Source organism: Convolutriloba macropyga, chromosome 8, assembly GCF_964194025.1.
Source record: "Convolutriloba macropyga chromosome 8, txConMacr16.3, whole genome shotgun sequence".
In the NCBI taxonomy this organism is placed as follows: domain Eukaryota; kingdom Metazoa; phylum Xenacoelomorpha; order Acoela; family Convolutidae; genus Convolutriloba; species Convolutriloba macropyga.
The window spans coordinates 7,667,943-7,777,942 of record NC_134475.1 but is presented as its reverse complement, the minus strand read 5'-3'; the positions used below and the strand labels follow the sequence as shown (position 1 = coordinate 7,777,942).

The 110,000-nt window shown below is 35.7% G+C and overlaps 2 protein-coding genes across 5 annotated transcripts; both read left to right on the top strand.

The window, feature by feature from the left end:
- Positions 1 to 9,897: 9,897 nt before the first annotated feature.
- On the top strand, positions 9,898 to 54,290 carry LOC142344426 (uncharacterized). 3 transcript variants are annotated; one of them, XM_075396063.1, is made up of 10 exons: positions 9,898 to 10,884; positions 11,619 to 11,942; positions 12,538 to 12,977; positions 13,688 to 13,825; positions 16,027 to 16,555; positions 17,391 to 17,521; positions 51,364 to 51,483; positions 51,961 to 52,071; positions 52,562 to 52,700; positions 53,497 to 54,290. In XM_075396063.1, exons 1-10 carry the CDS (start codon positions 9,996 to 9,998, stop codon positions 53,595 to 53,597), a joined length of 2,922 nt encoding a protein of 973 aa, XP_075252178.1. In that variant the 5' UTR covers positions 9,898 to 9,995; the 3' UTR covers positions 53,598 to 54,290. The 3 variants fall into 3 exon arrangements, with proteins under 3 accessions (XP_075252178.1, XP_075252176.1, XP_075252177.1); XM_075396061.1 differs by having other exon boundaries at positions 12,535 to 12,977; XM_075396062.1 differs by having other exon boundaries at positions 9,898 to 10,886; positions 11,624 to 11,942; positions 12,535 to 12,977.
- A 60-nt stretch (positions 54,291 to 54,350) lies between these two features.
- LOC142344427 (neo-calmodulin-like) lies at positions 54,351 to 80,519 on the top strand. 2 transcript variants are annotated; one of them, XM_075396064.1, is made up of 4 exons: positions 54,351 to 54,648; positions 71,175 to 71,410; positions 78,378 to 78,513; positions 80,059 to 80,519. In XM_075396064.1, exons 1-4 carry the CDS (start codon positions 54,503 to 54,505, stop codon positions 80,285 to 80,287), a joined length of 747 nt encoding a protein of 248 aa, XP_075252179.1. In that variant the 5' UTR covers positions 54,351 to 54,502; the 3' UTR covers positions 80,288 to 80,519. The 2 variants fall into 2 exon arrangements, with proteins under 2 accessions (XP_075252179.1, XP_075252180.1); XM_075396065.1 differs by lacking the exon at positions 54,351 to 54,648 and adding an exon at positions 68,349 to 68,543.
- The last annotated feature ends 29,481 nt before the right edge of the window (positions 80,520 to 110,000 follow it).

The following is a 110,000-nucleotide window of genomic DNA, read 5'->3' as shown; positions in this document are numbered from 1 at the left end:
ATCTGTTTTGGAGACTTATACTTATGGTGCGAAGGGATTGGAGATTGACCCCCCCCCCCCCCACTGATGCCACCCCATCTGTCCCCGGTGCACCCCCTCCCCCCACTGCGCTCACTTACGCCTCTTCTATTAAGCTAAAGCTAGCCTCACTAAACCGCGCCTAGCTACTGACGAAGCCAACCGCTCGCCGGTCGTTTTAGGGCAATTCGCCCGACGTTAGTCGGTTATGTTTCTTTCTGCTATCAATTCTTGTTTTGGATTGGCTGTTTTGCAGGGATTTGATACTCTCCGGGTCGTCTGATGTTATACTTTTATTTCTGCACAGATTGCAGTCGCAAAACAATTGCCAAGTGCAGACATTTCGTTCGTCAAATCGTTTGTTGACGAATTTCCACATGCAACGGTTTACCTGTATTGTAACATTGGCGTATTTTGCTATTCGGTTCACAAGTTCCAGTCGATCGGCAGCAGAATTCGGTACGTGATTTTTCCTTCTTTTTTCAGCTTTGAAGAACATTGGTAGGGGTAGGATGTTAAGCAATCGGCAATCACTGAATTCGGTTTGTAACCAGCTTCCATCCGTGTGGTTGCTATACGAGAAGCCGTACAGAAGAACAGGAAGAATAATTGACTTACAGATGCTTAGTTTTATGACAGTTATCACGTGGCGTGCAACATACCTTATCAACATGTAAAGTACTATGTGTTGACTTCTTCGATCTCCCATTTTGTTCCGGCATTCAAGTAATTTTTTTGTTCCTCGTATATCAAGTAATTCCAGTAAAACCATAGATCCCCGCACGGAGATCACGGTCAAAAGTAACAAGTTCAATAAACCATAGATCCCCGCACGGAGATCACGGTTTCCTACTATCATTTGACACGAACGTCGATTTAATAAAGATCGTAACAATCTTTTAAAACGATAGCAATATTTTTGAAACTAAAGTAAATCAACAGAAACGACAAAATGAGTCAAGAGCAAAAAGAAAAAACAAAACACAACCGATGCAAAAGTTGCTCAACGAGCATTGAAAATAAATCTGCCATTTTTCTATGTGTAGCATGTGGAGAATGCATGCACCTTACCCCTAAATGTACTGGTCTATCAAATGAAATTATTATGTGTATAAGTGGTATTCTAAACAACATTCTCTTAATATGCCAAAGTTGTGTTGACCTAAAACAAAAAGATGCTTTGCTGGACCAAATCACAAATATTCGAAAAAACAATGAAACAGAAAAACTCTTACAAGAAGTTGAGGAATTAAGAGCTGAAATAAAAGTTAATAACCTAGCAGTCAATACCCAACTAAATTCAATCCAGCAAGAGCTCGGGGAAAAGCCCGAAAACATCAACCCCCCCCCCCCCCCAACAGAACCAAAGCCAAAACCAATAAAACTTCCCCAACAAAAAACCCCGAAAAACCATGAAAACTATGAAGGCATAAGATTCCGAGGCATTCCTGAACTGAAATCAAACAACAGTCGTGAACGATACGAGCATGATCTAAAACAAGTCAAAGCGGTCACTAAGCACCTGCAAATTACATGCAATGTCACTGACTTAAAACGAGTTGGAAAATTCAGTGAAGGTAAAAGTCGAACCCTCATAGTCAAAATAGATAGTGATTATGCTAAACGCCTAATACTGCTATCACTCAGCAAAATGAAAAACTACAAAATGACCATCTTTATAAGTAAAGAACTGAACCCTGAAGAACAGGCTGTTGAAAATGACCTTTTGCAAAAAAGAAGGCAAATGCTTGAAAGCGGCACAAAATCAAACGAAATACGAATACGAAATTTAAAGTTACAGCAACAAATTGATAAGAAATGGGTAGACATAAATGTTGATCAAACAGAAAATGAAAACGTAAATAATCCATGACTACAAACACAAATGAAAATACTAACTTTCAATGCCAGAAGCCTACTAGATCTAAAAGGACGCTATTCATTCTCTAACTGCGTAAAAACTGAAAATGACTTGGACATTCTATGCATAACCGAAACATGGTTAACTGATGACGTACCTGATGAAAGCCTCTTCCTAAAAGAATATGCAATTCACAGGAAAGATAGACTCACAGACAATCATAAATCGAAGCATGGAGGGGTTCTCATAGCTGTCAAGAACTTACCGCATGAAAGGGTGATCCTGGGTAATAATAATCTTGACGAGTACGTTGCTATCAAAGTTACCCCAAAAGATGTCCCAATGATAATTTGCTGCATTTACAACCCCCCTAAGCAAAGTAATTACAGATGGCCTGTCGAAAAAATGATAAACCTCATAAAAGACCTGAAAATGTTTGCTGAAGAAGAAAATTGTGAATCAATAATCGTAACAGGAGACATAAATTTCGAACACACTTGTTGGAAAACCTTAAGCTCCCAAAATGAATATGAAATCCAAATTCTTGAAAAATTATCACATCTCAATTTCCAGGAAGTCCTAAATCAGAAAACACAAAACCAGCTAGATGTGTTACTAACCAATAACCCAAACATTGTCATCACGAAGACCAGTAACAATGAATTCAATAAGAGTTTTAAATCTGACCACGACGCTTTTATAACTACCCTACAAATTGAGAAAACGACAACGATTGACACGAAACATAAAAAATACGCATTTAACAAAGTTGACTGGAAAGACCTGAACTCATACATAGAGAAAAACCCATTTAATCCCTACTGCTACAACAGCGTAGATCAATTAGTAATTCAATGGTACAAATGGCTAGACAAAGTTCTTAGCGAAAATGTCCCAAAAACAACAACCCACAGATCAAACTTAGCTCCTTGGGTAAGCAAAGATTCGTCCCACCTTATTAAAATAATATCAACCTTAAAACGAAAATATCAAAGAAATCCACCTTGGCGAGATTAATAAAACTGAAGAAAATGGAAAAACGATTAAGAAATTCCTTGAATGAGGACCAAGCAGAATTTGAAAGTAAAGTCTTTCAAGGTAGACGTTTTTCGGATCTTCAAAAATATCTCAAGTCAAGTCATAAAAGTAGTAGATACCCGGAAACAATGAAGTACAAGGATGCACAAACTAATGAAGATAAGAAAAAGTGTGCGTTTTTCAGTGAATTCTTTTCCAAAGTTTTCCTTAAAACCAATCAAATCAAGAAAAACTCCTTCGATAAACATCAGCACAATAAAATTGAAATAGACGAGAGTAAGATCAAAGAAATCCTGTCAAAACTTCAAACAAAAAGCCTGCGGCCCAGACAGGATAGGAAACACGGTACTAAAAATTCTGCCAGCCTTGTCTAAATCCCTTTTTCTGATTTTCAAAACTGCCTTGAACAAAGGCTTTCTTCCATCCTACTGGAAAATCAGTGAAGTTGTACCAATATTTAAGGATGAGAACCGGGCACATTGAACAATACCGCCCTATTAGTCTCTTATGTAGTGTCTCAAAAGTATTAGAAAAACTAATTTTCGACGAACTATGTGAAATTGTCAAGACAAAGCTAGAAGAATCACAACACGGATTTAGAATGCATAGATCAGTAGTAACCCAGATGTTGCTTTTCCTAGACCTGTTGTATAATGAATTGACGAAAAAGACAACGAAATTTTTGTACTTTACCTTGACTTCAAAAAAGCGTTCGATACAGTTCCTCACGATCTTCTGATTAACAAAGTGGAGAACCTGGGTGTAGGGGGAAATTTCTTAAAGATTGTAGCCAGTTACCTATCAAATAGAAAACAATACGTGAAAATAAATGACTCGGAATCTGAAACTGTACCAGTAACCAGTGGTGTCCCCCAAGGATCTCTCCTAGGTCCCCTACTTTTCATAATATATATAAACGATCTTCCACAACAAACATCAAAATGCTCTGCGTTTGGATACGCAGATGATTTCAAGCTTGTATCAACAAATCCAGCAAATATACAAAGTGACCTGGAAAAAAATCGAAAAATGGTGCCATAACAACAATATGCAACTCAATGAAAGCAAATGTCACATCCTGCCGATTAAAGTAAACGAAAAAAACTGGCACTCCTTCATACTTAACTCTAAAACTCTCTCAAATAAAAGCGAGCAAAAAGATCTAGGTATAATTATGGCTACTAAGTTATCATGGAAAGCGAATATAAAGAAACGTTGTAGCAAAGCCTGGAAAGCGTTTTATTTCCTAAAACGAAACATATCAAACCTTGCATCGCAAACAACAAAACTCAATGCATATGTCGGCTACGTTATACCAGTCATAAGTTATGCCTCACAAGCATGGTTCGCGAATAAGACCGAAAGCAAAGACATCGAGCGCATTCAAAGAAAAGCAACGTCGTGGATAATCAGTAACTGGGAAATTAGTTACAAGCAAAGACTGACCACACTGAAGTTGCTGCCATTGTCATATTACTTTGAATTGCATGATCTATTAATGCTCATCTCACTGCTTAAAGGATCTTACAATATAAAAATACCCATTAAAACAAACAATAATGAAGGGTTGTTAAGCACACGTCAAAACGAGCTAATAACAATTAATAAAACAAGAACAAGGAAGGCTGATGAAAACTTCTGGAAAAGAACCAGTTATTTACTAAATATAATACGAAAAGTAGGGAACGTCGATCTCGATCAAATGGATAAGAAATATTTAACAAAAATATACTGGAACTACTCCAAAAGTTATTCGGAAGTCAACTTATGTTCCTGGGCTTTCAACTGCAGCTGTGGACATAGTAACCCGGTGCAGAAGCTCAGCTCAGTCGTTATATGAAGGGTGCAAACCCATGTGGAAAGACCCACAGAAGCCTAAACTCTCTCTCTCATTGTACCCATCGGCATGAAATTTTGTTTTCCTCTGAATATTATTTTTTGTGAATTTTTCAATGGCCTGTTCCATCTCGTTATTACGAATCCAATTTTCGATGATATCCAAATCATGTTGCGTCGCATTTTCGGATCGTCTGCAAAGATAGAAGTTTCGGCAAACAGCGAGGAGGGTCAGTCGTTTCGAAACTGAAGTTGTCAAATGTGACGTATTGTTCTCTATTTCTTATGTAATCGATGAGAACCTCCAGCATGCATCCGCCGATTCTATATTCGCATTTTTTTGTATTAGCGAACTTTATCAAAACCTCCTAAAAATTCTGTTTAAAGAGCCGTAATTTTTGAGTGAGCACGTCTATCAAAAATCGTACAATTTTTCGTATTGGTTTTGTTGGAGCAAGAAACAGGTTGGTTCAAAAACGTTGGAACAAAGCATAGGGTTAATGCGATTTTAATATGCACTCTCAAGCTCCTATAGTTGACAATGGGCTTTTTAGGTCAGGTAGATGTGTATTCCAGTGTTATGTCAATCAGATCACGACCGCAGCATTCATAATTTTTTTCAGTTTCGATAGGATGCTACTTAAATTTTTTTCTGAAAAGATTGTGAAGTATATTGCTTGCCTGAAAGATTTTTCTTCAACGCGCTCCATGTTTGCGATGTCTTCTTGGTATGGAATGAGAGTTGTCTTCAATTCTTCATCATGATCGCGTTGAATTTAGAATTGATTTTAGAAGTTCTCAGCCTTTTGGCTGATTGTAGAAGGTAAGAATGTGGTGCTCGAAATTGTTGAGATTCCTAAAGGTGGGTTCTACTTGCTCTGATATTAAGGTGTTATTTGCTGCCATGAGGTTTCTGCCTTGTAGATTTCTGATTTGCGATCTGATATAGATTTGTATTTGTTAAGTAGGAGTCCAGTTGACGGGATGAACTCGTCCATTCAGTTTTCACAAAGACAAATCAGAGTTAAAGACAGCGTTTGTGAATTTGTCTTCTGTCGATGTAAACTAGGCATCTCATTTTCAAATGAATAATGCGTAATGAACCTAGTCCAGATGCTTCACCTAGTTTTGACTCGATCGTGACAACTTGTCCATAACAAAGCAGTTCTAGATTTCTTATTCTGATTTACTCTCTCGGCTAGACTTTATCGACTTTTCCTATCTCTTCTTGAGAATTTGGTTTTCTTTGACAACATCCTCTTTTGCAGGGGTGGACATGTAGATTGTTCTCGCTCTTAACTGAATTCTTTTCTTAAAGCGCACATTATTCTGATCAGAGAAATTGCGAGCTCAATTGGGTCTGGTCAGAGACCATATCGAGGGTGTTTGTTTTGTTTTTTTTCTAACTGCGAGATGTTGGCTCTGCCAGGAGGCAGCAGTCTGATCAGAGACCCATCCAGAGTCTGATGGCTCTGATCAGAACCAAAGGGGTCAAGCTGATAGCAAATGCCGGTCCCCTTAAGAGTAATTTTTGATTAGCTGTGGACCACGAGGTTTCTTTTCGAAAGCTGTCTAAGTTCATCCAATAAATCAGAAAATGTGCACTAATGGTATGCTGAATAATTTTTTTCAACAGTTGGGTTTCATTTTCATTAGCAATACTTTAGAACTGGCCTTTCCTTAGATGAATTTAATACTGCAAACATCATATTTTATGAAATGAATAATTACGGCAAAATTCATTCATAGTGAAAGCCATTCGTTCATTGATCAGACTATTTTGAGCGCAAATGAGTCTGATCAGAGGTATTTTTAGCGCAAAATGTCATCAGGAGTGAATTGCGAGCGCACAATAGTCTGATCAGAAGTAGTTTTGAGCACTCAATCGTCTGGCCAATAGTTTGGGTTTGATCTGGGCCATGGTTGCACAATCGTCTGGACAATGGTCTGATTTCGGTCTGATTAGAAGTCATTTCTGTTTGCCAAGGGCTGATCAGAGACAACTTTGAGCGCACTCCGAGCGCACACGGTGATTCGAGCGCACTTCAGTTTGATCAGTGAACATTTTGATCGGATTGTCTGCTCAAAGGTACTTTTGTCTGGCACGGTCTGATCAGAGGTAACTTCCGGATGGCACATCAACCTGGGTTTCTATTCAGCTGCTTTTGTCACTCTTCATCGATATATGTATGTCCTGTTTTGAACTAGTTTAGGCATTAAACATTATTGCCAGAAAGTGTTAATAAGTTATCTGAATGATAGATACTAACTACTTTTGTTTATTGATAATTATCCATGGCCAAAAACGATAAAACGGGTGTCCTTCGAGAATCTATTTTAGGTTTCCTTTATTTCACGTGCTACTATTCGAGCGACATAACGCGAGTTATCTTGATTTTCCAATGACACTGTTACGTGCTTTTTGTACCACGACAAGTTTGGCTTCATATTTGATTAAAAACTTCTATATTCAAAAGTTAACTTCTGTATGGTTGTTATGTTCCTAAACAGCTACCAAAGAAAATCAATTTATCTTGGAAAATATTTAGTTATCTGAACAGTTACGGCCATCTTTGATTTCAGAAATAGGTTTGAAAGACCTCATTTTGGTTCTAACATAATCTTTTTTGCCTTAAAGAAACAAAAGTTATGCGTGTGTTGCGTACAAACTCCTGACTATAAATTATTGAGAAGAGCTTTCGTAAATAAGCTAGGATCATGAAACGGATGATATAAATGTGAATTGAAAAATATTTGATTTTGGTGATCAGGCAGTCTTTAAAAGAAAACTTCTCGAAATGCTGAAAAATACCAAGCTTAAAAACTTTTTATTTAAAACTGTTTATTCAAAACCTTATCCTGTTCTGTATTTCAGCATTCTTAACAGTCATCTGTGAATATTACGAGAGGCGGGTTGACAATTAATCTAATATTGATTTCAAGGTCCGCTTTTTATTAAACTTGGATCTAAAAATGCAGGATGATTATAACCAATGTTTTAAAAGACAGATCTCAACTAATTGTATTTGCCCGGGAAAAAAAATGGTACGTTATTTGCCTAAAAACAAATGCTACGATGTTGCGATAGTTTGTCGACGCTTTGAATCAAATCATTTCAGACGTTTTAAGTCTGAAATGATTTGATCAACAGGTGCTCAATTTGTCTGACTTTGTCTTGACTGGTTTGTAACTTGATAGGTTGAATACTGATCTGGATGGTGTTAATAAAGCTGATTTAATAACCCTCGTATTAAATAGATATTGAAATTTATAAAAAATATTAAATAGATATTGAAGAGAATAAAAAATTATTGAAACTAATCTTTTTATTCTCGAAAGACAAAAACAAATAGTTTTTCTACGTCCTCCGCGTACCATTACTAGCTAGAGAACGAACGTATCATGAATTTGGAAGTATGAACCTCTTTTAAAGGTAGGGTATTAAGGGTAGTTAAGGTTCCCTGTAGTATGTAAATTGGTTTTCGCTATCGAAATGGACCACGTTTGCTTCAAAAGGTCAAATTTACGGGGTCTGGTCTAGCTGCAAATGAACTTCTGAACAAGCACTTCAAAGTTACTATTTGTTCTGTCTAAAATTGAATTAGGAGAGGAATACCGTTTCGCGGATTTTTGGATCAAAGTGATTAACCGAAACGAAATCCAGAAGAGATAGTGTATCTTTAACATTTTTTGGATTTGAAACGAGTAGTTTAGTAAAAAATAAAAAAAATGTTATATATTTACAGGTTTTCCAATAAACTGAATGTACTTAAATGATTTTGTAAAGAATAATGTATTCCAGGATATTTCAGTTCGTCATTCTGGTTGATTGCATTATAGGTGAAAGAAGGGCGTGAATGGTCCTACCTGTCTGTTCAAGTGTATGCTGTTATGCTGATTGAGCACACATTGGCTTTTTGGCATGGGCATTTTAAAAAATGCTAAGCTGTTTATCGGCTTTCTGAGATCACAGGGTACTTTGTTTTATCTCAGAACTTTTTAGTATGAATGATCAGTTACACGTTTTTGCTCAGCTTTCGTTTCTTTAATATTAATCGTTTAGTTCTTTTGTTTTGTCGAATTTGTAAGGTGTGCGGTTTTCCGCCTTCAGTTAATATTGAATGTGTAGTGTTGGTGGTGTTTCAAAAAAGGCCCTTGAGTTATAGTTACTTTGGCACGATATGCCTGGGCTACCCTTTGCCCACTGTTGTTCCTTGTCAACAGTTAAAACTTTCGCGAGATTTGCTTCACAAATCTTCTTTTGCTACCATGAAAAGGTCATCCATTTCCTAACCATTGAATTACATCTATATAATCAACATTATGACGGTGTTTCTTAAAGTTACAGTTTTTAGCACGTGCCTCCTGGTACATAAGGGTTTGTTGAGTCCAAGAAAGTTTGCGACGTTGCCCATTGCTTTAGTTCTGTGTGAAGTTTCATTAAACTAATTTTTGAAATTAATAGTCTGGCAGAAGGATTTCTGATTGTAGGAATAGATCTCAAAGGTGGTCGTACTTTTGTCGAATATATCAGTCTTTGATACCCCAGTTAGTTTTTCGGTCTTTACGTTGTAATTCTTTTGCTGAAGTATCATGAAAAACTCCACTGATTGAAATATGCAATATTATACTGATTTAACAACTAATAATCTCATTTTCAAAGGTATATGATCCCTGATGAGATAAAGCGATTGAATCGCAATTGCCATTTATGAAAGATAGTCAACCAGACAATAATGAGCCTTCAATTGTTTCGACTCCAAAAGTTAGAACCATCCGGAGAATTTTCTGCTACAGTTTGTCGACGCTTTGAATCAAATCATTTCAGACGTTTTAAGTCATAGTTTTGCTAATATTGCTTTCGCGTTTACGGGCGTGCGCGTGATCTGCACTTACAACAATTGTGAAAAAATACTTAGAGAAATATATGCGAAGTCCACTTCGCCTGTGGAAACTGTTTAAAAAATTTTCAAAGTAAAGTCCACAGATTCGTAATTCAAATCCACAGACAAAATTGGTCAAATATTGGGGGTCGCTATTATTTGGTAATATCTTCCAATATTTTACATCAAAAAAGTAAATTTTTGTTTCAGATTTTAACCACCTCGTTGTTTTCACGTAAGTTTTGATCAAAAGTTCCTGCACTGAATCAATCTTAATGTTTTCAGATTAGTTGTATGTTGCCATCGAAGTGTGTTCATAAATGGAATTTTTCATTACTGCTATGAGTACTGAATAATGCATGAAAATGGAGGAGCGATGTGATAGTCAGAATGAAAAATTGGACGAGTGTTCATCGCAAGGATCATATAGCAGCTGTCAATCAATTGGACCTCATTTTGAGAGCGAAATATCACCAACTTCAAGTTCAGCAAAACCGTCGTTAAATGGAGAACCGTTTAGAAAAACTCACTGTGAAATCGAAGAGGAATTAGAACACCAGAAAGCACTTTTGTCTAGAAATTCGCAGGCGAATAGTTCAAGTGACGACAATCACCAGACTTTCAGAAATTTGTCAACTGATAGTAGCCAGTATTCAGAGGATTATAACGTTGAAGACGCGACTGCGAGGGACGAAGTGGAAGATAAATGGTACGATGCTTCCACCGGGGATGTTGAAAGTCATGATCAAGATCCAGACATCAGCGATTCTAGCGAACCATGCGACCAGCAGCGAGTCACCGACTCCCTTAGAGTTAATTTAGAAGTTCCCGATTTTTCAGATTTGTTTAGAGGTGAAACTGAAAATGCTACAGAATTAGTAACCTCTGAAAGTCCGACCTCAAATGTGAATTTTACTCAAGGCAACATAGCGCAGCGAAGTAATCTTAGCATTCCTGACCTCTCGCAACAGCAACCAGGCACTAGTGGGATTGAAACAACTGAACGTGAAAGTCCCGCCAGTCCCACCCCAAGTTTTGACGAGCAGTCGGTGACGCCGGGTCCCGTAAGAGCACCCGATGTCCGAGTGTGCACAGAAACCCGACATACTAGTATGTGTCGGGCGCCTTCTCCGAGGTACTACAAAGGAACGGACGTGGATGCTTTGGTCGAGGAGACAGATAGTACAATGGGAGACGCTGTGTTCAGTGAAAAAGTGCCAGAATTAGTTGTGGATGAAACAGATAGCAGTAAGTGTAGTTACTAAGATTTGAATTTAGATAGGGGTTGCTTGTGAGTGATGGCTACATTAGATTTTAGTAGTATTTTTAATAGAAAGAATAAAATTAAATGTGAAATAGTTGACGCAGAATGCTATGCAATATTGAGGACAGTTCATTTTCAAATGTAATGTTATAAATCTAATAATATACGCAATTGAATGTAATTTGTACAACTATTATGGATCTTTTCTGTTATTTCTCCCACGTCCATCTGCACCCCGCCCTACATATATCATATTTTTTGTATTTCATAAACGTTCATATACAACAGGACTGGCCGGTAGAAATAGAAAAGATCCATTATTGTTTCCAGTACACTTTATACAGTTAGATGCAGCGGGAGGTCAATGGTTCGAACCCCGTTGGGGTCAAGGTTTTTTTTGCACCCATAAAGAAAAATGGATTTAGGCTGCAGACCATGAATTAAATTGCCTCGCCTGTCGTTCAAGAGCAATTCTTCCGACATTTGTTGGTTTATGTTTTTTTCCTGAGGGCTTCAACCTCTATTTTTTGAGGATCTTTACATCGATAAGGACATCGTCTTTTTTGAGGTTCTTGACATCGTTTAAGGCATCGTCTTTGAGATTCTTGTTCGTTGGTTGTTGTAAAAATTGATGTTCTCAATTCTGCTAATATTAATATAATTCTCGACGAATAAATTAAATGCAAGAGCTGACAGATAAGTTGTGTACTGTGTGTTGTATGTGCGATGAGTGACTTCGGCTTCAATGGGAGTAGCAGTGACTCCTCCAGCAGTTCCTCAACTTCCAGGAGATCTTCTGGATCCTCTTTCTTCGACGACCGGAATCTTTCAGATGACTTGGAAGCCCTGGACGATGTGCTTCCCAACGAAACGGAGACACAATTCTACAGCGTGCAAGGTGCAGCTGCTGCCAGAGAAAATGAAGACAACAGCGATGGGGTCCCAAGGCAGCAAGAGACATCTGAAACAAATGTGGCTGGTGTGACTACCTCTGACCCTAATACGCCTGGGAACACTGCGGATGGTGTTCCCGTTAGCAATGGTTAGTAATCTGTGTTCTCGCTGAATTGCAAACGGCAGTAAAGCACCAATACCAGCATCGGATTAGTTTTCTGGTTAACCCAGGATTAAAATGGCGCAGATGACATCCAAGTATCTCTTTACAAAGAGTAGACAAGGTTTTTATGCTACGCTTGAAATTTTTCCTTGACACCGCCTTCGAGGAGAAAACGGATAGAATTATAAACAAGTTATGAAAAAGTTAAAAAAAATTGTTTAAAAAAGTTTCGAGTTGTAAACCTAAAGTAAGATTTGTGGAAAAGCACGGGATGTTTATTGAAGCTCCTAAGGTTTAAGATTTTGGGAAGATAAGAGCATTAATCATAGGCATACGAATAAATAAACCGATCAAATCATCAGTTAGAAATTTTACTCGATGAGAAAAAATATCGCAAAACGATTAATACAATGATGCCATGGATATGTTTTTGTAGACATGTAAACAAAAAGGTGCTTGTAGAAGCTCAGTTGTTGACGCACATGAGCAAACCAGCTTGTGAAGCTGTGCTTTGTATCGACTTGTAAACATTTTCGAGGCCCCACTGTATGTACATGTTATTTCATTTTTTTTGCAGCAGCAGAATCCTCACAACCTCCGCCCACAGAACCCAACCCCGATCCTGAATCATCTGACGACGGCCTTCGATTCCTTCGGGGTCGCCTAACTGGCCGGCGGAAGCGCAAAATGTCCACCGTGAAGGAACCAAATCCATACCAAGCTCCACCTCTTCCTTCTCGAAACTGGAGAGCCTTCAGAGACATCGATCGGTTGAGACGTGGTGTCCTAAGCTGTGAGAGGTACAAAGCAGAGATCCAAAGGTCTCAACATTTCATTCAACGCTGGGATAAAGACTGTGCTTTACATGGCCATCGTGGATGTGTGAATGCGTTGAACTTCAATGATTCAGGAACGTTGCTTGCGAGTGCTGGCGACGATTTAAATGTCATTTTGTGGGATTGGACCAGGCGGAAAGAGAAGTTGAAGTATGAAAGTGGACATCATAGCAATGTATTCCAAGTAGGTTATTTGTGATGATTTTCACTCTATAGGCTTCCATTTTGCGATCAGTTGTTAATTCTCGATGTTGAGTTTGTATTTGTAACTGAATATGACCTCTGAACGTTTTAGTGAACGATTTATTTTAGATATCAATACCCTCTGAGCTTCAATACCCTCATTTGAAAAAAAAGTGGAACCCGTTTTTAGTATATCTACACCCTTACAATACATTAATTGCAACAGGTATTTCCATTCAGTATTAGGTTTTGAAAACAACGATCAGTTCTATTAAACGCATTAGTTTGATAACATATTTTGCGGAAACGAAAATTTTTTATTGCTCTCGAACAAAGTTTGAAGCAATTATTGTAAACATGTGTCTTAATGCAAACTTTTTACTGGGCCATTCTTCTAGAACATTCTTTCGATTCACTTTTGGGTGACTTTTGCACTCTTGCCCTTTTGATTTTGTTGAGTGATTTGAATTGCGTGCATTCAGAAATTAGGTCTGTTACTGAAATAAAACGGATTGTGAGCGACGATCGTGTAGCATAAAGGTTAATGCCTGCGACTCTCCGGAGTGTCGCGGGTTCGCACACGTCCCCTGTCAAAAATTTTGCTCCATAAAAGTTTCTCGAGTCTATGCGCCCTTCTAAATTATTTGCCCCCTGTCGTTCGAGAGCAATTCGTCGGACGTTAGTCGGTTTATATTTTTGTTGTGGTTTTAGGCAAAGTTTCTGCCTCATTGCAATGACACGAGTATAGTGACATGTGCGAGGGATGGACAAGTGAGGCACGGGAGTCTCTCCTCCACAGGACACACTTACACTAACAAACTAGCACAGCACAAGATGTCTGCACACAAAGTTAGTAGTCACATTCTGCTGGAGAAGTTTCTCATAAAATTAATGTTTAAGTAACGAGAAAAAATAATCTTGTAAGCACGATACATCGCCTTTTGCGTTTGGTCTTATTCTTCCTGTCCTTCTTGTTTTGTTAAAAAAGATTTTATTGGTTTCCCATTACGCGATATCGGATTTTCAAACAAAAAAGTATGTTGAGGTCAATCCGAAAATGCATTTCGGGTTGTCCTATATAGGGTACGTAATCATCAATAGAGATCCAAAAAATGTAATTGTCCAAACTGCGTAAGTAACATCAATGTAAATTGCTCTATCTACCGTAATCCAGCAGAAAAAATCGCCGTGTTTTTAGCAGATGATTTTACTACACCATCATGTTAAGTTAATTTTTGTAGATTTTAGATCTCTATTAATGATAACGTCCCTATGTAAGGCAACCTGAAATGTAGTTTCAAGATACATTTTTGTTTCAAAAAACAATCCGATATTTCGTATCATAACAACCTTGCGAGCAACAGAAGAATATAACGGTTTAACTATCTGTTCTGTTTAAGCGCAGGTAACAGAATGAAATCACTCTTAAAACCGAAGTTTCACGCCCTAGCGTAAATCATACTTGAAGAGCAGAAATAATGCTGTAGCTTTTTGGCACCATAGTGTATAATTTTTTAACGCGCCTTCTGACCTTGAAACTTTTTTGTCTTAACAAATTGAGGTTGGCAACTCCTATTTTTAATAGCCGCCCTCATCTTCTCAGCCGGCTATTATAGCGCTCCTATTTTTTTTACAATTCAAAGAATTTGAATTGTATTGGGGCGCTGTCTTTTTTTTAAGGTCTGTCCACACATTTTCATGATTTTTGAAGTCAAATTGGAGTAGTGATTTTGGTCACGCTGAAACAGGAAGAGGAGCGAAAAAGCAAGTGGTTTTGCGGCGTGAAATTTTTTCGCTCTAAATTTAAAGTGGAGTGAGAAAACGGTGTTTGAACAAAAAAAATCGCTTTCTCGCTAGTGGTTTTTTGTTCACATGCGGCAATTTCACTTTGATTTTTACTGTTTTTTCGATTTTTTGGATCGAATTTTTTCTAAATGGTTTTCCAATCCATTCATAGTCCGTTCTAGGTCTAGTTTTCTGTTTAGTCAATGAAAATTCTTTGAACTGTGCGTCAGGACTTGTCCTGTTGTGTTTTTTTTTTACTTCGTCGAATAAAAAAATGTTTCGCTTTACTTCATTTTGCCGCTTTTTCAACATTTTGCGTGAAATCTTTTTGACTTCTCTAGGCTAGTTTCTCTCTTCTTTCATTCTGCTAAAAGTGATTTTGAACATCAGTTGCTCAGCAAAGCAATTCAAAATGAACAGAGTCAGTATAAAAAATTGAAGTCAGAAGTAGAAACGGGATAAACCCATAAAGCCCAATTTTAGATGCCCGCTATTTGAACGTCGTTCCTATAAGTCTTAGTTACCATCTCTAATGCTTATTGGTATTGATAGTAGCCCCTGTAGCCTTTCTCTAAGAAACAGAAGTACGTTATGTTCAACTACGAAATGCCATCAAAATAAATCGGACTTAAAAAATGTTTTTGTACAAAAATCTTTTTTTTTCAATATCTATTCTTTCAATCCCAATCATGCTTATTGGAATCAACGGCGGCTATTTTCCGGCGATCTGCCGGGTATGTTTTGATATTGAGTCCACTAATGAACGTATATCTTTTTTCAATCGTTTCCTTTATTTTGCTCTTTTTTATGTTCTATCTGACTACTATTTTATATCAATCGTCGCGTGAGAGTCTTGCTTGGTAAGGATCTTCAAGTTCATCAATTGAAAATTTAGTAATAATATAGCCCGCGCCGCATTGCTGTTAAAATATAATGGGGTTCTGAATTTTTGACCAAACTTATTGGCCATATATGGATAGATCAATGCAACTTGCTTTGATATCAAACATGAATAGGTCAAAGAAAGAAATAAGTTAAATCGAAACTTAACTCGGTTCAATGAAAATTGATTGATTTTTCCATATTTTACTAGCTTGTTCCCAGGCGAAGTTTATCATATTAATGATATGATATTCTGACCGCCATTTTGTTGCGACAATGATTTTAGTCTCATGTTTGTCTACTCCCGTTGCAAGACATTTTTCCCCATCAAATGTCATGCTAATCTTATAAGTTCCGAGGAAAATGTCCATTGATTGTTCTAGATGGCGGTGATGCGTGATAGTCCCTGCGAGTTTCTCACCTGTGGAGAAGACGGCTACGTATTCCACCTGGACATCAGACAGACTTACAGCAAGAAGCCATTGCCGATTCTAACAGTCAATGACGACAAAGACAGGCCAATTGAGCTCTACGCAATTGACAGCCGGCCTTCTAACGAGAACCAGTTCCTAGTATGCGGCAGGGATCCGAATGTCTTGATATACGATCGCAGGAATCTCAACTCTGGTCCTGTTTGTAAATACAGACCAAAAGGAATCGGAGAAGATGACTATAGAATGAGTATTACATGTGCTGTGTATAGTAAGCTAGGAACCGAAATCGTTGCGTCGTATAGCGATGAAGATATTTACGTTTTTGACGTGGACCATCATCAAATTCCATGTTCTGACGACAGCTGTGATGAAAGCCCATCGAGTTCACAGCACGGTTTAAACGGAAGGAAAGAGAGTAGAGATAGAAGCAACATAGCAGATCCGAAGCATTTTTTCGGACATCGCAATAATCAAACTGGTAAATAGTTACATTAATTAATTCCTTAACTCCGGGGTAATGGAAAGTTTGATGTGTTCATTTCTCGGCAATCCATATGATTAGATGATTAGTGTGACTAAAAGTATAGGTGTGTATCATTAAAGAAAACATATTTCTAATAAGAGCATCCCTGCCCTAAATAGGTGTTATAAAGTAATTAATAGCCGCCCTCATCTTCTCAGCCGGCTATTATAGCGCTCCTATTTTTTTTTTTTTTTACTTCGTCGAATAAAAAAATGTTTCGCTTTACCTCATTTTGCCGCCTTTTCAACATTTTGCGTGAAATCTTTTTGACTTCTCTAGGCTAGTTTCTCTCTTCTCTCATTCTGCTAAAAGTGAATTTGAACATCAGTTGCTCAGCAAAGCAATTCAAAATGAACAGAGTCAGTATAAAAATTGAAGTCAGAGAAACGGGATAAACCCATAAAGCCCAATTTTAGATGCCCGCTATTTGAACGTCGTTCCTATAAGTCTTAGTTACCACCTCTAATGCTTATTGGTGTTGATAGTAGCCCCTGTAGCCTCTCTCTAAGAAACAGAAGTATGTTCAACTACGAAATGCCATCAAAATAAATCGGACTTAAAAAATATTTTTGTACAAAAATCTTTTTTTTCAATATATTCTATTATTTCAATCCCAATCATGCTTATTGGAATCAACGGCGGCTATTTTCCGGCAATCTGCCGGGTATGTTTAAAAGGATCAGTGGTCAAGATTTTTCAAAGCATCAGATTTCGAAGAGTCGTACCTCATCATGTTTTTATTAGTATCTAAAGGCTAGTCACTGATAATTACGTTGACGTTGTGTTTCAGTAAAAGGAGTCAACTTTCTTGGACCGGATTCGGAGTATGTAGTCAGTGGATCTGACGACGGCCACATTTACATCTGGGAAAAAGAAACCCAAAAGATTGTCCAGTGGCTTCCCGGTGACGAAGCTGGAGTTGTAAGTGACAGGCTAAGTTTCACTAAGCTTGGTGATCAAAAATAGGAGTGTAGCAGAAATGAATCTGATTGATTAATACACACCCCGGTTAATGTCAATAATTGCTCTCAAACGAAGTTTGTAGCAATTATATAAGTCCTGTTGGTCCTTTTTTATGCGATTTTTTGCTTGGCTGATTTTTCGTCTGACCCATTTGATTTTCGTTCTCAAAAATGGAATAAACAGCTAGCCCCCAGTGGGCATTAAGTTTTCTTAGAGCCTTTCAGCCCACTAGTCTCCAATTATGCGATTCACAGAAACTGTTTTGGAGACTGATACTTATGGTGTGAAGGGTGTTCTTGGTTCTTAGAGGTTGAATTCCGTTGATTTCTATTATAACTTAGAACAATAATTTTTCCCGGCTGGTCTTTTTGTGAGTTTTGCCTGTTGTTTGGTTAAACATGCGCATTTGATTTCTTAATAAATATATCACCAAAATTTTTCCTGATGTCGCCCAACATAAGTCTGTTGCGCTATCAAATTAATTCAAAATAGTTTTGAGTTGTGCGAATTATGATTAAGAGGGTCAGAAATAACGGACAGCGCTAATCAACTTCAAGATGAATCAAAGTATGGTTAAAGCAATTATATATGGGAAAAATCGAAAATCATATTCAATGGATATTTGAAAAAGTTGGTTATTGTCCTTTTTCAGTATTAAAACAAAGAACTTGAGTTGTTTTTTGCTATTTTTTACAGATGCAAGGCTTATTTTTACAGATCAAAGTGAATTGACTAAACAAAAGGTCGTTGATGTCCATGCCGCGCGTGAATTAAGTTGCCTTTTTGAAAAAGTTTGAAAATTATGAGCAGAGTGTTTTTTGCTCGTACGGTTTTATTAACCAAGGTATTTTATGTCCATGAAATTTTCCGAGCATTCTTCTTGGCTTTTGTCTTCCTGATTATCTAAATTTATCTCGGCGTGCTTTGTATTCAGTAGTTGTTTGGAGTTTTTAAACAATCGTTATAGGCTCAAATTCAAAAGATCTGTGTCTAATTTTTTGTAGTTTTTAATAGCCGCCGTCAGCCTCTCAACGGCTATTATTTAGACGCTCTACTTTTTAGTTCGCTTTACCTTTTGATCACGTTTTTCGTTTTACATAAGTCATGATTTTCGCGCTTGATTTCTGGCTTAACTCACTGTTTCTACTGAATGGATTTTAAATTCATGCACGCATTGAATTACGCAATGTGCATACTGTCAAAGTCAAGAGCAAAATCAAAAGAAACGGGATAAAGCGCGGCTATTAAGTTCATTAGAACGATTGCTAGCTTAAATTAGTATTAAGCTTGATGGTTTTCGGTTTAGAAGCTGAATTAAGTATAGTTTGTGAGTCTATCTGAAATTACACCACAAATTAGAACACTTTTTGACAGGAAAAACAAAATTCGGCAATTTTATATTTCTTCTGTTTCAACCCAATGTGCATCAAGCGCGTCAACGGCGGCTGTTAGCCGGCTATGTTTATGCTTTTGCTTGCAGTTTTTTTGCAAAATCTTTAGATACAAACATGTGTTGCTGCTGATTTTTTTTTCGTTCTAAAGATAATCGGTTCATCTATTTAAAATTAATTTCAAGTCCTTTTATGGAAAGAAATAATAATTAATTGGATGTGTTTTTGGCTTGTTTTATCCGATAGTTCCAATTAACTGCAGAGAGTTCTCGAAATAAGTGTGCCGTTTTGTCACAAATGAAAATTCTATCTGAATACTTCGTTGAACTTAAAACCTTTTTTCATCGAAGAATTTCTTCGCCCTGCCAGTTTTTCTGTATCTCTTATCTTGCCTGTAGTTAATTTTTACAATAAGTGTAACACAAGCTTATCAGATTTATCAAAGCCTTCCTCAAATTTTGAAAGAACAGTTTGGATACAATTCCGAGTTTTATTGGGAATTTTCCCTCTTACTTCATATCGGTTTTTATTGCGCTGCCAACTGCTCTAACTTCAGGGTTAGTAGTATCGTATGTATACAGGAAGATCGGGGGGGGGAGATCCTTTGGAGATCCGTTCGGCAGAGGGGGATCACTGATCCCTTAGGGGAGATCCTTTCGGCAGAGGGGGATCACTAACACCTTAGGGGAGATCTTTTATGTTAAGAAAGTGGTAATTGCGCTACATGTATTTGTCTGGTGGCTTATTGTTGGTATATATACTTCGCGAGTGTGAGGGAAGATCCTTCATGTTAGCGGTATTTTCGCTACATGTATTTGTGTGAATATACTTTGGTTGGGAGTGGTCAATCCTATGAGGTACGATTAGGATTCATTTTGCCAGAATAATATTTGTTGAAAAGGATGGCCAAAACGATAGCAACCATTGATCTAAAAAATATTCATGAAATTTACCTGGAGATAAAGAACAATTATCCAAAATACGGTGAAAGGTTTCTGTATTTTCTAGCTGCTTGCCAATACCTTGACCCTGATATTGATTTCGAGGCAACATTGAAGCTGAGACCGTATGGAGGTCTAATTGGAATTGATAATTCGTCGCTGGACAACTACTTCAAATCGTCCAAAATACTTCGACTTCATGCAATACTCCACGATGCATCAGGTTTTATAGCAGAGTACAGTCGTAAAGGCCCTGGATACTCCTATGTGTTACCTTGTCCAATTACGAACGAGTATTTGGGTCACATCACGGGATTGGCTTTTTGTTTGTTTGTGAAGACGTTCAAAAACAATTTGTTCACTTTGTTGGAATGCTGAAACAAGAAATAGTGATATTGGATTTTGAAGGTTTTCGTTACAAGAAAACTGGTTTTATAATAAAAGAGTTATCGCTTTGTTCAAATAATTATTCGGACACAATTCTTTTTCTTCCGCCAGTTTCCTACAACTCACTTTCCGCTAGTGACAGGAGATCTCATAAGTGGGTTACTAAATTTTTACATGGTTTGTCTTGGAACAGCGGTACTTATCCTTATTGGTTTCTATCACAAATTTTTGTCGCCATTAAACTTCGGTTTCCGTTAGGGAAATTTTATGCCAAAGGGAAAGAGAAAACAGAATCACTCCAAACTCTCTTGCAGAAAGAGGTAATAGATTTGGAAACTCTTCTATGTCCGAAAGTTGAAGATATTAAATCGCCAATTGATAATATTACCTGTGCTCTCCACTCTTTCTACCTACCGGAAAAGCAAAAGAGGAAACATTGTGCTAAAAGGAAAGCACAGCTGTATTTCTATTGGATCTCTCTGCCATCCAATGAGCCGTCGAGTGGAGAAGGCAGCTCCGTCAGTTCTTCAAGTGAATTTATCTCCAAGTTTGACAGTATGCAGTTACATAACGAATGATAATCAGTTCACATTGACTTTTTTAAAAGAAGAGAAAATAGAATCACGGGGACAGAATATTCTGCGAAAACAACAGATTCTCTGCAACACTAAAGAAATTGAGACGCTGAAGAAATATCTTTCATTACTTGAATATTTTCAAATGTATCATGTCGTTACAACAGAAAATGAGAAAACTGAAACTAACCCGTTTACCTACGCCCAAGTGGCCAGCACCAGTTCAAGTACCTCTGGACGATGACAATCTCCCTGATGAAATTAAAATGTTGGTCAGTGAAGGCAACGTAGAGTCTATTGTCTACTATGGAAGTGGTTACGGAATGCAGGCAAACTATAAAGTGACTTACAAAAAAGACGACAAAGACTCTAGATATACTACTTATGAATTCTTTTGGATTGAAAGAGAGACTAATAAAAATGCAATTTAAACTAAAAAACAGAGTGTAAATTCATTTTTGCAAATAACTTATTTTCAAATGAGTGTTAAAGAAGACCAGATAGACTCCGCTAATGTAGGGGGTTTGAATGCTTTAGTTTTTGATGAGGAAAATCATGAGAGGCGTTCGTGGAAGTTTTTTAATTCTCGGCTACCACGTTCCGAAGTCGTCTATTTTACTCAAATTTTGATAATACTTTTTCTTATTGTAGTGTCTTTAACCAAGCTTGTGTTTTCCCAACTTGATTGTGAGGAATCAACATTTTGGTTTTCATTGCTTTCGTGCACAGTTGGCTACGCTTTTCCAAATCCAAAGCTATGAACAAAATAATATCCACTAGCGATAGGCTTTTTATGGCTGTTTGTGGTCCGTCGTGTTCTGGAAAAACAGAACTTATATTCCAAATGTTATTGAGAAACACTTTCTATCCAACCTTTAGTTCTATTTACTTTTTCTGTCAACACGAGCAGCCAAAGTTCAGCACAATAGAGCGTAAAGTGAACATTTTTTTCACTAAGTTTTCTGGATTCGAATTCATTTCTCAGCTGGAAAATTGTCTGCTTGTGTTTGACGATTCGTGTGAAGAAATTTTCAATGACAAAGAATTTTCAAAACTTGCAACTGCGGGACGCCATAGAAATATTAGTGTGATTTATGTTAAGCATAACTTATTTCAACAGAGTAAATGGTCGCGAACGATTGATCTGAACACAACCCATATCATTTTGTTCAAATCACCTAGAGACATACAGCAGATCACCTATGTCGGAAAACAGTTGAACAATACAATTTTTTTGACGGAAAGCTATGAATTTGCAACAAAACAACCTTTTGGACACTTACTCATTGACTTAGATCCAAAAACATCAGACTCCTTGCGTTATTGTTCAAATATTGTACAACCAGGTCCAACAATTTTTTATCTACCGTCCTCCAAGGCGGTTATCACTACTTTGACAGATGAGAGAGAAAGAGTTATGTATGCTAAAGCAAATGCTCGAGCTGCCCGAGAGCAATTTCAGAAAGTTCCTCAAACAAGCACCAAATAGCTTTATAAACTTTCTCTGTGAGTGTTTGCTCAATGTGATCAATGGCAACGTTCCAGTGAACAGGCAGTTACTTAAAAATCAGGAGAAATCATTTCAACAAATATTATCAAAGAAAACAAGTTTGGAGAAAAAGCGAAACGTTTTAGCCAAAAAACCAGAACTCATTCGAGCGTTGGGATTGTCGTGCTATATTTACTTGAAGGCAGAATAATGCATGCAGAAGAGTTTGTTTTGATCCCTAAAAGAATGTTCATTTCAAAAAACCCAACCAAGGAAGAAATATTTGATAATCCAATGTATCAGCAAAAAGCAACTCAGTTAGCACTCCTACAGAGGACTAATCCCAATTTTGAACGAAATAATGAGAAAAAAGTACAAGATGCGGACACTAACACTGATTGGTCGATCAAGAGAACAAAGAGTAGCGGTGATGTGACAAGTGATGCAGACGATGTAAGAAGCGAATCGTTTTTTAGCGATGACAGTGAAATAGAGCCAATAGTGAAAAAAAGGAGGGATTCAGCATTCGACTCAATAATGCTAGAACTGAAACTAGTGGATGAAAACAAAACAAAAAGAGCTGCAATTATCCTAAATAAAATTTTCAATTCAAATAATGTTTCTATTAGTGAAGAGACCAACATTCTGCACATTAACGATGAGCCTCAAGGAGTAGATGTAACAAGCTTTTTGTACAATTTACAACAACCCACAAAAAAAATTGACTTGTCAAAGTATACCAAAATCTTGAGTGAACTTGATATATCAGCTGACTTGGTTTATAATACTCACGCAAAATAAGTTGTAGATCAGTTTTACAGTGAAGATGAAAAGGAAACTGTATCCAAACAACTAAAGCAAAAAACAAAAAAAAGAGCAGGAAGGAAGACGATCTGAACCAACGAAGAAACATGCAAAGCCAAGAGTCGATGAAAGTAAAGAGAAGACAGCGGAAGAGGCGCGTAGAAAAGACTGGGATATCTATTGACGATGTGCGAAAACTTGACAAGCTCTATTTAAACGGTCCTGCGTCATTTGGAAGCGCAGAGATTGCAAAATTTGAGTAAATTATCAATGAAGAAAATTAAAATGTATCTGGAAACGAAACCATCTTTTAACAAATACCGATCACGTCGCCTCAGGTTTCCAAGGCTTAAAGTTGTTGTTAACGACATAAATGAGATCTGGTCCGTAGATCTAGCATATGTTGATAAACTTGCAAAATACAACGGTGGTGTAAAATATCTGCTTGTGGCTGTTGACTGTTTGTCAAGATATCTCAGGCTTGAGCCACTGAAAACAAAATATGCCACGGAGACAGCACAGGTCTTCAAAAAGATGATCAAGCATAAACAACCTGAGAAAGTTTGGGTTGATGATGGTACAGAGTTCCTAGGTGCATTCAAAGCCCTATGCACAGAACGCGGAATTCATTTATACAGTACATTCAGTGAGAAAAAGTCTGCTTTTGCGGAAAGAAATATACGCTCTTTGAAAAATATAATCTACAGATATTTAGAAGAAAAGTGGACTTATTCATATCTAGACAAATTGGATGCGTTTGTTAAAATCAATTCTAGAGTAAATCGAACGATAAAGCTCGCTCCGAACAAAGTCACGAAGAAAGACGTTCCAAGGCTTGTGTCCTTGACTGCAAATACAACAAATGCTCAAAAACCCAAATTCTATATTGGTGATTTTGTGCGCATAGTGAAAAAAGAGCAGACTTTCGGGAAGGGCTACAAACGTTCATTTACTGACGAGATATTTGAAATCGCATCTATCCCGACATTGCATCCTCCCACGTATTCTCTTATTGATGCGGATGAAGAAGTTATCCAGGGTAAATTCTATCAACCCGAACTTCAACTAGTACGAGAGTCTCCTCTAAAAAATGGGAAGTAAACGATTCGAAGACGAGTTTACGGTACATGTTATTTCTAGCGCTTCGATGGAGATCTTTGATCAAAACACACTAGCTTCGTTCAGAAATTTTTTCAACGATGAAATTCAACTATCTGGCGACTGGAGGGTAGCTCTAAGCGAAATTATTTTTCCGACCAAAATTCAGCATGTGGTGAATGGGGATTTGATAGCATATAGTCTTAAGGGTTACGAGGAGTCACAAAGAATCTCATCTGATGCCAATGTCATTTCTCGACCTTACAGTGGAGAAAAAATCTCTTTCATGACTGGAAACTTTGAAACTGTTGCTCAACTTTTATTTACTATCAAGCGAACAGTTGGACTACCTAATTTTTCGTTTCGTGAAATCAAGAGTACTGGAAAATACGAAATACTTTTTGGTAAAAATGAGGGAATCACTTTTCCTAGTGAAGAAATACCCAGTATTGTGGGTTTTACAGGAATTCCAGATAAACATGGTGTACATATTGGGTACAAAATGAATACAGCTACATCAAATAAATTAATGAAGAGCGATGAGACAAAAGCTTTTTATGGAGAGTTCCCTGCTGATCTGTGCGCGGGAAAGCACTTAATATTCATATACACAAACATTATCGAGTATCAATATGTTGGTGATGCTAAGGCGCCTTTATTACGTGTCATTGATTCAAAACAACGTCTGAAAAACGGTAGCGTGTGTGAACTTGAACCAACACATAGAATAGTTTTTTCAAATTTGGACTATAAAAAACTACTTTCAAATACGATTCAATCAATTTCCATAGAGTTACGTACCGGAACAGGTCAATTAGTCCCCTTTTCAGGAACCGGTAAAGTAATATTGACGTTACAGTTCAAAAAATTTGGTGATTAAAACAATGGAATCGTACTATACCAATCAAGCATCTTCGTTGCCTTATTTTTCTGGACACTATAGACAAAGAGGAAGTGGCTTTGGAGCTTTAGCAAGTGGCATAGGTCGAATCGCCTTACCGCTTGCACGAAAATTCATTCTACCCGCAGCAACGTGTCGGAAAAGAACTTCTATTACAAAGTGTGCCAGAGTTAGTGGATGTTGTCAGCAAAAAAAAATCCGCAAAGCAGGCGTTGAAAAACACTATTTCGAACACAGTTAAAAAGCAAACAGGAGGCTCATTAGCATTGCGAATGAGACGACAAAACCGAATGAATCGGAGACGGTCTAAACGATCTGGCTCAAAAGCTAGAAAAAGTACTAATGTGAGAAAGACAGTCATTTCAAAAAATAAACAGCCAAAAAGAAGTCGGTCGGATTTCTTCGCTAGAGTTAAAGATGATCGGTAATATGTTACCAACAGAGGCAACACATAGTTCCCTGGATTTGTTTGAAAAACCAGCGCTTCTTGTAACTTTTGATGGTAGTTTTTGTCAAAAAGTAGGGCCAGTGTACAGCCCTAACGGACCCATGCTCGAATTTGAGGTGGCTGGAGACAGAAATAATTTTATTGACCTACAAAAAATTTTCCTGGAAATCAAATGCAAGATAGTTTAAGGTTCTGAAGCCGATTTGAAATATGACGCTGGAGCTGCAGCAGACGTCACCAAAACAGACGCCCCTTACTTCTGCAATAATGTTTTACATTCGCTCTTTTCTGACTGTACAGTATCTGCCAACGGATTAAAAATTTCAAATGCAAATGGAAATTATGCTCACAAAAGTTTCATTGAAACTGAATTTTCTCATAACAAAGATGCTAAAGCTACTTGGTTGGCATGTCAAGGTTATTCCTACGAAGAGAACCCCGGAGCAATTCTGGCAGCTGAAGTTAACAGACGAAAAACTTTGGTTAGACAATCTGCCGAATGTACTTATGGAAAATAGCTGTAGATTTTTTTACTTGCGATCGACATCTTTTGAGTGGTGTGACGCTGCGAATTTCTTTTCGACGATCAATAGATGATTTTGTCACAATTTCCGACGATGCTGCAAAATCCTACAAAGTAAAAATTATAGAAGCTAATTTGTATGTAAGAAAAATGACGTTGAACGATGACGTGGTTTCTGCAATTGAAAAAACTTTACTATCAAGTCCAGCGTCCTATCCGTATTTGGAGACCATAACTGAAACGTTTCTTGCTTCTACTGGCTTGCAAAGCTGGAAACAAGAAGATGTTTTCAGCAGGGAGCCAATTCGACGTCTAGCTATATGCCTTAACACAAATGAAGCGTTTTTAGGAAGCAAACAACTCAATCCTTTCCACTTTCGTAAATTCAATCTGGAGCAGATTTGTATTTACTGAAATGGACTTCCTGTTGCTGACAGTCCAATAAATACAACTGATGACAAACGCTTATATTTCAACACAATGTCAGACTTAGCCTATATTGACAATGGTCATGGAATTAAATTGTCTGAGTACCCGAGCCATTTTATTATGGTGTTTGATCTCACAAGCACTCAGCAGGCGTCGCATGATTTTATTCACCCTGAACTCACCAATTGTTCAATTTCAATAGAACTCAAGTTTTCAGTTGCCTTGCCAAGTAATATAGAAATTTTCATAATTGGTGAGAAAGCGAGCACTATTTTCATCGATTCGGCTCGGAAAGTTTCTAAAAATCATATTCTGACAAACTAATGGATGAAGACGAAATAAACAGCCTGATTCAAGCATGTAAACTTCTAAAGTACAAATTTTGTGGTGTCTTTGCAGCTGATAATTTTCCCTTGAAATTATCACAGAACAGATTCATTATTGTGAATGTATCCAGCTCTGATTCTATTGGAACACATTGGACACTTTTGTGTAGGAAGAATGGCAATTACATTTTCGCTGATCCGCTTGGCAGAAATTAACATCATACAAATGTTTGTACAACAGACTGGCCTCTGCTGCTCTTGATATTCAACACGTGTATGAATTGCTTAGAAATCAACCTATACAAACACAAAACTCTATATTGTGTGGCTTGTTTTGTAATTATGTTGCTCATTACATTTATAACAACACAGAAATTGTAAAAATGAGTGATGTTGATTTGATTCGATTTGCGCTTCATATGATGCTCTAACTAACTCTACTAAAACTCTGCTTAGTTGAATAAAGTTTTTTTTTCAAAATTTTATTTTCTCTTCATACACTATGCGTACAAACAAAACATCAGTATCAACAAGCAAATTACCATATCCGCTCAAAAAAATGTCCATTATTTGGCAGAAAGCACCTGAGTGTGGCCCAGACAAGATATTTTGAAATCTCTTTAGAGATTCACTTGCAAAGCTATCAGTTTGAGTTTGTTGGTTATTGGACTTTGTAATACAATTTTGCAATGACTTTTGATGGAGTTGAAACTGTACGCTGCTTCCTTGCTGTAGTCGTCGTCGATTGTCTTCATTCAACGTCACGTTGCCGTTGTTGTTGACTTTTTGATTAGCAGCTACGTTAGAGAAGTTTGGCAACAGTTTCTGAATTGAGTGGGAATCTATGCTCAAATTTTTGTTGTATTCAACCGCCAAAACAAGCTTTTGAAAAATTTCTCCATTCAGCTCTAGGGTATTTGAATTGGCAAACAAAATCTTAAATGTTGTGTAGAGACAAGGCACTGTATAGCTTTTTCTAATTTTTGATTTGTCTGAAGACTTTGTCACGTCTGATGTATCCACCAAAACACGGTAATGATTAGTTTTCAAAGTGCAAAAGGGGTTTTCAAAATGAACACACACAGCATAATTTTTTACACCATTCAACTCCGGTTTTTCATCGCAAACTGAAAATTTGAACGCCTTCTGAAATTGTTTGAAGAAACCCGGCGATCGTTCAAACATTGCTTCAACCATTTTGATTAATCTGTGGAAGCAGCCGAGGATGAGGACGCTGATTCGTATCCAGAATCTTTTTCTGCTAGTTTAGGTTTTTTAGCCACCGGTTTTTTAGTAACCGAAGTATCTTTTTTCCCTTCTGACACTGGCACCGAGTTTCGTATCCTGCCACTTTTTTTCATAAGTTTATCAAATTCCTCTGTTGTAAGGGATATTCTCTGTTCAAATTCGTATTCATTGTCTTTTCTCTTAAAAAGTTTCAAAAAGACATACGTCCCGGTGTTTTCATAGGTTTTGAGAGTAGCTCTTATCAACCTCTTTTCTGTTTTGGATATATCGAAATAGCAATCACCGTACTCTTTGTCTTTGCTTGCAGTGAAAGGCATTTGTGCCAAATTAGCTTGGAAGTTTTTGTTGTAGAACGTAGTCAACTGTTAGCGAAAGGTTAAATTATTCAAATGTTAACTATTCATTCCAAAACGGTACTGATAAGGGTGTTTCAAGTGATTTACATATATCACATGTCTTCAGAGGCCCATGTATTTCCCATATAATTTATATATCGCGGAGTTATATTTAGATCAACAAGAGGTATTTCTTGGCATTGCCTTGATAACCCACACACATACACAAATACACACTGGTAATAGTCCCTAACACCATGAGTTTCAAAGAAACTAACTGATAAGAGGGGAATAATACGTGTTAGGTGTGATAATTCCCTCGTAACAAGGAACCAAAGTGGTTTCAATTACAAGCAACGTGCTCCCCACCTCAGGCGCGCGGCATGCGTGGGTTACACGTGTGTGGTCTACTTATCCAACTTGGTCCAAATTAATGAAAAACACCTGGCGTTCAACTAAAATTTTGTAAATACATGTGCAGTTTTAAGGCGTGTGCCTAATTCTGTTATAAACAAAGTAGTAAAGCACATATGTTTTCAATCAAAATTCCGGGCCAAAATAGTTGACCTTTGGTTGTGCCGGGGGCAGATAAGAGAACTGCCACTGGACTCACATTGTTAACTCGCATAAACTACTTGGGGGTAAATTCCCCGCTACATTTTATTTAATTTCGGTTCCGAAACAGCAACTCTTTAACTTTGTTGAAAGTCCACTGACTGAGTAGAAGTCAAATTTTGTGAACAAGTATCCTTGCGCTTAAAATACCTTCACAACTTTTTCTTGTTCAATTATCAAAAACATTCAATTTGCTTATCTTCTCTTCAAAGCATTCCAAAATGCTTTAAAACATTATTATCTCTTCAAAATTCTTCAAACGCAGAAAATGTCTTTCCATATCCTAAGCGACCAAAACAATGTCTGGGAGCGAACAATTGTGTACCAAACCTTTTACGAAAACTTTGTGGTTTTTATCCAACAAAAAAGGACAAACGAGAAAGAGGAGAATTGGACAACGCTTGAACACTTTATGATACCTAAAATCTTCATTAACTTCATTGCAAGCTTGCCGGACAAAAAGGAGAGTGAAGATTGCGGTGGAACCTTTATCACTTCAGGCGGGTTCGTTCCACCTTTGTCGTTAACGCATCCTCTTTACCCGTATGACATTGTGACGCTGCCAAAAGAAACTCGAACTATTCTATACAAATACGATTGTGACTGCGTGCCCTTTTTCGAAAACCAGTTGGGAGTAGTTCGGGCCTGCAATGACCTAGCCGATTTGTGAGGCCTTCCACATTCTCCCGAGTCACCACCACCAGCACCAGGATGTGTTTCAACGCCAACTTCTGATCCTAGTGCCACTGTGACTCCGGAGAGCTCACCGTCTCTGTTTTCACCCGTTACAGAGGAGAAACTTGCATGGAATTTTGGCTCACTACCAACTGCAAGTCAATTGATGCAGAATTTGTCTGCGACCGACTTCAGAACACCGTCTGGCTCGACGACACCAACAACAATTTTAGAGACCGGTGCAAGCTTGGTTGCAACAACAACAACAACAACACCCGACAACTCCGAGACGCCAAAAGTCACTCTCGCGCCAAGAAAAAGAAGGTCCATTGGACCTTGTGAAAAACTCTTTGATTAGAATTTCTGAAAGGAAACCTAAACTCTCAGTTTGATTGTGTGAAGAATTGCTTTTTGGAGTAATCAAAAATTGTGTTTTATAAAAATGTTGAGTCAATTTCTTTGATTTATTTGTTTCGATTTTGTAAAGGAGATTAAATATTTTTTGTGTATAAAATAAAAATTTAGTATTATTAGTTTGGTTTTTGAAAATAGAAAAAAAATTCGAAGGACTAAAGACAAACTGAAATTTTTTTTTCGAAAACCTGTAAAAGTGACTAAATTCGACAAATGAAGAAACATGTATAAACATGGTTTTATAGAGCAAAATATCGTCTACAAAATAGGACTTGAACAACTCTATTGAGAGGTGGAGTCTTTGCCCATTTTCCAACCATTTTTCAAACAAATTGCTCGAAAAATTGGAAAATTTTTGAAGAAAAACGAAAAAAAAACAATGAAAACGAAAAAGTTGGATAATTTTGTAAGGAGACATTTTGCTAAATTTTACTAAATTTTTACATGGTTTGTCTTGGAACAGCGGTACTTATCCTTATTGGTTTCTATCACAAATTTTTGTCGCCATTAAACTTCGGTTTCCGTTAGGGAAATTTTATGCCAAAGGGAAAGAGAAAACAGAATCACTCCAAACTCTCTTGCAGAAAGAGGTAATAGATTTGGAAACTCTTCTATGTCCGAAAGTTGAAGATATTAAATCGCCAATTGATAATATTACCTGTGCTCTCCACTCTTTCTACCTACCGGAAAAGCAAAAGAGGAAACATTGTGCTAAAAGGAAAGCACAGCTGTATTTCTATTGGATCTCTCTGCCATCCAATGAGCCGTCGAGTGGAGAAGGCAGCTCCGTCAGTTCTTCAAGTGAATTTATCTCCAAGTTTGACAGTATGCAGTTACATAACGAATGATAATCAGTTCACATTGACTTTTTTAAAAGAAGAGAAAATAGAATCACGGGGACAGAATATTCTGCGAAAACAACAGATTCTCTGCAACACTAAAGAAATTGAGACGCTGAAGAAATATCTTTCATTACTTGAATATTTTCAAATGTATCATGTCGTTACAACAGAAAATGAGAAAACTGAAACTAACCCGTTTACCTACGCCCAAGTGGCCAGCACCAGTTCAAGTACCTCTGGACGATGACAATCTCCCTGATGAAATTAAAATGTTGGTCAGTGAAGGCAACGTAGAGTCTATTGTCTACTATGGAAGTGGTTACGGAATGCAGGCAAACTATAAAGTGACTTACAAAAAAGACGACAAAGACTCTAGATATACTACTTATGAATTCTTTTGGATTGAAAGAGAGACTAATAAAAATGCAATTTAAACTAAAAAACAGAGTGTAAATTCATTTTTGCAAATAACTTATTTTCAAATGAGTGTTAAAGAAGACCAGATAGACTCCGCTAATGTAGGGGGTTTGAATGCTTTAGTTTTTGATGAGGAAAATCATGAGAGGCGTTCGTGGAAGTTTTTTAATTCTCGGCTACCACGTTCCGAAGTCGTCTATTTTACTCAAATTTTGATAATACTTTTTCTTATTGTAGTGTCTTTAACCAAGCTTGTGTTTTCCCAACTTGATTGTGAGGAATCAACATTTTGGTTTTCATTGCTTTCGTGCACAGTTGGCTACGCTTTTCCAAATCCAAAGCTATGAACAAAATAATATCCACTAGCGATAGGCTTTTTATGGCTGTTTGTGGTCCGTCGTGTTCTGGAAAAACAGAACTTATATTCCAAATGTTATTGAGAAACACTTTCTATCCAACCTTTAGTTCTATTTACTTTTTCTGTCAACACGAGCAGCCAAAGTTCAGCACAATAGAGCGTAAAGTGAACATTTTTTTCACTAAGTTTTCTGGATTCGAATTCATTTCTCAGCTGGAAAATTGTCTGCTTGTGTTTGACGATTCGTGTGAAGAAATTTTCAATGACAAAGAATTTTCAAAACTTGCAACTGCGGGACGCCATAGAAATATTAGTGTGATTTATGTTAAGCATAACTTATTTCAACAGAGTAAATGGTCGCGAACGATTGATCTGAACACAACCCATATCATTTTGTTCAAATCACCTAGAGACATACAGCAGATCACCTATGTCGGAAAACAGTTGAACAATACAATTTTTTTGACGGAAAGCTATGAATTTGCAACAAAACAACCTTTTGGACACTTACTCATTGACTTAGATCCAAAAACATCAGACTCCTTGCGTTATTGTTCAAATATTGTACAACCAGGTCCAACAATTTTTTATCTACCGTCCTCCAAGGCGGTTATCACTACTTTGACAGATGAGAGAGAAAGAGTTATGTATGCTAAAGCAAATGCTCGAGCTGCCCGAGAGCAATTTCAGAAAGTTCCTCAAACAAGCACCAAATAGCTTTATAAACTTTCTCTGTGAGTGTTTGCTCAATGTGATCAATGGCAACGTTCCAGTGAACAGGCAGTTACTTAAAAATCAGGAGAAATCATTTCAACAAATATTATCAAAGAAAACAAGTTTGGAGAAAAAGCGAAACGTTTTAGCCAAAAAACCAGAACTCATTCGAGCGTTGGGATTGTCGTGCTATATTTACTTGAAGGCAGAATAATGCATGCAGAAGAGTTTGTTTTGATCCCTAAAAGAATGTTCATTTCAAAAAACCCAACCAAGGAAGAAATATTTGATAATCCAATGTATCAGCAAAAAGCAACTCAGTTAGCACTCCTACAGAGGACTAATCCCAATTTTGAACGAAATAATGAGAAAAAAGTACAAGATGCGGACACTAACACTGATTGGTCGATCAAGAGAACAAAGAGTAGCGGTGATGTGACAAGTGATGCAGACGATGTAAGAAGCGAATCGTTTTTTAGCGATGACAGTGAAATAGAGCCAATAGTGAAAAAAAGGAGGGATTCAGCATTCGACTCAATAATGCTAGAACTGAAACTAGTGGATGAAAACAAAACAAAAAGAGCTGCAATTATCCTAAATAAAATTTTCAATTCAAATAATGTTTCTATTAGTGAAGAGACCAACATTCTGCACATTAACGATGAGCCTCAAGGAGTAGATGTAACAAGCTTTTTGTACAATTTACAACAACCCACAAAAAAAATTGACTTGTCAAAGTATACCAAAATCTTGAGTGAACTTGATATATCAGCTGACTTGGTTTATAATACTCACGCAAAATAAGTTGTAGATCAGTTTTACAGTGAAGATGAAAAGGAAACTGTATCCAAACAACTAAAGCAAAAAACAAAAAAAAGAGCAGGAAGGAAGACGATCTGAACCAACGAAGAAACATGCAAAGCCAAGAGTCGATGAAAGTAAAGAGAAGACAGCGGAAGAGGCGCGTAGAAAAGACTGGGATATCTATTGACGATGTGCGAAAACTTGACAAGCTCTATTTAAACGGTCCTGCGTCATTTGGAAGCGCAGAGATTGCAAAATTTGAGTAAATTATCAATGAAGAAAATTAAAATGTATCTGGAAACGAAACCATCTTTTAACAAATACCGATCACGTCGCCTCAGGTTTCCAAGGCTTAAAGTTGTTGTTAACGACATAAATGAGATCTGGTCCGTAGATCTAGCATATGTTGATAAACTTGCAAAATACAACGGTGGTGTAAAATATCTGCTTGTGGCTGTTGACTGTTTGTCAAGATATCTCAGGCTTGAGCCACTGAAAACAAAATATGCCACGGAGACAGCACAGGTCTTCAAAAAGATGATCAAGCATAAACAACCTGAGAAAGTTTGGGTTGATGATGGTACAGAGTTCCTAGGTGCATTCAAAGCCCTATGCACAGAACGCGGAATTCATTTATACAGTACATTCAGTGAGAAAAAGTCTGCTTTTGCGGAAAGAAATATACGCTCTTTGAAAAATATAATCTACAGATATTTAGAAGAAAAGTGGACTTATTCATATCTAGACAAATTGGATGCGTTTGTTAAAATCAATTCTAGAGTAAATCGAACGATAAAGCTCGCTCCGAACAAAGTCACGAAGAAAGACGTTCCAAGGCTTGTGTCCTTGACTGCAAATACAACAAATGCTCAAAAACCCAAATTCTATATTGGTGATTTTGTGCGCATAGTGAAAAAAGAGCAGACTTTCGGGAAGGGCTACAAACGTTCATTTACTGACGAGATATTTGAAATCGCATCTATCCCGACATTGCATCCTCCCACGTATTCTCTTATTGATGCGGATGAAGAAGTTATCCAGGGTAAATTCTATCAACCCGAACTTCAACTAGTACGAGAGTCTCCTCTAAAAAATGGGAAGTAAACGATTCGAAGACGAGTTTACGGTACATGTTATTTCTAGCGCTTCGATGGAGATCTTTGATCAAAACACACTAGCTTCGTTCAGAAATTTTTTCAACGATGAAATTCAACTATCTGGCGACTGGAGGGTAGCTCTAAGCGAAATTATTTTTCCGACCAAAATTCAGCATGTGGTGAATGGGGATTTGATAGCATATAGTCTTAAGGGTTACGAGGAGTCACAAAGAATCTCATCTGATGCCAATGTCATTTCTCGACCTTACAGTGGAGAAAAAATCTCTTTCATGACTGGAAACTTTGAAACTGTTGCTCAACTTTTATTTACTATCAAGCGAACAGTTGGACTACCTAATTTTTCGTTTCGTGAAATCAAGAGTACTGGAAAATACGAAATACTTTTTGGTAAAAATGAGGGAATCACTTTTCCTAGTGAAGAAATACCCAGTATTGTGGGTTTTACAGGAATTCCAGATAAACATGGTGTACATATTGGGTACAAAATGAATACAGCTACATCAAATAAATTAATGAAGAGCGATGAGACAAAAGCTTTTTATGGAGAGTTCCCTGCTGATCTGTGCGCGGGAAAGCACTTAATATTCATATACACAAACATTATCGAGTATCAATATGTTGGTGATGCTAAGGCGCCTTTATTACGTGTCATTGATTCAAAACAACGTCTGAAAAACGGTAGCGTGTGTGAACTTGAACCAACACATAGAATAGTTTTTTCAAATTTGGACTATAAAAAACTACTTTCAAATACGATTCAATCAATTTCCATAGAGTTACGTACCGGAACAGGTCAATTAGTCCCCTTTTCAGGAACCGGTAAAGTAATATTGACGTTACAGTTCAAAAAATTTGGTGATTAAAACAATGGAATCGTACTATACCAATCAAGCATCTTCGTTGCCTTATTTTTCTGGACACTATAGACAAAGAGGAAGTGGCTTTGGAGCTTTAGCAAGTGGCATAGGTCGAATCGCCTTACCGCTTGCACGAAAATTCATTCTACCCGCAGCAACGTGTCGGAAAAGAACTTCTATTACAAAGTGTGCCAGAGTTAGTGGATGTTGTCAGCAAAAAAAAATCCGCAAAGCAGGCGTTGAAAAACACTATTTCGAACACAGTTAAAAAGCAAACAGGAGGCTCATTAGCATTGCGAATGAGACGACAAAACCGAATGAATCGGAGACGGTCTAAACGATCTGGCTCAAAAGCTAGAAAAAGTACTAATGTGAGAAAGACAGTCATTTCAAAAAATAAACAGCCAAAAAGAAGTCGGTCGGATTTCTTCGCTAGAGTTAAAGATGATCGGTAATATGTTACCAACAGAGGCAACACATAGTTCCCTGGATTTGTTTGAAAAACCAGCGCTTCTTGTAACTTTTGATGGTAGTTTTTGTCAAAAAGTAGGGCCAGTGTACAGCCCTAACGGACCCATGCTCGAATTTGAGGTGGCTGGAGACAGAAATAATTTTATTGACCTACAAAAAATTTTCCTGGAAATCAAATGCAAGATAGTTTAAGGTTCTGAAGCCGATTTGAAATATGACGCTGGAGCTGCAGCAGACGTCACCAAAACAGACGCCCCTTACTTCTGCAATAATGTTTTACATTCGCTCTTTTCTGACTGTACAGTATCTGCCAACGGATTAAAAATTTCAAATGCAAATGGAAATTATGCTCACAAAAGTTTCATTGAAACTGAATTTTCTCATAACAAAGATGCTAAAGCTACTTGGTTGGCATGTCAAGGTTATTCCTACGAAGAGAACCCCGGAGCAATTCTGGCAGCTGAAGTTAACAGACGAAAAACTTTGGTTAGACAATCTGCCGAATGTACTTATGGAAAATAGCTGTAGATTTTTTTACTTGCGATCGACATCTTTTGAGTGGTGTGACGCTGCGAATTTCTTTTCGACGATCAATAGATGATTTTGTCACAATTTCCGACGATGCTGCAAAATCCTACAAAGTAAAAATTATAGAAGCTAATTTGTATGTAAGAAAAATGACGTTGAACGATGACGTGGTTTCTGCAATTGAAAAAACTTTACTATCAAGTCCAGCGTCCTATCCGTATTTGGAGACCATAACTGAAACGTTTCTTGCTTCTACTGGCTTGCAAAGCTGGAAACAAGAAGATGTTTTCAGCAGGGAGCCAATTCGACGTCTAGCTATATGCCTTAACACAAATGAAGCGTTTTTAGGAAGCAAACAACTCAATCCTTTCCACTTTCGTAAATTCAATCTGGAGCAGATTTGTATTTACTGAAATGGACTTCCTGTTGCTGACAGTCCAATAAATACAACTGATGACAAACGCTTATATTTCAATACAATGTCAGACTTAGCCTATATTGACAATGGTCATGGAATTAAATTGTCTGAGTACCCGAGCCATTTTATTATGGTGTTTGATCTCACAAGCACTCAGCAGGCGTCGCATGATTTTATTCACCCTGAACTCACCAATTGTTCAATTTCAATAGAACTCAAGTTTTCAGTTGCCTTGCCAAGTAATATAGAAATTTTCATAATTGGTGAGAAAGCGAGCACTATTTTCATCGATTCGGCTCGGAAAGTTTCTAAAAATCATATTCTGACAAACTAATGGATGAAGACGAAATAAACAGCCTGATTCAAGCATGTAAACTTCTAAAGTACAAATTTTGTGGTGTCTTTGCAGCTGATAATTTTCCCTTGAAATTATCACAGAACAGATTCATTATTGTGAATGTATCCAGCTCTGATTCTATTGGAACACATTGGACACTTTTGTGTAGGAAGAATGGCAATTACATTTTCGCTGATCCGCTTGGCAGAAATTAACATCATACAAATGTTTGTACAACAGACTGGCCTCTGCTGCTCTTGATATTCAACACGTGTATGAATTGCTTAGAAATCAACCTATACAAACACAAAACTCTATATTGTGTGGCTTGTTTTGTAATTATGTTGCTCATTACATTTATAACAACACAGAAATTGTAAAAATGAGTGATGTTGATTTGATTCGATTTGCGCTTCATATGATGCTCTAACTAACTCTACTAAAACTCTGCTTAGTTGAATAAAGTTTTTTTTTCAAAATTTTATTTTCTCTTCATACACTATGCGTACAAACAAAACATCAGTATCAACAAGCAAATTACCATATCCGCTCAAAAAAATGTCCATTATTTGGCAGAAAGCACCTGAGTGTGGCCCAGACAAGATATTTTGAAATCTCTTTAGAGATTCACTTGCAAAGCTATCAGTTTGAGTTTGTTGGTTATTGGACTTTGTAATACAATTTTGCAATGACTTTTGATGGAGTTGAAACTGTACGCTGCTTCCTTGCTGTAGTCGTCGTCGATTGTCTTCATTCAACGTCACGTTGCCGTTGTTGTTGACTTTTTGATTAGCAGCTACGTTAGAGAAGTTTGGCAACAGTTTCTGAATTGAGTGGGAATCTATGCTCAAATTTTTGTTGTATTCAACCGCCAAAACAAGCTTTTGAAAAATTTCTCCATTCAGCTCTAGGGTATTTGAATTGGCAAACAAAATCTTAAATGTTGTGTAGAGACAAGGCACTGTATAGCTTTTTCTAATTTTTGATTTGTCTGAAGACTTTGTCACGTCTGATGTATCCACCAAAACACGGTAATGATTAGTTTTCAAAGTGCAAAAGGGGTTTTCAAAATGAACACACACAGCATAATTTTTTACACCATTCAACTCCGGTTTTTCATCGCAAACTGAAAATTTGAACGCCTTCTGAAATTGTTTGAAGAAACCCGGCGATCGTTCAAACATTGCTTCAACCATTTTGATTAATCTGTGGAAGCAGCCGAGGATGAGGACGCTGATTCGTATCCAGAATCTTTTTCTGCTAGTTTAGGTTTTTTAGCCACCGGTTTTTTAGTAACCGAAGTATCTTTTTTCCCTTCTGACACTGGCACCGAGTTTCGTATCCTGCCACTTTTTTTCATAAGTTTATCAAATTCCTCTGTTGTAAGGGATATTCTCTGTTCAAATTCGTATTCATTGTCTTTTCTCTTAAAAAGTTTCAAAAAGACATACGTCCCGGTGTTTTCATAGGTTTTGAGAGTAGCTCTTATCAACCTCTTTTCTGTTTTGGATATATCGAAATAGCAATCACCGTACTCTTTGTCTTTGCTTGCAGTGAAAGGCATTTGTGCCAAATTAGCTTGGAAGTTTTTGTTGTAGAACGTAGTCAACTGTTAGCGAAAGGTTAAATTATTCAAATGTTAACTATTCATTCCAAAACGGTACTGATAAGGGTGTTTCAAGTGATTTACATATATCACATGTCTTCAGAGGCCCATGTATTTCCCATATAATTTATATATCGCGGAGTTATATTTAGATCAACAAGAGGTATTTCTTGGCATTGCCTTGATAACCCACACACATACACAAATACACACTGGTAATAGTCCCTAACACCATGAGTTTCAAAGAAACTAACTGATAAGAGGGGAATAATACGTGTTAGGTGTGATAATTCCCTCGTAACAAGGAACCAAAGTGGTTTCAATTACAAGCAACGTGCTCCCCACCTCAGGCGCGCGGCATGCGTGGGTTACACGTGTGTGGTCTACTTATCCAACTTGGTCCAAATTAATGAAAAACACCTGGCGTTCAACTAAAATTTTGTAAATACATGTGCAGTTTTAAGGCGTGTGCCTAATTCTGTTATAAACAAAGTAGTAAAGCACATATGTTTTCAATCAAAATTCCGGGCCAAAATAGTTGACCTTTGGTTGTGCCGGGGGCAGATAAGAGAACTGCCACTGGACTCACATTGTTAACTCGCATAAACTACTTGGGGGTAAATTCCCCGCTACATTTTATTTAATTTCGGTTCCGAAACAGCAACTCTTTAACTTTGTTGAAAGTCCACTGACTGAGTAGAAGTCAAATTTTGTGAACAAGTATCCTTGCGCTTAAAATACCTTCACAACTTTTTCTTGTTCAATTATCAAAAACATTCAATTTGCTTATCTTCTCTTCAAAGCATTCCAAAATGCTTTAAAACATTATTATCTCTTCAAAATTCTTCAAACGCAGAAAATGTCTTTCCATATCCTAAGCGACCAAAACAATGTCTGGGAGCGAACAATTGTGTACCAAACCTTTTACGAAAACTTTGTGGTTTTTATCCAACAAAAAAGGACAAACGAGAAAGAGGAGAATTGGACAACGCTTGAACACTTTATGATACCTAAAATCTTCATTAACTTCATTGCAAGCTTGCCGGACAAAAAGGAGAGTGAAGATTGCGGTGGAACCTTTATCACTTCAGGCGGGTTCGTTCCACCTTTGTCGTTAACGCATCCTCTTTACCCGTATGACATTGTGACGCTGCCAAAAGAAACTCGAACTATTCTATACAAATACGATTGTGACTGCGTGCCCTTTTTCGAAAACCAGTTGGGAGTAGTTCGGGCCTGCAATGACCTAGCCGATTTGTGAGGCCTTCCACATTCTCCCGAGTCACCACCACCAGCACCAGGATGTGTTTCAACGCCAACTTCTGATCCTAGTGCCACTGTGACTCCGGAGAGCTCACCGTCTCTGTTTTCACCCGTTACAGAGGAGAAACTTGCATGGAATTTTGGCTCACTACCAACTGCAAGTCAATTGATGCAGAATTTGTCTGCGACCGACTTCAGAACACCGTCTGGCTCGACGACACCAACAACAATTTTAGAGACCGGTGCAAGCTTGGTTGCAACAACAACAACAACAACACCCGACAACTCCGAGACGCCAAAAGTCACTCTCGCGCCAAGAAAAAGAAGGTCCATTGGACCTTGTGAAAAACTCTTTGATTAGAATTTCTGAAAGGAAACCTAAACTCTCAGTTTGATTGTGTGAAGAATTGCTTTTTGGAGTAATCAAAAATTGTGTTTTATAAAAATGTTGAGTCAATTTCTTTGATTTATTTGTTTCGATTTTGTAAAGGAGATTAAATATTTTTTGTGTATAAAATAAAAATTTAGTATTATTAGTTTGGTTTTTGAAAATAGAAAAAAAATTCGAAGGACTAAAGACAAACTGAAATTTTTTTTTCGAAAACCTGTAAAAGTGACTAAATTCGACAAATGAAGAAACATGTATAAACATGGTTTTATAGAGCAAAATATCGTCTACAAAATAGGACTTGAACAACTCTATTGAGAGGTGGAGTCTTTGCCCATTTTCCAACCATTTTTCAAACAAATTGCTCGAAAAATTGGAAAATTTTTGAAGAAAAACGAAAAAAAAACAATGAAAACGAAAAAGTTGGATAATTTTGTAAGGAGACATTTTGCTGAGCGCAAAGTGTTCTACAATAGAACTCTTAACAAAAATTTTGGAGGAGCACAATTTTATGGGTCACAGAGAACAAAATCTATGTTCAGTCAAATATTTTTGTCTTTAACTTATCACCCTACAAGTGGAAGACTGATGAGGAAACTACTGAGAAGTATCTCATATGATGTAAAACAACATGCTCTAAATTTTTGGTCCCCATAAACTTTTTCATATCTGTAACAGAAAAAAAGTTATTTGTTAAAAAGCAAAAAATTTGTGAAAACTATAAATTTTGAAAAAATTTTTTTCTTTCAAATAACTTGAAAATATGCAATTTTTCAATGTTTCAATGTTATCTCTATGTTTTTTACTACAATTTGAAGGTGTTACTTTAGAAATTCCTCCTAAAAAGTTTTAGAGAAAAAACACTTTTTTTCTGAAAAAAAGGTCAATTTTTCCGAAAAATCGAAAAATATTGATGATGTGGTTGTTTTGCTGAAAAATACTCAGAATGAGTTTTTCTTACGACTTTGTAACAGAAATAAAAGGTTATGATGATCATGGCCAAAAAACCCCGGGAACACGGTTTTCGCAAACACCTGTTTTCAATTAAAAACATGTGGCTGCCAGATGTTTTGAAAAATCGTGTTCCCGAGGTTTTTTCACACTTCTGTAAAAACCGGTCTTCATAAAATCTCACGCTGTGAAACTTTGATCATAAGCATGATGAAGCTAGCTGTTCGCCAAGTATGAGTTCCATTAAAAATTGCGAAAAAAAACAAAAAACAATTTTTTTTCCAACTTTTAAAAAAAATTTTTCTTAGTTTTTTAAAATCTTTCAACCCTCAACTGATTCTGCTACAACCTCCAGTAATCATTGATGGGACTTGTTATACTAAAATTCAAATCTATTTTCAAAAAAAATTTTTTTTCAAGGTTTTTGGTTAAAAAAACTGTGATAATCAACTTTTTTATGCCTAAAAAGAGATATTCAGTTGCACTAGAACACCAATAAAGCCATTTAACCATATAAGGCTCGCTAAAACACGTCATTGCATAGTCATTACGCATATATTGCATAGAAAATACCCATAAGTCTCCGACTATTACGGCAAAACATTGGTATTTGCATTTTAATTCAACTTTGCATAAGACATGATTGTAGCCCTCTTTGGCCAGAATACCAATCATATATGCAAATGGATTTGCATAAAACATGATCTACGCCCTCACTGGCGAATGATGGAATTTGCATAAAGCAGGACTGAATTTGCATAAAATGCTAGACGCCCTCTTACGGGATAAAAAAATGTTGTTTCTAAAGCTTCATCCATCTCCTAATTTAATTAATGGGGCTGTGAACATTGGGCAATGATATTATTCACTCTTGTGTAATCCTTTAGTTAACTGATTGGAAAGAAACTTTGTCCCTAGAAATTTCATTTTGAACATGTTTTCAAATTCAACCAATCAGAACGTTGGTTATTTTTAGAGAGTTGAAGGTTTGGTTTAGCTCGAACTCAAAACCATTTTATCTTCAAATTGATTCAACAATGAGTTTCTCGTGCAAATTTTGTAACGCCAAATTCACATTTCGCACCAACCGCAATCGTCACCAAAGGAACTTGCATCCAGATGAAGTTGGAGTGCCAGTGTACCGCTGTGAACACTGTGATTTCACTACAAGAGATCTACGAACTCTCGAACGACATTTCGGAAACCGACATAATCCGTTAGTACAATGTTGTCTCTACTGCTACATTGGCTTTGATTCTGCTGATCGCTTTGCCACACACATAAGAGATCAACATGGACTGCCCTCGAGAACTAGTGAAACAAGCAGAAGACCAACAGAATCCGCCTTTCAAGGAGCACTTCAAGTTTTCACTATTGATGGAACGGAGGACGACCAAGATCTCATGGAGTTCATGCTGAACAATAGAGACATCATAACGGACCTTATAAACAGCGAAGTTTCGACTGCAGCCAAAAAAATTCAGTTTGTTGTGTCTCTGGATCTGTACAAAGAAAGAAACGAAAATGACAACGAAGAACAAGCTATCGAAATCTTTGCTAGCTCTGAAATGAGTACAGTGTACTTGGATGGACTCTCAAACGAAGATTTTTTCAAGATGTTGAGTAAGATGTTGAATATTCTCTTCATGTTTTCGTCACAAGGCAGTGGATGGATTCTACGCAAAGTAAACAGACTGGAAATCAAGATAGCCGCCTTTGCCCCCGTGCATGCATCGTCATATATAGCTCTACCTGGTTTCCTGAACGGATGCCGTTCATTGCTCAACATACGAAACCATTTTGATCACAACTGCTTCGTGTATTGTTTCGTTGCCGCGTATCACATCAAAAATGGAATCAATTTACTGACAGAAGGTCGATCGGGAACTGAAAAGACGAATCCAGATACGTACAAGAATGCGGAACGACAGCCCGTTGGAGACTATCAGATGCCCATGCCCATAAACAGGATCCCATACTTTGAGGACGCCAACGACGTTCGCGTCAATGTTTTCGGGTAAGTGTTTCTTTAATAATATCAATAAAATTCAAATATTCCCGCTCAACGAATCAAAATGTTAAAACTGTATTGGTCTTCATGAATCTGTTTTGTTTACAGAATCGAGGGAACACGTTTGGTGATGATCTACGTTTCCAAAAAGTCAAACAAATCCTTCACAATGGACCTTCTTCTCCTCCACGATGAGAATGCCCATCACTACGTTCTCATCTTGAATCTGGAACGATTTGTCGCATACTTCAAAGGTATAGCGCACCGTGCAGCGCAGCGTATTTGTCGAAATTGTTTTCTTTTGTGTACAAACAGAGAAACTTATCAAAACCATGTTAAAACATGCAGTGAACATGCAGCAGCAGAAATTGTTATGCCAAAAGAAAGCAACACTTCCCTACAGTTCAGAAACTGGAAAGCACGCTGGTTTCTTCCTATCGTTCTATACTTTGACTTATCTTATCTTGAATCTTATCTTGTTCCAATCTATACTTTGAATCTTATCTTGTTCCAATCGCTACAGCACAACCCTCACCCTCTACTTCCTACACAGTTGCAATTGAAAAACATGAACCTTGTGGTTATGCAATAGCAGCCATAGAACACGGTAAAGCAACTCCTGTCTACTTTGAACTCAAAAGAGGTGACAACTGTATGAACGAATTTGTAAAATCTTTGCACGTACTGGCGCGGGACATCTACAACCGAAAACGAGCTTTCTACGGACCCTACCGAGGACCTGTTCCAGCGCGTGAAAATAACACAAGATGTTGGATCTGTGAAAACGAAATAAACGATGAGGCTGAGCTTGTTCTTGACCATTGTCACTACGATGGTCATTTTCTAGGGTGGGCGCATCAACTCTGTAACACTCGTCGCAGAACATCTAACTTTACGCCAATGATTGGTCATAATATCAAAAAGTATGATATTCATCATATATGTCTTGCACTAGCAGAGTGTGAGCCAGAAACGAAGTTTGAAGTTATACCTTCTACGGACGAAAACTATATATCACTCTCTGTTGGAGTGTTCATAAAAAATTTTGAGTCGGAGGCCGGACAACAAGTACCCATCTTCGAATACATAAGGTTAATTGACTCGTTTAACTTCATGCCCCAATCACTCGAGTCCTTGGTAGCTGATCTGCCTGACAATCGCTTTGACATTCTACGCTCTAAGTATGAATCTTACTACAATAGCGATTTTCAACTTCTCTGCCAAAAAGGTTTTTACTGTTATTCCTACATCACATCAGAACAAGTGTTTGAAGAAAAAGTGTTGCCTCAATTATCGGAATGGAAAAATACATTGCATGGCGGTGAAGTCACTATCAGCGAAACCGACTACAATCATGCTCAAACAGTGTTTTCAAAGTTTTGTTGTCAAAACATCGGCGACTACCACGACCTTTATCTAACCAGTGACACTTTGCTCTTGGCGTGCGTCTTTGAGGCTTTCAGAGATATCTGCTATGACACGTACGGTTTAGATTGCGCACAGTACTATGGAGCATCAAATTTATCAGGAGATGCGTTCCTCAAGGTGTGCAAACCCGACCTGCATTTGCTAACCGAGAGAGAACAACTTGAACTTGTAGAGAACATGATGCGCGGAGGAGTGTCTTCAATCTATGAGCAACGACTCTTTCAAGCAAACAACTGCCATCTGCCGAACTATGATGCTTCTAAGCCGTCTACATATGCGTTGATGCTAGACGCAAATAACCTCTACGGCGGCGTAATGCAGAACGATCATTTGCCCTTGAAGGATTTTGCGCTAGATGCACACATCACGCTCGAGGAAGTACTCAAAATTTCGTCAACGGCACAGCATGGATACATAATTGAAGTTGATATTGATTATCCACCCGAATTTCATGAAGCTCATCAAGATTACCCTCTGGCGCCATCCAAATTGAAAATCAAACATTCTTGGCTGAGCGGTTACCAGAAAAATTTGAAAGTACAGATGCACTTACCTGCAGTCATCTGGGCCAAAACTCGTCCAAACGCTGTTGCCTAAAAACCGCTACACGCTACATTATCGGCTTGCCCAATTCTACAATTCAATGGGGCTCAAAATTACAAAACTTCATCGGGCATTAAAGTTTGAGCAAGCGAACTGGATGCGACCCTACATGGAGCTAAATACCAGTCTCCGGATTGCTGCCAGTACTGCTTTTGGCAAAAAGTTCTATAAGGGCATGAATAATTCAGCGTTCGGAAAAACGTGCGAGTCGAAAAGGAACCGTGATCAAGTCGTTATTGTTCGAAATGCTCAAAGTGTGCTACAAAGAACGCAAAACTTTCATTTTAAATCGTTCAAAATCTTTGGAGAGAGCATGGCTGCGATGAAAACTGCAAAAAAACGGATTTATTGGAACAAACCCACTATTGTAGGGGCATGTGTACTTGATCTGGCCAAATTACACATGTTCCAATTCCATTATACAGTGATGAAGCCAAATTTTGATTGCAAAGTTCTCTACTCGGACACTGATTCACTGCTATATCGAATCAATACAATAGACGTTTATAAAGATATACGCCAAAAAATTCATATTTTGCAACATTTCGACTTCTCTAATTATCCACCACAGCACCCGCTCTTCTCCAAAGTGAACGAATATGTCGTCCTGAAGTTTAAGGACGAGTTTGCCAGCGTGCCTATTCAAGAATTTTGTGCTCTCAAGCCGAAACTCTACTCAGTAATTGCAATTGGTAAGTTAGTTTTCATCACACTCACACGTATCAATATACAGCTTGTTAGTTGGGACGGTTCCTAATGTTCAATATTTTAATTTAGATGGCGGGGAAAAGAAATCAGCTAAAGGCGTCACAAAATTAGCACAACGACAACTGACGCATGACAGATTCAAAGAAACGCTCTCCTCTGGTCGTTTGATCCGCACGCAAAACCATAGAATAGCTTTTAGCAGCCAGCAACTCCATACAGTAACCATTAATAAAGTGTCGCTCAACGCTTTCGACGATAAACGATACATTCTTGAAAATGGGATCGATACGCTGCCGTTTGGTCACATAAATATTGTCCACGATCGTTTCTTCGACGAAGACGACAATTTCGATATTGAATCGTTGAGTTCCTGGTCGTCTGGAGAGTTGTACGAAATTGAAAACCAGAGGGAAATTGAAACCACAGTTGAAACGAATACTGACAACGCTGAAATCCCTGACCCCGGCTTCGTAAGAACCGCCGCAATCACAGAGTCTGATATTGATTCTGATGAAATTGCCGATGAAAATGAGATAGAAGAAGAACGTCCAGTGTATAACCCATTTATTGATTATGAAGCGATAGAATCAGACTCTTAATTAACAAAACAATGCGCTATTTTGTATGCAATTTGACGCTTTTGTACGTGTTTAATTCTCTTATCTATAACAGTTTCTATAACAATTCTATTCTATATGTTGTAACGTATAAATTCAGCTTTAATTCAAATCTACTTTGCTAGGTTTTGCCACAAATAAGCAAGAAAAGTTGAAACTGGAATGGCTTTCCAATAGCGCAATACCAACAATAAGCCACCAGACAAATACATGTAGCGCAATTACCACTTTCATATTTTAAAAGATCTCCCCTAAGGGATCAGGGATCCCCCTCTGCTGAACGGATCTCCAAAGGATCTTCCCCCCCCCCGATCTTCCTGTATATATACGATACTACTAGGGTTATTTTCGTTTTCTGAAAATTTGGGATCTTTTCCAAGTTTTCTGTGATCATTCCACTCATAGCCTTCACCTCAGCTTAGTGGCATAAAACTTGTAACCTCGCCATTACCGTAAATGTGCTATAACGGGGCGCTATAATTTTGTGGGGGCTACAATTTGTGAATTTTTTGCTTTTTTCCTGGTATTCTTTCCCCCGTATTTATTTGAATGTGACTTCAATTGCGAGTTTTGTTATCTGTGACTTTTTTTCGGAAAGCAAACAAAATTTTAAGTATCATGATTTGGCTCCTCGGGACGAACAGAAGACGTGAATTTCTTCCTACATGACATGAATGAATACAATGAATGAGATATGTTTCTTTGAGATTTAGCAGCTTAATTAATCATTTTGATTTCAGTTATGTACATTTTGCAGTAGATGTGAGATATTTCGTTGATAAACTGGTGCAAAGCGTTAACGAAGCTTTCATTGAGCTCAACATGGTTCTTTTATTTGCCGTCTCGGCCGTTTTTGGTGTGACTGTTTGATCACGCGACAAGAACTGAAAGTGAATTATTGCATGACTTCTACCAATCAGCAGGCAGCTTAATATCAGTGTGGGAGCAAGTTAGTTATTCTCTGGAGTTTGAAATATCCGGTCGATCGTGAAATATTTTTTTTATTAAAATTAAATTGCCTCACTAATATTGATATTGTTATAGTTTTGTCGAACTAGTCTCTCTACAGTCTATTTTATGTCTGTTTGCTTTTGTGAAAACGATCGAACAAACAAGTTTCAGCAGCAGTTATATTTTCTGTCGCCATCTTGCTTTTTGGTTTTTATTTGCTGAAAATCTTTTATCTTTAAATCTTTTGAAAGTCAAATGAAAAAGGCACCACAATTGGTTGAATTGTTTCAATGTAGATCATTGTAGTGTTCTACAGTAAGCTCTAATAACATCAATTGAAGAACTTCAGGGAAGTTATTCCCCTGCTAAGTATATGTTAGAATATTGTTCCAACAAGTCCAATGCTTTTAGAGCTCAGAGCCGAGGCCTCTTGTGGCAGAGACTTGCATAAAGGATCGCAGAACTGTATTCTTACTTGTTTAGACCCTAATTTTGCTTCTTCGTGGGGCATATTAAGGTAAAATATTGAAAAATAGGGCTGTCTATGATACTAAATATGAAAAAAGCCTTTCTACTTAAGTTTAATGCGTGAAATTGCGTGTCCATGCTTGAAATAGTTCTGGAATTAGTTTGTTTGGATCAGTCTCAGTGTTCTAGTCTTCATGAACAGTGGTTTGACAAAGTTGAGCAGATGAGATAATTACTAAGTTGCCATTATGTTTCCAAGATTTTTATTTAAGATGCATACTTGCATTTCTTAGGCGTCTAACGATTTTTCCGAGAAATTCTGCTCATTTTTTACTACATGGTCTTAAAAAAACAAATTTACAGTCTTAAAAATGTTTCAACAAGCGAAAATTTGAACAAATAGGCTGGTGGCTTCCTTGAATTTAGTGATCTTGTTCGGCTAAACTGTCGTCCGTTATTAGCAGCAAAATTAGGGCTTGAAAGCAATCACCTGTCCACTCCTGACTGAAACAGGCTACTGTAGAAAATCGGTCCTCGTCTATCGTTCTGGAGCAGTCAGTCCGTTATTAGTCTGATATCTTTTTAATAGCCGCACAGCAATAGCGGGGGCTATTATTGGCCATATCTTGGTTTTCTACAACTCAAAGAATTTGAATTGTATTGGGGCGCTGTCTTTTTTTTACTTTTTTTTAAAGATCTGTTCACACATTTTCATGGTTTTTAAAGTCAAATTGGAGTAGTGATTTTGGTCACCCCGAAACAGGAAGTGGAGAGAAAAAGCGAGTGATTTTGCGACGTGAAAATTTTTCAGTCTAATTTTAAAGTAGAGTGAGAAAACGGTGAACAAAAAATCGCTTGCTCGCAAATTCACATTGATTTTTACTGTCTTTTAATTTTCTGGATCGGATTTTTTTCTAAATGGTTTTCTCAATCTATTCATAGTTCTTTTTAGGCCTAGTTTTTTGTTTGAACCAAATTTCTCTTTCTCGCTAGTTGTTTTTAAAATTTTTTTGATCTGATTTGTTTGGAAATGGGTTTCCTAATTTGTTCAGTCCGTTCTAGGTCTAGTTTTTAGTCAATGAAAATTGTTTGAATTGTACGTCAGAAATTGGCCTGCTATGTTTTTTATTTCGTCGTCAAAATTTCTGTTACGACCATTTGACGTCACACTCACTTCAAATCTGCTTTTTGTCCATTCGTTCATGCAATTTCAAATGAAGTGCGTGCGTGACGTCATTTCTCACTCTTAGTCGAACGAGTTTTTGTTCATTCTCGTGATGAAGTTTTTGGTCACGCATGACTTACCTCACTCTCAAAATCGACTTCCTCATTTTGAATTTGACTTTTCTTTACTTTAACTCAGAGATAGGGTCGAATGAATGTGTGTCACTTTAAATGAAGCTATTTGAGGCAGCCATAACTTATACAGATTCTTATTCAGTATGACATCTCATCCTTTAATGAAAAGAGTAAATTTTTTGTCTGTCTTTACTTTTTAATAGCCGCCGTCAGCCTCTCAACCGGCTATTATTTAGGCGCTCTCCTTTTTTTTAAATTTTCTTTATCTTTTTATCAGATTTTTTGTTTTACATAATTCACGTTTGACTTCTGACTTACCTCACTCTGTTTCAACTGAATGGATTTCACGCATTGAATTATGCAATGTAGTGATTACGGTCAATGTCAAAAGAGCATAATCAACAGGAGCGAGATGAATTGATAAAGCAGGGTCATTAAGTCATAGTGCATTAGGTTATCAAAGTTCATTAGAGCGATTGCTAGATGATATTAGTATTATGCTTAATACCCTTCATTTTAGAAGCTGAAGTAAGTATAATTTCAGAATGTAACTGCAACTCAACACTGAACTAGAATAATTTTTTAAACTTATGAAGAAAATTTGTCAATTTTTATCTTTTCTTCTGTTTCAATCCTGATGTGCGTCTAGCGCGTCAATGGCGGATTTTTTTCCGACTATCTACGAAGCTATTGTGGCTACTTTTTGGCAATCTGCCAGCTATGTTTGAATGTATTTTAAAGAGCAATTTTGTAACTTGTTTGACGGGATTTTTGTTTTTTGTGTTTTTATTTGGTTTCCGTTTTTTTGGCGCTTATGATACCTCTTACTCAGTGATCAAATCAATTAAAAACATCGTTTTTCTCGGAAGGTTGGTCGAGACGGCAGTTGAAGTATAGGTTACGTGACTCTAAAGTCAGGGAGAATCAGGCATTAATCGAGAATGGCGAAGTAGTTCGAGATCTAAGGCGGATTTTCGAAGTGACTTATGCTGAGTCAAGTAACCTTGCTTGAAGCAGAAACTGGCAAGTTTTAAATCTGGCACTGCATATTGGAAAGTCTTCAGAAATCTGGTACTGCGTAGATCTGGTATTTTAAAATTTGAAATTGCGTGTTTCAAGGCATTAGTTTTTAATTTTATGTAATACACTTACGTAAGTTGTGGGTTTAACATACTTTGCATTTCTCTCATGCGTTATCTTGTACGAGATAAGTTCTAAAGTTACCTCAATGTTCCTCTCGAATTATTGTGTCATTGCTGTATAGTTGTAGGCTTAAGAAGTTTCATAATATTTTATTAATTTGGTCAGCACTCTCGCTTTGATGCATCTTTTCTTAAATATTGGCCGCTTTTTGCCGTATTGAAGCTTGTGTCCTGAATTTGAGATTTCTCAATGTTGCGGATGATTGATTTTGAACAAATAAAGTAAGCTGTTTGTTCAAAGCCTCAGAACAACAAGAAGTTGACATTTCAGATTTATTGGAGCGAAGATAAATTGTATCACTATGAAACGAAAGCAGTTTCATTCATGATGGTCAAAGCATGCTTTTATTTCTTGTAACCAAGTTGTAGCTTGGGTCTTAAATGGCAACCCTAAAGTATCAGTATGGGTCTTTCCCAGTATACCCCCGCCCCCACCTTAGTGGTCAGATAACCTATGAACCCCGCAATAATGTTTAACATACCATAATGGGGCTACATTTTCGTGGCGGGGGCTATAATGGGAAACGCCCTTCAGCATTTTGGTTAATAATTTCTCAAAAACCAAGGCGTAAGATCGAACAAAGCTATGAACCCACCATCCCCCCCCCCCCCCCCATTTTGGTTAATAATTTCTCAAAAACCAAGGCGTAAGATCGAACAAAGCTATGAACCCACCAGCCCCCCCCCCCCCTCCAACTACCAGGCTCATATATACACGCGAGGGCTATTTTAACATTTTAACGCATGTCAAACGCATTAGGTGGCAGTTCTAATTGTATTTTTAGGAATAATGAAAAGCCTGGGAAATAATTAATTTTTTGAAAAATTACCACTTTTACCAGGTGAACGTGCTAGAGCCACACCCCACCCTTCCAGTGATGGCAACCTCTGGATTGGATCACTGTGTCAAACTCTGGTCACCCAAACGGCTCAGGCAACACAACCTCCTCGGACTGGCAAGCGTGAGTGACAAAATTATGTGCAAATTTCCAAATGCGTTTTTCTTTAGGACAACACCATACAAATTTCGGAAACGCAAGTTGTTATAACATTTTTCCCATTATAGATCCCTCACCCAGCTTAGTGACAATAACGTATCGCACCCAAACGTCCTCTCCCACAATAGGGGACTATAATAGGAAAGACACATTTTTTATATAAACAGATTTTTCGGAAATTTTCTACAATGCAGTAATTTGGGACAACGTGTACCGTAAAAGTGAAACACAAGATAGCAATTCAAATTTTTCGGACTTAGCACAATGTTCATTGTCAATATTTGTTCAAGTTTTTTAATAGTGGAAATTAATTGAACGTGAATGACAATGAGCAATTTAATGCGTTTTGAATTTCTGTTTTTACTGAGCGTTCCCATTCCTTGTTTAAACTTTATGAAACAGTTTTAAAGCCTGCATGATGAATCAGAGTGTTTTTTTTAGACAATGGCTCAGAACAAGAAGATGAGAGAAAGTGACCCCAACAGAGACGGACTGTTTGATGCACGCATGCTCATGCTTCTCATGCAGTCACTAAATAGCTCCGCTTCAGAGGTAACATCAGCTTTGGCAATTTTTGAATTGTTCCACAAAAAACGCAGTCAGTTTTAAATTTTGATTTTTATTTCTAATCTAAAGAAAAATTTTTTCTCGCCCAATAGAACTGCTGTTTTGATTTCCTGGATCATAGGATAAGCAAGGAGATTTTCTGAGTAATTTTACCCTCTGATTGGTGTAAAACAGAGAACTCTTTCCTGTAATTGCTGTTAGTTTATCCAGAAGAGCGACAAATCAAGGGCCTCTAGCGAGTTCGTAGATGTCAAAGTTCACTTCCTTTTTCGAGAAGTTGTCGGACTCAAAGATAGTCATATTAAGCAGTTGTTCACACCCGTGATTTCATTTATTGCTCCGGAACGCCTCAGGAAAAGTTCTAACGAGTTTTTAATCCTGCCTTAAAAACTGCCTGACCTTACGTTAGTCGGTTATGTTTTATCCTTTAGTATCTGTCGATATTGTAGTTAATGTCTGTGTGTTTCGTATTTAGCGACGACAGAATGGGGCGAATGCGCTTGATGACGATGACTTGGACTCGGATGGTGAGGAGGTAGGCAGGACAGGAGGTGCTACGATTACAATCCAACACGGCAGAAGACCAAGGAGAGGAGCGGGAACAGGCGATGAAGGTAAAGAGGATCCAAAATAGATAAGAAAATGGATAGATTATCGGTGTTAATGGGAATTGATAAACATTGAGATTTGAACGTTTAGTGGGTGTTAGATTAGGCTACTGACTTATTGAACTATTAATTAATTGACATGAGGAGTGAAGAACACTTAGCGAGACTATTATAACTATTGTCAAAAAGGAGTAGTTCAGTTAACTTAAATTAGAGACGTACAAAACGTAATTTAGATAGACTTAATTTAGAGGCATACATGACAAAACGTGTCCAGTAACTCAACTATACATAACGCTACTCTCCAATAACCTCAGGTGTAGGCGAATGAATGGTTATAAAAGTCATGTACATTTCTAAATTAACATTGTTTCTGAGCAGTTACTCATCCTTAACAATCATTATATTGAGAAGATGAAGACTCTTCTGAAGAGCGGATTCCATTTGCAGTAAAATCAAAGGTGCTCAATGCAATATATTCAGTGGTCAATTATTATCAGTAACTTGTAAAGCCAATAGTGAGGATTCCCCCCCCCCCCAGTTGAATAAAAAAAGCTAAGCCTTAAGCCAATCGTGAGGGAACCACACGACCTCAATTGTCTAAGCAGTGCGATCGACATCAGTTAATCCGTTTTTGTTCCTGTTATAATGTATTAGGATTCGACATTGAACACCCCCCCCCCCCGGACTATCGCTAAGCAGACTTTGCAATACCTCCAAACTTCTGCCGTTTGAGACTATTCTTCAGAAGTTAAGGCGTCTGCTTTGCATGTTAAATGTTATTGTTTAAGTTCATGTTCAGGTAACGTGGACAGGGATGATAGTAACGATGAAGACTTGAACAGGGGAGCCAATGAAGATGATGATGAAAGCAGACAAGTTGTAGGATGCAGAACCTCATGAAACGGCATGCACAACCTCACAGTCATTACCTAAATACCATCACAGGCCAACTACACGCAGCGGCCAAACGAAATGTAGTTCTGAAAATTTGGATCCCGTGTAAATTATATGAACATGTGAATATTTTGTGTTTTTTGGACTATCTCAACTGTGAAATCCCGAAGAAACGAAATGGATTCCGTAAAAAGCAGATGATTTCCATTTTACGAAGTTTAAAGTCGTCCATCATGCGTAGTCATTAGACACTGAACCGATCGCAGAAAAAAAGGCGTGACAAAATATTGTACAAAATGTCAACGTTTACTTTTTATGGAAAAAACTACTGAGATATTGCCAGCTTTCCAAGTTACAGCTCGACCCAAGTGCGTATGATAAACAAAACCCTAATGGATTACTCTACGATTCAAATACGATTACCGGAATCAACGCCTGTAAAATGCCCAGCTGTTGGTCAGTAAAAAGCCCAGCCTGCAATAAAATGCGAAACTCCCCCTGTTAGATTAAATATATAATGAATACAAACTGCTTTCACTTAACTTGAAAACTGATGTATATTCGATTTTTGTTTGTTAGAAGAGGCCTAAATTGTACTTAGATTACTTTTAGCAATAGCATTATGATGATTGGAATTAGATACTAGAGCTTACTCCGCCACAAATTTCCAATATATCAATTCATAGTTTGGAACTAAAATGCTTTTTGTCTAATCCCCTAGTCCAAATAAGATTGTACGTGGAAAGACTAGAACATCAGACAGCTTCTTTTTACAGTCTCAATTGGAAAAATTTGCTAAACTGGAAGGAAGCTGGAATTCAAAACAAGCTTACAACACTGTAGTTTGCAGCGCTTTCTCTTCCTTAATAAAATATTAATGGAACAGCTGTTAGCCTGAGAGTGCATTAAACATGGCGGAAGATATTAACGTGTGGAAAGGGACAGCCGAGCATGTTTCAAAGCCACAAAAAGAGAACATAGCTGCTAACAGAGACGAAATGGCCATTCAAGGGAGTAAGAAGGTCGTCTCATTTGATCCCCATGGAATATTTGTCAGGTTAGTATTCCAGAAAGTCGGTCCGACAAACAATTTAAAGTCTAAAAGATGGTGACGTAATCGTAGAGGAGAGGAACAGACTAAGCCTTAGCTGAGCTGACATCACAAACTTTTGTAGACATTGGGCCGAAATGCTGGCTGTTTAATATCTCAAAAGTTTGTTGAAGCTCTGTTGGTAGGTTTCTCTTCGATTTTTCGTCTGACCTACGAATTTTAATTTTATTAAGTTGCTAGCAATTAAGTCCTATGGGTCATTTAGCGATTGTTCGTCTGACAGGTATCGTGACTTTTAAGCAACAGGATAACTGGTAAATCCCGGGGGGGGGGCAAAATTCGCCGAGTAGTTGTTTCAGAGTCTTCCTAGTCCTTAATTTCGCTCCGGATTCACTGAAACTCGAAATAACAAATTAGATCTGTTTGAGTCTCAATGGATAGCTATAGATTTTAATTTATGACTGAAACACCATCAGTGATCACCCAAAAAAGTTAATGAATTGTGGAGTTTTACTTTACTGACATTCAATGTGCTTCTTGGATCCTAGGAAATTTCGGTGAAGAGTGCTTGGCCTTTTCAGATTGTGCATAGCATTTTTGTTTGAAAGTTTTTAAGTTTTTAATAGCCGCCCTCATCTTCTCAGCCGGCTATTATTGCGCTCGTATTTTTTTTACTTCGTCAAACTTTTTTTCGCTTTACCATTTTGCCGCTTTTTCGACATTTTGCGTGAAATCTTTTTGACTTCTCTAGGCTAGTTTCTCTCTTCTCTCATTCTACTAAAAGTGAATTTGAACATCCGTTGCTAAGCAAAGCAATTTAAAATGAACAGAGTCGGTATTAAAAACTTGAAGTCAGAAATAGAAACGGGATAAACCCATAAAGCCCAATTTTAGATGCCCGCTATTTGAACGTCGTTCCTATAAGTCTGAGTTACCACCTCTAATGCTTATTGGTGTTGATAGTAGCCCCTGTAGCCTCTCTCTATGAAACAGAAGTATGTTCAACTACGAAATGCCATCAAAATAAATCGGACTTAAAAAATATTTTTGTACAAAAATCTTTTTTTTTCAATATATTCTATTCGTTCAATCCCAATCATACTTATTGGAATCAACGGCGGCTATTTTCCGGCAATCTGCCGGGTATGTTTTAAATTGAATTTTGCGTTTTGTCCGCTGTTCTCATGTTCATTCTTTGTCTGTTGATATGATGTATGTAGGTTAAATGGATATAAGCATTCTAATGATCAGTTGTGTGGCGGTTTTTCAAACCTACATAATAAGGTTTTGCTTTACTCGAATATTTGGGTTGTTTTGTTAATCTGTCTCGTAGTTCTCAGAGATTTTTGTTGTTGATTAAATGGTCTTTAACCTGTAGCTATTTGATTTAGGGAAATCATTAGAACTAATTTGCCATGAACTCCACTTTGACCTTTAGATCTAGCTTTTTAAAGGATGACATTTTTAGCCGGGAAGAGATACCTGAGGCTATTATTGGCCTTCTCTTGGTTTTTACAATCAAAAGTATGTCTTTTTTGTTAAATTCTGTTGACAACTTTTTCGACTTCAGGTCCGCGAGAAGTCAAATTAGAGGTGGATTTCACGATGGAGTAGTAAGGGGAGCAAAAAAGCGAGTAAGTTTGAAGTCTACGTTTTTCCAAAGTACCTTTAAAGTTGCGCGAGAAGTTTGTATTTAAGCAAAATTTAGGTTTTTTGAAAGCGATTTTTTTAACATGCGGCGTTTTGAGTGCTGCTTTCAATGTTTTTTTCTTGATTGCTTTTTATGCAATAGATAATTTTTGCAATGGGTCATTTAGGAAATTGATTGAACTCTTTGACTAGCAGCTAATGCTCTTTTTAAACTTCGATACTATTTATTGTCATAAAATGTTGATGAAAATTTGTTGTTTGCCCCTTTTTTCATACTATCTCTGTTGTCTTATCACCTAGTATCAATAGTGACAGTATTAATGGTTGTTAAAGCTTAAATCAAATCAACTTATTTAGGTGTTTGAGGTTATGGCTAGTGCTTTTCAAGACTTTGATACTACTTGTTTTGAACATACAATTTTTGGATTTTTAATTCATTTTTAGAGGATTTGTTGCACTTTTTGTCTTGTCGTTTCATTTCATTAGGTTCAGGTCTCATAGTTTGCAAATGTTAATTATTTTAATCGATTTGATACTTTCAATTAAAAGCTATTTCTTACTATGACTTTGATTTTCATTCTTTTAAGAATTACTTTAGAATTTTTGAGGTTTTGCGAGTTTTTCTTGCTTAATTTGTTATCTTTAATCTTAATCTCTTGAGTGACAAGTCTCATCGGTTGCTACGGATGCCTAATGTGAACGATAAAATAGTTTCACTTTTTATTTGTTGTTTCGTAGACCTTTACACTTTTCACTGAATTTTTACTGACTTTTTGAGTTTTTTGTATTTGTTATCTCAATAAGAGCAATTCTCATTGGTTGCTAATGAGCAAAAAGTATCTCTGATTAGGTGCTTGAGTTCACAGCAATCGCTTGTAAGATTGTGACACCTACTTTGCGGATAATAATAGTTGATTTTTTTGTCTTAATTATTTCCGTTGAGGTCTTTTCACAGTGCCAAGAACAACAATGAATTCATACTGACCCTCTAATGTGGCATAATTTTACTCCTGAAAAAAAATTATCTCTTTTAAAGTTTTATGGTATGCTCTGGTTAAGGTTTTTTTGGTTGTAGTTATGAGATTCTCTTAGTTTTCGCCACTGATTTTAGAAGTTTGATTTTTCTGACCATTTTCTGTCTCTTTTGCTTTGTCTGTCAATGGTTCCCACAAGGTTTCTGTATTATGTTCTCTTTCTACGGACGCACAGAGTCAATTTCATCAATATTTTGTTGTTTTAGGGATTCTTAAAGCAGTAAATCTTGGAAAAAGAAATTGTCTAAGTGTTTTTGGGTTTTTTTTCATTTTTGAGCATATGTGGTGAGGGGCTTTGCTGACACTCTTAGATTGATTTTTTTTCAAAATTTTTATCGTAAGATCAATGGTTGAGTCAATTCCTTGGATTGTTATTCAGGACTTGTCCTGTTATGTTTTTTTTTCGATTTCTGTTACGACCATATGACGTCACATTCACTTCATATCTGCTTTTTTATTCGTTCATGCAATTTGAAGTGAATTGCGTGGGTGAGTCACTTTTCATTTTCAGTGGAAAGAGTTTGCTGTTCATTTGCGAGATTAAGTTTTGGTCACACGTAACTTATTTCACTCTCAAAAATGAAACCGTGACTCTAAAATTGACTTTTTACTTCAATTCAAAGAAATGAGGCGATTGATTGTATGCCACTCTAATTGAAGGTTATTTGAGACCAACTATTAGAAGCAGCAAGTTTGACATGTTCTTAATCAACATCTGAGCATTTAATGAAAAAAATGTTGGTTTGTTTCTCTTACTATTTTTTGAGACTGCAGATCTACAAAGCTATTGCGGTTATTTTCTGGCAATCAGCTATGTTTTTGATGTACTTTTTGATCCCGTTTTTCGTTTTACATAAGTCACGATTTTTACGCTTGACATCTGACTTACCTCAATCACTGTTTCAACTTAATGGATTTTAGATTCTTTCACGCATTGAATTAAGCAATGTAGTGAACACAGTTAAAGTCAAAAGAGCAACATCAAAAGGAAGGGGATGAAGCTATAAAGTCCGGTCATTAAAGCCCGCTCCTCGCTCTCAAAATGACTTTCTTTAATGCAAGAAACTAAGGTTAATTGATTGTGTGTCACTCTAATTGAAGGTTGTTTAGGAGCAGCTAACAAAAACATCAATAGTTTAGAGATTCTTAATCAAAAAATAACGTATCAGCTTTTAGTAAAAAGATAAAATTTCTTATGTGGTCTGATTTATAAAATCTTTTTGAGAGTGCAGATCTACAAAGCCATAGCGTCTAATTTTTGACAATCTGCCAGCTATGTTTATGTTTTGCGGTAATAGCTATGAAAGACTATACATTGTTGGTCATCTAGTTCTTTGAATTGTTATGCAAATACGTTATTCTGTATGCATCGACGTCAATTTTTAATGCCAACGTTTGATTGCGCGCCAGGAACTTCAAATGGCAATTACTCCCATTAACATATCAGCAGCTCAGTGTGTGTGTGTGTGCGTGTGTGTGTATGTGTGTGTGTGCGTGCGGGCGTGTGTGTGTGTACGTGTGTGTGTGTGTGTGTATGTGTGTGTGTGCGTGCGGGCGTGTGTGTGTGTACGTGTGTGTGTGTGTGTGTGTGCGTGTGTGTGTGATAGGAATATTTTTTTAAACAACGCGGTATGAGAAATTTCACGATCTCTATATATGAAGCTTCTTAGAGGTCCTGCAAACAAGATTTCCGTATGGTTCGTTATACCAGATGGTATTAATTGATAAATTATGTTGTTCACATTTTGATTTGCAAGTTGATACAATTTAATATAAGAAAGTCAGTTATTTGCATAGCACGTTTTTTTTTGTTTTTGTTCTCAAAGGCTTTTGTACATGAGGGTATCAGCATTTTGTCAAAGTCCGGCATTTTGCTAACTGTGCTTCTAATTCTCTTATTTGCGTCTTTTGTGTTAAAATCAAATAACTGTTTGCTAGGCTCTAGATTAAAAAATCGGATGTGCTCAGTACATTGATGCGCAGAGGAATAGTGGCGTTTCATTGTTTTTTCTCAATTTGACTGCTCCATCTGAAAAATTAGACTTCAACGACCTCTCTGAGAAAATTACCGCTATCGTTTAGCTTATTGTCCGTTGCTTTAATTAATTTTGTATTCTTGTCAGTTTTTAGAACCGCCACAACGACAACGAGTTTAGATTGAGCCCATTGATTTTGTGTCCCAACAAATGCTTTCAATAGAAAAAGGACAAATGTTTTGAAAGGGGTTAAATTGTCAACTAAAAAAATACATATAATTAAGAATACAACGCTAAGAGAGTTCAAAATAATTATTTGCAAAAAAAACATCAAAATATTGCACAATTTTATTGATTTAATGACTTTTAACAAGCAGCAACATGTATACAAAACTTGAAATCTGCTAAGTTCACTTTAGAGTACATGGTTGCAAGAGATCAAGAGACGATTTAATGGCTAATCACTTTGAGTAAACTCATCAAAACGGTGTTGTACACACCGATCTTGAATCGACCGATTGTTTGGACCAAACTTATTTTGACCAAACTCAATTTGACCAAACTCAAATTCGTCGATGTGCAAAATACTCCATTATATTAAAGCAATGCCATCTAGGAGCGTTGGGTTAACATCAATTAGGGATGAGTGTCGAGAACTTTCCCCTTAAGAATTGTCGAGAACTTGTCATGATCATTTTATTTGGTCGTTGTTGTAAAATAAGATTAAGAGGCCACAAACAAACGCGAGTAACTGCTGATATTTTGTGTATCGAAAACATCTTTGTAGCATTGAAAAAACAAAATTTCAAGATTTCAATTCCCATGTTTTGGCAACTATAAGCTAGAGTCGTGGGACCGCAAACCCGTGTTTTGGTAACTACTGCAAATAGTTACCCATGTTTTGGTAACTACCGCAAAAAAGTCAAGTTTTTTGCGGTAAACCATCTTTTTTTGCTTATTTGAGCATCCGGATCATGATCCACGGTAGCAGAACAAACAAGAGGGTAAAATAAGAACAAACTCGCCAGATAAACAGTGTTTCCAATTCCAGGTAGAATCCATAAACCCAAAATATATTCAAAAAAATACGCAACCACTTTTGCCTAAACCAGAGCGAGAAAAAGGTCTTGGCAAAAAGTAGCAAGTCAGCAAAAACACGAGCGAGACGGGAGACAGGGCAGACAAACGTGCCGTAAGCTGTTTCACTTTAACTGCTCTGTTGTTTCCATCTCCTTCCGGGAACACTACTTCCACTCTTCCCAGGAGGCCAAATACCACGTGGGAGAAACCTTTAAGAACCCATACCTGATCCTTGACATTGCGTAAATTCCCATTGTTTTCGGTCCATTTTGGTCCTTTTTAACAAAGTCAACATGTATTCCAGGACGAGTCTGATCCAGATCTGTTTGAGGAATATTTACATTCTCCCAAGACTTCATGGTGGCTGACTTTGCTGACGGGAAGACAACAGATGAAAGCGATTTGTAAGGAAACTGGAGCAGTAATTAGTTCGGAGTCAACGGTTCATCCTTTTCCAGGGCGTCTGACTCATTTGTAAGTGGTCTGCAGTTCATCATATCTTCTGCTTCGACCATGATGGCGTGGAACACGTCAAAGGTGAAATTTTCAACCTAAATTGATATGGAGTGTCAACTTGACACTTTCATTCACTCGCTCTACCGCACAGCCAATATGATGGCCAAAAGATGCGTTGAAGAGCCATTTAGTTCTCTGTCCTGCACGTTCTTTGTGAATTTCGTCTTTATCAAGATCTATCAGACACTTTTGAGTTCTTCATTGGTACCAACAAAGGTCTTGCCGTTGCCACTGTTCAAATTGACGGGTTGGAAATTGTGCGAAGTGAGGCGGTAGATGCTCAACTAGGTGTCTGTATTCAGATCCGGGCACGTTTCCAAATGAACATCTCGCGTTACCAGACAGCTGAATATGAGGGCGTAGTGTTTCTTGAGCTTAATTTTTCCACTTCATTATATAAGAGGCCAAAAAAGTCTAGGGCGGCGTTGGCTAAAGGAAATTATTTGTATTTTCAGTCAGAACAATGCAATCAGAAAACGATGCCATGAAGTCTCAATTTTTGAGCTTCCAAAATGACGGCACAGAAAACAATTGTATCTAATGCTTTGATTTTTTTGCGGAGACAAATTACGTAGTTGAACAAAAGCTGTTGTTGCTTCTGTTGATGTACATACTCTTGATGAGAACGAGTAAGATAAAAACAGCAAGTTTGGTCTTTGGCGTGGAGTAATATGGGCATCTTGTCCTATTCGAGTTCAAAAGGAGAAAACGCTATCCTTCAATAGGTGCGTATTATCCTTTTTTGTCATGCGTTTGGTTTAGTGAGCTGTATTTGCTTTTCGAGTGCAATTTACGCCCATGTTTTAGCAGTTCTATGGCTGACAGGAAGCTGCTGGCTTGAGACATTCGTATGACGTAAGATTTTCATAGCTCATTATCTTCAACTGCGTGCTGAATTTGAATGCCAATCTGTTATTTCAGTCTATAGAATAGATTAAAAACAGTAGCCAGTGTTAGCAAAAATTTTGACCACGTCCAAAAATGAGTAGTGTAGACTATCGGTGTGTTAGCTCACGACGCTGACCTTTACGTTGCCGCAGAAACCGGCATTTGTTTTGTATATCTACACAAAACGTCATTTGTTGAGAGAAAAAAAATCATTTTTGAAGAACTAATCCTGTCGAGGACGACTTGACTATCATTAGAGTAAAAATGATTACTAGTTTAATCTTAGAGGTCTTGTTTAACCAGCACAATTTTATATTTTAGTTATTTTTATACCCTTCCCAATAACGAAGGGTGCTTATGTTTGATTGCTGGTCTTGTTCTTTTTTATAAGTTAGACAACGGCGGACGCTGCAACAATCGAAGCATCAAAAAAAACTTGGTTCTCGTTTTCCGGTAGATTCTTTCATGTCATTTGTAGTGCAGTTTCAAGTCGGGCATAGAGTGTCAGCTATTAGGAAGCTTCTGCAGGGGATGTAGAAGTTCTAGTGGGAGGTGCTCATCCCATTTTCTACCTAAAATCAGAAGTTGCTGGAAAAAAAATTAAATTTTTTTGTCAGCGGGCCAAGCAACCCAATTGGGTCAAAGATTGATGCCACCAGCATCAAAGTTTTCCGTTGTTTGCAAAATTCAGCCTCCTTAATGAATTCTTTTATAGGGGTTCACGAAATAAGTATCTTTTTCCAGGTTCAATATTCGCCCGAGGTCACTTGTTTCACTTTCGGGCCCGCCGACGTCTTCTAGAGCAAAATTTTCAGGACTTTTGCTAATTTGAGAAAAATTTGTAAGACGTAAACTGCCGGCCTTGAGACAGATCTTCACATGCAAACCGTAGCTTTGGAAGAATCGAAGGTCTTAAAAGTCTGTGTGTAGTTATCCATATGAAAATAGGCCTTTTCTACGTTGTGTGCTTTTGGATGTCCCGGCGTTGTCTTCCGCCCATCTATTAAAAACAAATATTAAGCAGGATGGCGAACCAAATGCTCCAAAAACTAACCGCGGGAGTTGAAACTATTGCACATCATTGTCAATTGTCCAGAGGAAATGCGATGCAGATTGATCTTTGTTTCTGAGACCCACTTTTCAGAACATTCCTTCGTTGTCTGCTAGAACATCAATTAATTTTCACGGAATCTGGTCAATATTCCAATAAGACTGTTTAATAGCTCTAGGCCTGTCAAAATATTAGATCTCACAGATACTCCTCTAAATTTGAAAGCTGCACGACGAACACTGTTTGTTCAGTTCGTATTTTGACAGGGTTTTGCGCCAGATAACGATTTATTTCGTGAGCTGGTTCTGTCATTTATAACGGCTCAACGTAATTTTCTCAAAATCTGCTACGCTAGTCTGTTAGTACATATCACTCAGTTTTGGATCATGGTTAAGTTGTTTGTCTAAACTCTTTGGCTGATTGAGTGCAGAAAAACTGTTATTTTGAAAACCAGTAGATACTTTCCGTGGAATGCCTATTCCATACCTTTCTTTGTGTTTGATAGTGTTCTCAAACTTTTGAAGTGCTCATTCTTCATCTTTGCTGACATTAATATCCTCTTTTGTGTTACCATCGTTTTTTTTACCAAGCTCTTGTATCAAATTGTCTAATTGTTATTCTGGAATTTTGCGATGAACTTGGCATGCAAATACTTTAACTTTTTTGAAGATTTGGAAGACAATTTTTTGAGTGTGTTCCTGCAAAGGCCCCTTCATGTTTTGTTTTTACGACAAAAGGGTGGTTCTCCAGATAATTTCAAACAGCATCCTACAAAAACGTAAATTGACTGCCAGGGTCAATGATAGCATACGTGTCGAAAACATTATCTTCTTTAATAATAAATACTGGTATTAACTGTAACTGCTCAAACCAATCTTTTAGTGTACTGGATAACTGGTCGATTGTTGATTTTTGGGCTCGTAGACGTTCCGTTCAAGTTTGCACACCTACACAAATTTTATTTAATGTTATTGCTGAAGTTTTCCCCGTGCCTCAGAATGTTTATGGCTTTAATTGTATTTTGAATTCTGAGTTGTTTGGCGATATTTTTGAGTTTGTGGATTGTTATCATTTTAAATGATAAAAATGCTTGGGAAGACGAATTTTTATTGTGCATAGACGTTGCCATTAGTTAAATCAGCATGCTTCTTTTTTATCCGAATAGGATATATCGACTGAATATAGCCTTCTCGCTATTTAAGAGTAGTTAGATGGTTTTTTAGGTAATTCACTTGAATATGCAGGGCAGAAGTCAGAATGTATTTTTTGAATTTGATTTTTGTTTTTATGATTCCAATATGACATATCAACATAAATCACTTTCCAGCTCATTCAAAGTTATTTCTAAAGAGTAGCTCAAAAGTTCATTGGGTAATTCAATTGATCATTTAGTCAGAAAATGAGAATGGGTTTTTCGAACTTTCTGGTTTCAAAAAAGTTTTCCTTACAATTCTTGTTTTCATGATTCCAATAAAAATTGTCTACTGAAACTGCTTTCCGGCTATTTCAAATCTAATTCAGTAATTCACTAATTCAAAAGATTAGTTGTATTGTCTATTCGGTAATTCATCTGAATAGGTAGTTAAAATTTTCAAATGTGTTTTTTGAATTATCTGAATTCAAAAAAATTTTTTGAGATATTTCTCGCTTTTGTGATCCACGATTGATATATTGGTATTGCTACTAGAAACTAACTCAAAAAGCTAGTTTAAAAAGTTTTGCTGGTAATTTGATAGGATAGGCGGTCAGAAAATCAGAATCGGTTTTTCGGTTTTCTTTTTCAAGACTATTTCTCTGAGTTTTCGGTTTTTTTGCAGATTTTTTCAAAGTTAGTGAAATGCTTTGCCTGTTTTGACATTGATAAAATTATTCAATATTTATCCATCAAGGTGCTATAGTAAGAATTTTTTTGGGTAACAATTTTCTACTTTTGAAGTTTTTCTGTCGAAATGAATGGAAGTTTTTGGTTGGATCTAACCTAGGAACAGGAAATCAGAAGTATTGTCTGACACCTCGGGCGGACTCCTGCTGTTGGCTTCTGAAATTAGTTTAAAAAACTATATCCTATTGTTGGGGTGACGTCTGAAACCACTAAAAACTTTAGGTCCGATACAGGAGACCATCATCTGCTGTTATCATGACCAAATAATCGTTGACGTCTGTAATTGTAACATCAGAGGGTTGATCGTATTGATTGTCGGGTATTTACCATTAATATGTGACAAAAACATATTTCAAGAATTGAAAGTCAAATTTGAAAATTTTGTTTTCCATTTTTTTGGTAACTATACGCATAAAGTAATTTTTGCGGTAAATCATCATTAACTTCTTTATTTTGCTATCTTGAGGTTGCATTCGCAACATTTTGTCGTTGAACAAAATTTGAGACTGGCAGACATTTATTTTGTTTACCATCATATGTATTAGGTATGCTGAAAACTTCAACCTGACAGAAAACTGACAAAAGTATGTGAAACTGAAAACAAACACATCGGGAAATTTAGATGAAATTGGTTGTAATAAACTTTAGGCTGACTTTAATTCAAAAATTTGAAAAAAAATGAAATTGCTTAATCGTTTGAGCGGAGGTGATCCGCAAAACTGTAATTCAAAATTTTTCAGTATTCATGTTTGAGTAAGAAGTCCAAGTGATACGTTTGCCTTGTAAGTGCTAATTGTTTTTAAATTATATTCAGTTTTTCATAACATGATCTATTGATTTAACTAATGTACTTCGTTTAGACGGTATTTAAGAAAATTAAACACTTGTAATCAATTTGTCCCTTGAAATATTCAAATTCGAAAGTTGATTTGCACGCATTTTATGCAAAATTTTCAAAGTTGCTGAGAAGTTTTTGCACCGAACGAATTCTGTAAAATTGTTTTTGCCTCTATCTCCTTTGAAATAATGATAGATAATAAAAAAATCAGCGCACTATCAGATTTGACAACAAATTTTAAGTAAACGCTTGAATGATTGTTTGAAAACAAAATTCGTCAGCTTCCCTTGCAAAACAAAAGTAGGTCTCGTTTTTTGTCGACAAATGTTGAATCTGGGTCAAATGATTGATCACCCAATTCCTTTTTGAAATATAGCTTGAGTGTTTAATACATTTGATAACTGTTATAAAAAACTTTTTCGCTGTCATTTATTTTTTTAAAAAAAAACAAACACCTAAATGACTCAAGAAATTAGATTCGAAAGAATTTCCCAATGAAAAGAAGAGGAGGGAAAGGAGAAAGAGGAAAAGGTTTGTCTGGTTGTTTTTGTGACATTTTTTTTGTTAATCTCTATTTTATTCCCCAAAGAATGGTAACCGATGAAGTCTCAACGTTCCTCTGAGTTCTTTGGCAGCGGTTGCCGGAGAATAAATGGCAGAATTGTGCGGGGCGATAGAAGAGACTGATTATTTTCCTTCTAGATGTTTGCAACCGAAACTGCAGTCATCTTCCACATCCATTGCTCGAGCCTCACCTCTGCTTAAACAAAATAATCAATTTAAAGATAAAATACAATTTTAGGATTTTTTTCTGATAAAACCCTTAAGACTAATTTCTACTTCTTGAGATTTTTCACTTATTAATGCTTTTGAAAAGAAGTTCTTTTTTAAAAAAGAATCCCTAAATTATGTTTCTTTCTCACAGTAGTTAGCGGGAAGTTTAGATTGTCAAATTTTTCAGAAATCCTCCTAACTGTGACTCTAAATCAAAAGGGTAGACTTTATACCATTCTTATTGTGGTCTCAATTTTCTACTTGAAATTAAAAAGGAAAAATATTTTATTCAGGAACGTACTCTTTCTTAGGAAATGCTTTCTTAATAGAGTGCCGGTTATCAGGTGCCAGTTAATTATGTGGCACCTATAACATCATTTGTCGGTTATAAACAAAAATATAGCTTTAAATGTTGTAGAAATACTGGATGTGCTCCTCCAACCAATCAGAGACTGAGAAGACACTATTCTCTTTTATATAGTGCTAACTCCACTAACTCTAGTCAGACTGTTAGTTTAGATACACCATGTGTATACACTTGACTCCGGTGCTGTATTGTATTACCACCGTATTAATAGAAGTTTATCTTCAGTGTTTTACAGAGTCGGTTAGTCTGAGAGATATAGGTAAGCCTACTTGGTGTGCAGAAATAAGTAGCTCTAGCTCTATATACCTTAGGGCTGTAAAAGGAGCCCACCCTGGGTCTGCCTTAATGTACGAAATCAAAGATATTACTAATATTCTCAATTGAGAACTGGTCTAAATACGTGTGGACTGTAAGAAAACCAAAGAATGCAATTAAAAATCCCTAAATTTATTTGATTTGTTTTTAGGCTATTGAATTTATTGCTCAACAATTCTTTTGTGGCCTGATCTTACAAAATCTTAATTTGCTATTTCGCGGAATGTGTTGCCGAAAGAATGATCAAGTGTCAATTTGCTCTTTATATTGCAAGGTCCTTTATTCAGGTGTTAACGTATTTTTTTTGAAATAAAAGGTAATGTGGACAAAATGATCCACTTTAGTTCTTAGGGGCGCACGCTTGTGATAGTTGCAGTTTTTCGTCCTGGCAAAACAATTGTTTAAAGTTCTCATTTTTCAGATATTCGATTTGAACTGCTTCGTTTCTGTTGTTGAATAATAATTTATAATGGCGTGCGTGGATGTGTGTCTTCCTGTGTGTGTTTTGCGTGCGTATATGTTTCTGTGAATGTGAGAGTGCTTGCGTCTCTTTATAACTTCAATCTGATTATGATTATATGGATTTTCACTCTAAGGATTAACCATTTTTCAAAACCGTCTGAGAAATTTTCTTTAACAAAAGAGAAAAAAATAAGCTGATTTTTAGAGAGAAAAGATTTAGGAAATAAAAAATGAGTTAAAAATTCAGTGTATATTTTCAACGATTTGAACGTATTTCAATGAATCTGAGAGAATTAGACTGTAAGATCTTCGAGCTGAACTGTTTCCGACATTTTTTTTGCTTTTTTAAGCTATTTTACCCCTTTTCAACACATTATTGTTATCAGAACCCGAGTTCAATCTCAAACCCCGGCATCTAGAACATTCGTTTCTTCTACATCTTTTGCCCCTCTGACTAAGCCCAAATGTTTTTACAGTAAAAAGCCATCAAAAGACTCAAATTGGATACGGAAATATTTGTGGGAAGTATGCTAAAAAAATGCTCTGATTTGTGAGGAGAAAGTACTGAAATGCGGTCAAAATTTGAGGTGTTGAAACATCAGAGTGCTTGAATTTTATTAGTTTTTTTGCGGAAATGATTTTTCTGATAATGAAAAATTATTTCTTTCTTATATTTTTCAGGCAACTGTATTGAAAACGGTTTATATTTATTTCGTTAAAATGACAGCTCTCGATAAGCCATGAATAAGTGACAGTAACTTATGAATGATTTAGAGCTTTTTACAATTCAGTATTTTTTGCGTCTTAGCGTGCTGTATTATGAATGAATACCAACCAAATCAGCGATCAAATCGGCGCATTTTTGCGTTTCAAATTTACGTGTGATATTTTTTGTGCGTATTGTCATAAATACAAACATTGAACCATTTTTGCATTCATCAATGGTTACATGAAGCAGTATTGTTTGATTTGCAAATCATAAAAATCATCAAATTGTTGAATTGACGAACAAAAAGACATTAACTTATGATCAAAGTTTCTTCAAAAAATGCCAGCAAAATCAAAGAGGTGAGTTTCTTTCTTTGCCAGCTTTTCTTCCAAATACTTTTCCATCAATATAGGATCTCATTTTGTTGTATTAGTTTACAGGCGTATGTTATAAATGTTTTATGTTTTGTTATTTTTACATGCTTTGTTGGTTTTTCTGTCACTAATATTGCATTGAATAGTGATTTTTTCTTGCAAGAATTTGATACTTATCATTACATCACGGTATAGGGCAAATGTCGATTAATTTATTTACTGTCAGTTTAAGTTGAAATTAAGCCATTGAAGAGACCGCGAACAGTTCTTACTTTTTTCTACATTTCGAAGATCAGAATAAATGCTAACGCAATCAATCGACTCGCCAATTATTAAGTTCTCGATTTGGGATAAAAATCTGAGTCACATAGACAAATATAAATAGTGTTACAGTTTGCGAGACTCACGCAACAATCTTCCGAACCAAAGTTAGGTATAACGACCAAAACGCCGAAAAAAATCAGTTTTTGTCTCACAAAGCAGTAATTGTACTTTTGGTTCCGCTCCAACATTTTAGGCACAGGATTTATAAACTCAGCTAGTTCTTACAGAATTTGGGCCAATCGGTAATTTTGAGGTAGAAAGCCAATCGTTGTTTTGTCAGCTTTTTTGAAGGTTTGTAAGGTTAATACACGTTTTCTCTCCTTGAATAAATGCTAATGCTTGAAGCGATCAACGGAGAGCTATTTTTTTATAGCTTCAACTCGATATATTTTAGGAGATTATTTCTAAGATTTTTAAAATTTGTTTCATTTTTTGTGTTGTCATTTAACTTAATTTTAAAAGTCCCATAAAAGGTTTTAAAAATTGTTTTTTTACCGTTTTTAGTCAAACAGCTTTTTGACTTTAACACGTTGGTTTTTAGAGTTTTGCTGAATTCCTGAGTTTGTCTTTGTTTGTTGCGTTTTGTTATCTTATCAAAGCACCTTTGTAATTAATACAATAATTGGGGTTTGTAAAGCTACAAAATTATATAATGTTTCCTGTTCATAACTTATAATTCTTTGTGCGTTGACTATGTATTTTTTCGTTTTGCCTTTTTCTAGTTTTGACTGTTTTTCAACTTGTGCTCTTTGCTAAGTCTCATTAATAAGGTTGCTATTGGGTTTTTGAGGGTGTTGATTTTGATGTCCCCATTTCTTTAGTATTTACTTTTTTATTATGCCATTTTTTTGTTTACATTTATGTAACAGTCTCATTGTTGTCAGCTCATAATTGTCTTTTAGCACAATAGCTGAAATCAATCTTTTATCTTTAGTATTAAGCGGGTTTTTCAAAATTCGACAATGTTTTTTTTAAAAAAAAAAGGTTTTTTTTGTCCGTACTTGTACGTTTTTGTTATATTCTCTCTCAATTTTACACTAACACTCTCTACTGAAATGTTTTTTGTATAGTAGTTTCCACTTTTATCTGAAGTTAGTTAAAACGACAAAAAAAAATGCGGAACAGTCAGTCAGTTTTCTTTCAACCTTTCTTTTATTTTTTGATATACCTTTTTGCTGTCGCCTTTTTCACTTTTCAGTAACTGCCGTTAAGAAATTTTGACTGCAAATGTAATTTGCTGAATACAGTGAAAATTATACTGATTTTGAACTGCGGTTACGCTTTTTTCATTTGCTCGCGTGTTTTCAACTCTGGTGCCACTAAATTTCAAAGAGAGTCAATCACGCGTCAAGAAGTGAAATTGCAAGTTTTTTTGTTGAATACTTTTCTGAACGCAAATGTAATTTAGTACCCCCAGCTTTTGCGAATAAAAAATTCAATTTTTGACGCATTATTACTCAATCTTATAATCAAATTTCGGAAATAATTTTTACACCAGTGATCTCACAGGCTAGTAGTCTTGCGCACGTATAAAATCAACATAATACATTACGGTAACTTACCAGATACCCCAATGTGAAGTTGCTGAATTCCACCCTGGTTTCATTGTTAAATGAAATTTGTCTCAAAATGTGATATATTTTGACGTTTGTTCATTATGATTGAGTTTGTATTTGTGTTAAACATTAGAGAAAGAAAAAAATGTGAATGAAATATGATTCCATCACTGATTGGAATAACTAATAAGTAGTAGAAAAACACGAAAAATTGTTTGGGTCTCTCCCATTATAGTCGCGCCATGCAATAATTTATAGCCCCCATTACGATATATCACTATTTGGGGCTCTAAGTTATCCGACCACTAAGCTGTGTACAGACCCCTTTTTTCAACTAAAAGTGAAATGTGGTATTCAGTTCATTAGTGAGGGAAAAATTAACGATGCAAACTGATTTCAACTTCAGATTTGATTTTGTATATATTTAGGCCAAGAATATGGATGAACGGGGTTGGAACATTAGATGCGACTTCACATTGCTAAACCTCCTTGTACAGAGCAAATTAAATATCTCTTGTTTAGAAGACTTTTGATCCCATTATTGTTTATATTTTTTGTTTAGAGATACTAAAATGACTACGACATTCTTGGAGCGCAGTACAAAACAATAAAAGAAAGTATTATAAGCCAATTTTTGAGCTTTCGAAAGGATCTTTCTTCAGAATAAAAGTTCAGGACGTGCCAGAGACCTGTTTGGCTTGCTAATTTTTTGAGAAATATATTCAATTTTTTATAGAGAAATAACGAATCAGCAACAACAAGACATGCGGAACAATAACAACAAGAAGGCGAGTCAGATGCAGAGACAAGTGAGTTATGAGAACGGATTCTATTACGAAGTTTTCAAGAGTTACGACCGGAATGGAGACGGAGTTCTGAATCTGAAGGAATTACGTGCAGCCATGCAGCAGCTGGGATTGAACCCTAAAAAGACAGAGATTGACGAGATTATGGCCCTGTATGACCATAATGGTATGTTTGTTTATTTATTTATTTATAAAGATAAGTTCAGAAATCGAAAATTTGAGAAGTAAATCAAGATATTATATGAATTGAGATATTTGTTCATAAGTGTTTAAAGGCAAAGTTTTTATTTGATTTTGCACTTTTTTCATTAACTTTGAGAGAAAAACTATTCAAATAACAAGGATGCTCGTTAATATGCGTTCGCACATCATGTTCCGACCCGAGCTCATCTACACTTTTGACTTAATTGTCAACCAAATGAAGAGATAATAAAAATAGATGATTGAGTTTAAAAAAACGTTTAATAACCTACTACTTATGGAATTACATAATGCCATGCCTCATTACAGCGCTGAGGAGATCTTTCGTTGAAAAAACTACGAGAAAAAAAAACAAACAACAAAAGAAGCAAAAACAAAAATTTCACGGGAAAAAACTAAATATCTAAATTTGAACGCACCTAGTAACAACGCCAAAATGCAATCGTATAAAACCTTAACTGCACAAATTTACTTTGTTCAAACTATACAGCAGATGGCAATTTTCCTTAATGAGACTAGGTAACAAAGTCGACAAAAGGAAATAATAAGGCGAAATTGAAAAATCAATCAACATTTATCAAACCAAATAATTTCTAAGGACTTAAAAATCATTAGCTTTTAACTAAAGAATTCTTAATAAAATTACTAAACATTCACTATGAAACCAATAGGAGCAGTCGTTGGTTAAAATAATCCATCGAAATGGACTACAGAAGCAGAAAAACTCGAAAAATTAAATAATTTGCGGAAGCACAAATTATTGAAGCCATTAAAATCATTATCTAACATCTGAATACTATACATATTCTTCCTTCCATTTTCATTCAAACTAAAGCAACTAAAATTTCACTGAAAGATTAAATAAGTGCATTTGGGCCAGATTTGAAAACCATTGGTGTCTGTTATTACGCGAACGTGCTAAAAGAAGAGAAAAAGAAACGCAAGTACACCACTAAAACTTTTATTCAAACGCATATAGTCCACAAACAAAACATCAATTACGACATGATATCACCGGACATTTAAAATTTTTGAAACCTCTCAATGAGAGACCTCTCAATGATGAGTATAAGCTAAAAGTTGACGAAAAAAAAAACAAAAAAAAACTGAAAAGTTTAAAAATCTTTGGTAATGTATAATATTAAAAACTTTGAGACTATTCCCTATAAAATGACTGCGCCGGGTAACATCAATCCTTGAATACTCAATTACAAGCTTTTGAGATCGGTCAGCATTTTAGGCCTACCTAAAGATCAAAAACAATAGGCAAAAACCGCTAATTCAAAAAAAAATTGAGCGAAAAAAGTGTGGAAGCCAGTAAAAAAAAACTTTTCGGTAATGATTTTTCTATCATCCATTAAATTTTTAACAGCATGAATTTTTTTTTTGAAATCTTGGGGCATCGAAGCCATATAACCAGGTGTTAGAAAAAAACGGTAATCAAAATAATTTGAATTGCTCTAGAAAGAAAGGAAGGAGGTCTGGTCATTATTGCGATTTTCAAATCATGAAACTAAGTTTAAAATTGGTTTTTGTTCAAGTCTTATGGCTATGAACAAAACAACAAATACATTAAAAAACCAAAAAATCAGTAGAAAAGTGCGAGAAGAAAGTGTCGAAGCCATTTAAATCGTAAATTTTCTCTGAAAATTTTCTCAATGATCCATTGAACGTCTTCCAAAAACCCACGGGAGTTATCCAAAATAGGATAATGTGATAAACTTCCAAAAGGTTTCAAATTTACAAAAATATACAAAAATTTTAAAATCGTCTTTGAAATCTTGTGGCATCCAAGTCATAAAACCAATATCTAGAAGATAAAACCGCTAAATTGATTAATTTTGCTTGCAGCAGAAAGGACTGGGATCCTGTCAGTACTGAGGCTGACTTACAGTTTTTAGAAATAAGTTTATGATCGGTTAATGTTTAAAAAAAAATTCGACAAATTATATATAAAGTGTTAACAGCCATTAGCTGTCCAATCAAAGAACTGAATAGCTTCACTAATGCTCATTAAAGAACCCATTTCACTTTTAGTCAGTGATTCCATGCCGTAAGGCTCAAAAAATTCAGTAAAACCTCAAAAAGAAAATCAAATTTTACTAAAATTACAAAATCCCGGAGTCGAAGGCATAAAAAACATGTGCGATGCCTTGAAAACGTGTTTTTTGTTCATTAGGCGTCTATTTACTGTACATCAGGTTAATCATTAACCAAACATCGATATGAAAAGTGACCAGTCTCTAGGTGACCTTAAAATTTTGAAGTTTTGAAAAAAACTCAAATTGAATTCGATTTTTTAAGTAAACTTCCCTGTGAGACCACAACTAGTCTTTTTATCACCTTTCCTGTATTCGGAATACGAAATTGATTCATTTTATGGCGTGAAATGTAATTTTGAATGAAAAATTTTAAAAGAAAGGATCATAATTTGAAGAAAAATTCCACTAAAAGTGAACGAAATCATACCAAATATCACGTGTTCACACAAAACTTCAATCCTCGATAACTCCTCGAAAAATACGAAATTCAAAAAAAATATTTTATTTTTTTATTTAAAATTTTAGGCCAGACGAGCTTTTTAATAATACCACTCACATTTCTCTACGATGAATACATCGATCGGCCAAAATTGACTGAACAAAATAAAACCCATTTGGGTATATAGTTTCTTCCCCCACAAGTGGGGTCGGAACAAATATTCAATTTTTTAAATTATAATAAAGTTTTTTGAACATTTTTGACGCTTTGAAAAGTAAAAGAACTTAAAGCGTCATTCAACTGGGTATGGTATTGAGTTTTCTTACAAAACAATATCCAGAGGGGGGATCTTAGGTGGAAACTTGATTAGGTGAACGGAATTTTTTAGCGATTAGGCGAAAATACTGAACTGAATATTTGTAACAATTGGGCACAAAATGTTATGCTTTATGATTTCCGCGGAGTCATAATAGGGTCATATACAATTTCCTAGTAGTCATTCAAAGATTATAAACTTTTTCTCAGGTTACATGCAAGGATCATTTTCTTGGAAATAAGATATGATTCCTATGACATTACATATGATGCCCGTATGTCGTATGCCCAGAAGTGTTAATGTAGAATTTAGTTCCTGCGTAGTTTATTGACACCTTTGTTAGTCGCAACTTTATCTTTCACACCCAGAACTTTTGCGGGTAAAATAAATAGGTCCTAATTTTGATAGGTCTCAAATACAAATATGCGTCTTAACATTAGGGCTAATGAAACAAACACTTAGGACTCAAATACCTTGTTCTAACAAAGATAAGACCGAATTAGCACACAAATGACCAACAATACCAAAAGTGGAGTTTTGCACGGCAAATAACACCTGATAAGAGGCACACAAAATTGTGGCGCGATTTAGAGCAAGGCAAATAAGACCAAGATTATTCAAGTTGGACAACCTCGGTGTCATTCACTTTAAAACTTAGCCTGCTGAAACTCCAATCAAAGGAAAAGGAAATCAATTTGGTGCCCTTATATCTCCTTTTTTTTGTTCATTAAAACTGAACACATCTAATTGCTATTATTGGCCTTGCTCCATATTACCCTTGTTCGCCAGGCTTTAAAATTTAACTTACTCGCAGTATGGACGGCAAAATTGTTAAAGCGCGACATGGAAAGGCCCCGATAAAACTACCTCCAGTGGCTGGCAAAACGCCACGGGCAGAGCATATTCGAAACTCCAAAATGAAGGCAAAGAGGCGAACAAAAAGCGGCAAGTCTAACAATGGAAAGAAGACCCTCGCAGCGAAATCAGACGAGCAATCACAGCAATCAAGCAAGCAACAACAGCCACCAAACGGTCAACAACAACAGCAACACGAACAACAGCATCAACGAGCATGTGATAGCGACTTGTCCGACGACGAAAAAGCCGAGCAACAAGCGCTATTGGAGATAAAGAAGAAAGTGCAAATCGAGCGTCCATATGCAGTGTAAAAGCGAACTTTAATTTAACTTAGATATCTGTCATGTGTGTGCTAGTCCGGGTTAATAAATTATGTCATCCAAATTGAACAACTTACCCCTCATTTCTTTTGCTTAACACGAGTAACAATAAAACAATGCGTTGTTCCACCGCTCATGCCGGCCTTTAAGTAAATTCCTCCTTTATTTGGGCCCATTTTATTTCCAGTGTAGCAATCCCAGTGGGCTTGCTCGAACTCATCGGTGTCATAAAACATGTAAATATTAGTTCTAAAGGTTCGGGCTAGCATTCTCAAATCTGTTGTTGTAACGAAATTAAGGCCATCTGGGCCATTAATAAGAGGGGCAGCGCCCATCAAGTTTAATAAGTGGCGGTCCGGGCCTTCTTTCCGTAAAGAACGAATTATTACTTCAATTTTTCCGCCTTGATTAGGGTTTCCGGTCAAAATTGTGCTAAGTGCAGCGCACACGCAATTGTAATCGGGATCAATAGTGTCCACAGTTTTAGGGATAAAAGAAGTAGGATCTAACGAAGGGGCGTTCTTGAAACAATTGCTTTCCAGTAACGGCCTTTCGTTAATAACTAGTCCTAGTTCGTAACAGATTCTATCCAGAGTAGAGCGAGAAGCATGAACTAAGGGACCGGTGAAACGTCGATGAATAATTTGTTCATTGCAATAATCACAGTTGCGTACTACTTCCCGAACAATAAACCGGGCTCCTTGGACATCGTAGGATTGTTTAACAAGCCGCTCAAGTTTAACTGCTTTAATATGCTCATGGTCCCGATGTAGTTTTTGGATAATAAAACTTGCATTCCTCGAATGCAATACTTTGAGTCCGGTCTTTTTATTAAATAGAGTTAGTTTTGGTTTGTTGTAGCGACTACATAATTGTTTAAAATGGTGCTTTTTCTGTCGATTAAAATTGACATCTTCTGGAAATGTTCCACGACGATGAAATTTGAGAATAGACTGATATAATTGGAAATCCATTGGCGCTCTAAGTTAGTAGGTAAATGAAAGCTAGTAGGAATTAAGGTTTAATGAATTTGTTAGTTGGTGATTTACTAGTTCATTGGTATTTACATAAGTTCATTGGCAAACAAGAATTGGCGTGCACACCTTGACTGATTTATCAGAGCATGAAATATTGATCTGCTACTCTCTGGTACAGCTTCAGGGCCCCTTTTGTTCCAAATCCAAGCGTCCATATTTTTGCAACCCCCCCCCCCCCCCCCGCAAGTCCTGAAAACCCTACTTCCCTAAGTCCGATCACCATCAAATTTTAACTGATCACTCCCGGGACAATTTCTTACACATTGAGAAAACCAACGGGCTTTTTCCTGTACCCGAAACCGTTCTTTTGACTTTTAAAGTAAACAAAGAAAAAAGATGAAAGATTAGTTTCTTATACTCCTTTGAAAGAAACGACATTTTTTTCCAGAGTCAAAACATTTTAACAAGGCCTCGTTCAGAGTGGAAAGTTGGGATAAAATACCTTTCAATCCCAAAGTATTCGCACTGAAACCATTCCTCAAGGGAATAAGGGACAGAAAGAGCTAAGTTTTATTTTTCTTTTTTTTTGATGACTCTAGGGAAATGGTTAAAGTTTTATTTAGAACGGAACATTACTCCAGCCTAAATGGGAAACAAAGGTATCATAGTTTAAATTGGATGCGTATTCGTTACTTAGGAGGGAAAAAGCAAGCGTGCGGAAAAATTGCACACATATTGCTCAGCATGAAACATGGATTGTACCATATTCTGAAATTATCAAACCGAGTTAAACACGCAGCTCCGGTCATCTCGAACAAACATCAACATAAGATAAGTGGCATCTTGTGACTGACCTTCCACGCCAACCATAACACTTACACGTTAGGTCTTACGTTTTGCTGATAAAAAACTGATAAGGTTGAGTACCCTTAGGCACAAGAAAAACGACCAGAGAGAGATTTGCGAATCTGAAAAGCAGTAGTTCGTTAATTAAGTTAGTTATAGTTTGAGAGACGAAGTTGACGCGTGAGTTCAACTTTCCTAGAAGAAAATAAGTGTTGAAAAGAGCGATTAATCGATCTTTGGGATTAGCTTAAATTACTCTGATTTAGTGGAATCGGGATTCTTCCAACTGTTGTAAGTTGTTTATGGTTTTTAAATTTGAATAACAGGAGAATATTTGATTGTGTTCATTAATTCTCTACTCCGTAATTATTTATTCTGGGCATAACTCTTAGCTTCAATTCAACGAGGCAAAGAACCGATATATACTTGGTTGTTTTAGTAACTACATTTCGACAACTTATTATTTTCATTATTGGAAAGGAAATTAATTATTGTGCGCAGCAATTATTTTTTTATACAGCTTTGAGAGAGCACAGGGGACAAAACTCTATACTTAATTGTCAGACGGACTCACTTTTCTTCGAAGAACCTTTCAAATTTGATAGAGTTTTGGGCGCTAGTCAGTCCCCAGCTAGAAGCCTTCTAACGATAAAAATACAAAATTCTACAGTTAACGTGGTGTCAAAAATATCAGAGGTGGATGATAAAACTCTACGGCTTTAGTTTCTTATTAAAATGTTTTGTTAAAAAAAGAGTCAGTTTTCTATACGTCTGCATTGTGCTAACCTTGATTAATCTGAGCTCGTCATTCAACGCATCCGGCATCAGCATTAATTCATAATAGTTATATAGCCCCATACAGGCAATATATGCCTTTTATTAAACATTTTTTCATCAATGCAATTAGGCTACTCAAAACTAAAGGCACGTTACAAATTTTCCGCTCCATTCGAATTTCATTCGAATTTTTCTGTCGATAAAATTATAACTTAATTTTCATGAAAAAAAACTACGATTCATCGATGGGTTTATGAAATAGCTATGATCCATCTAGTGAATTATGCAATATCTATGATCCATCGATGAGATTGACTGGGACTCCAACTCGGGTATCTAATATTTGTTCTGCTGTAGGTGACAGTAAGCTATCATACGATGAGTTTGTGAACCTGTGCAACAGGATTCCTCCAGACACACCAGAGTCACTAGTGGCAGCCTTTAGAGCAATCGACAGACAGAACAAGCAGTACCTTGACTTATACGATCTCAAGTAAGTATAGGTAACGTGACTCTAATTGAAGTCACTGAGAACTTCTGGCGTTTATCGAGAACCGCGAAGCGGTTCAATTTTTTAAGTCAGAATTTTGAAGTGACTTCAGCAGAGTCCCGTAACCTTGCTAAAGACACAACAGGTCCGCGTTTTGGAATGACAAAAAGTATATGGAAGTCGAACTACTGGCTAGGTATATAGGAACTGCTGGCATTTGAACTTCTGGCACTGCAGACTTTCGGCTTTTTAAAATGTGCACGTGAGCGGTTTAGTTTTATGACGAATGGGAAGAGATTTAAATGGAAAAAAATGGGATCTTTTCCGTTTGTGCCCCCCCCCCCCCCCCAGTACGTTATGCCCCCCCCCCCCCCCAGTACGTTATGCCCCCCCCCCAGATACAAAGCGCGTGTCATTACATAGTAAATCATTATGCGTCTGGGGGTGCAAATAATATGCGTCCACTAAGCTGTGGGGGTGGGGGGGGGGGCAAACGGAAAAGATCCAAAAAATGATAGAGCAAAACTATAGGAGGAACCCTGAGAAAACTTTCCCACGAGAATAAGTTAACTTTTCTTTCTTGGAAAAAGTGTAGTATTTCTCGGAGGGATTGTTATACTATTTCAGAACCAAAATTTCCAGGGTAAGAAAATTGAGAAAAAACTGTAGCTAGTAATGTATATAACCGTTTGAGCTGTAAAAATATAAGAAAGAGGGTGATAAGGGAACAAGATTCTTTTAAAAATGCGGCAAAATTTTATTGTTTAAGGTATTTAACTTTTGGATCTGTTTCATTAATGATACCAAGTACGCTATATTCACCACCCCCCCCCCCCCCACCCCTGTTAGAGATACAGGTCATTTTATATACCGATAAAATGTTAGAGATACGTGTCATTTTAAGATACCAGCCCTTAGTGGGCAAATATCTTATACGCCCCCAGACACACGTGGTAATTATTTTACATAGTAGCGTGCGATATAACAATAAATAATTCGTAGCTGGGGGCACAAAAAAACACTGTTCGGGGGGGATCCCGTTATTATCATTGTGTCTGCCTCGTACGTGCCGGTTACATTAGTTCACTCACTAAACTGGGGTTCATAAACAGAAGTGATAATGAGCCCCTCTTTTTGTCGTCATTTTTCACCAAATGATAAGACGTTGAAGATCTTTTCCGTTGGTGACCCTCAACATAGTAGTAAGTGCGGATTATCTGGAGTCTCAAGAGCGCGTGCCACAATGGTATACTATGTAATAGTACGCGATACATAACCAATAACTGGAAAGATAACATAACCCAGAACCCCCATAGCATAGAGATCTATTCTGCCCCCCCCCCCACCGCCCTCCGTGTTTCTGACCCCCACTTACAAACTATGTGTTGCTATATATCATGTTACTATGTAAAAAAAATAAAAGTCGCACGTGGGTCTGGGTTCGTAAAATATATATGCCCAAAAAGCTGGGGGGATCCCCTTAAAAAGAATAGATCCGGAGGGTTGCGTGGATTTTGGGAGGAAAGATAAGAAGTAGGGTTTGTTTAGAGCCATCATGAAATCGTTTGGAGAGAAAATGCCAGATGAAGAGATAGAGTTCATGATGGAAATGGCGGATGTGAACCACGATGGAAAAGTGGAATTCAACGAGTTCGCACAACTCCTCCTCGCCAACAGAGACACCCCCACGTCATCAAGTCCACAACAACAACAAATAACAACTCAAGGTGCTCAAGGCCGACTGCAGGCCTCATTTGCAAACAGCATGAAGAAATAACCAATTAAGAACTAATCACAGAAACAAAATTGGAAACTGTTCCTAAACAAATCCTAAATATTCTGATTAAAAATTGATTCGTTGTTTTGTGTGTTACATAATAAGCATCCAAATTTGATATTTTTTCACTTTGTATTGATATGTAAATTTGTAATGTTTGTAGAACTACTTTGTAATGTTTGTGGAAAAAAACTGTCCCCGAGTCCAAAAATTGACGTTTTTTGGAAGAAAATTGTCTGTTTTTCAGTTTCAGTTGGACAAAAGCGACGAAAGCTCTTGCGTAATTTTCTTCGGCGTTGTCGGTATTTTCGGTTCTAAAAAGTATTAACACCCCCCCCCCCCACCCCCTGTTTTACCACAACCCACCCCGCCCCTCCCTCTAGATGCCCCCGCTCTTAAACGGGTAACAAAGCTTTCTTACGCGTCCCAGACCAAACAGACCGAACATATCTAACTATCTAACGTTTGAAGCCGAACAAACCGAACATTTCTAACGTCGTTTTTGTTGGATTTTTGGAACTAGGGTCTCATTAGCATAAATTTGGTCAGTGTTATAATTTAAAAAAATTATTTAAGTCACGAGGTGCCGTGTTAGACTACATCGTGTGAAAACAGGAAAAATACCCACGGTCACCGCCAACACCCAAACTAGCGTGTGGATGTCAAACACAGCCTCAACCTTCCGTGGATAATTTTACCCTCCAGGCTATTTTAACACTTAGTAAATAGATATAAATTTTACGTTGAAACGTTGACGAAAGCAAACCGGGTGATTTGAGCCTATTCTACCACCACTTAAAACTTAGGATAAGTCTGGACGTCAAAAAAACTGTCACCGTCTAAAAAAACCGAGGAAAAAAGTGGAAGAGTGAGCACAATTGATTTCTAATTGCTCCTGAACGAAGTTCATATCAATTATTGTAAACGTGTGTGTCTTTTTTATGCAGAATTTTTGCTTGACAGTTTTGACTTTTCGTGTGACTTTTACGCCCTTGACTTTTTCCGTTTTGCGTGATCTAAAATTCTCTCAAATTCACAATTTCAAGCAGCTGAACTCAATTGGCGGCAATTTAATACTAAAAGTCAAATGAAAATTGCGCCGAAACTGGTGCCATTTTTCACTTTAAATTTTAATAGTGGTATATGTTAACCTCTAATGTGGTTATTTGAAGCCCACTATTGAACTTCTTAGTCCCATTTAAGCCCCCCCCCCCTCTGAACCAGGCTGCAAATCATCAGAGCTCACACTAGTTCGAGAGCAATTCTTCCGACGTTTAGTCGGTTATCTTCACTTTAAGCCCACTTTTGTTCCGCAATCATTTCACTACAATGGAGTCAATGTTGACTTCCAACAAAAAAAAACTTAAAGACTTTATTTGTTTAAATAAATAAAGACTGAAATACTCAACCCTGATTGGTCGAAAAAGATAAAATACCTTTCCTTAAATGTTTATCTGTTTTCCCTTTATCCCTTTTCACTTTACCCGTTAGTCGATACTAGTCACAGACCTGATATAATAATAAATTATATTTCTCTCTCTCTCTACTCCGCTCTTGTTTAGTATTGAGATATACGTTAGACTTTAGCATTGGGGCCCGTGCACTGTCTACTGAAGCTCAGATAGAAGAGTAACAGACTAGAGATCTAGAACTTTAGTTAGTCAGGTAAGCCTTAAGAGTATCCTATTTTCTTGAGACAACCATAAGACAGTTCCAGAAGTAGCCTAATAAAGGGTAAGCTCAGAACACGTCTTATCTGGTGCGACCAGTTCCCAACTAAACCAAACAAAATAACAAGTTTTAAATCTCCATAACGGAATGAAATTAACAAAATTATTTAGTAAACAATAAAAACAAAAGATGGATACCAACCATCAACCACAATCAATAAATCAATAACAAACCATTTCTTAACACCATTTACAATTGCTAGCGATTGCCTGCAAGAGAACCAGGAATTAGTTACAGAATAATAATAAATTTGAAGAATAACCTCTTCAAAGAAACAAAAAATATACAACAAATTAACATTCGTAGCAATCACTTGGAACACTACCTACCAATAATACTACTGGATAGAGATCAACTTAATAAACATTACGCATTTACCTTAACAGATGAAAAGGAAAAAGAAAAACATTCTATAATTTCCAAAATGAAACAACACTACCTAATATGTTCAAAACATTCTTAAAACGACACGAAGATTCTCAAGATAGAACAAAAGCAACAGCAATACCATCTACAACGTATGAAATACTACGAAATACAATCGTATACTTAAACGATCAAAAGAAACCAATACAATCAGTAAACGACAAACTCAGAAATGACATAATGAATTATAATAATTGGTTAACAAAAATCATTGAACTAAAACCAGAACTAAAAACAGCAACATCAGACATAATAAAAATTACCTCAGAGTTCACAATCCTATTCTGGTTAGATAATTTCGAACACATTGATGACAAACGAATACAGTTTGGAGAAACATTTCACGAACAAATCGAGAACTTATGTGACGAACTCAACAGCATTTGGAACAGTGAATACTATTCACAACACTTTGAGAGCACACTAAAAGTATGTTCAGATAGCATCAACTACATAGAAGGATTAGAAAACTATTTAAAAGTTGAAGATGAAGGACAAGCAGGTTCTTCACCATTTAACTTGTCAAGAAGTCTAACATCAACATCGGCACCAGAAGATGTTCAAATAAATACAAATTTACAATCAAAACAAAAATCAACAATAAAACCAGATAAACAGCTAACATCAAATTTATTTGGAAATCAACAAAATATAGCAGACGAAATAGATATATCTGATTCAGAAGACAGAGATGCAAGAATCGGAAACTTGCTACCACCATCAGTAAATCAAAAAGTTAGACGAAAATATCAGAACCCAACACAATATAATTATAATAGAAATAACACATATATTAGTTCATTGAATGATAATAGTGAAAAATACGAACTATTCTGGGAACAACAAATGTACAATTATCAAGATCTCAAAGAGGAAATAACAGAAAAAGTAACAAATCATACGAATAAACTTATAGATAATATAGAAAACAAATTTAGACAAATTAACGAGAACATAGAAAGAAAACAAGAAGAAGCACTCGAAATGGTATTCGACAAACTTGAAGGAACATTAGATAAAATTAATAGACAAAACAATCTAAGATCAGAGAACGGAAATTTAAACAATGACAGAAACTCAAATAATAATAGCGTACAAAATACTTATATTCAAAACAATAGACAACAAGAAAATCGTACAAGAAGTTTAAATTCAATCGCAACAGAAGAAAGATAAACAACAGTAACAGAACCTCCCTTACCATTCTAAAAACAATTAACATCAATGAGCATACACGAAGAGCCACAAATAGAACAAAACATTAGTAGTGGTTCAGTACCAACAACAATAAGACCATTTGACGGCACAGATCCAGCATATACTGTTGAAGAATATTTAAACAGTATAGTTGCAGCAATGATATTTAGTAGCGGCATAGAACCAGTAAACAAACCAGGACATCTTTAATGGAAAGTAAAAAGTGCAGCTTTGATATTACATACACTACAAGGACCAGCTCGAAAGTGGTATTCGACTCTTCCAAGTGAAACCAAATTGGATTGGGAAACATTCTGTAAAGAATTCTCAGACATGTTCGATTCGGAGAAATCAAAACAACAAGCAAAAATAGTGTTACAACAACTACAAAACACACAAATGAATCATTACGATCACTTGCACTGAGAATAGAAACACTTGTAAAAACAGCATATTCACTATATACAGAAGATTATAGAAACAGCGTAATGAATCAAACATTTCATTAGATGTTTGGATAACGAATTAGAAACAGCAGTATTGAAAAAACATGCAAATTATAAACAAACGCCAAGAGAACCAGAAATGCCATTCAAAACATTGGTTGACAAAATAGATCAAATGAATTTAACAAGAACAATAACAAACAATCACAAAAGACTATATGAAGTCAATCAAACCACAACTAACATTAATGAAGATCTCAAACAGATGAATATAGCTTGTAACAACATAAACGACCTTAACCAAAACGATTTAGAACAATTTGAGGGAACAATCTGTAACGTTCTAAACTGAATTAATAACACATACGATAGAAATAGCTTTATAGGAAGACCAAAGTTTGCACTCTTTTGCAGCTATTACAGTTCACATGGTCACACAAAAGGAAGATGCTTTGAAAGACCACAAAGAGAAAGCATAACACGACCAAAGGAAAGATCATTCTATAGTCATATGAGAAATAATCAAAATCTACCAAACACAAGAATTGACTCGAATAACATAAACGGACGACAACTACCATCAACATCACCAGTATAGCACAATTCCCGAAGCAGAACACCATACAGATCACAATCAAGAAACAATTCTAACAAAAAACCATATAACAGAGACAGTCGAAACTATCAAGGACATCGCAACTCGAATAATAATTATAACAATAGAAGTGGAAGCTATAATAGAAACAACTATAATGGAAGTAGAACCAACAGTTACACCAGAAGCAATAATAATAATAATAGATACAACAATAGTAGATCAAACTCAAGATACACAAACCGCAGTCACTCAAGATAGCATTCACCGTACAAGAGAAATAATAATAATTACATCAATAATAATAGACAAAGACCAAGAAATATTAGATAAATTTTATAATGCTAACGAAGACACGTGAAACACAGTAATAAATACACTAGAAAGTAACCCAACCTGGATACTACCAATGTACCAGTGCAACAAAATTGAACAAGACTTTACAAAGCCAAGACCAATACTGGAGATCGATTTTCTATTAGACTCTGGAGCAACATTAAACCTTTTGAACGAAGATACTTGGAACGAAATAAAATATAACAACCCAGATATACGTCTCGCACGAGCTAACAAGACACTAACAGCAGCAAGTAATACAACTATAGAAACATTCGGAACAGTAACACTAAATCTAACACCTGACAAGACATCAAACAGCAGAAATAAACCCCAACTTAACTTTAGTATACATTTTTACGTAACACAATGCAATCATAATACACTTGGAACTCCATTCTTCAAAGAATACATAGAAACAATAAATGTAAATACGAACAAACTAACAATAAATACTAACACAATTATAGATAACGACATCACTTTCTTCATGAACAGTACAAAAGGATATCCTTACTACTCTCGATTCTACCCAATTTTTAACAAAGAACCAATATATTTGGAACAAGGCCAACTTAAATGCATAACTTTTCCTATTCCAATATTCAAACAAATGGAAAAATCAAATGGAAAAACAATTTACAAATCATTGTACTATTTTGAACCGATAAAAAAAATGTCAAAATTTATCATTTACAGACATAAAAGACCTGCCGATAGAAAAACAACACTTCATAGACATAATCTTAATAATTAAAAACCAACATAAAGTGACAATCATCGTAGGTCTAATTGGTTTTATGTATCAAAACATTACATTCAAACAACATAAAGAAGAAATGTACCAAACGAATTCGATAAACTTGTTTTCAGCACTATATCACCTAACATATGAAAATGAAAACGACATTAACGAAATGATAAATATACAAGAAAACGAAACAATTGAACAAGTAGCAACATTTGAAAGAAAACCTAATTTTAAATGCAAATTTGATATTAACAAATACACAGCATCAGAACAGGAATTCTTTCAAATGTTTGATTCCCAACATTCACATTTAACACAAGAGGAATTCGAGGAATTCTAGTAACAATCATACTAGAATACAAACACGTTTACGCATCAACCAAATTCGACGTTGGAAAAACAAAAGTAAAATTGAATCTACCTATGAAAAAAGATGCAATTTTTAAAAAAACAAAGAATAAGCAAAGTACCAATACACCTCAGAGAAAGAATCCAAAAATTAATAGATGTATTGAAGAAGTACGATTTAATTGCACCTGTTAATAAAGAACAATTATCTACAGGAAACACATTCACAAACCCAGTAATTATTCTACGAAAAGGAGAAGCACGATACTTGAATAGCATGATTGACGAATCTAAATGCAACTGGCCAATTGAACCAGTTGGTGTAATCCTAACACGAATAAAGGGAACAATATTTACGACAGCTGATCTCAACAGTGCATATAACCAAATAACTTTAGACGAACAATCAATGAGATACAAACATTTTACGATTGGAAACGAACAATACTGTTTCAAACGGCTATTTTACAGAATATTCATTGGACCAGCAGCTTTTGCATCGATATTAACACACTTTCTCTATCCCTTAATCAGGAAAGGGACGGTAATCACATATGTCGACGACATTTTCATTCAAACCAATTCAAACCCACAAATGTATGAAACACTAATAGAATATCATAAAATATTATTGAAAGAAAACCTGAAAGCAGCACCTGATAAAACATACTTCATGTTGAAAAAAGTCAAATTTCTAGGACACATCATTGAGGACAAAAAAGTAAAACCATTGACTACGCGAATTGACGGTTTCCAAAAACTGGAACCACCAACAAGCATGAAAGCATTACAAAGATACCTCGGAACGATAAATTTCCTTGCGAAATACGTTTATGGTATGCAACCAATATTACAACCATTATATAATCTCTTACACATAGAAAACGGTTTCAAATGGACGAAAGAACATCAACAAATTCTTGAACAAATGAAAAGAACAATAACACACAAATTAGAACTAACAACGCCAGATACCACAAAACCATTCTACATTATCACAGATGCATCAAACACAGGCATCGGAGCAGCACTATTACAACAACATCCAACTGAAAGAAAAATAAAATTAGTATCAGCAAACTCCAGACTATTTACGCCTATCGAAATGCGATTATCAACATTAATCAGAGAATGCTCAGCGATAATTTTCGCTCTAACATGAGTATGAATATTTACTAACAGGCTCAAACCACCCAATAGTATTATTCACAGATCATAAACCTATCATGTATCTATTCACTCAAAGGAACAAACCAAATCATAGAGTTTATAGATTCCAATTTAAATCTGATGAAATTTCCAGACTTACACATAATTTGGACAGAGGAAAGGAAAAAACCTCGCCCTCCCTGACCTTCTAAGCAGAACAATAGGCGAAGAACATTTTACAAAAACACGCGATATAACAGTTGAAATACCAGAAAACATAAATTTCTTTTTCGCAAAGACACCTTTTACAAACAACCTAGAATATAAATACAGCATATGTAACAATACCAATGACGAAAATACAGGAAAAACACATTACCCAGTGTTGGCTAACATACACAACAACTACTTCAAAAAAATATCGATAAAAATGAATATTATCCAATCTCATACGAGAAGTACAACACAGAAACAAAAACAAATCTGATCCCAAAATATAAACCCAAAACAAAAAATTGGCAATCACCGATTGTAGAAAAAGATTATCTTATTATTGAAAAAAATCAAAAAGGACCGTACACAACACATCATGATGATGATTACCTCAGATTGATAAATAATATAAGAACACAACAAAAAACAAACAACGAAAATGCAAAACTATCAGACATTTTCTACGACGAAAAAACAAAAATAACCGAAAACTTAATCAAAGAAACACAAATTTTAGTTGATTGTAGAAAAAAAGATGATCTCATTATTGAAAAAAATCAAAAAGGACCATACACAACACATAATGATGATGATTACCTCAGATTGATAAATAATACAAGAAAACAACAAAAAACAAATTACGAAAATGCAAAAATATCAGACATTTTCTCCGACGAAAAAACAAAAATAACCGAAAACTTAATCAAAGAAACACAGATCTTAGATCCTGTACTTCACAAAGTGAAGATGTGGAAAAAACATAACAATAAACCACACTCAGTAACAATAGAGATACGTGGAAACAAAGGATTATTTGCATACTTTCGCAAATTCAAATCTATTACAGTTGATGAAAACTCTGGTATCATAAAAATCGTAATAAACATTCACAAAAAATCAATACAACGAATCTGTCTACCACTAACACGGCTACTATACGCCTTTTATAGTAACCATTGCATCGACTTAGTAGGTCACACAGGCCTCGAAAAAACAAAAGAAATATAATGGACAAATACTATTTTCCAAATCTTACAATTTGGATAAAAATATTGATCGCCGATTGCATACCATGCCAAACAAAGTGTTTGCTAACACGAAAACAAAAAGTAAACAAGAACAGCTTGCACCAACAAAAACGTATTTTAACGAAATGCTAATGATTGACACAAAAGGACCTATCCACTCAACATCTGAAGGAAACAACTACATCTTTGTCATAGTTGACGCATTCTCACGATAAGGTGTGCACGGAAAAATAATGCACATTATGCATTTACAGCACTATTTGAACATTGGCTCATGTAATTCGGACTACCCGAAGAAATTAGATCAGATAACGGATCGGAATACATTAACACTGAGTTAACACATTTATGTAACTACTTTGAAATCAAATTTAAACCCAGTACAACAAATGCACCCTGGACGAACGGTCTAGTAGAAGGAACAAACAGAATAATTGGACAAGTCATTTGAACATTACTAGACGAAAAGTATCATATTTGGTCACGGAAAGCAAAATTCTTTCCAAATGCATACAATACACAATACCAAACACGACTCGGCATGTCACCATATGAAGTCGTTTTCAACCAAAAACTGAGAAAACCAACGAAAATAAAACTTGGATCAACTACAGATGAAATGGGACATTGTAATTCAACAAAGAAAAGTGCATGTAACACTCAACCAGCACATACTCACCTGGAAAAACAATTTAGTCATCCAAAAATTGCAAAATTACAAAAAGGAACATTTGCCAAATGGTTCCTTGATAAAGAAAAACATTATAACGACACATATCAAACAATAACAAAAATTCTACAAAATAGAAAAATCACTAACAGACGAAATGAACCTCAGATTCAGAACAGCAAAACCACTTGAGAAGAATACTTTTGTATTAGTAACAAATCAACAACAAGTTGATGGAGTATCCAAAAAACTGTTACCCTTAAAAACAGGACCATATCTAATCAAAGATAAACCTACTGAAACGACATATATATTAAAGGATAACAATAAAGAACAGAATACAATCCACAGAAATCACATTGTACCATATTATCCAAAAGGAAAACATATTAAATTAGAATTACAAAATTACCTACTCACAAATGAAATTCCAACATTAAAACAACCAACTGTAACAACTAAAACTAAACCAACTTGAAACAATCAGATAAAAAACATACACATCAATACAATCTTCGCAAGAGGAAAATAACACTCTTAAAATAATAATAATAACAACAACCAAAATAATAATAATAATAATAATAATAATAATAATAATAATAATAATAATAATAATAATAATAATAATAATAATAATAATAATAATAATAATAATAATAATAATAATAATAATAATAATAATAATAATAATAATAATAATAATAATAATAATAATAATAATAATAATAATAATAATAATAATAATAATAATAATAATAATAATACTAATAATACTATTTTACTATCTTTAACTCATGTATGTTAACAGTATTCTACTAAGTACTTTATTGCTACATCTCATATAAAAATCTACGACTAATTACTATCATGATCTAGCAAACCGAATACTGCTATAAATCTAGTCACAGTCGGTATAAATCTTCATATAATACGATCACTGTTAATCAAAGTGCAAGTGTCGAACTTCATTACACTTTATACTATAGAACTCTTTTTACTATTAAACTATCTTACAACATCCTCTATTCGATTATGTATCTAGTTGAATATTCTATTACGTATCCTATTACTTTGATAATGTTCAGTTCATGTTCGGTATTTTTACCACTTTAAGCACATTCATTATTTCTACTACTTTGAAAATTTTCAGTATTCCTACTGCAAAGAAATAGCACACTCTCCTAACCCGAACCTTGTGTGCATACCTCCGAAATATTCAAAACATAAAATAAAAGAATATATATATTAACAAATAAAAACACCAATATTAAAATGCAAATGAAAATAAAAATACATCAAAACTAAAAAGTGTTAATAACAAACACCTAACCACTAACTTCTACAATCTATAACCACATAATCCATATTTACTAACAATTAATCCAACCAATATTTAGTGTATGAGGTAACCCAATCAGTGATACTGTAGAATATACCTGCAATTTACCTTACCTAAACATTAACACCTTCTAGTGAAATACGCGGTAACACCAATACGAAAATAAAGGATTTTAACTCTTTCAACAAAAGACATATCAAACTAACATCATTTTCAACAAACACTCTCGAACAATTTCCTTCTGCACCATCTTCTTTAACTTTCTTCGACAACATCTTCTTCTTCACCATCTTTATTCACCATCTTCACCATCTCCCCTTCCACCTATTCGCAACTGTACTCAACACTGTTAGAACTCTCCACTGCCACTGTCAGCCACTGTCAAAACTCAATCCCATGGATAAAATAAATAACAAAGAATCAAATAACAAACAATTAAAATAACAAATAAAATATCCACAAAGGATATGCTAATACAAATAGGTATTGATAGGTGATTAATACAAATAGGTGATTTCATGTAAACAAATAACAAAAAAAACAATGAAAACAAAGCACAAACGGTTTTTTGAAGTTCACAGGCTTGGAACTGGAATAGACGTTTCGAGTTTGTTGACGTTAAACAATAAACAAAGAAATCAAATAACAAATCCAAATAACAACAAAATCAAAACAACAAATCAGTTCGAATAACAATATCCCCTATAACATGATAGAGGACTCGCGGAATGGAATAGACATTTTGTAGATGTCAATATTACGGAACATTGAAAGTAAAAATAATATAAAACATTTATAATACTAAAGCATTTATAATATTAACAACAAAACGACAAGTAATAACAACGTTACAAATGACAAACAGATAAAAAATAATAAGAACAAACATTAATAAGGAACACACACAACAGCAACAGTACGGAAGTTAAAAATGACAAATTATATACAAACATAAACGGTTACGAATATAGTAACTTCCCCTTTTGAATAACTTCCTCTTTCATGAACAGATATACTAAACAGGACGCGTAACAATACGTGTAACAATACAATACGTGTAACAATCCAATACGTGTAACAATCCAGTAAGGTATAACAATCCAGAAACCACCCAGCGTACTCTAACGAGGGTATTTCAGATAACTGAACAACGGCAATTATAACGACTCATACCTAAAACACATGAAATTTAGTTAACATTGATTACTCATCGGTCAAACGACCTCTGGCTCACAAAAATCGGTCAAATGACCTTCGGCTAAATAGACATTTCACAGTGACATTATACCTGAATAATACGTCACTACCCATCTACGTCCTACGAATAAAACGGACGTTAACAACACGCTGTCATTAGCAGGAAAAGATCTCCTTAGTATCCTCATTAGGAAAAAGACAACGATTACCAAAAATAACACGGACCTCATTAACAACGAACAAAGAAAGAAGAAAAACAAATTACTACTTTCATTTGAAGATAAAGGATTTGCAGACGCAATTAGTAACAAATGGAAAATGTCAAACCAATTAACATATTCAACGCCATGAAAGAAATGGTGATTACCATGATGGATCTACAGAGATCACTTCGCAGTTGAAGAACACTTCGTCTGCACACAACTTCAATCATACACACTATACGTTCGACATGACGTCAATACCAAACAACTAATTAACGGTTGCAGTTTTGCAACCGACCATCCATTTGACATTTACACAATTTGCACCACATAACAACTTGGTAACTCATTAACGATAAACACCAAAGGATTTGGTAATGACAATGGCGTCACCAATCACTTCAACCATCTACATCAATACCACCATTGATTCAAACCTACTTGAAACTAAATGTTACAAAGTAACACAGGCATAATCAAATAACTAATTACTATCTCTAACATACCATGACAAAGGTACGTCACACTACCATCAATCATACCAATTGCATATCAACATACCAATTCCAAGGGAAAAACAATCAAAACAACAAAGTTGAAGAAACTTCAGAAAGAATCTCATAATTCGGAAACTAAGAATCCAAAAGTCTAATTAGACCCAGAAAATCAGTTAAATTGGCAACTTCAAGAACCAAAAAAGAAAACGGAAGATATGTAAATGCCAAGAATATGATAGAGGCAACAAACAGTTGAGCAAAAAATCACAACTCCGATTTTGTCTCGTACAAATCACAACCTCAGCTACAATTGAAAAAATTTGAAAATTTCAGCTAAGCTGATAAACAAAACAACAATTGAAATATTCAATCTGAAAAAATTTCAAAATTCTAAAAACTTGATTCCTGAAATTCTCTCATAATCTCAAATACATCGTAACTCTCATCTCGTAATCCTCACCCCGTACATTTCTCATTCCCTTTTAAATCAGACAATTGAAAAATCAAATTCTCAACCTGAAATCTCAACTTTCAGACTCTCTCAACCAAAACATAATTTGAGAAATCTTCGAATAACTCATTGAGAAATTAAAACTAACAGAATATTTCTTCTTCAATCAACTGTTTTATCAACAAAATTTATGTCAAAAACGATTCAACAATACCAGGTAACCTGAATTATTTTAATTTCATTTCTGAAAGACTAATTCACCATTATAGTAACCATTGTAATGAACAACCACCTATGCTATCAGTCTCAGAATTTATGAAATCATTGAATAGAAATCAACTTTGCATAAAGATAATTGTTCAAATAGACGATTATATTGAACTTGAATATCCATCAAACTGTCATATACATTTCGACAACGACAGTATTAAACTAACGAACTGTAAAATATCATCTAAAAACTATCTTCTTATAATAGAAGGAGAAAAAGAAACTGGACAAGAAGTAAAACTTTTCTGGGGAGAAAAACATTTTGAAATACTCAAGAACAAGGCACCGTGTACCGAAACAATTACAGAATTCGAAAAACTGAAACAACAAATTATTACAGATAAATTTAAACAAACTACACACGGTTTTTCTAATAGTTTGTAAAAAAGACGCTATAAAATTGTCCGACGACAAGTTGAAAAACTAAGTCAGTAATGATACCTATCATCGTTATCGTTGTATATCAATAAAATAATAAACAGACAATTTTGGAAGTACAGTATTTTGATAGTGCGACACCGTTAAGTGTCAGTTACACTAGTAAATAACTGTCACTCTTCAGTGAAGCATTATATCTAATTTCCATCGGATAAAGTTTCAACCATAGTCTTCACCATTCATCTACAAACAAACACTACTAAATTAAATAAAACAAGTAGAAAACAACAAAAATAGTTTCAACAATTGATTTTCCCAACGCACTAATAGCAACGTATTTAATAATATCCAAAATAATATTCTTCTTAACAATCTTTCTCGTACCGTGTATAGTAGTTATTTCGACGTATCTAGCTATAGTAACAATATACGAAGTTATTAGAAACCGTAGAGTCATCTACGCTAGTCCACCAGTACAATATTAAAACCAATGCATGATGTACATTCCGATATATTTCATATATGCAAATCTAATATAGATATAATAGAACTGGACATTTTTAAATTGATTAAAATTGCACTGATAATTTATTTTTTCTTACGCATGTGTTTAATGTTAATAGAATATTTTATAAATCCATAAAAATTGATCCCATACCAGATATAGAAGAATCAATATATTACACACTATATTTCCAAAAATTCTATCTACAAATAGGATTTCCTGAAAATTCTCCATTATACGGTGCCATTATAATTTTATCAATCACATCTCAGACTTGAAAATAACGAAGTTTGGATATCAAATCTAGGAGCACAAACACAACAAACAGAAAAAGAACTAACACCACTAATAATCCTCTCACCACCATTCATCCAAGTTCCACCACACGGACCTGGCTCAGGAGCTTAAAGTATAACCTGCAGAAATTGCGTTGTCAAACAGTAATCAAAGTAACAATAATAATCAAGAAAGACCACATCATAACGTAATTACAGACTTAACAAATATACCAACTTCACCAGAAATTGATGATAATCCCGGAAACGAAAATCCATATACCGTACGGCGAGACCGCCCGGAAAGAAGAGAACTCTTAAGAGCGAGACGTCGATCCTCGCTATCATTCCCAACACAAGATTCAACACTCGTTCCATATGGTTCAACAGATATAGAATCTAACGTAATCAGACCTATAGAAGTAGGAAACTCAGAACCACCAAGTAGAACAGGAACACCAACATTACACAACTTTAGTTTAAGCTCACCAAGTGATCACTCAGGTAATAGTACCATTCCAACACCCACACCATCTGAGTTTAGAGCAAACCCCTTCCTACCACCTACATTCCAACAAAGGCAAGATTTCAATTTTGTTCAGGAACATTTTCGAGCACAGCCATTACACTCACCAAATAGTTCCCTTTGGTCAGCAACATCACCACAATCCGCAAGTAGTAATACAACACCACAAAGATCAAACCAAACATCATCATCGAATACTTCTGTAAGCGTACCACAAGTTGAAGTAACAAACTCCCTACAGCCACCAAGAAACACAGCTTAATCCCCATCTTCTTTTATACCAGAAATAAGATTACCATCAAGCCATCCCGGTAGAACAAGATCAACACCAATACTTAACCCAAATCCACCTACAAAAAGTAGGACTAATGAACATACATATCTTTTTGCAATAGATCATAAAACTTGGAACCCACCTGCACCATTATGCGGATCCACTAATCTCGGTGATACACTTACTAATTGGTCACGGAGTAGACTAACAAACACATTAAATCTTACGCACCAACAACGTAACGCAGCACTTAACGTTTGAGCAACACCATCTCTCGAACTTAAATTTAACACAACAATTAAATACGACACTGTCTTTAATCACCCGTTCCACGCAACTACACCATCAATAGTAACAACCACACTTCCAGCACTTCTTGCATTGATTTCATATACAAATTTGACAGATATACAAAGCAGACATTAGGATTTGGAACATTCTATAATCCACACACTGGTCTCTCATACACATGTCGATTCAACTAAAAGTCATAATCTTCATATTGTTTTTAATAATAATATACATATATATGAAAGTGGAAACAAAAATACAATTGGAACAAAGATTAAAAAATGATGCTAGACAACTTATTAAAGACCGTATAAATGAAGAAATGGAAATACAAATCAAACATTTTCAAAATAAAAACAAAACAAGAAATGAAACAGATATAAGTAACCTCCACACAATTGATCATCAAAAATACAAAAACCTTCAACACCATGTATTTAACAAAAATACTAAAGTCAACACTAATCCACAACATTTCACTAACACCGAAATAGAAGAACTCGATGACTTTAAAAACAGTTCAGACTACGAAGCAATGTGGGAAATAGCCATCGATAAATGGACACAAAATTGGAACTTCTACAGAGAACGATTAACAGATTTGGCACTAGAGTATGTCTACTACTAGAGAAATTTGGCACGAACAATAAAAGAGAAAAAAGACAAACAAAAATAGGCTTTGTAGAACTAACAGGACAGAATATTAATGGCTCCGCAACAGGACCACAAGACATCTTCATAGAACACTACGATTGTGACGCAGAAAAAATTACTATTGTTAAGTATTACGAATTAAACAAAATCAGCACATGCAAATTCAAACCACTAGATTTAGATATGACAAAGACTGAAGTACAACTATTATCGAAAACACAAGCAGTAGAAATAAAAGCATACGCTGTTGCAGGGACAATTAAAGAACGCGTAGAATGGTGTTCACAACACATCGATTATATCCGAGCCAACAGACCAAGTTACTATGTCTCAGATGCACAAAGAACAAAAATACTAGATGCCGATGAAGTTCGTAACAAACTCGCTGGAATCCACCTCCTGAAAAACAACAAACCAACACAATATAACAATTCATTCAATTACATAGCTAACCCACCACTTCAGAAAAAGATCAAAGATATGCAAGGCAGAATACAATTCGACCTTGATACTCCTATGGTACCACCATACGGACGAATAGTATATGACTATACAAACCCAAGGTGGATACCAAACGCAATTAAGAATGCACAATCAAACTGCATGAAAGGACCAAGGAAACAAAACAGAATAGACATACTAGACTGGACATTAGAAATACGAGAAGTATCACTAATACTAAATTTAGACACTGAAAAATATCAAATATGGGACCAAAACTACCATGCAACCTCCGCAAAGAAGAGTGTCTACCAAAAACTTTAACAAAAGCAACAATAGTTTGGGAACCACAAACACATTGTCAATTATTTGAATTAATTAGATTTGACGCATTTATGGTAAAATAATAAGATAGACATTGGATAGAAACAAACGCGGAATGGACAACAGTCCAACAACCCGATATAACACAAAAAGCAAAATTCATTAAAACAGATAAAATCGCTACAAGATTCCAAGTATACCCACTCGTAGAACGTGAAGCGGATCACTACAACCAATAAACAAAACAGAATTCGATGATTTTTACATAATCTAAGAATACGGATTCGATATGCATACAGGACAAAAAGTAACAAAAAAGAAAGACAAATTTGACGATGAAAAATTCATAAAAATTAAACCTAAGCAAATAATATCAGAACAAACACGATACGAAGATGAAGATAACAAACAATACTACTATGGTTTCGTAAACGAGAACACACATTTAAACATGAAGATGGATCTAGACATGAGTAACATATACTCAAGAATAAGTCTACAAGCAATAGAATTTTACTCACTAATCTGTGAACAAACTAGAAACATTCGAAAACTAACATTAACACAAGTACAAAAGAACACACCGCTCTTAGGATACGTCCTCACTGGAGATAGATCCATCTTGGTAAAACAAGAAGAGGTAAATGTAATGAAAATGTACAAATGCGCTAAAAAATCATCACCTTTATATGTACCACAAACTCGCGAATGTTATGATAAAATACCAATACTGTTCAAAAACAGAGGAGTACAATATATACATCAACTTACAAGACAAACATACTCATGGGCAAAGAAAGTCCCGTGTTCACACAGCAACTTCGACCAATTAATTTCAATAGATACTGAAGAAACAGCAAGATATAGAGTAACACCATACCCCTGTAAAAGTAGAAACAGTATTAAACATTATATCACCTGAAGAAATAGTTCTTGATAACATGTTCAGTAAAGCAAGTCTATAAAAAAGTGGTATATAAGTAAAGAGAAACTAATTCAAGAACGAAAACGAGATTTATTACACGAATACATGCGAGATCGCGAAAAACCATTACAAGAAGCAACATCAGCAAACGCACAAAAATTACTAGAACTTGAACAATTAGGTCTATTACAAACTTACAAAAACTACGAACAATCACTAAAATGGTTAAGAGACCTCAACATAAATGGATATAACTTCCAAATAGACCAGCCCAGTGTTAACTTGAAGGACATATTTGACGGAGCATGGCTTATGGAACAAATATTAACAATCTTTGGTTGGCCATGGTACGTCTTAGAAAAAATGGCAATAATCTGCGCCATGATAAGCATGATACTGTTTATAACAAACCTGATTATAAAATTCTACAACGCTTTTGCGATACATAAAGCAAATGGCAAACAAGCGAGTATAACAAAAATACACCTTACAGGAATATTCGGAATCTTTTCTCAAATACTAACACATTTAATAGCTCAAATACAGGAAGAAGAAGAAAATAGCCACGACAGCGATGAGGGATGAGAATTATACACATTACCGAAATCACAAACCAAGAAAGAAGCATACGTTTCGCAGACATTCCACAGACATAACACATACAACAGATTATACTGATAATGATAAACCTGCAGAAATTTGTGTAGATACAAACTACAAACATTACAACACAACAATTCGTAGAACGGATAAAGGATTACAGTTAAGAACAACAAATTCACCTCCAAAGAAACAAAAACCACCATTACTAGAAAGAAATTATAAGCAAGAACCCTTAAGAGTAGAACCATTGGAAACAATATTGGAAAACAAACTACAAACATTGCCACCACAACTTATTACTCCACCTACTGCATATCAGTGTTTAGGAAATAACGTATCATTTTCTAATGCATCTCTAACTCACAACACACCCCTTCCTAGTGCGCCTAACATACAACAACAACAACAACCTACATCATTTCAGGCATCCTCATATGAACAATCATTAAATATGAACCAGCAAACATCTTACGAAATACCACAACCATCTAATAAATCTAACAATAAACAACATCTGATACCAACAGTAAAACTAATGGCTATACGGAAACCCCCACCAATAGACTTCGATCAACTAAAAATAAAGGCTAACAAAATGCATAACCGCAGCCATAGTTTAGACATTAAAAAACGACGATCAACCACATACGAATGAAGTAACATATTTTAAAAACCATTCGGCAGATACATACGAGGTTTAACAATAACCCGTAGTACAAGAACAACTAACAGTATTCAATTCGCCATTTAATACACTTTCTTTCGATTTTATAATTCATGACCTTTCCTTTCACTTTGTATTTTCCGTTTCATAACCACTAATCTCTTACAACATTTTTTTTCACAGTCTTCATACCTCATTTTCGCATTTCGCTAATACATGTAGATTTCACATATTTTATATAACAATAACAATATACATGCATGCTTGGTAACAATATGTAACAACACACTAACCGTTGAATGACGTTCAGTTGACACCCTTTCATACTAATAGAACAATATTTTTATGGTAATAATAGTAAATGGAAATCCTGATGGGAAATAGTCATAACGACATCCAAAGCAACAAATATAATAATCGTAACATATGTAATAATCGAGAATATGTACTAAACACAGTAACAATTTTAGCAAATGGCTTCCAGAATGGACTACGAAATAGAATCACCTTACAAGACAGACTCTCCACTAAGCTATGATGTGGAAGAAGGAGAGCTCAGCCTTGGCTCTGGACGATCAAGCCCAGGGACAATAAACGACAATGCATCCGACTGCAGTACACAAACGGATGACCTTTTTGATCACCCACAGGACAGAGTAACAACCATTCGAATAGAAGTGGAAAATGTAACATCGGAACAACAGACACAGACAAACCAAAGTACACCACAAGAGATAGCAAACCTCATATGGGAACAAGTTGGTAAAAAGCGACAGTCGGATACCCGATGAAATCTAGATTCGTTTCGTAACAGAACAAATGAACAAGGTACAAGCACTAATACACATAGCTACCAGAACAATAGGCCGAGTAACAAAACTCTGAATGAAACATATGTATTTCCATTTTTACCAAACTATCTACCACCAGTACGACCACCCCCACCTGATGATTACACAACTGTAAACAATAGAATATAAAACAGTGCTCAACAACGCTGGATTGCTAGTAATCCACATCACATTAGACCGAACAACCTCCGGTTTCCTTACGCAATTTCACCTAGAATTAACAATAGGAAATCTTTTTTTCACCAGTCTACCAATGATCAAACCCCCACAACAACTGTTATGGAAACAATATGGTTTCGAGAAAAGGACCCGAGAACCCTCAACAACCCACACAGTAGTAATTATAACCCTTTTTTATCTTACCGTAACTGGTCTGAAATGCCGTTCGACTCTCGAGACTATAACTTTGTTATAACACCACTGCATAATTTATAAGATCGTATCTCGGAGTACTTCCCGCCTCTACTATCCGAGAATGCTAACACTGTAAAACGTAGCACTAAAAATATGGGGAGAGAGACTACATCAGACAACATACCCCATCTTAAAACAATTCTATAGTCTAACAGAACGCTTCATGTATGACTATGATTACGAGTTTAAAGTACCAGTAGTTTGTACTTTTGACTACCTTGTCGCCAAGGCATCTCAAGACCTTTCGACTTACAGCGTGTTCGAACAACAAATTTTTCAATTAAGCTTTAACTTCTTACATCCAACACCGAAGGATGTTCAAAACAATAATTATCGGGTACACGAAACAAAGTTGATACACAACTTGATATATTATACATTCCTACGAGAAAAAAAACATTAACACTTCTAAGAGTTACATTCATAATAACGACCAATTAACATCGCCGTATTTCTTAACTTACGGCTATAAGCTAAAATGGGACTATACTATCGGGACTTTACGTAATTTTGACCCCATTAAGAATTGTTACATTTTTCAACCCAAGGAAGCACCTGAACGACCACTAATAGTACCAATCGAAGCGCTTGAACCGTGCGAAGAATATCACACTTTCCACTTAGAAGGCAGCGTAACGAATCAAGCCTTTATTAATGTAATACAATTCAATAACGAACAAAAAGTAACTGATATCGAAAAAGAGATACGGAATGCTGTCAAAGCGTCGATAACCGACGTACCAATTGACGAAATAACTAACCTCCTCGCACACTTCCTGTCAAAAGACGATCACCTTCTTAAGGAATACAAACATTTTAGGGACAGAACAAATCATCCCAAACAAACGGACAATTTGTAGGGACACCAACTGACAACAAGTAACCGTTTTGAAACTCTAACACTTTAGATTGAGTAAATTTGATCAATCCTATCCAACTATGAATCTCTCTCTGCATATATGTTTTTCCTTTTTGCAGTAATAATTTATACTTCAACTATTTGAACAAACTATTTGGCATAGACTATCTATAAACTATTTATCCAAATAACCATTCTCTACATTTGTACAATCCTCTACTTTTTTACCATTCTCTACAATTGTACCCCAGTTTATATCCCTTATAACTATTGATAGTTATAACAATTGGTATAGCACTTGATGTGTAATAAATTTTAGATAGAACTCAATTTTTTTTACTTTTCTAAAAATCTACCTATCCTACTTTTAGCTGATAGAAACATACATGTACATATGCAAAGATTTTCCATAGTTAGATATATGCACTTTTGTAAATAAAGATAAAACTAAAAAATAACTCATAATTTGTTGAATGAACAATAGGTACGGATATAAACAAGCGTAACAAGCGTAATATGGTCAACAAAGTGTATAACAACACACTATAGGTTATATGTATTATGTAATAGACATGCAAAACAAATTCAACACATAACGTGTACGTAGCTCTTCAATAGATTGAGTCATGACATGACAATTACATCAATTTCAGCAGTACCATTACTAGGTAACACTAGCTCAACACTTACTATTCAAAATAACAACATGTATGAAATCTATTTTATAACCTAATCTGATAAAACTAAATAACAAAATATTGACAATTCATAATAGCCGAAACATAGGTATATTCCAAACTCCAAAATTTCAAATTCATAAATCAGCTTAATACTTTAAATACTGACTATTATAGAACTGATTATAACTATAAAAACACCGTTTTTACACATATACATAACAAGATAACACTATGAAATTGTGGCATGCATACTCACATGTATAATTTTACAGTAACAACTAACATCTCTAAACCTATTAGTAACAACTCTTGTGATATGATTCCCAAAGGACTTATTTGGAAGGTTGAATATCAATGTGTCGTATCAGGAGAACATTTAAAAAATAAAGCGCGTAGACGGATAACTTACTAAATTTATCCAATGATGAAATATCCGTTAATGGGAATAAGGCAATTGGAGATTTTTGCAATACCCATTGCAAACTATAAGCGAAATCTGTAACCTTTACTAAATTTACAGACACGAAAAACGCGAACAATAACAGTGAACAATAATCGTAACAACTAACAAATCCTAAACCTGTAGAAGTATGACAGGACAATTCGTAAGAATTAATTGCATCAGAATAACTCCTGATTTTGGGAGACATCAAGGAACTAATACATGTTCATCTTCAGTATCAAAATTTAACATGGACAAAACAATCACATGTCACTAACATTTCTCGTTGTTGTCAACAAGCTTTTCGTTGACAAATTACCTAACTACTCTCGATTTTTCCACCGAATTACATATAACGCTTCGAACAAAGGTTTTTTTTTCTTTCCTACCGGAAGGGATACTACGTATAACAGAACAATTACACTACATAACATGATAAACTAATATAGAGAAAAGTTTTAAACATTAAACAGCTATGATAAACAAATCGGGTAAGTCAGGTAAGTCGCCAGACATCAGGAGCGCCTCCAACATCAGCACTGGGCCTACCCAAAAGGATCTTCATCCACTGGACGTGGTACTGGAATAGATACTTTTGTGGTTGTTGATGTTCTCGCCTTGCTCTTTGGGCAACCTGTGTCTGGGATTCGATCTACTGACGAACGAATTACAAAGCAAAACATTTGAAAAGAAAAGAAAATCCTTCAGAGAGAATAATGAGAAATTGACTTATCAAATTAATCAGAAGACTTTCAAAAAACTCAAAACCCCGGAAAGATGGAGTCAATGTTGACTTCCAACAAAAGACTTGATGACTTTATTTGTTTAAATAAATAAAGACTGAAATACTCAACCCTGATTGGTCGAAAAAGGGAAAATACATTTCCTTAAATGTTTATCTGTTTTCCCTTTATCCCTTTTCACTTTACCCGTTAGTTGGTACTAGTCACAGACCTGATATAATAATAGAGTATATCTCTCTCTCATTACATCAATTTCAGCAGTACCATTACTAGGTAACACTAGCTCAACACTTACTATTCAAAATAACAACATGTATGAAATCTATTTTATAACCTAATCTGATAAAACTAAATAACAAAATATTGACAATTTATAATAACCGAAACATAGGTATATTCCAAATTCCAAAATTTCAAATTCATAAATCAGCTTAATACTTTAAATACTGACTATTATAGAACTGATTATAACTATAAAAACACCGTTTTTACACATATACATAACAAGATAACACTATGAAATTGTGGCATGCATACTCACATGTATAATTTTACAGTAACAACTAACATCTCTAAACCTATTAGTAACAACTCTTGTGATATGATTCCAAAAGGACTTATTTGGAAGGTTGAATATCAATGTGTCGTATCAGGAGAACATTTAAAAAATAAAGCGCGTAGACGGATAACTTACTAAATTTATCCAATGATGAAATACCCGTTAATGGGAATAAGGCAATTGGACATTTTTGCAATACCCATTGCAAACTATAAGCGAGATCTGTAGCCTTTACTAAATTTACAGACACGAAAAACGCGAACAATAACAGTGAACAATAATCGTAACAACTAACAAATCCCAAACCTGTAGAAGTATGACAGGACAATTCGTAAGAATTAATTGCATCACAATAACTCCTGATTTTGGAAGACATCAAGGAACTAATACTTGTTCATCTTCAGTAACAAAATTTAACATGGACAAAACAATCACATGTCACTAACATTTCTCGTTGTTGTCAACAAGCTTTTCGTTGACAAATTACCTAACTGCTCTTGATTTTTCCACCGAATTACATCTAACATTTCGAACAAAGGTTTTATTTTTTCTCTCCTACCGGAAGGGATACTACGTATAACAGAACAATTACACTACATAACATGATAAACTAATATAGAGAAAAGTTTTAAACATTAAACAGCTATGATAAACAAATCGGGTAAGTCAGGTAAGTCGCCAGACATCAGGAGCGCCTCCAACATCAGCACTGGGCCTACCCAAAAGGATCTTCATCCACTGGACGTGGTACTGGAATAGATACTTTTGTGGTTCTTGATGTTCTCTCCTTGCTCTTTGGGCAACCTGTGTCTGGGATTCGATCTACTGACGAACGAATTACAAAGCAAAACATTTGAAAAGAAAAGAAAATCCTTCAGAGAGAATAATGAGAAATTGACTTATCAAATTAATCAGAAGACTTTCAAAAAACTCAAAACCCCGGAAAGATGGAGTCAAGGTTGACTTCCAAGAAAAGACTTGAAGTCTTTATTTGTTTAAATAAATAAAGACTGAAATACTCAACCCTGATTGGTCGAAAAAGGGAAAATACCTTTCCTTAAATGTTTATCTCTTTTCTTTTTATCCCTTTTCACTTTACCCGTTAGTCGGTACTAGTCACAGACCTGATATAATAATAAAGTATATTTCTCTCTCTCTACTCCGCTCTTGTTTAGTGTTGAGATATACGTTAGACTTTAGCATTGGGGCCCGTGCACTGTCTACTGAAGCTCAGATAGAAGAGTAACAGACTAGAGATCTAGAACTTTAGTTAGTCAGGTAAGCCTTAATACTATCCTATGTTCTTGAGACAACCATAAGACAGTTCCAGTAGTAGCCTAATAAAGGGTAAGCTCAGAACACGTCTTAACAACTGTTCAGACACACCTTAGTGGGGGAGGAACTATACACTGTAATGGGCTTCTTGTTCAGACAATTTTGGCCGATAAATTCACGGTAGAGTGATGTGAGTGGTATCATGAGGAAGCCTATCCAGTGTAAATTTTATCATTAATAAAATTTTTCTGAATATTGTTTTTTCCAAGGAGTTATTGAGGTTTAAAATTTGTCAACATTTCACCGATTATTAAAATTGTAAACGCTGGTGTTTTTGACTTTACCTCAAAGCTAGAAGATTGTTATTAAATCTTTGACTCTATTTTTTGGCTAAAATTTTTAACTCATTTTTCAAAACTCTGCTTTTTTCATCAAAAGGCAGGAAATCAGCTTCTTTAGACACTTTTGAATTAACGCACAAAGAAATTGCTGACCCAATCAGCGTTAAAGAAAGCTAGTTGTTCTTGAGCTTCCTTTGAGAGTGTTCTTCGATTGAACGTTTGCAGGTTTTTTGTTAATTTAAACCGATAATTATACAAAATGCATGATTCAATTCTGATGTATCGACCTTTTGTCAAATCATACGGAGGAAAATAGTCGGATGAAGTTTTACGTGTTCCTAATGTACCAACAGCAATAGCAAGGTTATATTTTGTCAAATAATTGCTTTTTACAGTCCAAAAAATTTCTGAATGCAATCAGTCACTGCTTTTCAAAAAATTTTCGCTTTTTTGGTTTTTAATGTTAATTACGGAAAACAATTAATCAAATGAACAACCTAATAATGACAGACCCAGTTGCTTTTCTAAGGTGTTACAAGCCTCTGTAGTTGTTTCGTTAGTCGTTATCTTATGTTCATTTTGGCCTTTAACCGCACTTGTTTTCAATAAAAAAAAACAATGGATTAAGGTAGCATAAGGTCAGCTAAGACAGACCGCGCAAAACAACGTCTTGCTAATTGAATGAAGTTTGGTAATTTTTGCGGTTGCACAATTTAAGTAATGGTTTTTTGGTTTTGATACTACGAGTTTTCGTAAGTTTTTTTTTCAATTTTAAGACATTTTCCAATCTTTGAAGCTCTTTTTTTGTATTGTCACATTATTCACAAGTCAGGTATCACCTTATTAGAGTTTAACAAAAAAGAAAAAGTGAACATTTCATTGCTTCCATCAATTAGATTATGACTTTAACGGCTTCTACAAGCTCTTCTAGTAGAACTAAAATGAACTTTTGTTTTTCCTGTGTATTTTTGTTTCCTTTGTAGACGTACAAGAGATTAGGGTCTCAATGGCTTCATGTGGTGATATGAATGAACCTAAAGAATAGAATTGACATCTAATGGTTTTCGTTATTTGAAATTATTCGGTTTCAAAAAACATTAAAGTAATTTTTTATTTGCCGTTTTTTCTTTTGTCTACTTCTTAAGAGGTCTCATTACAAAACGGTCTCATCTTTATCTAGTGAAGTAAAAAAATAATTTGTTTAATTTAGGTCTTTTGTGACTCAATTCTGACTTTGTTATTAAGTTTTTTTCAAAAAACAAGACATTGAGATTTGAATGCAAATAATATTTGTTTATGTTATTTGGTTTTGTTGTTTGTTTTTCTCGTAGTTTTAATATGTCGAAATTTTGATAATAACAAACATACAGAATATCCAAATCAATCAAACGTCTTAGTTTTGTTAGTAGAGCATCACGTCTCGATTTATTTTTGGTTTCAGAGAAGCGACAACCAAAGAAAGCTCGGATGTTAAAGTTGGTCTGGGTAAAAAGAATCTACCACAATTAAAATATTTTTTATTTCACACGAAAAATTTTCCTGTAGAAATAGCGTTGGAAACTGTTAAACAGAGTGGCCGGTCCATTTGATTAGCCGACAAACAATTGAGCTGACAAACCTTTTAGCCGACAAGTCAGCACTTATAAGTACTTGAAATAAGCACTTAATAGTAATTGCCCGCTCCTTGTGTCGAATTCTTACACCAAAAAAGTAAGAGTACGGGTTAACCGGGGGAAATTTTAGACAATTCCCCTCGAAACTCCTACATCGTTTTGAGGGCAATAGAGGACAATTCGATGTATGAGTGGGGGTAATGGGGGATATTTGGGGGAAAAAATGGTGCAAGATTAGGGGGTAATTTTTTTTGGGGTGCGGGGGGTAAAACGATGGAAGAATAAGGAGTAATGGGGATTTAACGATTAAAATGGATGGGATGGTAACGAGGGTAAAACGATGTAAGATTATGGGTAACTGGGCATAAATTATGGTTATGGTAACTCTCCATAACCAACTGATCTTACTATATCTTTACCCCTTTTATCTTAAATAGAAAAGATCCCTGCCCTAGTACCCAATAACCCCTTATTTTACGTCGTTTTGCCTCCTTAGAGCTATCCAATGATCATACTAGGGGGTAATAAGGTGTAAAAGGGGTATTTTGAAATTTTCGTTCCCCAAAAATTGCCCCTCAGAAAGATGTAAGGTTACGGGGTAATTTTAGGGGTTAAAACAATGTACGATTGGAGGGGTAAAACGATGCAAGAGTGGGGAGTATGGGGATATACTCATATCAGTGGAATCATATGTTATCTGAGTTATTGTCTGCTGCATACGTATTCCTTAAAATTGATCAGCCGTTCATTATGACTGTAATGATAAGCAAAAACTTGTAACACTGAACGAAACGTAAGGCTGGATTTTTGGATGATAATTTTTGGGGAGAAATTTTAATAAGTCTTCACTACTCCCCATTTCCATCCTTATCCTACATCATTTTAGCCCCCCCCCCGCCCTAAAATTCACATCTTGCATGGTTTTACCCCCTAAATATACCCCCTAACCTTACATCTTTTTGGGGTGTGTTTTTTGGGTTGTTTTCCCATTGCCCCATTACCACCCAAATCTTACATTGTTGTTTCCATAAAGTTACCCCCATAATCCCACATAGTTTTATCCTCCTAAAATACCACCTAATCTTAAATATTTACAGGGTGTAGTTTTTGGGAGGTAGAAACTAAAAACTCCCCCAATTCCCCCCATTACCCCCTAATTTTACATCGTTTTACCCCCCATCGACAACTAACCCAGTTAACATCAGTTTGGGGGTATTCAGGGGGTTATTTCGACACCAGTCTCTTAGAGCGTAAAAGAGCGTCCCTTAGTTTTAAAACAAACATTAGTTTGCTATAACTATTAGCTAAGTTGCAGTGAATAATAGCCGAAAGCAAAATCAGCCGGAGGGAATAATAGCCAAAAAGGAGATATAAACTAATCAGATTTGGGATCACGTAAATGTTAATGAGAGAATTACAAATTTGGCCGTGATATTTTGTTCGGTTGTGATGGATTCCTATCAAGTATTAAAGGCTGCTGAGGCATGGCCGTTGCCTGCAAGCGTTTGGTTACAGCAATTAAATAAGCAATTAATTCTGCTTATTTTCCTACTTTTGACTTTCGACTAATTTTGCACTTCAGCCAAATTTTACGTTGGTTTATAGTCAGCACGCCATTAGCTAAATTGGCAATGCTTTAGCGGTCCTTGGGGCGTGATTTAGATTCTACACAACCAAATCAAATATCGCGGCTGAATTTAATTAAATCGAGGCTTCTAATAACACGATTTGAATTATCCGATTCTAAACTCTGTCGTTCTCAGGTTGTCTTGATGAAAACTGAGGGAAAAAGATAAAAGGCGATTCTCCTAATTTGTGTGTCGGCTAAAATCCCTAGCCGCGTTAAACAGGTAGAAGAAATCTATATATATGTATATATTTATACATATATATATATATATATATGTATATATATATGTATATATATTTATATATATCTATATTTATATATATATATATATATATATATATATGTATATATATATATATATATATATATATATATATATAGAAAATTTTTTCTGATTTAGTCCCTTTTAAAGCTACGCTATCAATCTAGGCCAGGCTAGGCCATGCAATCTGGAAATTTACTGGAAACTAGCGCACTCTACCCCGTTTGAGGTTCTATTTATATATATATATATATATATATATATATATATATATATATATATATATAATATTTATTTATATGCATATATATATAATATATATATATATATATATATATATATATACATATATTCATATATATATAGATATATATATATATATATATATATATATTTCTACATTTTATATACACATAAAGTCATATATATATATATATATATATATATATATATATATACATACATATATTCATATATATATATATATATATATATATATATATATATTTATTTCTACATTTTATATACACATATATTCATATATATATATATATATATATATATATATATATGTATATATATTTCTAATTTTCTATTACAGCCAATCTTTCTACGGTTGCTCTAGAAATTTTTTGGAAATTATCGCACTCTACCCAGTTTGAGATCTTTGCTCAAAATTCGTGATTAAAATACCCATTAGAGCATTCTTTCCGATGAAAATAACCAGGCAGATAACAAATGCCTATGATCTAGATTTGCCTCGTTAAATTTCTGGATGAGTCTACATGCTTTTTCAAAAATCATATTCAAGAGAATTTTCTGATTGATTGTACTCAATTAGAAATTTCTCTTAACAATGATTGACAAATTTTTGTGATGAACTCCAAAAGTCTGAAGCAAATTAATGCATATAAAGTATTTAAAAGTATATATCGCGAGAAATGGAGTCAATCAAAATTGATATACAACGCTATTGGAATTAACCAAAACAAAAGAAAAAGGGCCTCGAACAATCAACTTGAATTTATTTTTTCTCTTAAATTGACGTCTCAAAAAACAATTACCTTGTTTAACTGATTTTTACAAGTGAAGATTATGTGCTGTAAGAAATAAAATGTATTTTCTCTAAGCATGATTATTAAATTGATGCAGGACTCCCGTGAATAAAAATGCCAAAACTATGTCCACAGAGAACGCCTTCTGCGTAACAGTATTCTTTGCACATTCTTTTCCTCGTAAGTATTTTTGTGTTGGTTATCAAACGGGATCTGTGGATCTTCTAACGGCGTGTAGACCTCCAAGGTTGAGGTGCGCGTTAATGATCAGACCCATTC

Coding starts and splice junctions, on each gene's coding strand:
- LOC142344426 (XM_075396061.1), top strand. CDS start 9,996: ATGAAAATGGAGGAGCGATGTGATAGTCAGAATGAAAAATTGGACGAG. Junction 12,978..13,687: donor ATCATAGCAATGTATTCCAA/GTAGGTTATTTG, acceptor TTGTGGTTTTAG/GCAAAGTTTCTGCCTCATTG. Junction 13,826..16,026: donor ACAAGATGTCTGCACACAAA/GTTAGTAGTCAC, acceptor TGATTGTTCTAG/ATGGCGGTGATGCGTGATAG.
- LOC142344427 (XM_075396064.1), top strand. CDS start 54,503: ATGGCGGAAGATATTAACGTGTGGAAAGGGACAGCCGAGCATGTTTCA. Junction 54,649..71,174: donor CCCCATGGAATATTTGTCAG/GTTAGTATTCCA, acceptor AATTTTTTATAG/AGAAATAACGAATCAGCAAC. Junction 71,411..78,377: donor GGCCCTGTATGACCATAATG/GTATGTTTGTTT, acceptor GTTCTGCTGTAG/GTGACAGTAAGCTATCATAC.